Here is a 144,179-nt window from a genome sequence, read left to right on the forward strand (position 1 = left end):
TTGTAGTTTGAAGGAATCAAGTGACCGTGGACCAAGCTACAATGGGAAGTGGATCAATCTCGTTAAAATGGTTAGAGTTGACTCTATCAAGTGAGCATGATTCAAACTTGACAAGATCAATAGGCCAAAACCATAGCAAGACATGAAAAGTAAGCTGCAAAAAGGGGAGATAGTAGACAAAGGCTAAGATGCTGGTGAAATTATGACTCATACTCTACTATTTTAATTTTGTGTATGTAATGAGGATCTTTAGGGATGTAATTTGAAATATATAGTTGAGATATTGTAGATCTACAATTATAATTATGATATGGCTTGATAATGATAAGAGAATATTGTTGCAAGAAGATTCATTGTGCAATGTTTGTGTATATGTGGGTGATTTTGAGTCTATTTTAAACATTTTGAATTCCTATGTCAAGTTCTTATGTAATGTGCTTTATTCATTTCTTGCACAAATGTTATTTAATCAATATGTAATGGTTAATGGCTATTATTATATATTTAACTAGCACAATGCATTACGTCACCATCAAAAGCCCAACCATCACACCTAAGTCCTAGCAATGTTTCAGGTAAGACTTTATTTCTTGTGGAAGATAAAACCTGCTAGCACTATGCTAGGCTAGAAAGAAAGCCTTTGTTGGCCCTCAGAAGCAGAACGCTAGTATTTTTGATAAATTTTCCACCAACACTACTTACCTCAATAGTTAGCTTATCTATTACAATCATGGCTAACTCAAGTTCAACTTTAAGAACCATTGCAATATCATCTTCATTAATTAAATCTGAATGGATACCATTAGAACTATTTAATGCATAACTAAGAAGTAACTCATCATCATTCATACCTTCAGGACCATCTTGTTGCAATACATCTGGTTCTTGATTTTTTTATTTCTCCTCTTGACGATCAATAGAAATCAGATTTGGGGGATGGATCTCATTAGGCTGAGACACTTTCTCCTAAGAGGCCTTAATTTTCTTCTTCTTTTTAATATTCTTCTCAATCTCTCCAATATTGTTAGTGACACATCATATGTACAAGTTCTACAATATTTCCCATATATCCTTTATAGATGTTAGATCCATTACCTTCTCCAAATTTGCATCATGAATATTGTCATATATCACACACTTCTTGGGAATTCTACTATTGCACTTTCACTAAGAGAGGATCTTTGCCACAACCTTCACATGCTAGATTCCGAACATAAGATCCATAAGATGATAACTCAAATTTAACCTTTTCACTCCATACTTGATAGTTTGCAGTAGTGATTGGACACTCTTTGAAGATCCATCGATTTGGTTTTTTCGAAATTTTACCAAATATTCCTTTCAACAGTCAAGTTGCACCTCAAGACACCCACTCTTATAACAATTATTGGGAGCTTGAATATTCTAAGAGGCAAGGGGGTGAATCAGTATTATACACAATGGATGATTTATTTCAACCTTTTGTCTCTTCTTCAAAAATCATTGAATCATGAGCTAATTATTTGCAAAATTATAATGACGAGCAACAATAAACACAAGTACAAGTGAAAAATGAGATCAGCAGTGCACAACACATAAATCATCAAGACACATAGTGACACCAAATATTACTTGGAAGCCATTATGGGAGAAAAACTATTGTACAACTCTACTTCTTATTATTATTTAATCTTCATTTACATCAATCATTGGGCACATCTAGTGTGGAAGCCCTGAATTACGATGTACATGAGCAACCACTCACTCCAGACCACTACCTTATGGAAGTCACCACTTCCCTAATTATGTAGTCCCCAACATATTAGAGGCCCCTACCTCCAAAATCATATCAAGCCAACATCTGAAGGAATCCACCAATCCCTAAGCAAACCACCACTTGCAACCACACTAAAGGCCCCAAACCTCATAACCTTGTGGACCACCTTTCATACATTTTGAGATTGGGTCCACCTCTACTCAACTTAAACAACTATAGGCCACATTTCATCAATTTCAAAGTTGACCCACATATATCTCTTTTCTCATCAACAACAAAACCTCTATGTTGGATTATGGGGGCCTGACCTAGGTTCGGATTTATTTACCCAAACAAATCCCTACACTACTGGCCCTTTTAGCATCAACCCATAGAGTGCGGACTGAAGTCTCACTCAAAGGAGTATGGGGGGATGCTGGAACCAAGTTTCCGCACCCTTGAGATGTCTGTGATGTCAGTTTAGTCCAACTAGACCTGCCTTTGCATAGGCCGCTTCGTGCACTATTCTCCCCTTCAGTACCTTCACGATTTGTTATAATCGACTTTCATGCAGCCCTAACCAGGGGCTTAAGTCCTTTCGCACTACTACGGCAGTGAACTATGCTATTTCCCAAACTAGACTAAGTACCTTACTTATCATAGTGACAGGTCTTAATTATCTTCGCGTAAACAGATCTTTCTACTTGCGTTCACTTAATCAATACAATTATACACATCCGTGCATCATATAAGCATTAGAACTGAAATTTATACCCAACATAATAGATGCATAAAGAGGAAATAATTACATAGAAATGGTAGAAACTTCTCTTTATTAATACTTCCAACTGTTCATAGACTCGACTCGCCCTGTACACTCAACTAGAGGGGTCCGCACACTCAGCTGCAGGCTACTAGGCCTCTGTGCACTTAGCTACACAACCTCTTCCTACTCTACAACCCAAAACTAGACTTTACACTTTAGATCTATCTTGCATACATCATATCTTCTTCATCTTCAATTAGGTTCTATTTTATTGTTTAGCTTCTTAGAGCCTCGCTCTATTGATACAATCCCATGGTCCACGGACCGTGGGTAGATATTCTACATCCGACATTACAATAACAAAATAAGGGTAGAAAACCCTATGACTCTTTAACAAACTACACGCTCCACGCCCACAAAATGTGGAGTCTTTACATTTGAATTATAAAATTGACCAAAATATTGGCTTTAAGCCCCAAAAATTCCCTTGGGGGATCCCGCGTCCAACAGGCCCCCAACACAAACATCATGAATTTCCCTCGAGTCACTCTGTAGTTGTGGAGATGAAGACATGGTGGAAGTCTACTTTGAACTCCGCAAAGCTCTGCAGACTATTGTAGACTGTGGGTGATAATTGCAGCTTGCGATTAATCCCCATCCTGATGTTCATCTCCATGAGCACCCAAAAGATCTTGCTCTCCCTTATCCTCTATGCATCCCTAGTTGCCCATTGTGAAGCGTACTTCGCTACCACGGGAAGGTCCTGCATTATCAATGGGAACTAGCTATCTTTAGGCAACTCCCATGCCACCAGTACTATCGACAACAGGATCCATGTATAATGAAATATTTTACCCTGCTTTTGTGCCTAGTGACAATTCTCAAGGAACTCACCACATAGATAGTTTTCCCAGTTAAACTAGACCCCTTCTGCGCATAGCGCTGCTAGTGCAACCACTGGCATGGGCACCTCATCCGCGTGACACTTCCACATTACTTTTCTTGCCAATAACTATGTCGCAACCTTGACAGTAGGGTTATTGACGTTGTAAATAACATACTCTCACTTCTTCTTTTCCAACTTAAACTCATTTTTCATGGCCTCTGCAATGGCTAAATCGTCACTCTTTCCTTCTGAAATGTTCACTGGATCGTCCACTGGGCAAGGGAGTCATGTAATCCTGTGAATTAGATGGTCTGTGATGGGTATGGGCTCCTCTAGACATAAGGACCCATCATGCACCAAGCAGAGAAACTGCGTGATGAAAAAAATTGTCAGTAGGGCATGATGGTAATGTAGCACCAAGAGTAGGTTTAACAACCCTGGTTTCTCAACACCTTTGAGTCAATTGCGTGGCTCCAACTCTATTATTCCAGTCGGCGCGTCTTTCTTCTGGAACATTAGCTATGCGATCATGAGATGCGGGAACTTCTCATGGTCTCCGAGGTCTCAATATTCAAATTTCAATATGGGAACCCGTCCCAAATGTGCTCCTTGAAAAATAATATCATTTTGGAGTAGCAGAGTTTGCAGAGAGCTCTTGCTCTCATCTATATCCTTGGGCACCTTTGCTTTACCCTTCCACGGAGGAACATATGCAGGCAGCTTGGTGAGAGGGTCCGCACCCTAGGTTTCAACTTCCATCTCTACATCCTCCTCCTCCACTAGGATCTCTTCAAACTCTTCCTCCTCATCGGCCTCCAAATTGATGGCCTTCCCCTTTTCTTCCATTGTAAGCTTGGCCCTCAGCGGATATCTAGGTGAGACGTGCACCAATATCAAGGCCTACATGTCCTTCTTAGGTCTCGGCATGTGCGGTTATTTAGGGATCTCAGTGACTATCCTTAACGCTCTCTGGGGATTCCACTTCCATAATTACCTGTGCAGCTTCCTCGATGGTCATTTCTCTAGTATCCATAACTTCTTCAGGTGCTGCCATAGTGTGATTCCACAATTCTCTCAGTGTCTCTGGTAATTTCTCAAGTGTTGTTTGTTGGACAGTTATTTGTAATTTATAGCTCCTTTTGGATTTGAATTCGACCATTCCCCCCACATTCGGTCCATTAATGCTAGATTGGCTACAGATTTTCAAGAATCTAGCCCATAAAGTTCGCCTTAAATGCTTGCCGCCCGCTCCATTTGGCCTCAAACCAAGCATCACATTATCAATAGTGACTTTAATGATCACTTTCTGGCTGACCTACATGACAATGCAGCTACCCTTGCACTATCGTGGACCCTGTGACACTTCGCTACTATGCGTAGTCCTGTCATTGCGCAATTCCTGGGCAGAGTAGTTTATAGTCCCACGCCTCCTTTCAACTGCATTGAGCGCTAAGACTGTGCTTCTGTCGACTAGTCAGATGGTCAGGCCACCTATGTATGGCTTCAGACGACTGCCATTCACTTTTCCTGGGAAGAGTTCTCCATTTAATTTTACCAACTATACCGCGCCACCATCTATAATCTCCTTAATAACATATGGTCCCAGCCAATGCATTCTGAGCTTCCCTCGAAATTTGTTAAACTTACTATCATACAATGGCACCAAATCATTCACCTTGAATGTGTACAGCTAAATATGTTGATCATGCCATGCCTTTTCGTTCTGCTTCTGGACCTACTGGTGAAATCTAGCCAAAAATCGTTCTTCTTCGATCTTATCCAACTGTGCAAGCCTCTCCTCCAGGGCTCTCCGATCCATCATACCTGTGAGCACTGTTATGCATATACTAGGCACGGTGTATTCCATAGGAATTATGACTTCCACTCCATAGACAAGCCTAAAAGGTGTATGTCCCATCAATTTATTGCATGTCGTTCAATAAGCCCATAACATTGCTGGTACGCGTAGGTCCCAATCACTTCGCTACGCATTTTATACCTTGGTCAGCACGTTGCATACCTTGTTGAACGCTTTTGTGCATAGAGTCTTCTACACAGTTTCTCTTCCTGCATAATATCTTCTCAACATTAGGAGCCATCTGCGGGTTTGCTGCCCCAACACATGCTTATTGATCAGGTATTTCAGCGCAGAGTACATGTGCATCCACGTAGGTTGGGTCTCTTTTCCATAGGCCTGTGCCCACTTGGCCAGATACGCACGTGGATCATCCTACCCATCATACTTGTCTATCAGTTACACCTTAGGCTTCCCAAATCGTACTCACATCATTCTCCTACATTCGCGCGGGTTGTCAAAGCTTCCTTTGTGCGTAGCCCACCATCTTGCGAGTGTAGTGCGTAGTACCTAGTCCAAGGCTTGGAAGCGTTGCTTTTCCAGCACCTCCCTTTCGAATGCATCCAAGAAGGTATCTACCTCATTTAGACCATCATAAGTGTGCAGATCTCTTACTTCTGTCGACACGCAGCACAGCGACCTAGTCATCATATTGTAATTCAACGTAGTTACCTCGTGTAACCGATTCTGCCATTATTCTATTTCTTCATCAGAATCCAAAGTACAGGAGCTTTCGTGCTCCCATGTAATATACCCATCAATGGTGGTATTTACTTAGTCTTGGTCTCGCACTATTATCTTATAGATGCAGTCCAAATCATCATCGCTCTCATAGTTGCGGACTGGTTCCGTATAGCGCGATCCTTTAGCAGGGTCCAGAGGTAGAATTACGCACAATGACTCCTTCTCAAAAATAATTTTTTGCTTCTTCAGATTGATTAACCTATTCATGTAAGTAGCCCAGTCAATTCCTAAGAGCATGGGGTAGGATTTCTATCATCAACAATCTCTATCACTTTGAAATCCGTCAGCTCACTTACTCCCTCAATATCCACAGTTATTCCCTGCAGTTGCCCCACGGGTATTATTTTCTACTGGTTCGCCATCCTTAGCTAAATTAGAGACCATTGCATTGCAGGTCTCCCCATTCACTCCCATGTTTGCTTTGGCAGAACATTCGCATCTGATCCCAAATCTAGAATGACTTGATCCATTTCATATTCTTCGATCTGCGTAGTTAGTCTCATTTCTCATCCCATTCTTGTTTTATGTTTTCCAATCTTCTAGACTATGCATAGTTCTCCTGGCGTGGTCCTAGCGCATTTGTGGATGAGTTCCTGTAACCCTTTCACAGTCTTACTATCACGTAGTAACTTCATACATGTTTCAAGGAAAGTTGTCAGCATGGATGGGCAAATTTCCGGCTCTGGTTTACCTTTGCCTCCTGAAGTGGAGGCATCTGCGAAGCTCTTCTTAGCTTCCATGAAGGTTTCCCGAGCATGCTCCAAATCAAACTCAGCTTCCTTCGTCGGAGCTTTGTGAACCCATGTACTATCTTCTCACTGTTTTCCCTTGTCATCTCTCGTCATGATTCCACTTTGGAGCACAATGTTTACATTTGAGTCTTCCTCGCATGGCTCATACCTCATCATCTATAGGTTCTGAGTTGGGGGAGGTGGTAGTGCTCCTTTGTCATGTATCCTAGATATCACCATAGGACAATCTTCTATCTCATGATCAAACAACGTGCAGTATTTGCATGACGGACACGTTGGATTCGTGCAATCATAGGCATAGTGTCCTGGCCCTCCGCAATTGTAGCAAATAAACTGTCAACAACCTCTACCAGGTCCTCCTCCACCTTAGCCTCATCCATGCCCTTGAAATCTTGTTCGCGCAATTCCTAAATTTTGGTCAAGGGGCCGCATTTCAGCCTGAACTCTATAGGTGGGCATTTTATCCATCATCAACTCCTAACTTCTGCAAGTACGCTCATCATGTCCCACAAACCTACAAAAGTTGCAGAACAATTGTTGTGAAGTTTGTGCATACTTCTGTAACAAGTGACAATTGTTCGTGGTATGTTTTCCAGCTATTTGACAGATCGCACACCACAAAGCAGCCACTGCACCAGGTCCTGCTTGAGCTTTTGGCCTTAAAGGCATAGATCCTCCTCCTACGAGGTAATTCATAAAATCTGGTCAGTGGTCTTTGGCATGACCCTGAACCTTGCATTTTAGACACCATACTTCTTCATTCGCTTCTGGCCGAACCATCCTATCCTATTTCAAACTCTGCATCTCAAGGAACAGATTCATCAATTGTGCATGGATCTGTTGATCTCCTAGGTTAGGATCCTACATTAGGGTCTCATGAAGCCTCATGGAAATCTCCAAAGCCACTGGCTGAGTTGTTATCTTCTACTGTGATAGCGCACTCCTTAAATGTGGTAGTAGAAAAGCTACAAACCACTCGCGATGTTGTCCATTCGTTAGATACTTATTGGCTTCATGAATCATACACTTCAGCCTCTGATCTAGCTCCCAAGGAGTCTCACCTAGTAGCATCGTAATCTATTTAAATCCAATGATCGACTGCGCTTCAGACTTAGGCCTGCTAAATTCTCTATTTAGTGTTGTTTGAATATCTGCGACTCTCACATTCGGGTTATCGTTGGAATACTTGATATACTAGGTCAGCGCGTGATCCTGCAGAGCACTAACTAGTGTCACTTTCTTTATATGGTCATCTATAACACCTTGTGCTTCCCATACAGCACTTACCACGAACTAGAATTTGTTCGGATCCTCATTTCCCAAACCTTTGAACATAGGCAACTTCACTGTGTTTGCCATATTGAATCGCGATGGTGGTGGAGTTGGTACGAGTGAAGATGGAGGTGATGGCGGTGAAGCTAGTGGTGGTGTGGGTGGAGGTGGTATTCGCGGAATTCTTTGCTTATCAGTTGAATAGCACTTCACAGAGAGACCTACACGAGCTCTTCCTCATCCCCTCATGGAGGTGAAATCAAGGACCTATTTTATGGACCCTTATTTCCTTTGTTCCTATAAATGTTTCCAATTTGCATAGCCTTGAACATCTGCATAACCCACTTTTCGCACAACAAAATTTTAATCCAAGTATTCAAAGACTTTACGTACTTACCTCGTCATCCTTTGAGAAAGCGTTGCTCTGCCTCGTTGTAGTTTACTAAGGTGTCGACCGCAAAATTAGTAACAAATCCTCCTTTAATGTGATTGAGCCAATGATCAACGGTGCGCATGATCTTATCCTCCGACGCTTCTAACCTTCGCACTAGCTCTGGGGTCCACACAATAGGACCATCAATTTTCCACCTTCCTTGGCTATCTGCTAGCTTCGCAATCAACTCGTATAGCTCAGTAGGGAAGGACATGAAAAAGATTTCATGGATCTCTGTATACAAGTAGCTGTCTAGCCACTCTTCTTTTGACAGTCGTGGGTTTCTATTCTCCTGTGCCATGAACTTGTGAATTCTTCTCTCCAACCAGCCTTTGATTTCTTTCTTAGTTGGATTCAAATGATACGACATCACACATCTCTTATGCATATTTCGGTCCCGGCAACAGAACCATTTGTTGGCTTATGGGGGGCTGACCCAGGTTCATAGTTATTTAGCCAAACAAATCCCTACACTACTGGCCCTTTCGGCATCAACCCGCGGAGTGCAGACTGAAGCTTTCCCGAAGCAGTATGGGCGGATGTTGGAACCAAGTTTCCGCACCCTTGAGATGCCTGTGATGTCGGTTTAGTCCAACTAGACCTGCCTTCGTGCAGGCCACTTCACGCACTATTCTCCCCTTCAATACCTTCGCGATTTGTTATAATCAACTTTCGTGCAACCCTAACTAGGGGCTTAAGTCCTCTTGCACTGCAACAACAACGAATTGTGTTATTTCCTAAACTAAACTAAGTACCTTACTTATGTTAGTGACAAGTCTTAATTATCTTCACGCAAACAGATCTTCCTAATTGCGTTCACTTAATCAATACAATTATACACATTGAATTATCATATAAGCATTAGAAGTGAAATTTATACCCAATATAACATATGCATAAACAGGAAATAAATACACAGAAATGATAGAAACTTCTCTTTATTAATACTTCCAATTGTTTACAGACTCAACTCGCCCTACGCACTCAGCTATAGTGATCTGCAGACTAAGCTGCGGACTACTAGGCCTCTACGCACTCAGCTGCATAGCCTCTTCCTACTCTACGACCCAAAACTAGACTTTACACTTCAGATCTATCTCGCATACGTCATATCTTCTTCATCTTCAATTAGGTTCCATTTTATTGTTCAGCGTCTTAGAGCCTTGCTCTATTTATATAATCCCATTGTCCATTGACCATGGGTAGATCTTCTATAGTCGACATTACAATAACAAAATAAGGGCAGACAACCCTATGACTCTTTAACAAATTACGCACTTTGCGCCCACAAAATGTGGAGTCTTTACATTAGAATTACAAAATTGACCAAAATCTGGGCTCTAAGCCCCAAAACTTCCCTTGGGGGATCTTGTGCCCAACACTCTATATTGACTCAAATCCTAGCTCGCTAACTACTCTCCTTAATACATTAAGGAGACCCTAAAAACATACAATATAAATCTCCTCATTATCAAACCCTAATGGAAATAGAATCTCTTATATATAGCAATAATACTCTGACCATACAACGAATAGTAGCATACATGCCATACAATCACTTTGACCCAATACTAAATACAAGTATCTTTGCTCAGCTTAACAAGGCTCTCGCATCAATACAAATAAATGGCATCAATGGACATCAACTGTACATGCTAACAACAACATTCCCTCAAGCTCTTAACCTCAAACCCTGACTCAAAACAATATTACACATCTAAAATAATAAACTAGAACTATGCCACTGCAACAACAATAGTGTTAGTTCAACAATACACTCTTAATACCATACCTATAACAAAACTCTGCTCATGATCTCACTAAATTGAATGAAACCTTAGATCAATACATAACATACATTACAATCCACTAAAACCAATTGCATCAAACTTCCCGTTCTACCATCGCATTGAACATCTACATGTTACGCAGTAATTTGTCACTATCTTCATCCTAGTCCCTCTACTATGCCACGTGTCAAATAAACATGCTCATATCTTCCCACCAATACAAGAAGATTAAGCAAATTCTCTCTAATGCTGCCAATTGACCCTCTTTTTCCTAAGTTTTCTGCCTCGATGCTAGAGTACACTTAATATTCGCGATGAACCTCTGTCATAAATGGTCTCATCGTGACTCCATCACAGGTGTACACTTGTTTCCCACGATGGTAGAATTTCAAGCCCCGATGTCAGGCTATTAACTATTTACATCGATGATTGGTCTGCATGCATTGCTTCTTAGCGATGTCGTCGCTGAGGCTTAGTTCACAACTAGCGACGATCCAGATTGGGCGAATTTGTTCCAACAGTCGGCCTTCTGGATGTCTCTAGACCTGGTTGTTGGGTCAGTTTGGGTCACCCTTCCCCCTCTAGGATGGTAGTTCCGTCTTTTGTGCTGCCCTCCTTGAGGATAAGCTCCCTCTCCCTCATTTCATGGAGACTCCTTCTCCTATAAATTCATTCACCATTTCTATGATCTGCTAGTTCTTTTGGTTGTATAGTGTTGTTAGTGCATTTGAGTTTGATAAATAGCTTTGGTGTGGGTGTGACAAGTGTGGGATTACTAAATAGTTTGCAAGAGGTTATGGAGTGCCCTTAACCTTGTATTAAAGCTTGTGAGTGAGAGAGAGATATTGTTGTTTGGGAGAACCATCTTTGAGAGTGAATACTTGAAGAAACACGCTGGCTAGACCCTCCGAGAAGGCTTGCAACGTTAAGACTTGGTTATAAGCTTTGCTCTTGATTTATTATTAATACAATCAATGATGATTTCCTATGTCTTGTATGTAATTTACTTGATAGCTCATGATTTCTTGACTTTAGGAGTAAATAGATCATTTTTGTTCTCGGTTACGTGCTTTGTTGTTTTCTCGTGGTGTTTCAGGTTGATTGCTCATTAAGGAGAAGGAAAAGGAAGCCAGAGCAGTGCAATAGAACTTCATCAACCACCGGTTTTAGGTAGGCCTCCAACGATGACTATTTAAGGGAATTAATTGTTGTTTTCTCCTTGCTGTGACTAGACCCACTCTAGGGCTAGAGGGGTTGCCTCTGTCCACAGAGGGAACACTTTCCTACTTCACAAGTTGGCGACTCCGCTGGGGAGTCCGTCATATGTTTTTCTCTTGTTTGCTCTTGTTTGGTTTTCATTTAGTGTCCCTTGAATTTTGAGGTTAAACTATCAGTCTTTTGGGTTACCTGGGTCAATCTGGGAAGTCCCTCTACTATCAGTCAGGATAGGATAGTTTTGTTTGGGAGTTTTGTTCATCTTTCATTGTTTTTAAGATCGTCACTGAAAAAATCTTAACAGTCGTGTCAACGTCACCCTATCTCTGTTTTAAAGTTTTGTGCATCGTTGAATCCTGTCGTACAGTCGTGATGATTCCTGAAATTGGCTCGTCGCGGAAGAGACGTGTACTCTAGCGACGTCATCACTCTGTTGCTACAGCTAGTGGCTGATCGTCCCTAGTTGCTGGTATTATGCCCGTGACGATTCCTGTAGATTTTTTTTTTCAATTCTACCTCCTGAATTCACCGGTCTTGTTGATCCCCTGTTATCTTTCTCTTGCCCATTAGTTTGTTTTTAATTGCTTCTGGTTAAGATACTCTTTCTTTGGTTTCATTGAGTGGATCTTGCATTTTTGGCTTTGTGACCTAGTTTTTTCAAAATTTTGAATTAATTGGCTTGGTTGCTTGTTTTCCTAAGGTTCATCTACAACCTTCTTGTTAATTTGTTTAAGGCTTCTCCATTGCTTGTTTCTTGTCGGTTGATTCTAGTGACAATTATTGAACCAATCTTTGATATTGATTCGATTTCTTTTCACTACCAAGCATAGATCACAATTGTTTGGATCGATTGGTTCACACTTGCTTGTTTGTCTCTTTAAATTCAAAAAAATCAAAATCAAAAGACTGCATTCATTTAATATACGAAAGTGAAAGTATATTTTCATTTCAAGTTTTCATGTTTGAGAAATTGGAAAGCAAATTTGAAATCTATCATCAGTAGTATCGATGCACTGTAGGATTGGTGTGTTTATGAATTCTGTCTCTTAGATGATCTTGGTTTTTCTTGGTTTGGGAATGATCTCTCTACCCTCCTGTAGGTAGGTGTTCATTAAAGTAAAATATGCTTTACCCATTCTAGCTGCATCCTAGGTTTCTTGATATACATATGGTAAGGCCTGGAAAGTGAAACATAATTCAAGATAAACTCTAAAATGAATTGAATGAACTTAATAACGCATTGGAACATAACACACACTATTTAGAGGTCTAGGCTAGAGACGTGCTCCGGCGTCGTTAAACCTAGTCACTATTGCCTTCACTTAAGGTTGGGTGATTCCTCCTTCTGTGACTCAATAGCAGTCTAGTACGGACTTGTGCTCCCAATACCGTTAAGTATATGTTGGGAGACCCCACTAGGTTATCATCCTATATCCTTAGGAAGTCGTGTCTGCCACCTTACAAAATGTAACGCACCGAACACATCATTCTGGAAGATTGACTGCCGTACAGAAAGTCCTTGGTTTTCATATGATCGCCAAGGTGTATATGCAGTTTTACGGGTTGTTTGGTAAACCTTTTGCCTAGTTTCAGAGTAGTCACTCTCATTCCTTTTTAGACTCCTTAAAAGAAAAGGTCCATCTGAGCACTTGTCCTTTCAGGTTCATTAAATATTCGAAGGCGACTAGAGTCATCGTTTTGTCCTTTTCTCGACTCTCTAAAGGTGAAAAGGTCAAGTTCTGTTCCTATGTCCTAAAATTTATTCAGCCACGTTCACACTTACATTGTTAGATATTGTTGTGTTTTAGTTTACGTAGGGTTTTCCTCCTTACTCGATTAGTTTTCCCTAGGGTTTTTGAGTTAAATCATCCTGGCGGAATCACCGATCCCGTCTCCCGTTCCAAGCGACCAAGGATCTCCATCTTTTGTCACTCCTGAGGTATCGGTTGTTAGCGATACTCTTCGTGTCATTCCGAGTATCCAATTGCCTAACTCTCGCGATCTAGAAGATGAGTCTTATGATCTTCGTTGGAACCCCATCTGGGAGCCTTCTGAAGAAGACTTTCCCCTTACTCCTCCTGGTGTTTCGGTCCCAATGTCTTCCTCTGACATGGATGAAACGAACCCCATCATGAGTGAAGAGACCTTTATGGCAAGTGGTGAAATCCTTGTACCTACGGAAGCTTCACCCTTCCGTGTCACTCCTCTTAGTATCACATTGCCTCTCCGCTATAATGCTCTGGCTGATATCATAGGTTCTAGGTCTCCCCTTACAAGTTCCATGTGGTCTCGTACTGTCACTTCGGCTTCAGAACCTTTTACTCCCTACATTCATAATGTAACTACCACATTTGTTCCGACTATCCCAACCTTTTGTGTGCCTTCCTTAACCCCCGTTGTTAGTGTCGTCACTGAATCTTCAGTTGTGACCACTGTTGCTAGACCTTCAGCTGGTCCTCCAAATAGTGGCCCGTCGACATCCACATCGGGGGTTGTTAACCCTATCCTTAGTTCCCCACCTTCTTCTGGTTCCATTCCAGCAGGGGGGCATATGATCAATATTTCCAAGTTCTTCAGAATCCGGATCCACAAAATTCGTTTCATTATTATGATTCTCAAGGAGCCCATATTTACCACCCTGGACCCATAGCATCTTAGCCTGCGGTTGAGGTTTCGGTTCCATTATCTATCGCTTGGGGTACCGCCACTTATCATGGTGGCCAAGCACAGTCTTCAAATTTTCAAGGTCCACCCTATCAAGGTCAACCGTCTTACAGGAAGCCATCTTACGGACAACTGTACTATGAGCAACCTTATCCAGGGCAACTTGTCGACCTACAAGGAAAACCCATCCAGGGACAACCTTCGGCCTTTAGTGGTTCCTTTTTCATATACTTCGGGCAACCATCTGGCAACCCGGGATAGCCTTACATCCAACAAGGCCAACCTGGTGCCCAGTAAGGTCACCCTTTTGCACAAGTTGGTCAGCCTCAAATTCAACAAGGCCAACCAATTGTTCAGCCTACTCAACCATCTAGTCAGTCTGGACAACCTTCAGTTGTGCAAGGTCAACCCAATACCCAGCAAGTTCAAACTTCTGGGCAAATGGGTCAACCTCAACCTCAACTGGGCCAACCTTCTAGCCAGATGGCTCAGCCTCAGTTTTCCCAAGGACATCCGTCTGGGCCTGCTCAACCGGGCACTCAAACGCTTGTCACTTCTCAAGCTCCACCTGGTTTTCAGCCCCAATCTAGGCTCCATACTCAATCCGGTCTCCAAACTCAAGTTGGATCCTAAACCCAACCTGCTTATCAAATGCAACCTAGTCCCCAGGTTCAGTTTGGAACCTAGACGCCTTATGGTTTTCAGCAATCCCAATGGCAAACTCAATTTGCCCCATACCAAAATTATCAACAGCTACAGGTTAACCCTTATTAGAATTTCCAACCACCATATGTTGCTCTTGTGGGACAAGTTGGTAATCAGTGGAATGTTGGGGGTCAAATCCAGGGTCAACCGTCTAGTTACAGTTATAATCCCTATGGAAAAAATCCTTATGGACAAAACCCTTATGGGTTGAATCCGTCTGGACAAAATCAATGGGGGCAGCTGGGAACTAGATGGAACTCTAGTGCTACTTCTTACCCGCGGCCTCAGATGTCCTCTAACCCTCAATTACCCTTTTTAGTGACGTTGGAATTACCGAATGTGTCCAAACTGACAAATGATCCCATTCTTCATAATCTGTATTGGCCACCGGTTCAAACTAAAATCCCCAGTGATTGTCCCAAATTTGATGGTAAAGCTGGAGAAGATCCCCAAGCACATATTATGACTTATCACCTATGGTGTTCATCAAATTCATGGCTTGATGATTCAATCCGGCTTCGCCTTTTTCAACGGACTCTCACTGGCTTTGCCACAAAATGGTATATTGAGCTAGCTCGCAGATCTTTTCAGGACTTTAACTCACTGGCTATGGCATTTTTAACTCATTTTCAGTTGTTGATTCGATATGAAACAAGCACACATCTCCTGACATCCTTAAATCAGAACACGGCCACGCATATCTCCGTTCATATCCATGAATGGAGGAGACGTCATCATTTAATTAAGTTTTGGATCCTCGATCAGCTTCTGACTGACTGGTTCACAACCTCATTCATCGGTCTGATAGCCCGGGACATTACTATAGGGGCATGTGTAACTGAAGAGCAAGCTATCACATGTGCTCAGTATCTTAACTTGGTTTACTCTCAGCCCGGTATGTTATATGATTATTTGCCTCATGCTCTACGACCCAGAACTTCTAAAGCCCCGTCAACACCATCTGTTGACGGTGTCATCGGTTCTGTCAATGCATCCTCTAAAAAATCTTTCGTGAACCCTGGGAAGCAAAAGTCTAACGCTCTGAATGAAAATGCTTCTTAGGCCATATCCAATTTAGGTAACACTTCTGAGGTTAACACCATTCAGTCCACCACAGTGGATAAAAATTCAAAAGGAGAGAAGAAGGGAAAAGGAAAGAATAAAGTTGATCAACCGAAGCAAGATTCCCCTAAACCTCCAACCGGGGAAGGTGCCAAGTGCAATCCTCAGTATCCTTGTCTAATTTGCGATGAGGATCACTATACTAAAGACTACCCAAGGTGGTCTGAAGTTAGTCATTTGTTAAAAGGTGCCCCTGGGACTCCTGCCGTGCTCAAAGAACCTTTTCCCTCGCAGCAAACTCAAATGGTGGCCGATCCATCTCAATCCTCTTCTCCCTTCGGTTCTCAGGTATTTATGGCTGGGACAATTCCCATCCACATCAGTACTCGATCAAAAGAATATCCATCACCTGTCAGGAAGGAAACTAAGGTCCCCTCTGATGCTCCTTCATCCAGTTCTGGTCCGCTCCATATTGAGCGACCTAGTACCGAGTCAGTCATCCGACCTCCTCCTAAAGGGGTGCTCCGGAAGTCTTCTTAGAACCCTAATGCTCGTGCTGCGCAGCACTATAGCATCGTTGAGGACTTAGCCCAGGCTCCGTCAGCTATGTCCACATTAGAGGTCCTCTAGAGTTGCCCCTGTCATAGGAAGTCGTTCCTATCAGCCATCAGTGGCATTGAACCGGTGGACTCGGATTTGATCACTTTTTACCTAGACAATCATGTACCGAGACTGCATCACCAAATTGCCTTCCTTATTCAAGTCATCATAAATTCTAAAACTATTCACTGCACTATCATTGATGAAGGCGCTTCTACTTGCATTATGTCTATTGCTTGTTGGAAGGCTATCGGTTCTCCGACTCTGAGTCAGTCTCCCAATACCTTGGAAGCCTTCGATGGGAGAGATTCTCGTCCTTATGGTATACTCCCGCGTCTGCCTATTACCCTGGAAGGGAAGACGGTCAAAGTGGAGGTCGAAGTTGTCGATGCTAATTTAACTTACAACCTCCTTTTAGGATGAAGCTAGACATATGCCATGTGATCCATGGCTTCATCTCTATTTCATGTCCTTCATTTTCCCCATCAAGGGAAGATTTTCATGGTAGACCAATTGTCCTTCTTCACCTCTTCCTCTTCCGATGGAAACGTGCCTTTCATGGAGCATACCTCTATTCCATATGAGAGTGTGGGTGTTGGACTCTTCAAAGATCCTGCCCTTATGGGTGTTTTTTCACTCCCACCTCCCAACATCACTCCCGTTCATATGATTTCTATTTGTTCTGATCCTCGGGTTCTTCCTCCTGTTGATTAGATAGAATCCTGGGGTGATGTGATGCTGTTGAGTCCTACCGAGCTCAACTAAGTCGAAATTGTTTCTGTGTCAGCTTCATCTCCTGAGCCTGCTCCTTCGAGCAGGGCTCTTGACTCATACGTCCAATTCCCTTGGCTAGGAGATGCCACTTCTTTAGACCCTTTACATGAAATCTTTCCTTCTGATGAAGCAATTATTGAGACTATGTCTTTTTAGGAACCCCCTTGGTCTGATCATCACCATCGTTCCTCGTTTCTCCCGACCCACGGGGCAATGCTTACTTGTCTTGAGCAGTTTTCTCGCTGTATCCCCTCCCAACCCCTTCAAACGCCCATCCAAATTCATCAAGTTTTCTCTGAAGGAAACATGGGGAACATTACGCAAGCTTAGCCTATCGACATCTCTATCAAACCAGGGGTTGTCAAGCACATTCATATCGGGGTAAATTTTACTCCGGAGGAGATTTAGCTTTATACCAATCTTTTTCGCGAATTTCGTGATGTTTTCACTTGGTCTTACGAAGAGATGCCCAGCATCGATCCTAGCATCGTGGTGCATGAAATACCTACATATCCAAGTGCCAAGCTTGTTCGACAGTGTCTACGCCCCGTGCACCCCCAAAAGGCTGCAGCTATTAAAGCGAAAGTCCAAAAGCTTCTTAAAGCTGGCTTTATTTACCCTATCCCGCTCACTGATTGGGTTTCTAATATTGTCCCTGTGACCAAGAAACAGGGCACTATTAGGGTATGTGTTGATTATCGCGACATTAATTGTGCCTGTCCCAAAGGAAACTATCCTACACCTTTCATTGACCAGCTCATTGATGAGTGCGCTGGGAGTGAGATCTATTCATTCATGGACAACTTTTCTGGTTATAACCAGATTAATATCTCGCATGTTGATCAACACAAGACTGCCTTTATCTACCTGTGGGGTACTTTCGCTTATAAAAAGCTCCCTTTCGGTATAAAAAATTCCGGTGCTACCTTCTAGCATGCAATGTCTTACGCGTTTCATGATATTTGACACATTGTGCAGCCTTACCTGGATGACCTTCCGGCTCATTCAGTGAAATTCCATGACCATCCAAATCACCTTCGCAAAATTTTTCTTCGTTGTCGACATTATCGTATCCATCTTAATCCACATAACTGTGTCTTCTGCGTGGAATCTGGAAAACTTCTTGGGTTTGTCATCTCCCAAGAGGATATCTGTCTGGATCCCCTTAAAGTTGAAGCCATTCTGAATCACCCTCCCCCTGCTTCTTTGCAACAATTGCAGAGTCTACAGGAAAAAGCGAATTTTTTACGTTGTTTTATTCTGAATTATGCTAAAGTGGCCAAAGGCTATACGCGGTTATTAAAGTGGGATACCCCCTTTCTTTGGGATACTGCTACACAAGAGTCATTCGAGAAACTCAAGGCCCTCCTTGTTTCTGCTCCATTTTTATGTCCTCTTGATTATCACCGTGACTACACTCTTTATTTAGTCACCGCCGATAGCACCATCGGCATGGTTCTGGTCCAAGATGATGATGATGGTACTGAGTATGTTTCTTATTATCTCAGTCGCAATTTACTTGATACGGAAACTTGATATGCCTATGTCGAGAAGTTGGCATTGGCATCCGTTTACACTGTCCAACGTTTCCGCCACTATATATTATTGCGCACCACGACAGTGATTTCTGACTGCAACCCAATGACATACATCTTGTCATGTCAGTTACTGGGGGACAAGTACTCAAAATGGATTTTCATCCTTCAAGAGTTTGACTTGGAGTTTACTACAACCAAGTCTAAGAAGTCCCTCGTTTTCGCTGAGCTGCTTTGCTCCCTACCATCTGCTACCACACCCTCTCGGTTAGAGGACCATATCCTGGATGAATCTCTGTTCTTGATTAGCACCCTCGATCCTTGGTATGGGGATATTATTGTCTACCTTCAGACATCCTCCTTTCATCCAGATTTGTCCAAGGATGCTTGGTGACGTATTCGCCATCATTCTCAACCTTATCGCATTATTAGGGACACCCTATACCATCTCGGTGCTGACTCTGTTCTCTAGTGCCTATGGTGGTCATATGTCCGGATATGCTACTACTCAAAAGATCCTCCGTGCTGGTTATTTTTGGTCATCTATTTTTAAGGATTCCATTCTTGCCATCTGCTCTTGTCATGCGTGCCAAATCTACCAACAAAAGACATCTGCGCCTCTTGCTCCTTTACACCCTGTCATTACCATTGGCCCTTTTGCCAAATGGGGCATTGATTATATGACATGTAACCCTCGCTCGGTCAGGGGGAATGTGTATATCATCGTTGCCATTGATTATTTCATGAAATGGGATGAGGCGATGCCTACGCTATCCAATGACAGTAAGATAGTGGCACAATTTTTATTCAATCATGTCATTTCACGATTCGGAGTCCCTCAGGCTATCATCACTGATCACGGTTCTCATTTCTATAATCATATGATGACTGAGTTAACAACCAGTAGGGCTTGTGGCATGATAGTTCAACACCGTATTATCCTCAAGCCAATCGCCAAGTAGACGCTGTCAACAAAGTTTTGGTCACGATGCTTCAACGCACCATTGGCATGCACAAGTCCAACTGGCATTTGATGTTGTTTTCCGCCTTATTGGCCTACCGAACTTTAGTGAAGGATGCCACCAGGTTCACCCCGTTCCATTTAGTTTATGGTCTGGAGGCTACCCTTCCGATTGAGTGTGAGATCCCTTCTCTTAAATTAGCCATCGAATTGCTCCCAAACACTACTCTGGTAAAAGAACGTATTCTTTACCTAGAGTGGTTAGACGAGACCCGTCAACTAGCCTCTCTAGTCATTGAAGTGTAGAAGAAGAGAGTGAAAACTCACTTCGACCAAGTTGTCAATCCTCATTCTTTCATTGAAGGAGACTTAGTCCTGCTCTATGATCAAGCAAATGATAAGCTGGGGGCAGGAAAATTTGAGCGTATGCAGAATGGGCCTTACATTGTGAAACGTGTTTTGCAAAAAGGGGCCTATGAGCTGATCGATTATGAAGGGAATCCTCTAGATAAGCCCCGAAATGGGCTTTATCTGAAAAAATATTATGTGTGAATTTCGTGCATCTGATTTGTACATACGTGTGTTTTTAGTAGGTGTGTTGTCAGTGTGTGTTTGCATGTTTGGCTTGGTGTGTAGGTATGATTGTTGCTTATTGTGTCTTTTTACTTCTTGTGCAGATGTCTGGTACACCTTACGTTGGTTTCGCTGATGGTACATGTCGCAGTACCCAGAACCTTTCTTCTACAGCATGGGTGATCTACGATCCTCACGGTGATTTAGTATACCTTCAAGGTGTTTGTCTGGGTTACACCACAAACAATGTTGCTGAATATAGCATTGTCATTGAATTACTGACCGAGGCTGTCAACCTCGATATTCGTGCATTGGTTGTGAATCTGGATTCTCAACTTGTTGTCCACCAGCTTAATGGGCATTATTTCGTCAGAGATCATCAAATTTTAAGGTTGTATTTACGTGTTAAATTATTGGAAAGGAATTTTGATTTTATTACATATCAACACATTCCAAGAAGATTAAACACATTAACTGATGCATTAGCAAATCATGTATTAGATAGACATTTACGCAACATGTAATCAAAACAGCATATAGAAGCATTCAAAACACAATAATAAACCATATATATATATATATATATATATATATATATATATATATATATATATATATATATATATGTGTGGCGCATCGAGGCACTCAAAAAATAAGTGTATATGTCAAAAATAGAGTCTGTGCTCCCAATACATCCGAGACACATGTCTCTCAAAAAATCAGCAGGAAGTAAAACCTAGGTATCTACTATGATGGGTTCTGCTCTCTATAGCACACCACTGCCCGTGCAACTCATCTCAAAAGCCTATGTACCCTAAGTGGCACTCTGACTATATGTCTCTGGTACTCTACTGGGACCTCCTCGAACCCCCTGTAATCTGGGATCCAATCTGTCAAGCCCTCAAGGTTATGGGTTATCTCCTCCATTGCATTGCCACCAGGGTGAACTAGGGCCAGTTCCATGTTGCCCTGCAGGTCCCTCCATGCCTCGGGAGCTAGTCCTACTGGCCTCTCCGGTCCCACATCTGCAAGTAACATAAGAGACATTATTAAGACATATTCATGATAAAATCCAAAAACATCATAAAAATCAGAACATAAATAGTGTGGTGTTTGGATCAAGTGTTTACCTACCTCATCCCACTGCTTGCCCATAGGAAGTAGCGTGTCGGGGTCTCTGTGGAAATCCGTGCCTACATACGGTCAGTCTTTGACTATGACATTTTGCTAGTCTAGCCACTCTCGGAACAACATCCCCCATGATACCGGTCGACCGCCACCCCCTCGCAGTATAACATGTGCCCAGTGGGTGATGCGAGTCTCTCGTGGCCCAGGCTCGTATAGGTACATGTCTTGCAGTTGAAGAACCACTCCAACATGAGCAGGATTAGAATAGATCCATACCCGAATTGTTTCGCCTCCCCACGCCAGCACCTCGTCAGCTGTCTCTTCATGATAACGACCACTGCTTCAGCCCAGTTATACATGGTTGGGTTAAGGCAATCAAGAGCTAACCGAAGGTGAGTCTTTGTTGCCTCATGTTGGGCTTGAGAGCCCGCCATTCTCATCACCATGAATAATATCGAGCGAAGAGTCAAGTCTTCCACTGTTGGGATTTGCAATTTCCTGCTAGTGGCTGATTTGCATGCCCCTGGGCACACCCACGCTATCAACATGTCTAAAGTCTCGGCGGTGACTCGTTGGCCCTCTAAGATTAGGCTCTCTCCACGATGAGACAATCCACTTAGAAAATATATGTCCATGGCATCAAATTCGATATCTTTGCCCCATATCTTGTCCGTCGGGTTCCAAGAGCAGATTAACAGCTCTAGCAAATCAAGTTGTGCTCGAAGATGAGGAGTGAGGAAGAATTTCTGTAATCCGTACTCGAGTAGGGCTCTTCGACACCCAAGATCGTTAAAATCTTGTTTGTCATTGTCATCATGAGTTCTTTCCTGCCACATGAAATCCATTTTCCCTGCGTCAAGGAAAAAAATGATTAGAGCACTTTTCATAAGCTTAAAAGCATGAATTATAAAAAAAATTGACTTTACGGTGCTGTCACAGCTATTTTCAAGCAGCGACAATGGCTCGAGGTCAGTTGTTCATTTTTTCGGTGACCGTCGCGGGAGTACATCTATATCTCATGACGATCCCAATGGTAGTCCATGTTAACACGCTCGGTCATCGCTAACCCGAGCGGATCTTCCGCGACGACCAAGAGGTGGATGTGGATTTCAAAATCTGCCCAAAAACCACCTATCTAACATCAAATTGAATGAAAAAAGCTTTGAAATGCAATGCAAGGGAGAGATTACTTACCTGGTAAAGCCTCGAGTGAAATTGTTGACCGTTGGTGCCAGAATCAAGCTCGGGACCTCACTCAGTTTTGCACACCAAAATTCCAAAGGTAAAAACTCACAAAGGTAAATGTGAAAATAAACTTACCATACCTCATTTTATAGTGTTTTTTCAAAAATTTAAAATTTTACACTATATGGTTTGGGTTTTTTTCCTATTTATGTTAGGGTTTTGGTTAGGGTTTTGATTTTTGACCTTGTATCCACACATATACTGTTTTTATGTCGAATGGGTCTTATGTTGTGGTGTTTTTGTGCAAAAATACAGGTGGCGGGTACATGTCATGATCCGTATACACTTGGACCATATTTTATAAAAAGTCCTCTTTGAAGCTCTTTTCTGACTTAAAAGACAATAAGATTGTCGATTTTTTCCCTTTTGACTCGTTAAACAAAATAAAAAGGTGGTCCACTTTGAGCTCTTTTCTCACCTTAGAAATGTGAAAAGATCGTTGGATCTTTATCGTTTCAGGTTCGATACTGGTTACAAAATGATGTGTCTTCGATTGCTTTTCTACTTTTTCAGATCGAGGCCACTAATTACGAAAGTACTCCTTGATCATAATAGTCAAGAGGTTCTCTCGAGTATTATTTTATACTTTTTTGAGCTCGAGAGATACAAATGTACGAAAAAGGACCCCCCTGGAGTTTTCTTTTCCATGTCTTTTTCAAACTCTCTAAACATGAAAAAGACTCTGAGTTTTCCCTATGTTGGACTCGTTAAACCCTGACGACATTAGACTCATCACCATGACGAGACTCGAGCTTTTCCTCCCTAGGGCTCATTAAACTATCACTAGGTTGGGTTCGTCTGAAGGACGAACTTATATTACAAGCATATGCTATCCCCTTCAAGCTTGTTTCCAAAACTAATTTCAGTACTCACCAGCAATGGTGGGGGAAAATTTGGAAGTCATCATTGGTTACCTGCGGCAGCTAGTCACTCTTGAACATCAACACTTCAACTTCTTGTCGGGTTGGGATATCCATACATCATCATTTGGCCTTCTGGGGTTTTGGGTTTCCATTTCACCTTATTCCATCTGATCCATGTTGTCTCCATCGAGCCTCCGATCCCTTGGTACCTGAATGCTGCCACCTCTCGGAGTCATTTCACTGATATGTTCAAGAGTATAATCCTTCTGCGGTTCACACCCTTACCTCCTCCTCTGATACTTTGTTTCACCATCTACCACTTGTCCCTTATCTCGTGTCGTTGATGGGGGAAACATTATGGCCCTCCTGTGATGGATCGTCTCCTGTCGATGCCAGCTCATTATCCAGGAGATTGATCTAGAGATTCCCTTTTGGTACCTTGGAGCTTGCATGCCTCAATGGCAAGTTCTTCGTGCCTAACGATAGACTCTCATCATTGGTCTTCGATTGGGTGATTCCACGAGTGTTCGACTTCAGCTCATTTTCACACTTAGTGGATTGTACTGGACCGTACCTTGAGAGCCATTGGCATTATTGGTGGTTTCTCTCGCGCTTGATAATGGTTTTCATCATTGATCGGTAATCAAGCGATTTTCTATCATGCTCAAACTCAGCACATCTGTTTGCATGCTAGAATTTGTACTATGATCAGTTGGGTTTCAAGACCCCAAACTAAGATTACATATGTTCGAGCTGCGTGGATTGGTTTGTGATTACATACATGACTCTTTCATGGATGGCTACAACCATAGCTTTGTCATTATATATGGTCTTATTAGTTGGGTGGTTGCATCCATACCACAGATCAAGTTTTGTATGTCTTTTGGATGGCTGTGCCCATACCTAGACTACATGTATTTCACTATCAGACATATTAGTTGTACTTGCACCTGCAGGTTCTTCCAGGTGGTGTTCTAGTTTAGACAGTTTTGTAAAGCATTTCACTCCTCCCACTCTCTCAGGCTTCATGCTTTAGGGGGCATCTGTTACACAGTAATTTGTCACTGACTTCATCCCAGTCCCTCTATTGTGTCATGTGTCAAATAAACATGCTCATATCTTCCCACCAATACAAGAAGATTAAGCAAATGCTCTCTAATGCTGCCAATTGACCCTCATTTTCCTAAGTTTTCTACCTCGTCACGAGAGTACACTTAATATACATGACAAACCTCTGTCATAAATGGTCTCATCACAACTTCGTCGCAGGTATACACTTGTTTCATGCGATGGTCGAATTTCAATTCCCAGCGCAAGGCTATTAACTATCTACAGTGACGATCAGTCTGCATGCATTGCTTCCTAGCGATGCCATTGTTGAGGCTTAGTTCACAACCAATGACAATCCAGATTGGGTGAATTTGTTCCAATAGTCGGCCTTCTGGATGTCTCTAGACCTGGTTGTTGGGTCAGTTTGGGTTTCCCTTCCCCCTCTGGCATGGTAGTTTCATCTTTTGTGCTGCCCTCTTTGAGGATAAGCTCCCTCTCCCTCATTTCATGGAGACTCCTTCTCCTATAAAATCACTCACCATTGCTATGATCTGCTAGTTCTTTTGGTTGTATAGTGTTGCTAGTGCATTTGAGTTTGATAGATAGCTTTTGTGTGGGTGTGACAAGTGTGGGATTGCTAAATAGTTTGCAAGAGGTTGTGGAGTGCCCTTAACCTTGTATTAAAGCTTGTGAGTGAGAGAGAGATCTTGTTGTTTGGGAGACCCATCTTTGAGAGTGAATTCTTGAAGAAACATATTGGCTAGACCCTCCAAGAAGGCTTGTGACATCAAGACTTGGTTGTAAGCTTTGCTCTTGATTTATTATTAATACAATCAATGATGATTTCCTATGTCTTGTATGTAATTTACTTGATAGCTCATGATTTCTTGAATTTATGAGTAAATAGATCATTGTTTTTCTCAGTTACGTGCTCTGTTGTTTTCTTGTGGTGTTTCAGGTTGATTGCTCATTAAGGAGAAGGAAACAGAAGCTATAGAAGCGCAACGAAACTTCATCAACCATCGGTTTGAGGTAGGCCTCCAACGATGACTATTTAAGGGAATTAATTGTTGTTTTTTCCTTGCTATGACTAGACCCACTCTAGGGCTAGAGGGGTTGCCTCTCTCCACAGAGGGAACACTTTCCTACTTCACACTACACTGCACCCGACAAACACTAACACTTGATTACAGCACATGGTAAATTTTTGGTCTTATGTGCACTGTGCCTCATCTACAGATCCATGAAATAAAATAGTATATCTTTGGAAATTGCACCATCACATGTGGTACACATTATGTCTCAGCCAATACACACAAAAATGTCACTCTTTACACTGTATGGCATCACATGCACCAGTTCATGCACACAGGATTTGCACTATAAGGGGTATGGTCATGATTACTACATACATTGATCAAAAATTTGATCCATGCACAAATTTTCCTCTGTTACAAAATATATCAGCTCATAAAAATGTGGGTTAATCACAAAATTCTTCCATAACTCAGGCACATAGGTATAATCATATCCCAAAATAACACAATAATCATACTCCATTATGGTTGTTCGCATAAACCCATAATCAAGCCATCCTTTGACAAATCCAATGTCAAGAACATTAAAATAATTGTTTTCACACCTCTTCAATCCATCACAACTACCATATGCCATTCACATGCCATTAAAACTTAAGCACGGCCATTACAACCATTAAATTTGTTCCGCTACATATGCGTTATTGCATTCCAAACATTCATTAAATTCCATAAGAAAGTTGACCATCTCAATGATTTGTTATGCTTTTAATGTGTTTACACCTTTATGAGACCAAATCAACTTTGAGTAGATAAATTAATTGCTCATACCAATACAATTGAACATCCTTAGCCAAATCTTTGGGAAAATTTGATGGTTTATCTCAAGGTTTTTCTTTTCTCCACCTAGAGAAATGGACGTCGATTTTGTATGCATAAACGCTTCTACATATGTCAGTTTTGCATTCATAGTCTAGGATTTGAAAACTACAAACAATGTTTTGTAGGCCTTAAACTACCTCCATAAGCTAAAATTGGGAAAAATCAAAAGTTCGTTGCTTAGATCTGTTGCTAACTTTATCACCTCCATCATTCAACTACAAAGGATAAATCCAACCATCAGTATCACTAATGAAATTGAACTAAACCATATGAAAGCCATTGACCTATTGATATCAATGCATAACTAGCTGACTCTTTGTTGGCATCATTACCAATACCATGATATAAATAATCTCCCCCTTTGGCATTGATGACAACCAATAGCCACAGTAATAGCTAACGTTCTTCACTGGCTTTGTTCTCCTCTGGTTGGCTAGTTTCATTCTCTGTTGGTGGTTGGTCTCTCTCTCTCACTCTCTCCCTTTGACATCAGTGGAAAAGGATAACTAAATCTTCCTTAAACACCATGTTGACACCAACTAAATAATTTTTATACGAATTGTTTTACGATGATACGTGATTAGCTACAACACTCCTGCAAGACAGTTATTGAAAGCTAAGGAATCTATTGCTCATACTTGTATCTCTTGTAACCATCCGACATCAAATCAAATATGCCAATAATGATGAACATGCACCCCCTAAACATGTCGTAGGACTAAAATAAACTTCTCCAAGTTATTGGGCACATGAATGTGTTGTTGTTATATTTGTGCTCTTAGAGCCAATACCTCCCTACACCATCCAAAAGGTTACTCAACCTTTACCAATGAATCTAAAAAACTCATGATCAATGATATAAAATTACATGCAATGCAAGTATAGGGCTATATCATGATAATACATAGCTTAATCAATGACATACATGGCTACAACAATGACACCCAAGGTCCCGTACATGGCTGAAATATCACTCTCTTTTATCCATGCCTAACACAAGTATGACTCAACTAATACACCAAATGATGAAAACAACAATAGTATAGGGCTATATATTGCACTAAAATGTGCATAAATGGTTGAAATAAAAAGACTCTTCTCTGCATACCAAGAAAATGGGCTACTTATCCATCATGCCAAATGATAATAAAATACATACATAACATGACATCCTTCTATGCATGACTAACATTACAGCTACTCAACCAAACTGATCAATGATAATCATGAAAATATACATACAAGGATGATTTATAGATTCTGACTCATGTGTACAACCATATGGATCTTCTACAAAAGAATATGTGAAAGTAATATGAAAAATAGTATGGAGGCCTTGAAAACCTATATGCATGCATAACTCCCGTTGGGCTCATATACCTTCTTGATTTCTTGTTGATCTTGCAAACCTAATTGTGCATTTGGGCTCTTGATTCCACCTCACCACTTGTTCTCTTGCCTTGATGTCTTCTTTATACTTCTATATTAATGCCATGTGCTCCCCCCTGAGGCCATGCAAGCCTCACATTGTTCTTCTGTAGTCTTTTGTGAATAAATATAAAACCAATGTACTCAAGTGGGGACTAAATTTTCAACTTCACTCATTGCTACTCCTTCTTCTTCCACAACTTGTTAGGCTTCTTTTTTATATGCACATTCTCTTCTAATTTTTGCTAGGCCTACTTTGGGTAAATTTCTTCTTTTGTCTTATTGGTATTGACGACATGAACAAGTTATAATCTCTATCCATGTGACCAAAGTTGGGACAAGTATAACATCTCACATGATCAATATATGAGGATAGAGGATCATATATGTTGTTGTTCATAAAATATCTCTATCGTGTTTCAATCAAGCTTCCATTCCATGCATGAGTTCTAAAATCATCTGCCTTGTGGCCAAACACATTACATGAAAAGCAATTACCATAAAAAGGACTTGTATACCTAAAGGTTTTTGGTCTTCCTTGAATAGTTTCTCAAGGAGGCCTTCTCTTCTTTTTTTCCTTTTTGTCCATACTATTGCATACTTTACTTACTAGATCTATACATTCTACTTTTACATGTCCATAATTATGATAAATGTTTCATTCATCCTAATCCATCAAGGGAGGAAAGGGGTTTTCAATTATCCTTTGAAATATTCCATACTCTTCTCTAAGAGTGAATCGTTTTCTAGTCATAGGTGCCCCTCTTGATACTTTTCTTGGCTGCCATAATTGTTGCTTTCTACCTTTCTTTCTCACACTTTTGTCATTTTCTACTACATGATTCTTGGGCTTTGTATTATTTTTTGTGTGTGCCAGTGAACTAGATTCTCCCTTATAAAAGCCAAGATAAGATCTCATCAAGGGAGATATTTAGATTCTATGCATAATGTCCAATATCTTCATATGCTTCTCCATCTTCAGCTGATTGTATTATGTTCAAGATACTTTCTCATGGGGACAACTTTAGCTTCCATTTTTTGAATTTGACACTCTCTCTCTTTTAGTTGGCTTCCCTTTACATCTTCAACTCTTTTAACCTCTTCAATCTTCGTCTACAAATCGATAATTTATTCTTTGAGATCAACTTCCTTGACATTAAAAATATGAAAAAAAAATCATTATATATACATATAGTTGGTAGCCTACTTATTTCAGTAGTTAACTTATCTATTACAATCATGGCTAACTCAAGTTGAACTTTAAGAACCATTGCATCATCATCTTGATTGATTAAATCTGAATGGATGCCATTAAAACTATTTAATGAACATGTTGTCCCTTCAAATCACACCAGCAGCACAAGTGCTACAAGGGAGATAGAAAGCCTCCTAGAGACAACATCTGGGTTTATTGTAGACTAGTGCCTAGGACATCTTAAAGAGAGGAGTGCTTAAGAGATAATCTATGAGGGTTTTTCAGCATTCCAATTGTCATGTAAAAGGTAATAGGATGGTCTTGCTTCAATAAGCCTTCATTGAGGTAGTTTCAAGCCAACACATGGATCCAAATGTTGGGGGTATATTGGGAACATCTCAAAGCAAAATGGCCTCTTCTTCTAGTGGTCGACACACAATAACAAGACATCTTAAAAATGAAGTTGTAGAAATGGTGGAGATGAGGAATGGAAGGAGGGAAATAGATGCATAGGGTTGTACAAACAAAATCCTAAGCAGCAATGTTCCAGCAGAAATATGGAATTCGATGTATAGGGTTCTAAACAACACAAAATCCTAAGAAAATATTTTCCAATAGAAATATGGAAGAGGGGGGAGGTGGAGTGATAGAAACGACGGGGTGCAAAAGAAGGTTTTAGACCAAACATGACATGGGTATCGTTCTCTGCCAAAAGCTAACGTAGATTTGGGCTAACCCAATTCCTATAGGTTAATCAAATACATAAGTAAATAGGGAAATGGCTTCAAACTTCAATGCTTTTTTTCACTCTAGCAAACTGATAACCTTATAAAGCAGTAAGTGACAACATTGACCCCAACTGGGGATAGTGCCTTGCTGGAAAGACGCTAAGAACATGCAGACTAGTGTTGGCTTGTATGGCCATGACCCAGGTTCAGAGGTGATTTAGCCAAGCAAATCCCGGTATTTCTGGTCCTTTTGGTAACAGTCCACGGAGCACGGACTGAGGTCTCACCCGAAGTAGTATGGGAGGGTGCTAGAACTAGGTTTCCACACCCTGGGGATGTCTGATGAGCTTCTGGAGGTTCATGGTCCGACCTGTTGCTATGCGCACTTGCGATTCCTTCACAACCTGTGTCGTTGTTTCCGTGCAACCCTACTCGAGGCGTGACCCATATAATACCCAAGTCCCTTGCTAATTAATTGATTACTTAACTTGTGTGTGTAAGATTTATGGTTATAACAACATATTTAGCAATCATATCAGTGTGCACAATACATAAACTAATACAAAAATAAAGAAGATAATGCACAACAAATACCAAGAAATAAGAATCAACTTCTCTTTATTAATCTTCAATCCCGCTTACAGACTCAACACCACCTTGCCCACTTAGTTGCAAGGGTACGCACACTCAGCTGCGGACTCTACTGGGCCTATGTGCATGTTGGACATGGGATCCCCCACAATAGGTTTTGGGGCTCAAAGCCCAAGTTTTGGTCAAAGATGGCGTAGAACTCCACGAAGTGCGGGCGCGAAGTGCGAAGTGTACAATCGAGTCATAGGGTTATCCACCCTAAAATATTGTAATTTAATGTAAAGTTGTGTCGGCCTACCCATGGTTAGCAGACCATGGGATTGTATAAATAGAGTAAGGATCTAAGTGTAGAAAAAAGGAAATAGAGAATAGATAGAATAGCGAAGGCATGATTAGAGCATAGAGTGGAATCTGAAGCGTACTAGATTGTAGTAGTACGTAGAGGCTTTGCAGCTGAGTGCGCAGAGGCCTAGTAGAGTCCGCAGCTGAGTGTGCAGGGCAGAGTTAGGTTTGTACTTGGAATTGAAAGATAATAAAGAGAAGTTTATTTTGTGCATCTGTTTTGGAATCCTTATGTTGATGTTATTCATTACTTTTACTCTGTTAATTTACTACGCACACTTGATGAATACTCATATGAATGCTTATATGTGAATTTAATCTAAGTAATAAACTAACGGAGACTAATTAACAAAGACCTGGGTAAATAACACAGGCTGCGTTGCGACTAGAACTGCGCAGAGACAGTATCACAGGGCGCGAGGTACCAGCAAGTGCGTGTAGCACAATAAGTGCGAAGGTTGGACCGCATATCAATCACCACATATCAAAAATCCCCAAGGTCTGGAAACCTGGTTCTAGCACCCTCCCATACTACTTCAAGTGAGACCTCAGTCCACACTCCCTGGACTGTTTCCGAAAGGGCCAGTAGTACTAGGATTTGCTTGGCTAAATCACTCCTGAACCTGGGTTAGGCCCCACTAAGCCAACAAATGGTTCTATTTCTAGGACTGAGAACTGCATAAGGGATGTCGCATGTCATGCCACTAGAACCCAACAAAGAAGGAAATTGAAGAGTGGTTGGACAAGAAGATTCACGAGTTTGCGACATAGGAAAACAGAACTCCGCAAGTATCTAAGGAAAAGTGGCTGGATCGCTACGTGTATACAGAAATCCACAAGATTTTCTTTGCATCCTTTCTGTCTGAGCTGTATGAGTGGATCGCGAGGTTAGCCGACAGTAGGGAAGGTGTAGGCTTGACCAACCGATAGTGTGGACTCCAGAATTAGTGCACAGACTAGAAGCATCAGAAGATAAGATCGCATGAGCTGTGGACCATTGGCTCGATTGGATAATAGGGGGATTTATCACTGAGTTTGTGGTAGACACGACCATGAGCTACAACGAGGCAGAGTGATGCTTCCTCAAGGGACCACGAGGTAAGTATATTAAATCTTTGAATACCTGGATTAAGATGTTATTGTGTGAAAAATGGGTCATGCAAATATATTAATGTTTGGGACTATGCAAAGCAGAAAGATCTACAGAAGTGGAAGTAGTGAAGAATTAGAAAACAATCCCTTAATTTCACCCTCGTGGGAGAGTGAGGACGAGCTCACGAAGGTTTCTCCGAGAAGCGCGATCAGTTTGATAAGGTAGCGGATCTCGTGGTTACCACCTCCACCCACACTGCCACTTGCTTCACCTCCCTCACCTCCATCTCCACCCACTTGACCTCCACCACCTCCATAGTTCAGTATGGCGAGCACGATCAAACTACAAGTGTTCAGAGGAGTAGGGAATGAGGATCTGGACCAATTCTGGTTCGTGGTAAGAGCAGTATGGGAAGCATAGGGTGTCACAGACAACAATATTAAGAAGGCTACATTGGTGAGTGTGCTGCAGGATCATGCATTGACATGGCATATCAAGCACTCTAATGACCACCCAAACATAGGGATAGTAGAGATTGAGAACGCACTGAACAAGGAATTTAGCAGGCCAAAGTCAGAAACACAATCAATCATTAGGTTTAAAGAGATCGCGATGCTCCTGGGCGAGACTCCCTGGGATCTGGATTAGCGGATGAAAAGTATGATCCACGAAGCCAATATGACGTTGACAGATGGACAACATCACGCATGGTTTGTAGCATCTCTGGCACCGCACTTGAGGACAATGTTGTCACAACAGAAACTTTCCACCCGGGCCAAAGCATTGGAAATGGCAATGAGATTGCATGAGACCCTGATACAGGACCCTGGGTTGGGAGTTCAAAAAATCCATGCGCAACTACAGAATTTGTATTTGGAAACACAAAGATTGATGTAAGATAGGGCACCGCGGCCAGAGGTGCGCGAGGAAGTATGGTGCATAAAATGCAAAGGCCAGGGCCATGACAAGGATCATTGTCTAGTGTTCGTGAACTACTTGGCAGGAGGAGGGCCAATGCCATTGAGACTAGAGGCGCAGGTAGGGCCAAGTGCGGCACTTGCTTTATGGTGCTTGATTTGTCAGATTAGAGGGAAACACACGATGGAAAATTGTCATTTGTTGCAAAAATATACACAGTCACCCCAGCAATTATTTTGTAATTTTTGCAGGTCGATAGGCCACGATGAGTGCACTTTCCATAGTTATGAGCTAATGATGGATCAGACCCCAGCCTATAGGATGCAAACCAAAACACGAGCCCTCGACCCAGATGCGGGGATGGCGCGTGCTGGATTTCAGGGGCAAGGTCGAGGATGAGGTGGAATGGGACTAGGAAGGGGCCATGAACAATTAATTTGTTACAATTGTAGAGGACCAGGGCACTATGCTCGTGATTGTACCAACCCAACGAGGGTATCCTGTTCATATTGTGCTAAGTTTGATCATGAAACAATAGACTATCCTATGTTGATCACAAAGATGTGAAAACAAGGGGTATTCGAGCCTCCCCTGACTTAGAATATACAAATGATGAGGTTTGAGCTGCGCGAAGAGGACCCGAATGTAAACATGATGCTCAGAAGTGGTGTTACCATGGGAGAAGATAAGGGGAAGAAGCCAAAAGAAAGTACATGGGTTCGCAAGATTCATGCAAAGGAACCCAAGTTTGACTTAGAATGCACAAAGGAGACATTCATGGAAGCTAAGAAGAGCTTCGCAGAGGCCTCCACTTCAGGTAGTAAGGATCAACCAAAGCCAAGAATGGATCCTTCTATGCTCACTACCTTTCTGGAGACATGCATGAAACTGTTGTGTGACAACAAGGCAGTGAAGGACTACCGGAACTGATCACTAGGTGCGCGGGGTCAAGAGAACCATGCATAGTCCAGAAATTAGGGAAGCATGCATTGTGCACCAGAAGGGAAATGAGGTTGACTGCACAGATTGGGGAATATGAAATGGATCAGGTAATCCTAGATCTGGGTTCGAACGTGAATGTATTTCCAAAGAAAACATGGGAACGCATGGGCAGGTCCACGTTACAATGGTCCCTTATTCAATTATGAATGGAAAACAAACAGAAGATTTAGCCCATGGGGAGGTTGCAAGGGGTAACAGTTGATATTAAAGGCACGAGCACGCAAGTGGATTTTGAAGTAATAGAGATTGTCGATGACAGCAATCTATATCCTGCGCTGTTAGAATAGACTGGACCACCGAGATGAATGGAGTCATCAATCTGAAGAAGTGCAAAATGATCTTCGAGAAAAAATCGTTACACGTAGTAGTCCCATTGGACCCAGTTGAAAGATCATGCTACACTGAACCAATGCATGATGATGATAGTGAAGATGATCTTGATTGTATTTACAAGATAACTGTGCGATGCTAGGATTGGGTGAATCCGATGGTAGATGGGAGGATCTCGTGGGAGTGCGAAAGCTCCTGCACTTCAGATTCAGACAAAGAAGTAGAGTGATGGCAGAATCGGTTGCACAAAGTGATGATTCTAAATTGTAACATGATGGTTAGATCACTATGTTGCATGAAAACAGAGGCAAGAGAGCTATCAACATATGATGGATTGACAAAGGTGGATGAATTCCTGAGCAAATTTGAAAGCGCAGTACCAAAATAGCAGTGGTTCGATGCATTGAAATCGGCACTATTCAAACACCTGCACAATGGTGGGATACCCATCAAGTAAATTTTTAGGACTAGTGCGGATGTAGAAGGATGATGCACCTACTGTTAGTTCTAGTCTTCGCAGCCTGTCACCAGGGATCAACATGAACTCTTACTATGTCTGGTTTTGTTAAATGTTTTTCACATGAATTTCAGCACAAAACATGTCACAAGTGTGTCCATAAGAAGAAGCTAAAAAAAATATTTCCAACGGTATATCACACTCCCATAACTAGCTCCCGGATTAGAAGATATGATCAAAATGAATGAGTGATTCTTGGTTATGCATGTTTTGAGGTCAGTTGCTGCACACAATGACAAGTTTAGTACAAAATCAGTTTCTGAAATAATGGTAAGAAATTTTTCAAACATGAAAGAGGTTTTTGTTCACCACATACCAATTAACAAAAACCTCCTTCATTTTATGCACAAGTGCTACTATGTGGGATATATACACTGATATTTGGAGACTACATTAAAACAAAGCAAATTTTTTATATTTTTTACTGTTTTAGTCATTTTAGTGCGGTGCAATTTTACAACAGATGGAAAGTAATTTTGCAAAACACAAGGATGATTTTTTTAATGAAAAACCATGGTGTCATGAATTGGGATATGTGACTAGATATTTATAGCTCATTTTCACAGATTTAAATTTTTAATGATTTTCTGTTTTAGAGATGATTTTGTGGCACAAATTACGAGCAATTGGAAATAAATTTCCAACATTTGAGAGAGGGTTTTCTCCCAAATAACCATATCTACAAAAGCCTCTTTCATTTTTGTAACAGGTGCTATGGTTTAGGAGATACAAGTTCATCTTCAACACCTATTTTCAGAAATTCGGTCCAAGTTTAATGTCACTGATTCTATTTTGAAGAAAATGGTTGAGCTCAATTCCCTCACAGAAGGTTGGTCTCTTGTGAATTCTTTGAGCATTATTGTACCCTCTTCTCCAAAGTTTGGCAACGGAATAGACCAAGATTTGCAGCACTTTATGGGATTCTTGTGGCAACTTGATTTGGTATTTTCTTTCCTTCTTTAATTGCAAGTTTATATGTGTTTTATGTATGCCATCATCTCTCTCTATTCATCTTAACTAAATGAAACAAGGATAAATGTATAATTCATTGAAGTTACAGTGCTCTACCTAGGGTTTTGTTTAGTTGTTTATGTTTTCAGTTGTTTGAAGAGGATCCCTGAGACTTTCATGCCCTCTCCAACTCCTAACTAGTCTAAAATCTCTCCATATCACTCAATTTGAAGTGATAAACCATTTTCCTATCTCTCCCCACAGATATTTTTGCAAGACTATGTCCATTCCCCAGACCCAATGTCTGCCTTTCACATTTGAGCCAACAAAACAAAATTAAATTCATTCAAACTCATCAGCTCACATACCTAGCCTAAAGTCAGTCATTATATCAATCATCTCAAGCTTTATTGGCCATCTTTTCTAACATTGACAAGGAGAGAGCCCTCTCCTGACCTGTTAGGGCTAGCTACTACGTTAATCGTGATTTGATGTTACCCTAGATCCTATCTTTCTCAGCCTGAGGTAGATTTAGGCCCTAACACCTACGATTTGGAAGCCCCCAGCTTCAAACAAAATTTGGTCAGCGAGGACGGAACAACTTGCACACCCACCTATCTCGATGGGTACATACATGTGCTATGTAGTCCACACAAGCACACCCCAAATTCAGGATCGAAAATCGGAATAGGACACAACAACAGGAGAGGTGACACGGACCACAAACGCTCCACATATAAGCATTCAAGAAGGTATGCAAAGTCCTGAATAGGGTTCACTAGGTGAGACAAACTAATTGGGACCTACGCATACCAGTTGCTTGATGGGCCTATAGGGCCATGTGCAAAAACCTGAGCGCGGAGATGATTTCGAAGCTGAGGAGTAGGGTCGAGACCATAATTTTGGAGAAAAGGAATCCTCACGCAATAGCTCCCACAGTTGGGATAGTACACGAGGACCAGAACGAAGGAATTATGTAGCTACGTGAGGGCAAACATAGGCGAATTTAGGAAGCTATTCAGTGAGGGAACCTTAAACTCCACGAACTTGAAGAGGATTGGGTATGACTAAGGGAGGAAAGCATGTAAATGGACGCAAAGATCAAAATACTAGAACATGAAATCACGGAAAAATGTCACGTCGATAAACTAAGAATGACAGGACAAGGTATGTGCAGCCATACTACTGCATTAGAAGATTGTCGCCGAGCATTTGTGACTTTTCTACCATGGATGTGACTGCACCTTACCAGACAAAGTAACCAGGGGAGCGCACCACATAAGGAATAATGCGCGGCGTTGATTGTCGCGAGGGTAATTGAGAAGTACCCATGGACTAGGCTAGAAGGTGAGTTGAAGCCTTGCACAGGTGGTGCGACTACCTGACTAGATGTAGGAAGCACAGTCTTAGTGCTCCATGCAGTTTAAAGAGAGCGTGGGACTCTAAAAGAGTCTGTGAGGGAGCTGCGCAATAAGGAGGTTGTGCGCAGGATCGAAATATCACAAGGGTCACGCCCACACAGAAGGGGTTGTGCTTCCTAACAGATAGGCTAGGAAGTGACCGTTGGTGTCACTGTTCATGACAAGATATCCAATTTAAGACAAAGAGGAGTAGGCGGCGGGAAATTAAGACACAAACTCAGAACTAGATTTGGGATGATCTGCCACCAATCTAGCATTAATGGGTTGAATGTGGGGGGAACGGTCCAATTTGAATTCAAAAAAGCCTATAAATCATAGGTGGCTATCCAGTGAACAAGCCTTGGCATTTTGAGAATTCAGTTGTTGCACTATCAAGGGGGTGTGAACCTTACGAACTTGGAAGCTTTGAGAGAAAGTTTAGTGTTTGAGACATTGCCAAGGAGACGCAGGACCTCCTAAATAGAATAATGTCGACAACCTAGGAAGCAGGGCAGAGCCCTACATTGTAGGTGGGGGATGCACCAGAAATTCCAAAATCACCCCGGATGCCGAGGCCCAAAACGGATCTACAAGTAGTAGAACCAGTTCGTATGTCTCCGTGAAATTCGCAGTTCGGTAAACTTTCTATGGAAGACAAGGGCAAGACTGTTAATCTTGAGACAGATGATGAGGAGGAGGACCTCCAGGATTTCGTAGAAGAGATTGAGGTAAATGAAGAAATGGAGGAAGACATTCAGTCGGTGCACGCTATAGCAAAATTGCCAAAACATGTCCCTCCACGGAAAGGGAAAGAAAAAGTACCCAAGGATTTGGATGTCATTAAGAGCTCACTCCAAACCCCACTCCTCCCAGATGGAATTCTATTTGAATGTTCAGTTCTGGGCCACATGCCTACGATGAAATTTTAAGATTGGGACCTCACGGACAGCGAAAAGTTGCCACATTTGGAGACTAGAAAACTCATGAAACAAAGCAAGGAGGGGTTCGTTACAGCACTAGAACCACAGAAATGGCTGCGCGGTGTGGAGAAGGCTGGGCTACTCCACCTACTATGGATTTCGCATTTTCACCACGCATCGATTATGATCTTTGTCATCAGGCAGCTGCTTTGCTTGGTACACGATAGGTACCTATGGCTGGAGGAGTGCATTCCCATCACGGTGGAGCTTATTCACAGGATTTCTTGGCTTCCCTCTAAGGGATAGGACCCTACAGAAATAGCTGGAAAAAGCAGAGATTTGGCACTTGCATAGGCCATGAAGAAGAAATACAAGTTGGAAAAGAAGAAAAGAGGCTACGTAATTAGTATCATTCCAGAAAAAGGGGTGCACGTAGCCACCCAGCTACTGGCCAGGAAGGTGGTGAGAAAATGTCGTGGCAACGAGGTACCAACAACGGTCTTCATGTTGGCCGAACAATGTGTTGAGGGAGTCCAATTCAACTGGGATGCCTTCCTTTGTGAAGAACTCCTCACCAACTAAAAGGAAGTCCAGGAGTAGGGCAAGACCTCCCACTATGCATGGTTTCTCTCATCCATCGTACTGGTGTCAGGGGAACTGCCTGAGGATAGTTAGTTCCCTCCTCTTGAACAAGAATTGCCAAAGGCCGCAAAATATACGTCGCTCTAGGCTACGAAGGATGCCACACGGATCTGTGAGACCAAGATCTTCTGAGTGCTCATGGAGGTGAGCATCCAAATGTGGATTAACATAAGGCCGCGCTTATCGCCCACAGTGTACGACAGTCTACGGAGCTTTGCAAACTTCAAGGCAGATATGCACAATGTTTATATTAAGGCGTGCAAAGATCTGGTGTAGAACTGGACCAAACTGTCATTCATCGCGATTGATTATGCCATTTTCTCTGTGCTCAACTCATGGCCACTCGAGTGGCGCACCCCTGATCTGGTGGCATGCGATAAGACAGCGATACAAAAGCAGAAGGAGGCCACCAAGCTACTGGCTTAGCAGAAGCGCAACGAGTAGTTGGCCGAGGAGGTAATAGCTTTCTGTAGGAATTTACAGGGTAAGTTCCTTAGACAGAACACCAAAGGACACCGCTCAAAAACAGATCACAGATCAATACACCAGTACTTTTGACGTGGTTAAAGCCCTCAAATAGGGAAACAGTCCACGGCCTGAGCCAACGCGGCCACTTTAGGCAATTTATTAATAAAAGACTAAAAATTTACATAATCTTCTCTCATGGATGGTTAACCTACAAATGACCCTCCATGCTCTTTAAATAGAGATCATGGACCAATCGGGTGTTAAGCCACGGATCAAGTGTCGGTAATACCGAGGAGAGAATGAACCGTCGGATCACTACATATCGTGACCGTCGGATTGTAAGTTACAAAATGTACATAGTAAAGAAACACACTTTACCTAACTCTATACTAGACCAAGTTATACTTAACTATTTCGTATGTGTCGGAATATCCTAACATCCCCCCTTAAGAACAACTTGGGATAGGATTGAAGGATTTACAAATATGACACAATAGGAGAAGGAAGGAGGCACTAGAGCCTATCCCCCCTTAGTGACAACTTCCTGAACTCCAACCATAAATCGAAGTTTAGTGAACTTCGCCTTTGTGAGAGCCTTTGTAAAGATGTCTGCAACTTGATCATCTGTTGAACAATATTGCACTTCAAGAACATGGTCATGAATGAGCTTTTTGATGAAGTGCATGTGCAGTTCAATGTGTTTGTTGTGCTGATGTTGGACTGGATCTTTGCATAGTTGAATGGCACTTTGATTATCACACCAAAGTGTAGTCGGATGTTGCTGCTGAAAGCCAAACTCTGACAGGATCTGACAAAGCCACAAGGCTTCCTTACTAGCTTCTACGGCACCACGATACTCTGCTTCTACTGAAGAAAGAGAAATGGCACCTTGTTTCTTGCAAGCCCATGTAATAGGTCCTGAACCAAGAGTGAACACATAACCTGCAGTAGATTTCCGATCATCAGGGTCACCAGCCCAATCGGAATCAGTGAAACCAACCAATAGAGGAGATGCTTCGACACTGTAATGAGTCCCAAACTGAACTGTACCTCGAACATAACGAAGTATTCTTTTAGCTGCTTTCCAATGACTTTCACGTGGGTTTTGCATAAACCGAGCAACAAGGCCAACAGCAAAGGAAAGGTCAGGATGAGTATGGGTTAGATACAAATTTTTCCTACAAGTTGACGGTATAAGGTAGCATCAACTTCAGGAGAAGTACAAGTGACTGAAAGTTTGACTCCAGACTGAAAGGGAGAAGGGGCTGGCTTATAGTCTTCCATGTGAAAATGGCGTAGAATATCACAGGCATACTTGGACTGGGAAAGGGAAATACCTTCCTTGGATTGCAAGACTTGAAGACCAAGAAAATAATGTAAGTGTCCTAAGTCTATCATTTCAAACTTCCTTTTAAGGCTAGTCTTCACATGGTTTATAAGGTTGGGATCACTACCAGTTAGGATAAGATCATCAACATAAAGAACAAGAATGATAAGAGACTTGCCCACTTTCTTGGTGTAGACAGTATTGTCAGAATGACACCTAGAAAAGCCATATTCTAAAAGAAAGTTATCCATTTTGGCATACCAAGCTCGAGGAGCTTGCTTGAGACCATAAAGTGATTTCTTAAGCCGACATACAAGGGTGGAGTCTGTTTGTATAAAGCCAATAGGTTGTTCCATATAGATTTCTTCATGCAAGTCCCCATGCAAGAAGGCAGATTTAACATCCATCTGATGGACTTCCCATTTGAAAGAGGCAACAAGGAAAGAACAAGGCAGATAGAGTTCATTTTGGCAACAGGGGAGAAGGTTTCAGTGTAGTCAATGCCTTCAACTTGTGAAAAACCCTTAGCAACAAGACGAGCTTTATGTTTATCAACTTTCCCATCTGGTCCATACTTGGTTCTGTAAACCCATTTGCATCTAACAAGTTTTCGTCCCTTTGGTAGAGGAACAAGATCCCATGTATCATTTGCCAATAATGAATGATATTCTTCATTCATAGCTGCTTCCCAATCTGGATGGCCTGAGGCTTCTGCAAAGGTGTCAGGATCATAATTCACTGAAGCTTGAGCCAGTAAAGAAGAGGCTCTATCAAACTGAGAATGTGTACGTCGCTGATCTGTAGGATCACCGGCAAGATCACCTGCTGCATCCCGAGTAGCATAGACCCATTTTGGAAAATGAGGAGCTGAAGGAGGATCCTGAGAAGGTGGGGGAGGATTTTCATCCTCGCTTTCATCATCTGAAGAAGAAATATTTTCAAAAGTAGAAGAGATAGGGAGAGGTGGCACATCCACCGAACTAGGCTCGCAGGCCGATATATTTTCAGCAAACTTTACATCTCTTCTAATGATAACATTTTTGGACTTAAGTGGAATAAGTCTATATCCTTTGACATCTTCAGAATATCCAACAAAAATACATTTTTCACTCTTAGGTTCTAAAGCTTTATGTTTCTCATCTGGAATATGGGCCCATGCTTCACTTCCAAAAACACGAAAGTGACTTACATCTGGTTTGATTGAGCTCCATGCTTCTTCTAGAGTGATATTCTTTAAAACCTTAGTAGGAGTGCGATTTATTATGTAATTTGCACAGTTAATTGCTTCTGCCCAATAATTACGACTAAGTCCTTTAGATTGAAGCATACAATTAGCCATTTCCTTTAAGGTGTGATTCTTCCCTTCAGCTACACCATTTTGTTGTGGAGTATATGGAACAGTATGTTGCATTTGAATTCCATTCTCAGTGCAAAAGTTGATGAATTTGTTGTTAACATATTCTCCGCCATTATCAGATCTTAGCTTAAGAATTTGATGTCCAGATTGTTTTTCAACAAAGGCCTTAAAGGCCAAGAACATGTTAAATACTTCACTCTTGAGTTTTAAGAAGTATACCCAAGTGCGTCTGGAGAAATCATCAATGAAAGTTAAGAAATACTTGTAGCCAGAGAAGGAAACAACTGGAAGTGGACCACATAAATCACTATGCATGAGCTGTAAAGGGGCTGAGGCATGCCAAGAGGCACGTTTTTCAAAGTTGTCCCGGTGATGTTTTCCGAGTACACATCCAGAACAAACACCATCTCTGCAAGATACCATTGGAAGACCTGTCACCATATTTTCTTTACATAGATTCTGAAGAGAGCGATAGTTTAAGTGACCAAATCGCTCATGCCAAAGTTTGCTCACTTCATCATTATGAGCAACAAATACCGAGGGAAGATTTGATGATCCAAAGTTGTGAAACTTATACAACCTTGTAGAATCATCAGCAATGCTAGTAGCTAAAATCTGTATAGGATCTCTTAGGTCCTTAATTACAACATCGTGAGGTGAAAATTCAACGATTTTACCTTCACCTGAATGAGTTATCTGATATACAGATAGAAGGTTGCAGGATAAGGTTGGAACACATAATACATCATTAAATTGACCATTGTCTATATGAACAGTTCCAGTCCCTACAACACTAAGAGATCTATCATCACCAACATATATATTTTTGGTGTTACAATCATTTAAAGAAGAAAACATGGCTTTGTTTTTGGCCATGTGATAAGAAGCTCCAGAATCAATGAGCCACTCATGAGAATGAGAAGAAGAAGATACATTTAGTGCATAGCCAGACTGAGATGCTTGACAACCACATGCAGAAAGTGCCATTCCTGAAGATGAAGTTGAAGTTGAAGAGTGCTCCAAATGGATGTTATGCTTCTTCATTGCTGCTTCCAAGGCTTCCATCTTCTTAAAGCATTTGGATTCTAAGTGGCCATCTCGATTACAAAAGTTGCAATGTCTATCAGTCTTCTTCCCTTTGTTTTTATTTGTCTTATCATTTTGTTGAAATGATTTTTCATTTTGAGGCTGAAATTGCTTAGGACCCTTGTTTGGTTTAGGACCATTCTTTTTAGGATACAACTTCTTAGGATTCTTTGGATTTGGTTGCTGCTGGGCGGCTAACGCTTTCTTAGAAGAGTTTCCAAGATTAAGAAGACCAAGGTGTAAGAGTTTTTCTTGTTCTCTTATTAAAGAATCACAAAAAGAATCAAAGGAAGGGGACTTGTAGTCTTGTCCTTGAGAAATGAAGGCTTCTCTTGTAGAATGGAAGGTGGAAACAAACATAGAGTAGGCTGGTCCCAACTTAGTAAGAATGGAATAGATAAGGTTACTATCTTCTTTCTTAACCTTAACACCTTCCAAGAGAAGTCTAAGGGTCTTGAACTTGGACAAAAAATCTTCAATGCAAGAAAAATTATTGGGGTCCAATGTAAGCAACTCATTTTCAAGTTGATGGGCTCTAAGTTCATTTTTAATTCCAAAGACTTTAGTAATCTGTTTCATTGCTTCATCAGGAGCATCAAGTTCTGCAATATGGAATCTAAGATCTGGAGAAATAGACATCCCTATCAACCCACATGCTTGATCTTTCCTATTTTCCCATTTAGTTGCCTTATCTTCATCTTTCGGTTTGGTTTCTTGGCCTGTGGCTATTCTGTAGAGACCATTACTTCTAAGTAAATCCACAATGTAGGACCACCATTGGAAGTAGTTGGTGCTGTCAAGAATAACTTGGCATGGACTTTCCATTTTAACAAAAACTGAAGCTATAGATGCTGAAACTAAGTGTTTCAATGGAAAGATCTCAAAAAATTAGGCTGTTTCAAAAAAAAAACGGTTCTGAAAACGGCTTCCGGATGAAGAAGTTATGGCTTTTTGAAGAAAATTTGATGAATTCACCGATGAAGTGCGGGAATGTGCGGAAATGAAAAATCCGCCCCCATAAAAAGGAGACTTGAACTCAAGACCTCTACTCTCATAAATTAGCTTTGGACCAATTGAGCTATACAAAAAGTTTGAGAGAGAGAGAGAGAGAGAGAGAGAGAGGGGTTGAAGCTTTGGGTTGCGTGCTTGCTTTGAGAAAGCTCTTTTTCCCTACAAAACAAAAAACACAAAAGCCAACACGGACATACAAAAAAAAACGAACCTTACGGCTCGAAGTTAGCTTTAGCCGGAAACTAAATATTTTCCTCAATGTTTCTGATTTTCCGAGATCACACTAAGGCGCAATGGAAAAGAGCATACGCATGAGAAAAATCCTTCCTTTCTGTTTTTGATTTGCCTAGATCGCACAGAGTTGCGGGGCAAAGAGCATACGTAGAAATGAAAGGTATAGATCCGGTAATAAAAAAGGCTAAATAAACTGAAACCGAAATAAACAGAGAGAAAATAACTGTAAACTGCAAATAAACATTGTATACCTCCAAATCTTAAAAATGACGCAGCTAGGGCTACCGGAAACCTTTTCGCGTGAAAAAAAAGGGGTTCCTCACTACAACAGATGCTCCCAACACAACAGAGTAGTCCTCTTGGCCCGAAAGAAGTCAGAAACAGTAGATCTAGGAAACGGTAGTCGGATGCAGTTCTACCGGCTTCAGATTTGGATCACCAACGGACGTGGCCCTCAAATAGCTCTGATACCATGTAGGAATTTACAGGGTAAGTTCCTCAGATAGAACACCAAAGGACACCGCTCAAAAACAAATCACAGATCAATACACCAGTACTTTTGACGTGGTTAAAACCCTCAAATAGGGAAACAGTCCACGGCCTAAGCCAACTCGGCCACTTCAGGCAATTTATTAATAAAAGAATGAAAATTTACATAAGCTTCTCTCATGGACGGTTAACCTACAAATGACCCTCCATGATCTTTAAATAGAGATCATGGACCAATCGGGTGTTAAGCCATGGATCAAGTGTCCGTAATACCGAGGAGAGAATGAACCGTCGGATCACTACATATCGTGACCGTCGGATTGTAAGTTATAAAATGTACATAGTAAAGAAACACACTTTACCTAACTCTATACTAGACCAAGTTATACTTAACTATTTCCTATGTGTCGGAATATCCTAATACTTTCCACGAGGCAGGGAAGGCCGCTACATCGCAGAACAAGGGTGCCGAACAAGAAGCAACAACACAGGCAATAGGGGCCACCATGACGTGGGAAGAAGGAAGCCCAAACTTGACCATGGAACAGAGAACAGAGGACACAATAGAAGGTGCAGACCCAATCACGACATCTACACAACTAAAACAACTTCGTGGTATGGAACGAGCAGGCCCACCGAAGAAGACCAAGGCTTCCAAGCTGGACGGTGAACCCATTACACTGATAAAGGGTGACCTCTACGACATCATCGACACAATTCGCGAGGTCACAAGGGAAGCACTCCAGGAAGTAATGATGGAGCAGTGGAACATGTTGGGGACCCTCAGGGCGTAGTTGTAGCAACTTTAGGTGTGGCTCCCACAAGAGGGAATGGTAGCCGCCTACAGTGCCGTAGGTACATCGGCAGCAGAGCAGTTTCTACGGGCCAAAATGGCTAACACCGTCGCACTGCTGGAAAGAGCACTAACAGTGGATAGCACGGAGAACGGAGCCACGGTGGGCTGAATCAAGGGACTTGGCCTAAATTTGGCTGCCCTTCCGCGGGACACATTATACCAGCTACAGGACTCAATGCCAGTAGAACTCTGCGCTAGGAAGGGACGCGCAGTACAAATGCTAAGCGAACAACGAATCAACATCAAGCATCTTAGTCTACAATGCGATGAAGCACTGGCACAGAATCAACAGCTAGAGAAAATAGTAGAGGAAGCATGTCGTTGTGCTCCAGAGTTAGAAATTGTGACAAACCTACCAACTTGAGTGTGAATTCACAGATTGGCTAGTGGATTTCGTGAGGCAAAGGAGGAAGCAACGAGGATACAGATGGACCTCAACCTTCAGATTGCTGAACTGCGATTAAAGGCACAGTCATCCATGCCCCCAGAAGTTAGTGAACAACACATTGGCACTATCCAAAAGGGGCTGGATGAAATAGGATAGGTAGTGCAGGACTATACTATGATGTTGGAAGAATCCCTCACAGTCCTCACTTCCTTACCAGAGGACCCCACCATACAACGCCTAGAAACAAAAGCATGGGAGCTTCAAGTGCATTATGATAGTGTGCACAGAACGGCATAGAAAGTTGTCCTGACCCAACGGTTGGCGAAGTTACAACAAGCGAAGGCATTGAAGGAACATGTGGATGCCGCACGACAGAAAGAGGCAATACTTAAAGCGCACGTCTAACCTTGGATTTATGAGGCCTTCTACATCATTGCCAATATCAAAGAAAAGCTCGCACAAATGAAGGTGATGCATGCCTTAAGATAGGGATCTACCCCTGATAGCAAGCATTCAGCAGAAAGGGTAGAACAGATCCAGCAGACGGCAAAACAGTGCACTACAGACCTTCGTGCAACACAGTTACAGTTGGAGGGGCTCTGTGCCAAGATCACCGCACCAGCAGAGTGACTCAGGATGAGTCACAATGATTGTGTTGGGGGTCTGTTGGGCATGGATCCCCCGCAGCAAGTTTTGGGACTCAAAGCCCAAGTTTTGGTCAAAGATGGTGTAGAACTCCGCGAAGTGCGGGCACGGAGCGCGAAGTGTACATTCAATTCATAAGGATGTCCACCCTAAAATATTGTAATTTAATGTAAGGTTATGTTGGCCTACCCATGGTTAGCGGACCATGGGATTGTATAAATAAAGCAAGGCTCTAAGTCTAGAAAAAAGGAAATGGAGAATAGATAGAATAGCGAAGGCATGGTTAGAGCATAGAGTGGAATCTAAAGCATACTGGGTTGTAGTAGTAGGTATAGACTTTGGAGCTGAGTGCGTAGAGGCCTAGTAGAGTCCACAGCTGAGTGCATGGACCCCTATAGCTAAGTGCGCAGGGTGGAGTTGGGTTTGTACTTGGAATTGAAAGATAATAAAGAGAAGTTTATTTTGTGCATCTGTTTTGGAATCCTTATGTTCATGTTATTCATTACTTTTACTCTATTTATTTATGACACGCACTTGATGAATACTTGTATGAATGCTTATATGTGAATTTAATCTAAGTAATCAGCTAACAGAGACTAATTAAGGAAGACTTGGGTAAATAACACGGGTCATGTTGTGGCTAGAATTATGCGGAGAAAGTATCATAGGGCGCGAGGTACCCGCAGGTGTGCCTAGTGTAGTAAGTGCGAAGGTTGGACCATGTATCAATCACCACATATTAGACATCCCCAGGGTGTAGAAACCTAGTTCTAGCATGCTCCCAAACTACTTCGGATGAGACCTTAGTCCGCGTTCCACGGACTGTTGCCGAAAGGGCCAGTAGTACCAGGATTTGCTTGGCTAAATCACTTTTGAACCTGGGTCAATCCCCACTAAGCCAACAGTGCACTTAGTTGGAGAGCCTCTTCCTACTACTACAACCCAATACACTTAGAATTCTACTCTAAGCTCGAACCATTCCTTTGTTACTTACTCTATCATCCACTATCTTTACAACTTAGAGCCTCGCTCTATTTATACAATCCCATGGTCCATAGACCATGGGTAGGCCAACATGACTTTACATTACATTACATTACTTTAGGGTGAACAGTGCTATGACTTTAACCTCTACTTCGCGCTCCGTGCCCGCAATTCGTGTAGTCTTACAAAACCATTGACCAAAACTTGGGCTTTGAGCTGCAAAACCTGCTGTGGGGGGATTCCATGCCCAACAGGCCCCTAACACAATCATTGTGACTTTTCTCAAGTCACTCTGCTAGTGCGGCGATGTTGGCACAGAGCCCCTCCAACCATTCCCGTACTGCCTAGAGGTCTGTGGTGCACTGTTTTGCTGTTTATTGGACCTACTGCATGCGCTCTTATTTTGCTTCCTTGTGAGGCTCCATTGTCTGTCTTAGTTCAAATAAACCCTAAATCTACGTGATCTTTCCCTCAATCTTGGTCGTAATGGTGAAGGCCTCATCAATCCAAGGTTGGATGCGTGCTTTGAGAAGAGCCTCTTTTTGTCTTGCAGCATCCACCTGCTCCTTCAGCGCCCTCGCCTACTGCTTCTTAGCCAGCCGTTGAGTGAGGAAATTGTTTGCGCCATTCCCATAACACTATCATACTCCTGCTGCAGTTTACGTGCCTCTGTTTCTAGGCGCTGTATGTTGGGGTCCTCCTTCAGGGATGTGAGGACATCGAACACTTGGTCCAACATACCGGTGTAGTCCTACACCACCCTTCCAATTTCTACCAATCTTATCTGAATCACACTAACGTGATGTTATTTGAATTTCAAATGAGTGGAAGGTTGCACCTTCATCTGCAGCTCAGCAATCTAGAGATTCAGCTGCAGCTGCACTCATCTTGTTTCCTCGCACGCGCTTCGGACTCCACTTGCCAGATAATGGATCCGCATCTCGATTGGTAGGTCTGCACCGATGGATAATTATGGAACGCATCAACATGCTTCATCCACTATTTGCATGATCTGTCGATTCTGTGATACTACCTTGTCACGCTGCAGGTTGAGCTATTCGATGTTGATCTTTTGCTCACTCGATACCTAGATCGCGCGGCCCTCCCAGACATGTAGCTCTATTGTTATGTCGTATTGCAACTGGTACAATGTGTCCTGTGGAAGGGCAGCCAAATTTAGGCCAAGTCCCTTGATCCGGCCCACCATGGCTCTATCCTCCTCGCCCTCTGTTGTTAGCACTCCTTCTGGAAACACTATGGTGTTGGCCATTTTTGCGCGCAACAGCTGCTCCACTGCTAATGTACCTGCAGTGCCATAGGCAGCTATTGTTCCTTCTTGTGGGGACCGCACCTGAACTTCCTACAACTACACCCTTAAGGTCCCCAACACATTCTGTTGCTCCATCATAGCTTCCTGGAGCGCTTCCCAGGTGACCTCGCAAACTATGTCACTGATGTCATAAAGGTCACCCTTTGTCAAAGTAATTGGCTCGATGTCTAGTTTGGAAGCCTTGGCCTTCTTTCATGGGTCTGATCTTTCTATAACGTGTGGCCATTTTAGCTGTGTAGATGTTGTGCTCGGTTCCGTGCCTTCTGTTGTGTCCTCTGCTCCTTGTCCTGTGGATAAGTTCGAGCCCTCTTCCCCCTGTGTCGCGGTGGCCCCTGTTGTTTGTACTGCTGCTGCTTTGTCGGTGACCTTGGCCTGCTCTACGGCTACCTACGCTACCTCGCAGGCAGCTCTTACCTCCATGGCCAACTCTTCATTGCACTTCTATTGGGCCAACTAGTTGATACATAACTTGGTGGCATCCTTTTGCTTTTGTGTTGTTGTTCTATCCTGCTCTGCCAGATTCGGGGCGCACCACTTGGGAGGCCATGATTTGAGGACGAAGAAGATGGCATCATCAATTGCAATGAAAGGTAGCTTGGTCTAGTTCTGTACCAGATCCTTACGCGCCTTGATATACACATTGTGCATATCTGCCTTGAAGTCTGCAAAGCTCCATAGACTATTGTACACTGTGGGGGATAGGCACGACCTCCTGTTAATCCACATCTGGACGCTCGCCTCCATGAGAACCCAAAAGATCTTAGTTTCAAGGATCTACGTGGTGTCCTTCGTAGCCTAGAGCGACACATATTTTGCAGCCTCTCACAAGTCCTGTTCAATATGAGGGAACTAACTATCCTTAAGCAGTTCCCCTGTCACCAATAAAATAGACAAGAGCAACTACGCGTAGTGGAAGGTCTTGCCCTGCTCCTGAGATTCCTTGCAGTTAGTTAGGAATTCTTCGTAGAGGAATTCGACCCTGTTGAATTGCACCCCCTCTGCACATTTTTCTACCAACACAACGAATGGTGCTGGTACCTCGTCTCCACAGCATTTTCTCATCACCTTCCCAGCCAGCAGTTGGGTGGCTACGCACACCCCTTTATCTTTAATGCTACGGATTGTGTAGCCTCTCTTCTTCTTTTCCAATTTGTACTTCTTCTTCATGGCCTCTGCGAGCACAAAATCTCTGCTTTTTCCAGCTATCTCTGTGAGGTCCTTTCCCTTACAGGGAAGCCGGGAAATCATGTGGATAAGCTTCGTCGTGATGGGAATAGGCTCCTCCAACCATAAGGACCATCGTGCACAAGGAAAAGTAGCTGCCTGATGACAAATATCGTGATATGTGCACAGTGAAAGTGTGGAATCCATATTAGGTGGAGTAGTCCAACCTTCTCCACACCGCACAACCATTTATGTGGCTCTAGGACTGTAACTGACCCCTCCTTGCTCTGTTTCATGAGGTTCTCAGTCTCTAAATGTGGGAGCTTCTCACTGTTCATGAGGTCCCAGTCTTCAAATTTCATTGTGGGCATGCGGCCCAAGGCCGAGCCCTCAAACAGAATTCCATCTGGGAGGAGCGGGGTTTGGAGTGCGCTCTTAGCGGCATCCAAATCCTTGGGTACCTTAGCTTTTCCTTTTCACAGAGGAACGTACTCGGGTAGTTTTTCTACAGTGCACAACGACTGGATGTCTTCTTCCATTTCTTCATCCGCCTCTATCTCATCTACGAGAGCCTGGAGGTCCTCCTCCTCATCATCTGTCTCAATGTTGATAGCCTTGGCTTTTTCTTCCATGCAAAGTTTACCAAACCACGAATTTCGCAGGGACATGCGGATTGGTCCCGCTGCCTATTAATCCTTCTTGGTCCTTGGCGTCTGAAGTGATTTTAAAATTTCTAGCACATCCCCCACCTGCATCGTAGGGCTCTGTGCGGCTTCCTTAGCAATACTCTCTACAAAACCTACATCTCTCCCAGTAGTTGTCATCTTGTTCAAACTATCTGTGGATGTTCGCGAACTTGGGGGCTCAAATACCGTTGGGCACTCAACACTCTGTGCTCTTCATAATAGCTCAAATCTCAAATGAACAAGTGTTGTCTCGTGGCCAGCCTTGGCAGTTTTATAGCGTCTTTTGAATTTGATTTTGACTGCTCCCTCCCACTTCTGAGTCATTAATGCATTCTTGGCGGCAGATCATCCCAAATGTGGCTCTTAATTTGTGTCTTAATTGCCCGTCGCCCACTCCCTTTTGCCTTAAATTGGACATCTTGTCACGAAAAGTGATGCCAACGGTTACTTCCCTATTTACACATGCGGCAGTGCAGCCCCTAGTGCATGGGCATGAACCTTGTACCATGATGATTTTGCATGCACCTCCTTCATCGTGCAGTTCTCAAACAGACTCTTTTAGAGTCCTGCGCTCTCTTTCAACTATCTGGAGCACTAAGACTGTGCTCGCTATGGCTAGTTAGGTGGTCGCACCATCTGTTTGAGACTTCAATTCGCCTTCTAGTATAGTCCATGGACACTCCTCAATTTCCCTTGCGACAACCAGTGCCGCGTGTTCTACCTTATGTGGTGTGCTCCCCTTGTTACTACGTTTGGTAAGGTGCAGTCTCAACCATGGTATCAGAGTCATAAATTCTCAGCGACAATCTTCTAATGTGATGGTATGACCATCCATATCTTTCCTTGTCATCCTTGGTTTATCAATGAGACATGATTACGTGACCTCATTTTCAAGTCTTTTGATCTCAGCATCCTTCAACATGCTTTTCTTCCTCAATCGTACCTGATATTCTTCAAGTCCGTGAAGTCTAAAGTTCCCTCGTTGAATAGCTTTCTGAATCCTTATATGGTCATCCTCACCTTTGTGCTGGTCTTCGCGCACTGTCATAACTGCGGGAGCTATTACGTGTGGATTCCTTTTCGTATTCCCTTCAAAAATTTTGGTTTCTACTCTGTTTCGCACCTTTGGAATCATCTCTGTGCTCAAGTTTTTGCACATGGTCCTGTAGGCCCATTGAACCGCTGGCACGCATAGGTCCCAATCAGTTCATCTCACCTGGTGAACCTTGTTCAGTACTCCATGCACCCTATGGAATGCCTCATCATGGAGAATTGGCAACGCGTGTCACCTTTCCTCTTGCTGTGGTTTGTTCTGATTCTCTAGGCTATGGGTGGTGTGTGCTTGTGCGGACTGTACAGCATATGTTTGTACCCATCGGGAAAGGTGGGTGAACAAGTTGTTCCACCCCTGCTGATTGGCTTTCGTTTGAAGCTAGGGTTTTCCAAAACGTAAGTGCATAATCCTTCTGCATCCACGCTAGTCTTCAAAATTTCCTTGATGCGTACCCCACCATCGTTAGGGTGTTGCGCGCAGTGCCCACTTTAGCACATCAAACCACTGTTGTTCTAGTACTGCACTTTTGAATTTTCGTAGAAATTCATCTACTACTTACAATCCATCATATGTCAGCAGCAACCTTGCCTCTGTTGTTACGCAACGTAATGACCTAATCATCATGTTGCAGTTCAGTGTTGTTACTTCGTGCAGCCGATTCTTCCATCACTCTATCTCTTCATCTGAATCTGAAGTGCAAGATCTTTCACGCTCCCATGAAATCCTTATATCTACAGTTAGATTCACCCAATCCTCTCCTTGTATAGTTATCTTGTAGATATAGTCGAGATCGTCATCACTATCATCGTTACACATTGGTTCAGTGCATCACACTCCTTCGACTGGATCTAGCAATACTACTACACGTAGTGACTTTTTTCAAAGATCATTTTGCGTTTCTTCAGATTTATGACCCTGTTGATTTCAGTAGCCTAGTCTATTCCTAGTAACGCAGGATAGGGATTGTTGTCATCAAAAATCTCTATCACTTCAAAATCCACCTACGTGCTCACACCTTCAATATCAACTGTCACCCCTTGCAATCTTCCCATAGGCAAAATCTTTTGTTGGTTTTCCATTCATAACTGAATAGGGGACCATTGTAATGTGGGTCTGCCCATGCATTCCCATGTTTGGTTTGGTAGTACATTGATGTCCGAACCCAAATCTAGGATTACCTGATCCATTTCGTACTCACCTATTTGCATAGTCAACCTCATCTCCCTTCTGTGCGTAATGCATGCTTTCCAAGTTTTCAGACCACGAGCAGTTCTCCTAACCCCGCGCACCTAGTAATAAGTTCTGTAGCCCTTTGACTACCTTGTTGTCGCACAGTAGTTTCATGCATGTCTCCAGAAAGGTAGTGAGCATTGAAGGATCCATCCCTGGTTCTAGTTGATCCTTACTACCTAAAGTGGAGGCCTCCGTGAAGCTCTTCTTAGCTTCCATGAATGTCTCCTTCACGCGTTCTAAGTTAAGCTTAGGTTCCTTTGTAAGAGCCTTGCGAACCCATGCATTTTCTTTTGGCTACTTCCATTTATCATCTCCTGTGGCCATACCACTCCTGAGCATCATGTTTACATTTGGGTCTGCTTCGCGCGGTTCATACCTCATCATTTGTAAATTCTGGGTCAGAGGGGGCTAGAGTACCCCCTTTTTACACATCTTCGCTATCAGCAAATGGAAATCTTCTACCTCATGATCAAACTGATTACAGTACAAACATGATATCCTAGTCGAGTTTGTACAATCACAGGCATAATGCCCTGGCCCTCCGCAATTGTAACAAATTATCTGTCCACGACCCCTTCCTGCTCCCATTCCACCTTGACCTCGACCACACCCCTAAAACCCAGCACACACCATCCCTGCATTTGGGTCGAGGGCTCGTGTTTCAGTATGCACCTTGTAGGTAGGAGTCTGATCCATCATTAGTTCATAGCTTCGTCAAGTGCGTTCATCATGGCCTACCGACCTGCAAAAATTACAAAACAATTGCTAGGACGTCTACGTATACTTCTGCAACAGATGACAATTATCCATGGTATGTTTTCTTCCTATCTGGAAGATCGTGCACCATAATGTAGACGTCATGCTTGGCCCCGCCTATGCCTCCAGTCTGAATGGCATTGGCCCTCCCCCTGCCAAGTAGTTCGCAAACACTAGACAGTGGTCCTTTTCGTGCCCTTGGCCTTTGCATTTTATACACCATACTTCCTCACACACCTCTAGTTGAGTTGTCCTATCTTGTTTCAAACATTGCATCTCCAGACATAGATTTTGTAGTTGCACATGGACTTTTTGGACTCCCAACCCAAGGTCTTGTATAAGGGTCTCATTCAATCTCTTTTCCATCTCCAACGCTTCTGCCTGGGTGGAAAGTTTTTGCTATGACAGTGTCGTCCTTAAGTGTGGCGTAAGTGAGGCCATAAACCATGCACAATGCTATACATCTATTAAAGTCATATTGGCTTCGTGGATCATACTCTTTAGCCTTCGGTCCAGAACCCAGGGGGTCTCACCTGGGAGCATCGTGATCTCCTTAAACCTAATGATTAATTGTGTCTTTGATTTTGGCCTGCTAAATTCCTTATTCAACGCGGTCTCAATCTTAGTAATTCTTGCGTTCAGGTGGTCATTAGTGCTTGATATGCCACGTTAATGCGCGATCCTGCAGCGCGCTCACCAGCATAACCTTTTTAATATTATCATCCACGATGCCCTGTGCTTCTACTACTGCTCTTACCACAAACCATAATTGGTCCAAATATTCATTTCCTACTCCTCTGAACACCGACAGTTTGATCATACTTGCCATACAGAGCTGCGATGGTGGCAGAGGTGGAGTGGGTGGAGATGGAGGTGAGGAGGGTGAAACGGGTGACAGTGTGGGTGCAGGTGGTAAACGTGGAATTCTCTGCCTTATCAAACTGACCGCGCTTCTTGGAGAGGCTTTCACGAGCTCCTCCTCGCTTTCCATGAGGGTGAAATTAAGGGACTGTTTTCCAACTCCTCACTACTTCCACTTCTATAGATCTTTCCACTTTGCATACTCCCAAACATTAATTTATTCACATAACCCACTTTTCACACAATAGCATCTTATTCCAAGTGTTCAAATATTTAATATACTTACCTCGTGGTCCCTTGAGAAAATGTTGCTCTGCCTCACTGTAGCTGACGGTCGTGTCTACTACGAAATCAGTGATAAATCCTCCTGTTATTTGGTCGAGCTAGTGGTCCACAGCTCGCGTTATCTTATCTTCTGAGGCTTCTAGTCTGCGCACTAGTTCCAAAGTCCACACTATTGGTTTGTCGAGCCTACACCTTCCCTAGCTATCTCCTAACTTTGCGATCCACTCATACAGCTCAAATGGAAAAGATGCAAATAAAATTTCATGGATTTCAGTGTACAAGTAGCGATCCAACCACTGTTCCTTAGATACTCTCAGATTTCTATTTTCCTGTGCTGCGAACTCGAGAATCTTCTTATCCAACCACTCTTCAATTTCTTTCTTTGTAGGATTCCAGTGGCACGACATCAAACATCCTTTACGCAGACCCTGGTCCTGGCAACGAAACTAATTGTTGGCTTGTATGGACCTGACCCAGGTTCAGAGGTGATTTAGCCAAGTAAATCCGGGTACTGCTAGCCCTTTCGACAATAGTCCACAGAGCAGAGACTGAGGTCTCACCCGAAGTAGTATAGAAGGGTGCTAGAACCAGGTTTCCTCAGCCTGGGGATGTCTGGTGGGCTTCTCGAGGTTCGTAGTCTGACCCGTTGCTACGTGCACTTGCTATTCCTTCGCAACCCATGCTGTTGTTTCTGCGTAGCCCTACTCAGGGCACAACCCGTATAATACCCAAGTCCCTTGCTAATTAATTGATTACTTAACTTGTTTGTGTAAGATTTATGGTTATTACAACATAGTTAGCAATCCTATTAGTGCGCGCGATGCATAAAATAATACAAACATAAAGAAGATAATGCATAACAAATACCCAAAAATAAGAATCAACTTCTCTTTATTAATCTTCAACCCCACTTACAAACTCGACACCACCCTGCACACTCAGCGGCAGGGGTCTGCGCACTCAGCTGCGGACTCTGCTGGGCCTCTGTGCACTCAACTGCAGAGCCTCTTCCTACTATTATGACCCAACACACTTAGAATCCTATTTTAAGCTCGAACCATTCCTTCGCTACTTACTCCGTCATCCACTATCTTTACAACTTAGAGCCTCAATCTATTTATACAATCCCATGGTCCACAGACCATGGGTAGGTTGGCATGACTTTACATTACATTACATTACTTTAGGGTGGTAGCTCTATGACTTTAACCTCTACTTCGCACTCTGTGCCCACAATTCATGGAGTCTTACAAAACATTTGACCAAAACCTAGGCTTTGAGCCCCAAAACCTGTTGTGGGGGGATTCCATGCCCAACAACCAGTAGCTTTCCTTACATTGGGCATGGAATCATAAATATATGAACTTACATAACATCTCCAAGAACCTTTGTTTGCAGGGCATCACTTCCTCCTCAAACTGAAATGCAGAAATAAAAATTCTAACAACTAGAAATTAAATGTTCAGCTAGTGAGCTTATTTATATATAGTCCTACTTGTGCAAAGGGCTCAGTTCACCTAAATGATTTCAACCCTCCAATGGAGCCAGGTCAGCATTAGATTACTGGGCCTTATGCCTTCATGCTACTAAAATTTAAAAATTAAAGCCGGCATGCACCCTAAAAAATCTCCAAACAACGAACCTAATACATGGTGCTGAAATAACCTCTGCTATTGGCTTAAAAATATGCTATTGTACTCAGCCGGAGGATCATGGAATTCAAAAGGAAAATTCGTAGCTACCTCATTTTCATGAGCAATTTGCTAACGAGTATCCTTTGAAATTACCGGAGAATCCACAGTAAAAACCATTTGTCCATCAACGTTTCAAATCCCAACTGGGATCCATCATCAGAACTACATGGTAATTTCAACAGATATAAACCACAAAAGTATTAAATCCAAAAGCTAGTATCCTCTTGGCCAGGGCAGCCACAAACACTTCTTAGCTCCATAGCTTTAGACTTTTCAAGAAAAGCTTGTTGTTGATCATTTGTTACCCATTTATCGATGGGACAACCTCCTTGGAAATATGTAGTAGAATATTTAGTTTTTAAGTTACAAGAGTCAAAGACGGGAGGGCCTACTGAGACTTCCTGGTAGGGACCTTTCTACAATAAGTAATCACAGACACTACTTGGTCCTTCGACTCTAGCCTCTTCTTGAAAGTTTTGCTACTGGGAACCTTCTCCCCACTTGATGGTAAATGACTCCTTTTTGACCCCAACGACCATATATTCCTCCTCTGAATAATATGAATCATGCTTTCGAGGGGGGTATTCGTCTTGTTCTCGAGGCAAAAGATGAGAATTGCAATCTAGAGGCTCTTCGCTGACTTCTTCATGGGCTTCCTCTTCTTGTGCATCTTCCCCTAACTGGAAGTGTTGTGGCTCTCCATCACTTGACTCTTCACCAGAGTCGTATTCATCATAGGAAGGGGAAACAACACATTCAGTTGAATCAAACCCCTAAGATCTTATTGGCATCTCGATGGAATTTCATTCTTCTCTTTTTTTCTCAATGGGTGATGCTTCTTGATGTGAGAGGGTGTCTTCCTGGAGTGGATCTCCATGAACATCTTCAACAGTGCCATCAACCTTGGAAATGTCTTCATCATTAAAATATGAAACAATCTTGAAATAGAGAATTCATTGGATATAATCCTTTGTAATAGTGATTTAAAGTTATATGAAAAAATCTTAGGGAAGATATGATACCATGAGGTATTTTTCTATACCATAATCTAGCATCCTCATCTAAATACAATTTAAACAAATTCATTTGTACTTCTTCAAGAAGAATACCTTGATGTTCCATGCATTCATGAAAGTCTTTGAGCTGCTGGTCAGGTCTTATCTCTATGTTCCCATTGAATCTAGGCAAGTAGGTATTCCACTCATGAAATGTAGCGACATGATTCAAATAACCAGTAATAGAAGAGAAATAAAGTGGGGCAAAATGGTTGGCCAGAAATGCAGGAAGGGCCATCTCGAAAACCTCCCTATATGAGTGATTTTAGTTTCAAAAGTAGGGGAAGTTTTCGGCTACTGTAGCATCAGAGTGAGTATGCGGCTACTTGTAATCTAGGATGACCAAATAGAGATATGGACAATGGAGTTGCTAGGATGTTTACCATAAAAATGAAACAGTGGAGTCACCAAGGTGAGTGATCTTCAACCTGCACTTTTCTTGCTCACCTAACAGAGGAAATGTAAAATTTTGTCGTACCTAGGGAAAAATATTCTAATCCATTCCCCAACAATGACGCCAAAAAGATGTTGTCATTTCAAATTGCACCAACGGCACAAGTGCTGCAAGGGTGATAGAAATCCTCCTAGAGACAACCTCTGGGTTGATTATAGACTAGTGCCTAAGACATCTTAAAGAGAGGAGTGTTTAAGAGATAATCTGTGAGGGGTTTGCGGCACTCCAATTGTCACGTAAAATGGTAATAGGATGGGCTCGGTTCAATAAGCCTTCACTAAGGTAGTTCCAAGCCAACACATGGATCAAAATGCTGGGAGTATATTGGGGCAATCTCAAAGAGAAATGGCCTCTTCTTCTTGTGGCTGACACACAATAATGAGATAGCTTAAAACTGAAGTTGTAGAAATGGTGGAGAGGAGGAAGGGAAGGAGGGAAATAGATGCATAGGGTTGTACAAACAAAATCCTATGTAGCAATGTTGCACCAAAAATATGGAATTCGATGTATACTGCTGTAAACAACACAGAATCCTAGGAAAAGATTTTCCAATAGAAATATGGAAGAGTGGGGACATGGAGTGATAGAATCAATGGGGTGTAGAAGAAGGTTTTAGACAAAACATGAGATGGGTATCATTCTCTACCAAAAGCTAACGTAGATCCAGGCTAACCCAGGTCCTAAAGGTTAATAAAATACACAAGTAAATTGGAAAATGGCTTCAAACTTCACTACTTTTCTGCACTCTAGGAAATTGATAACCTTATAAAGCAGTGAGTGACAACAAAACAATTGAGAAGTAACTCATCATCATTCATAACATCATATCCATTCTGCTACAATATATATGGTTCCTGATTTTCTGATTTCTCATAATGATGATCAATTGAACTCGCACTAGGGGGTGGATCTGATTAGGCTAAGACTCTTTCTTCTGAGATTCCTTCCTCTTTTTATTTCCGTATTCCTCTCTATCTCTTCAATGATGCTAGTGTTATATCCTCTATACAAGATCTGAAATCTATCCCATATATCCTTTGTAGATGTCAGATCCATTACCTTCTCCAGATTTGCATTGTGAATATTTTCAAATATCACATACTTTGTTTGGGAATTCTATTGCTACAGTTGAGCTGAGAGAGTATCCTTTCCACAACTTTCACATAATAGCTTCTAAACATCATATACATGAGATGAAAACTCAGACTTAACATTTTCAATCCATAAATGATATTTTGTGTCACTGAGTAGAGACATTCTTTCATGATCCCTTCAATTTTCTTTCTTTCCAAATTTTACTAGATATTCCTTCTAACAGCCAAGTTGCACGTAAACACACCCACTCTAATACCAATTGTTGGGAAGTTGAAAATACTAAGAGGGGAAGGATGTGAATCAATATTGTACACAATGGATAATTTACTTCAACTTTTTAACTTTTCTTCACAAACCATTGAATCATGAGTTAATCATATGCATAACCATAAGCATGAGAAAAAACCAGCACAAGCACAAGTGAACCATTAGATCAACAATGAAAAAAAACATAAATCATAAAGACACATAGAGACATTACATATTAGGTGGAAACCCTTCTAGGAGAAAAACCACCGTACAACCTTTCTTCTTTGTATTATTCAATCTTCATGTACATCAATCATTGCCCACCACCAGTATGCAACCCCCAACTTTTGATGTATGTGAGAAACCACTCGCTCGAGTCCACTACCTGATGAAATACACCACTTTCCCAACTATGTAGGCCCCAACCTACTATAGTCCCCAACCTACTAGACGTACCTACCTCTAATAGTTTCTTAGGCCACCACCTACGATGGAATCCACCACTCCTTGAGAAAGCCACCACTTGCACACTAAAAGAACTAACCCTCAAACCCTTGTGGACCACCTTTAAAAAAAATTTAGACTAGGCCTAACTCTACTCAACTCAAACAATTGTAGGCCATGTTTCATCAATTTTTATATTAGACCCACATATATCTTACTGCTCATCAACAACAAAACCTCTATGATGACTCAAACCCTAGCTCAGTAGAAACTCTCCTCAATACATCAAAATGAAATTATCAACATATAATATCAAACACCTCACTATCAAACCCTAATTACAACAAACCCTCTCATCCATAACAAAAATACTCTCACCATACAATGGACAACAACATACATGTCATACAATCACTCTGACCCAAAACTAAACACAAGTATCTCTAATGTGTCTTACAAGGCTTTTTTTTCAATAAAAATACATGGAATTGATGGAAATCAACTATACATGGTAAAAACAACATGCCCTCATATTCTTAACCTCAAACCCTTACTGAAAACAATATTAGGCATCTATAGAAATAAGCAGAAATATGCCCCTGCAACAACAACAATGTTAGCTCAGTAACACATTGTTAATACCCTACCTCTAACAAAACTCTGCTTATGCTCTCACTACATTGAATTCAATCTTATTTCAATAGAAAACATATACAATGCGAAGAAAGAACTAATTTCATAAAACTACCTCTTCTACCATTACAACAATGCATAGCTAGACTATGCCTATCCCACACTAACACTTGATTACGCCATTGGGTACATTTTTGGACTTATGCACATCGTGCCTCATATATACATTAATCATCAACCAATCAATGGCATAACATAGTATATTTATATAAATATCACCATTTCAAGGGGTACACTTTATGTCCTATCCAATATGCACAACAATTTCACTCTTTACATTGTATGGAATCATACGCACCATCCCATGCACACAAGCTTTACACTATAGGGGGTAAATGCATGATTACTCCAAACATTGATCAGAAATTTGATCCATGTGCACTTTTTCCTTTGTTATATAATCAATTAGCTCAAGACAATTTACATTGATCACCAAATGTTGTCAATAGTCAAGTACACAGCTATAATTTTTTTCCAAAAGAATACACTCATCATACTTTGTTATGGGTGTTGTGGGTGTTCACATAAACCCATAATGGAACCAACCTATAATGAATTCAATTCTAGGCATATTAAAATCGAAATTTTCACAACTTTTCAACACATCACAACTACCAGATGCAATTAACATGCTATTAAAACTCAAACATGCCCATGATAACACAATGGGGTCAAATAAAAATCTTTAAATTAGTGCCACTACATATGCATTATTGCAATCCAAAAGTTCTTCAAATCCTACTATGCCATAACCAAATTGACCAGCTCAATGATTACTTACACATTTAATGTGTTTACACCTTTATGAGACCAAATAAATTTCGACCGGGTCAACTAATTGCTCAAACCAATTCAATTGAACTTTCTCAGCTAATTCATTGGGAAATTTTGATGGTTTAGCCCAAGGTTTTTCCTTTTTCCAACTATAGACACAGATGTGTGTTTTTCATGTGTAAACTGGGTTATGGATGCTAGAAATGCATTATAAATTTGGGCTTTAAAAACTACAAACGTTTTTTTGTAGGCCTTAAAATGCATCTGCAATCTGAAATGGGGGAAACTCAAAAGTTCACTGCCTAGATATGTTGCTAGCTTCAACACCTTCATTATTTCACTAAAAAAAATCAATCCAACCATATTTAACACCAACACACCTCAACCAAACCTTGTATATGTCATTGACCTATTGACATTAATGCACAACTAGTTGACTCTCTGTAGACATCGATGGCAACATAATGTTGCCAACAAATCAATCCCCACTACCTTCCAACTCCTTAGTCATACAGATAGCATATAATGCGCAAACCTTTATGTTTCATTGCTTTACTTGAAGAATAATTATTTTCCTAAGTATGATCTATTTCTTTATCCCCTAGAGAATTATCTTCTCACCAGCATCGATAAGGTATTCAAGTGCTTCACTGTAATAGTCAATCTTGGTTTTGTGGGATGCTAACTAGTCCATGTCGATTAAAACATCATAGGATCCCAATGGTAATAAATTGAGATTGGTTGTGGTGGTCATACCATTAATCTCCATAGGGCATGACCCAACTATGTCTGTAACTTTCCTCGTAGTTCCCATGACTAGTTGAACTAGCCAAGATTTTTCATGAGTTTTATTTGGCAATTCACATTTCTCTGCAACCTTTGGGTTGATATAACTTAAATTAGTACCTAGGTCAATTAAAATTAATGTAGGTTGGTTAATGACCATACCATTATATTGGATTACTAAAACTTGTTGGTCATAAATTCGTGGTATGTTCTATTACACATCATTCACCATTATTGTTTCTTGTACATTGTATAACTTCATGTTAGTTTGTTGTCGCCAAGGAAAGCTCCTCCATAGATGATTTTCCACACAAGTCCAACATTGTACATGCCCTTTCTTACACCCTTTCTACCTCTTCTTCTGTTTATTTTGAGGGCGTTTTCTACTTATGGTTGTGGAATGTTTCTAATATTCATTCCTGGCAGAAGTGGTGAACTTCCCATTCTTCCTTCCTTTCTTATAGCCTGAGGACTTTTACCCTTTTCCTTTGAATTTTACCTTATAATTCTTCATCCTATCTATTCATACTTCAATTTTATGTTTGGACTATTCATAGCAATATTTTGCCTTCCATATGGTGTCCTCCATTGTTCTCGGTACATCAAATTCAATCTGATCTCGATAATATTGTTATAACCCACTCAGGTAGATTTTAATGTTCATCTTCTCATCTATTATATATGGTACATACCTTAATAATTCTAGAACTATGTTGGTGTATTCATCAACAGTGAGCTTCCCCATCTTATGCTCTTGGAATTCTTTGACCTTCCTATCATAGAACCTCCTAGAAAGGTACTCCTCCTAAAAGTATTCCTCAAAATTTCTCCATGAATTCTCTTTCTCCCTTATGTCTTTAAAATTCTTCAAATATTCCCACAATATATCAACTTTTCCTTTCAAACTGGAAATAACCACTTTGGCCTTCATGTTCTCAAAGTAGTCTTGCACCCTAAAATACTTCTTCATACCCAACAACCAAGCCTCTACCTCTTCAACCTTATTTATCTCTCCATCAAAGGTTGGAGGCTTTTCTTTCTTTAACTATTCTAACATTGAAATATTATTTCTTATCCTCTAATCATGACATTTTTTAACTACAACATTTGATGATCATTCATGGATGCTTGAATTTATTTTAGGAGTGCTAAATATAATTGTGCCTTCATTTGCATGTCTATGTCTTTTGCTTGACTTGCTACCTCCTACCATATTGGTATCCAACCTTTTGCTTTGGACCTCTAATGATCTAGGTTGGGACTTGTGCCTATCTAGATGGTTGACACTGAGTTGTTGTTGTTTCTACCTTCGCAAGTCTCATAGGCTCTTTAATATTATTGTATTTACCTATACTTTCCTTTCTTATGGTCTAAAAATATTTTCATTATTTTCTTTGCAACTTCTTAGTTCATCTCTTAGGCTTCTAAGGGTGTTCATCCAATTAGGAGGGCCTTCTTCTTTCCTTTTTCCAACTTAATCTTGTTCTTGACCATATTAGGATCTATTTGTGCCATACTTCTCCATCCTACTCCTCTTCCTTCTTAATCTCTTTTTGCTTTGTGATGTCTACTTATGTTCTTTTATACACACATATCTATTAGCCAAAAAAAATGCAAATAAACAAAATTACCCATCACCTTGGCTTATTTGCAATAAACATGTTGACGTGAAACAATATGACACATCAGATCTCAGTTAATATGTTGATTTAAATATAAAATAACTAATCAATAATTATTTCAAATAAAACATTGTATTAGTTATAATTTAAAATCAACAAACATCTATATATAGAAAATAACTAGTAGATTAAATACTCAACATGGTTGTGTGCATGTGAGCCTCTTCAAATCCAATGTTGAACCTTCACTTTGATACCACTTTGTAACACTCCTTCCCACCCCTTTAGGTTATTCTCAGGTTTTGGAAGGTGTTACTTTAAAATTAATTCAATCTTCAAGATTTATTATGAATATGGCATCACAAAGATCCTATTTCCCAACCTCATCAAATTTACTCAAAAAAATTATACCATCATGCTAGGCTCATCGAGAGTTTTTTTGGGATATTATTTTTATCTTAACCTAACCCCAAGATCGAAAGTTATTCCCATTTGAGGTTTGGGGCCTTTTAATCCCTACCAAATTTGTATGCACCACCACATGGATTTTCCAAGTGGTATATGTATCTCTACCACATTGCTCATAGAGAAATGTGGCTCCCTCCATTCCTTCATGTCTAATTCCATCGTGACATTGCACTAAGTTGAGAGGTGAATACAATTCCAAGCTAGCGTGGTGAGACAAATATTTTAACATCATCTACTAGAGGATTTTCCTATTTATCACTCTATGTCAAACACTAGATGGAAGGTTCTACTGACAACCTTCCCCTCTCTTAACAGCAATAATTGACATTGTTCCTTTTGTTTCCTTTGAAATGGCATGACCCATGCTGCCATCAGGTATCCACGTCATCAAGTTCCATGTCACGTATCTCCTTTTCTCCTTAATGATGTTATGTTGATGTTAGATTAATGCTACCCTACCATGTAGCATCATCTAATAATTCCATGTGTCCTCCAAAAATGAACACTTTTTCCATCCAATATGGTTGATTCTACTTGCCATGTGTCATGCCACATAAGTGCCATGTCAACATTATGTCCTCATAACCATCCACATGGCATCCACATAGCCTAGCCTAGCATACATGGAACGTGACACCTCATCCTACACCAAAGGTCCCAATGGTTTGTAGATGAGACCAATTTAACTAACACTGAGGTGGGTATACCACATGGACCTATACTCTCTCCCATACTTATGAACATAGTCCTGCATGTGCCCTATTCAAATTCAACGAGTGATCATACATAGATAGCACTATGAATTCCTAGCATTAGTGGATCGACATATAAATAATGACATAACCACCCTAGACCTACATCACAATATGCTATTTGAAATATCAAACTTGCATTGCAAAGGCAAGCAAATAGGAAGATATCATATTGAATATCTATGGTTTAAACTTGCATTCCAAAGGTAAAAAAGTAGACAGATATCATATTGCATATCTACATTTTAGTGCAATAATTTCATATTATATTGATCTACATTTCGTTCATAGTTTATTAACATACATTTATGTTATTAGTTAGTAGAGTCACACATAGAGGAACCTGTCTAGCTCAATTGGTAGAGTGCAAGGCTCTTAACCTCATGATTGAGGATTTGAGGATTCCAGCCTCATGGTGGGCACGTTTGGTAAGGTTTTTTTTTGAATGAAAAAATTAAAATGGAATTATCTATTTTAAAATGAAAATAGATTGATCTATTTTAAATTTGAAATTAGACAATTTTTTTTGGATATATAGCTACGAAAATGATTGGTTGATTATGTTCTACCATTAACAAATTAGGCTATATAATCTCTCTTCAAGTTTTCAGCTACATCTAGAAAGTTTAGGTACTTACCAAGAATGGACTTACTCGAAAAGAGGGTCTCATCAATTTTACATCTACAAAGTTCAGGTACTTACTAGGAATCATAAGATTGACTTACTCAAAAGCAAGACGTGGGTGAATAGTATTCCAACTTCTATTAATCTTGTTTTTCCAGCAATAAAAGGTTTTATTATTGTTTCAATTCTCTTTTTTCCTCTTCTAATATTGGTAATATTGCTCCTAATTCGAATCCATCATCTATTTTGTTTATGTAAATGGATGCTCTATCAAAGGCCCCACTAACCGATATGTTGGCACAGACAATGAGTCTAATGCAAACCAGGGAAATGGTGACCAAGGTGGCCTAATTGGGGTCAAAAACACATAACATAACTACCATGTCTATGAATGGTTTTATGTCATGAGCTGACGCCTACACCACCACTAGCATCACTAGTGTCGTGGAAGCGTTGTGTATGACAACTTGGCTGCAAATTCAAAAAAACTTGAAACTAGAAAAATTCAAGAATTTCGTGGTGAAAATAAAATAGTTACAAAAAATTCTATTTTTGACAAAAAAAAATTCCAAAAAAACTCAGCCATTCCTTCAAAAAAAAAGGAAGGGAAATGGATCCCATTCCTTTACATTATTTGGGTCCCGAAACAAATTTAGGTCAACTATCCACTCCCCATAAATTGCATGCTTCATCCTAGGCATCTTAGCACTTTGTAATGCACTCCTAAATTATATAATACTACATGTATCAATTGTACAAATTAAGACTTCAAAAATTATACAAATCAATATTCGAATGTTTTTTTAGAAAACCCCCAAAATCCCCAACTTTAGGTTTTCATCATTGTTGACCTAGTTTTCCATCGATTTTTCCGTTGCCACTACCACCTCCAATAAACTCCTATTTCTCATATCCATGGCCACATCACAAATATCACTTCTCATGGGAAGCACTCCCTTCTTAGATCCTTATTAAATGGATACTGGCACAATGCGAGCACACGAATTGATAATATCTAGTTGTCTAATCCTATTTAAGGCCCTTGTTTTTCCTTGGATAATTCTCTTGTCTCCTTTATTTGGATGGTTCATTAGGGCCTATTTCCTCCCTTTTACTGAAATATTAATTATGGGCTAATGCCATTCTAAATTTCTGTATACCCGATACCTCCTCCTTAAACAACATCATTGGCTTGTCTATTCAGTAAACCAGACCCTTAATTTGACTACATATTGTAAAATACCTATAAAAATAACTATTCAACCCTCTACCAGTACGAACCCAATACACCTTCCCAATTTAAGTAATTCCTACTTTCACTAGATATTCTAGGTATCCATTTTTCATTAACATTTTTTATGCCCCTTTATATTTTTTAATTAAATTTGAGCTCCATTTTTTATACACAACATATAAAAACCCTTTACCCACCCACATGGTTTGGTATTGCTCCCCCACTAAAGACCCTCTAGCGAAATCATGTCCATTGAAAGGTGAAGGTATGGAATACAGGTGCACTAATAAGATTAGAAATTTTTTTATCATTTTAAAATTTATGCTACATGAAACGATAATAGTGGGACACATGGGGAGGCACATCACTAGGTGGGCCCATCTTTCAACCACTTAACCACATCAATTTAACATAGCCATGCATGTTTTCAAATCCTATTGGTATCTTGTCCTTCCCTATGTCCCTTTGAATTGTAATTGTCACTCTTTGTTTATGTCGCTTTAAAAATTAAGTAACTCAGAAAAGAATAATGTGCTCCCTTATGAACTCTACTTTGTTCAGGATTTTATGTGCTAAAGCATAGTCACATCTAAGTAGTTTGAATTCAGCTCTAATCTAAAAATGAAAGGCTATATTGGGTTTGAAATCACGATATAAGTTAGATGAGTTGATATTTTTTGAATTCTATATTAATTGGTATTGTGGAGAACGGTCTTATCTAGAAATTGGAAAGTTTCTAGTTCATTTGGATTCTAAATCAGAAGCCAATTCTTTATTTGATCCTATTATGGTTGCAAGATTCTTTATTTTTATACTTGCGAATATTTTCCATAAGATTTGGAGTTGGGGTCATCTCATGTGTTTCATACCTCTCTCATAAGGTTGGGAAAGTGCTACTAGTATTTGTTGGGTTCAACCCTACTTGGACCAAGTTTTGGTTGAACTACACATTTTGGGGAAGCGAAGTGTGTGGTACCACGGATCTATGAACCGCATGATGTTTGAGGGGCTTCGGGGTGAGTTGAAGTCCTTTATTTTGTAACGGGTTTCAGAAATAATTGATTGTTTTTAGGAGAACCATGGTATTTTGACATACCTATTCATCTAATTAGTATATATATAGGAGAAAAGATGTAAGTTGAAGTAATGTAATGAATGAGTAGTAATAAGGAAATACCTCTGTAATTTGTTTTGGGTCTTGAAGGAAAGGCTCCACATCTTAGTGTGCGGATGCCTAAAGTCTGCAACTGAGTGTGCATACACCTGCAGCTGGGTGCACAGGTCAAGGATTTGTACGATGTTCCACAAGAATAAATATTAGAAGTATAGTTTTGTTGGGCATAACTTGTGTATGATTATTATTCATGTTTTTCTTTTTGTTGGTTATATTTTACTTCCGTGCAGTATTGTTTATGGTTGTTAATGGCATGGTTAAGTAGATAATCCAAAGTTTTGAAGTAATCTATGTATGTTAAGGATGAAAAAACATAAAAATACCACATCGCATCATCCCTCAAGGCTATAGAAACATAGTTCTACATCCTCCCATAATCACTTCAGGTGAGACTGCAATTTTCTTGCAGGTCGATGTCGAAAGGGCCAGTGATTGAGGATTTTGTTGGTGCGCAATAAACTCTAAACCTTAGTTAGCCCAAACTAAGCCAACAAATGCTTTTGTTTGAGGGATATATTTATATGGCATCCGTCGAAGAAGGAAATCCAAGCGTGGGTAGAAGAGAAAGAACAACAATTTGCAAATCAGGAGAATGGAAATCGTCATCTTTCAACTGAAAGGTGTTGGAGAAGTATATTTTTGAAGATCAATACAAAATACTCTTTGGTTTATTTCATGTTGAGCTATACGAGTGAATATCAAGGTTGACTGAGAGAAAGAAAAAATGTTTTGAAGGAGACGGACCTAAGGAGGGGACTCCTGAATTGATACAACGACTCAAGAACACTGATAATAGGATCTCAAGAGCTGTTGATTTCCGGATTGATAACATCTTGTGAGGATTCATTACTGAGTTTGTGGTAGACTTGACTGTGTCCTACAGTGAAGCAGAATGGAAAATTTTCAAAGGACTACGAGGTAAGTACTTGAGGTCTTTAAAACTTTGGATTAAGATTCTTTTATGTGAAAAGAGACTTATACGAATGCAATCATATTATTATATTACTTATGTTTGGAAGAAGATCTAAAGAAGAGACTCTAACAACATGGAGTGGGAAAAGATATAGAATAGACATTAAAAGGAGATCTCATGGCCAATATCGAAGACTTTCATAGAAATTGACTATAGCCCTCTACTGAATGAATCTAAAACTGAAGAAAACCTCTATTGAAACCCTGAAGTAACTCTGCAGTATTCACCCTTTTAGCCTGAAAGTTCATCAAAGCCAAAATCTAGAAATAGTTAGGGTAATTTGGATTTTCCCCATCCCCCTATGCCCCCTACTCCCCCTACCCCCAACCCCCCTCCCCTTACGAATCCCCCTTCGCCCCCCCTCCCCCTACACTCCCTTGAGAAGGAATATGGCCGATGATATTAAGCTACCTATGTTTAAAGGAACTGGACTAGAGGATCTGGAGCAATTCCCGTTTTTATGCAAAGCAGTATGGACAACCAAATGGGTCCATGATGAAGATATAAGGAAGGTGCAGCGCGTCACGAAATTCCAAGATCGAGCATTGACATGATACATGAAGTATCTAAGAAATCGGATCAAATCATTCGCAGATATTAAAACAACGTTGGTAAAATAATTTAAGAAGCCGAAGTCTGAATCACAGTGTATCATAAACTTAAAGGAGATCAAACAAAGGCCTACTAAATCTGTTTGGGAATTTGATAAGAGATTCAAAGTATTATTGGATCAAGTGAGCTTTGACGTAGCTCCACAATAGCATAAGGAATGGTTCATATCTACACTGCTGCCACATATCATATTGCCTTTAGCACAATAGAAGATAGAAACTCAAGTTGAAGCTCTAGAGCTTGCAATGAAAATAGAAGCTTCGCCGATAGGAGATACCAATGAAGGTATGTAGCAAATTCATAGTCAGCTCGAAAATTTAACTCTGTAGTTACAAGATATGGAGAAAAGTAAGGAAGTCTATGAAGACGTGTGGTGTACAAAGTGAAAATCAGAAGGCCACTATAAAGAGAAATTCCCTCTCTTCAAAAATTACGTGTCTAGTGGATCTCTAATCCCTTTGAATGTCAGATCCATCTTATGGTGCGAGATATGCAAAAGTAGAGGTGAAGATTGTGCATAATATTGTTATTTGTTGCAAAAATATGTGTAGACTCCAAAAAAAATTATATTGCAGGTTTTATAAATCGATGGGACATGATGAGAATAACTGTAGAGATTATGAATTAATCATGGATTGTGGTGCTAACACATATAGAATTCCAGTTGAAGAACATGGATAGGAAGGAAGTGGATAGTGCAGTGTTTGAGGCAGCTATCAAGGAAGAGGTTGAGGTGGAGGAGCTAGTCGAGGCCATGGACAAATTATTTGTTACAACTGCGACCAGGCAGGTCACTTTGCAAGAGATTGTCAAAATCCTACTACTACATGTAAGTATTGTAAATCATTTTATCAAGTAATTGAGGAGTGTCTGGTACTTATGTAAAAAATATAAGAAAATAAAAATCAACAACCGACATATAACATTAATATGATGACTACGGAACCAAGGACCGATGAACCTCGCATTAATATTGTAACAAGGAGTGGAGTTGTGACTGGAAATGATAAAGTAGATGGAAAGAGGGAATATGAAACCACATGGTTAAGAAATACTACGGAGAAAGCTCCTTCCTTTGATGTTCAGAAGGAAAAATAAACGTTTATGGATGCAAGACGAAGCTTTATGGACAAAAGATGGGGATCTATGCATTTTAAAGTCTTTCCTACAAACTTGCATGAAGCTGTTAAGGAACCAGAAAGTTATAGCAGGGCTACAAGAATTGATAGATTCCTGTGCTTATAAAGAAGTACCGCAAAGTGATATGCATGCAGTTAACAATTTACATCAACATAAGAGGAGGAATGGAAAGAGATGAGGCTAACTGCACAGATTGGAGAGTACAACATGGATTAGGTTATTCTGGATTTAGGATCTGATGCCAATGTTTTACCAAAGTAAACCTAGGAATTGATGGGTAAGCCAATGTCACAATGGTCACCAATTCAGTTGAGAATGGCCAACCAGCAAAAATCTTCCCTCTGGGAAGGTTATCAAGTGTTATAGTAGACATTGAACAAGTACGCACTATTGCAGATTTTGAAGTGATAGAAATTGTGAATGACAACAACCCCTATCCAGCATTGTTTAGATTAGATTGGGCATTTGATAATCTGGCTATAATCAACTTAAAAAAGAGGCAAATGATATTTGAAAAGGACAACATGAGCGTAATTGTTCCATTGGACCCATCATAAGTGGTGATATATACAGAGCCTATCAGAGATGAGTACTGCACAACAAATATAAAAAACATTTATCAGATAACAACCAAATAAGAGGAATGGATTAACCCCACTGCAGATGCAAAATTCAGCTAGGAGAAGGACAGTTCTTGTACCTCAGATTCAAAATAAGAACTAGAAAATTGGTAGAATAGGCTACATGAAGTATCTACAAGGTGATGTGCAAGGATCACTAAATCACTTCGTTGTATAACTTCTGAGGTATGTAACTTGCCTTACTATGATGGTTTAGGTAATGTAAGCACTTTCATTAATGATTATCAAAGACAAATACCAAAAGAGCAAAGGTTGGTCGCTTTCAATGTAGCCCTGAGGTCTAGACCTACTAGATGGTGGTATGCACATAACAAAATTATAGCATATTGGTAGGAGTGTTGAGGATTAATGTGGATCAGGTTTCGGCCATTAGATATAGAAATGGAGGTGAAATATGATGGTAAAAATGACCCTATGGAGCATATTCACCGATGAACTACAATGTGCGAGGAGATTCCACAACATGAATGGGTACATGGGTTTATCCACACATTAGAGACAATTCCTATGAACTGGTACCTAGAAACAAAACTATGCCATGGTACTATAAATTGGGCATATTTGGTTGAAGGGTTTATATTAACATTCAGTTTTGAAGATGATTTCCCATGCATAGACTCCAATCTTTAGTGAGTCAGAGAAAATATCTTTGGGAATGTGATCTCGCTGACATGAAAGCAACCGGATTGGACTACACAACTAGAACATGCATTGGAATGCTATAACATTATTGCAGAAGAAGATGAAGATCCACGCAATATCAACATAGTAGAATTAGAAGGAAATTGCGAAGTCGTTGGACCTAAGCTAGAGATACCAAATATAGTGAAGCCAGTAAAGACTAAGAAGGTGAATATAGGATTAGAATAAGAACCAAAGTTCGTAATGATTAGAGATTATTGGGACGAGGATATAGTTAGTAAAGTTACATAATTTCTTCATGAATATCAGGAATTGTTTCCCACTAAGTTTTCATAAATGAAGGGTATAGTAGGATATTTAGGAGTTATGAAGATACCTCTTAAGCCTGATGTGAAGCCAGTCAAGAAAAGACCTTATAGATTGAATCCAAAATATAAGGACAAAGTAAAAGCTGAGTTGGATAAGATGATAGTAGCAGGAGTCATTGAACCTGTGGAAGAATTAGAATGGGTAAGTCCCATGGTGGTACAAGAAAGGAAAACTCAAGGACAAATCAAAATTTGTGTGGATCTAACGAAATTAAATGATGCATGTGTACATGGTCCCTTCCCTACACTGTTTACAGATGAAGTGTTGGATAATGTAGGAGGACAGGAGACCTACTCATTCATAGATGGATTTTCTGGTTATCATCATATCAAGATTGCACTAGAAGATAGGCATAAGACCACATTTGCAATAGAGTGGGGCTCATATCAGTATACAGTGATGCATTTTAGGTTGAAGAACACCCCTGCTATATTTTCAAGAGTTGTTGTCACAACATTCAAGGAATACATACAGAAATTCCTGGAGGTATACTTTGATGATTGAACAGTCTTTGGACTATTGAAAAAGCATGTTGCGGGTTTAAGGATTAGGTTGGACACATGTAGGCAATACCAGATCTCATTGAACTTAAAGAAATGCATATTTTTTGTGTGTTTTGGCATACTATTGGGGCATGTTGTGTGCAAACAAGTTTTGATGGTGGATCTCATGAAGATAGTTATCATTGTGAACTTACCTCCACCAAAATGGTGAGACAGTTACGCACTACATAAGGACACATCAGATATTCCAAAAAACTCATTAAGGGGTATGCACAGATAACTGTGCCAATGGAGAAACTATTGAAGAAAGATGTGACTTTTCAATGGAATTAAGAATGCCAAAAAAGTCTTGATATATTGAAAGAAAAGATGGTAATTGCACCTATCTTGGTTTTCCTGAACTGGAATAAGGAGTTTCATGTTCATGTAGATGCATCTTGCATAGCTTTGGGAGTAGTATTGGCACAACCTGGAGCAGGAGAAATCAATCACCCTATAGCTTTTGCAAGTAGGAAGTTGTCTAAAGTAGAGAAGAACTACACTACCACAGAAAGAGAAGGCTTGGCTATGATATATGCAATAAAAATTAGGACATTATTTACTAGGATCACATTTTAAGATGTTCAAAAATAATAATGCATTGAAATATCTGGTGAATAATCCTATCCTAGGAGGGAATATTTGTAGATGGTTTTTGTTATTTCAGGAGTACAATTTTGAAGTTGTTGTTAAACAAGGAAGCTGGAATGTTGGGCTTGATCATCTATCAAGGATGGAAATAGGGGAAGAACCAACAAACATTGAAGATAATCTTCCCGATGTGCAGTTTTTTGCAATCAGGATTACAGATGATCACTTCATGAAAATTATTCAGTTTTTGGCTATAAGAATGGCCCCTGCAGAATACACTACACAGAAGAACAAGGAGTTGGTCGTAAAAAGAACTGATGTTTCGTTGATAGCAGGACATTTATATAAGATGGGACCAGATGAAATACTGTGTAGGTATGTCCTCGAACATGAAAGACAGACTATTTTGGCAGAAGCTCATGGAGGCGTAGCTAGTGGACATTATGTAGGGAAGGCTACTGCACAAAAGGTCTTAAGAGCAGGATTATGGTGGCCCACACTACAAAAGGATGCAAAGGAGTATTATCAAGCATGTGATGTATGTCAGAGAACTGGGAAGCCATCAAGGAGGGATGAAATGCCATTGGTGCCACAGGTGAAATTACAAGCCTTTGGAAAATGGACCATTGATTTCATTGGACCTATCAAGCCACCTAGAAAAAACATTGGTGTGAGGTATATAATCAGAACAACTGATTATTTGACAAGGTGGGCTGAGGCATAAGTAATAAAGGATTACAACATGGAAACTGCTACGAAGTTCATTTTTTAGTAAAACTATTGAGGCGAAGGATCACATTTCCTAAATAAGACTATTGAGGCATTGACTGAAGAATTTCAGGTGTATCACTAGAAGATCACCCCATATCACCCTCAGTAAAATGGCACAGTCAAAGCTTTTAACAATATTTTGGAAAAACACTAACCAAAGTGTGCAATGTGAACAAAGATGACTAAGGTCTAAAAATTCCAACAGTGTTACGGGCTTATAGAACCACATGCAAGAAGCTGACAGGGCAGACACCTTTCAAGTTGGTTTATGGGAAAGAAGTTGTGATGCCCATACAATATATTGTGTCGAGCTTAATGATTGCAGCCTTTAGAAACATGGCCAACCCTGGCATAATGGAGGAAAGAATGGCGTAGTTGCTCACATTATAAGAAGACAAATTTGTAAAAGGATTTCATCAGTAGGTGCAGAAAGTAAGAGAAAATGATTGGCATGATCGGAATATGAAGAAGAAGATGTTGTAGTAAGGAGACGTTGTCCTTATCTATGACAATAAATTTGTGAAGTTCCCAGGAAAGTTTAAGATGCATTGGTTAGGACCCTATATCATCAAACATATCACGAATGGAGGCAGAGTTCAGTTGGCAAAGTTGAATGGAGAATTCATACCAGGGAAGGTGAATGGTAGCAGGTTGCAACTATATAGGGATAACCTTGCCATGGTAGCTTTGCTCTGAAAAGAAAGAAGGAAAATCATAGTGCCACTTGTAGTTGAAAGTGGGCATTGGGCTATAAACTACCCTACAGAAAATATCTTCAACATAGGAAGTTTACTTCATGACAGTCAGGAGTATGTCACAGCTCATAAGAACCATGACACAAGAAAGATTGTTCGCTACAATGAAAAGTGCATCAAAGTTCGTCAAAAATATGACCGTTAAAAAGAAATTGGTCGTTGGAGGAGCAGAAAATTTCATTTATGGAGAAAGGTTGGCAAGGATTTAGGGACAAATATGCATTTAATAAACAAAATCTGAGCAAGATCTAGGATAATGATGAGGTTAGAAGATCAGGAGTGCTATAAAAGTACGTGTCTCACCAATATTTTGGCACGTTGTTGTATGGGAGCTCAAAAATCGCTAAGTATTGAAAAATTGTTGAAGTCGTATTACTACATGAACATTGAAGAGCTAATACACATATTCAAAGAGAAATATATAAAGGGAGTTATGGAAGCTACAACACCATCTGGCACACCCATAGCATCGTCTCTCTCGCAGTAAAGATTGCCAAGGAAGAAATAGACTATGGACTAGAGAACAAAGAAGAAACAAGATAAGAAGCCTAAGAATCTTGTTGAACACAACCAAAAGCCCAACTTGTAACAAACAGTGAAGTGGAAACAAAAAAATCGCAGATGGAGGCAGAGAGTGCAGCAATTCCATCCCCACTGCCACCATATTTACCACCCAGGAAACCCAATGCCAAACTAGTCAAAGACTTCAAGGATGCCAAGTATGGCACATTTACACCATTGCTACTGAAGAAGATACCATTTGAAGGATAATTTATCAGAACAATCTCACAATTGAATTTCAAGGATAACGACTTGAACGATCGAAACAAATACCCATAGTTCATAGCAAGTAGGTACCTGAAGCAGGCCCATTACCCAGAAAGTGGACTATGAATATCGGAACCACATCAGTGGGCACAAGGGTTGTGTCAATCAAGCTTACTGAACATGTTGAACGTATTGCACTTTGGAAGAAGTTCACTTAACACAACCTGCGTAAGACAATTGCTCATGCTGGTGCATGACAGATACCTTTCGATGGGAAAGAAAATACCCATTGATGAGATGTTGATATGGTAGATTACAAGGTTTCCATATCAAGGAAGGGACCCCACTGAAGAATTCATGGGTAAATATCAGGATAGACAAATAACGCAAAACATGAAGGAGAAGTTCGGCTTGGTCAAGAAAATGTGAGGTTGCAACATAGATTCCATCAGTGACCAAGGAGTACTCTTTTCCACGCATATCTTAGTTGGGAATATTATGTGAAAAGTTTGAGCCAATGAAGTCCCTGCAACAGTTGTTTCCTTAGCTGCACAGTTCAACAACAATTGGGTCAGATATCTATGTAAATAATTCATGGAAGATTGCTAGGAAGTTCAGGACAAAGATAATACCTTTCATTACACATGGTTTCTTTTCATCATATCCTTGTTGGCATGAAGGATCAGAGGATAAGCAGTTTCCTCCAGTAGAAGTAGACGTGTGTGAACCCTTGTGGTACGCCTCGCTCTAGTATACCAAGCAGCCATCACGAGCACGTGAGAAAAGGATATTCTTTATCTTGTATTACATGGATTTACACATGGTGGTAAATCAGTACCCTAGACTATCACCAAGCTTGTACAAACAATATAAGTCTATTGCGAAGTTCAAAGAAGACTTTCATAGGATCTACATACAGGCTCGAAAGGATATAATGAAGACATGGCATCCTCCGCCATACTTAGTCACTAAAGATGACCTTCTGACATTAATACAGAAGTGGCCACATAATGGATGACCGCGATGGAGCAACATGCAAGAGATAGTGAAATAGAGGAAGAAGCTTTGCAGCATGGGGAACCAAGTGGGAAAAGATAAAGAGTCAAAGACAAGGATGAACATGAGCAAGAACAAGAGTTAGAGCATGACGAAGAGGAGACCAGGGAGAAGACAAATACATAAAAAAGAGAGATAAAGATGTAGAGCTGAACTTCACTGAGGAGTAGAAAGAAGAAGAAAGTAGATAAATCCAAGGGTGCATTGCCAATGGTCCTTACTAATGGTGACCTAAATGAAATTAGGGAGAAAGTTTAAGAAGCCACAATGGAGTCATGGATAAAAATAGAGGATCTCTACGCCATTCTCCTAACAGGTGTTGAGCAGAGTATTACATAATTGAAAATATTGGCGCAAACATCTAGACAACCAGTGCAGATAAGTCAAAGACTCCATCCAGAAAGACTAATAGAGACAACATCTGGGATGCAAATAATGCAGATACCTACCAGTTCTTTGCAGTTAGATTCCATCGAAATCAAGTAACAGGAAAAAGGTTTGGATCACGTCAATATGAATATGGCAGTGCTTCGCATGCCAATATTACTTGAACTGCACCAAGGCATCGCAAATGAGCTAAAGGAGCAAGAACAATGCACCTCGCAGTTAAATATTCATGTAGAGAAAGAGCGCATTGCACTAAAGAAATAGCGCTACCAGGCCATCAAGGATAAGGATTATGAAGAGCTACAACAACAGATATTGAAAGAGGTGGTCGAAGCCACTTGCAGGGAAATTCTAGACATAGATGTCTGTGAGGAGGAATCAGTTGAAGATAAGGTCATGAAGCTCGACCTTGCAATCAAGCAATCAAAGAAGAAGATCATGGATGTCTAGTTTGAATATGAAGTAAAGATCAGTGAGTTGCAACTAAAGCTGCAACCATCCACACCACCAGAAGTATACAAACATAGGGAGATTGGCCTAAAGACTGCAATGATAGGCATCTCCAAGATAGTGGCAAAATGTGGAAAGTTATTGGACGAGACCGTGCTGATTTTGACTTCGCTACTGGAAGATCCAAACATATAAAATATAGAAGATGACATCCAGTAGAAGAGATTCGAGCAACTGCAAAGACCTTGCCAGTCTCGCAAAAGCTCTCGAGAATCAGCGAAGCCAAGGCACTTTAGAAATAGATAGAAGAACTCAGAAGGGAAGAACAAATTTTGACAGAGAGAACTCAACCATGGCAGGATGAGGCTCTCCAGCTATCACAAGAAGTGGATGTGAAGCTCCAGGAGCTTTGACAAAAGCAAGAAGAAGTGTTGCAGAATATTACAGGACCAATGACAAAGGCACTTCTGGAAGAAGTGCACAGGTAAGAGAAGTAGCAAGTGGAGATACTATAGTAGTACAACATTGCCTACAACAACATAGCAATGAATATTCGAGGAAAAACAACTGAGTGACTGGGGATGAGTCACATGTGAGTGTTGGGGGCCTGTTGGGTGAAACCCTACTTAGCCCAAGTTTTGGTCAAAACTCCGCATTTTGGGGAAGCAAAGTGTGAGGTACCATGGAAGTATGAACCACGCGCTGTTTTAGGGGCTTCATAGTGGGTCAAAGTCCATTGTTTTGTAATGGGTTTGGGAAATAATTGATTGTTTTTAGGAGAACCATGGCATTTGGATGATGGTATTTTGATGTAACCGTTGATGTAATTATTATAGATATAGGAGAAAAGATGTAAGTTGAACTAATGTAATGAATGATTAGTAATAAGGAAATATCTCTGTAATCTATTTTCAATCTTGAAGGAAATGCTCCACAACTGAGTGCATGGAGGCCTAAAGTCTATAGCTGAGTGCGCAAACCCTTGTACTTGGGTGCGCAGGTCAAGAATTTGTATGCTGTTCCACAAAAATAAATATAAGAAGTATAGTTTTCTTGGGCATAACTTGTGTATGATTATTATGCATCCTTTACTTTGTGTTGGTTATATTTTACGTATGTGCAATATTGTTTATGGTTGTTAATGGCATGGTTAAGTCGATAATCCAACCCTGTGAAGTAATCTATGTATGTTAAGGATAAAAGAACATAAAAATACCACATCGCATCATCCCTCAAGGTTGCAGAAACTTGGTTGTGCATCCTCCCATAATCACTTCAGGTGAAACTACGATATGCTTGCAGGTCGTTGCCAAAAGGGCCAGTGATTGAGGGTTTTGTTGTTGTGTAGTAAACTCTGAACCTGGGTCAGCCTAACCAAAGCCAACAGTATTTTAAATCTTTTCTATATTTGGGTGTAGAATTTGTGAATGGAGATTACGTATATAAACAAACAAGTATGGTTCTCACATACAATATTTCATATGGTTCTTTTAGGTACCTGCATACATATCTTAGATACCACTAAAACACCTTTGAGGAGGTCTTGGGGTAATAAATATGGTGAGCCTTTTCTGCATTAGTGATTTTAGGAACATTTAGTCTTGTTACAAACTTTTGCAGTGTGAAAGGAATATGATTGTGCGTAAATTCAATTTTCAATGTAACTAATGGTGATTCACTCAAAAACCATTGGAATATTATGTTTCATGATAATATCAATATTAAACATAACTATTCATTTTTTTAATAGCTCTAGTGACAGTTGGTATTATGCTAGCATACATGTTTGGACCATTCATTAGATAGAGGCCTCTTGCAAGTATAGGTATCTTGAATTCCTTTTTAATGGGGATAGTTTATGTAGATGCTTTATCGGTTTCAAAATAATAGGCATAATGACATCTTCAGTTGGGAAGGCATAATTCTTTTTTCCCTTTCGATGCTTGGACTCTTCTTTATATCGAAATCACTAAGATGGATGGTGAGTTAGATGATGAGTTAGGAGCATATTCAAGCATGTACACTGAAGTGATATGACACTTTGCGTCGATATCCCTATCACAAATTTACTATGATCCATCATTGGTAATTTATCATTCTTTATGGCCATATACATGCAAACAAAGATTGGTAATAAAATATTTGAAGATTCATTACATGCTCTCTCAGGCTTTGATGTTGATGTTTGTCTAGAAGTAGTTGAAATCAGGGTATATTTCTATAACAAATGTGCTCATTTATTTTTTTATACTTTTCCTGATGTATGTATGCTTCACAATTTTGAATTAATTTATCGTCATTCAATTTTCTTTCCATTTCATTTTTCAAATGTATGGTTTTCTTATTTCATTTAATTTTTTGACCTTTCGTAATGGTCTGGGGTATTGCACAATACACATCATGGGAGTTAATCCTTTTTTTTATATTAGGAAAATTATCTTCTAACAAATCAAAATTTTGTTGTGTTTCAGATTCTAATCGAGATGAGTAATCAACAAAATAGCATCAATATATCAGATCGTTTTTAGCACACATATGTACTACATTTGACCATGATTGAATTTAATTTGATTTGCTGGATTTTCATATGTGCTTGCATAGGTGGAGGCATGTTTGTTACTTTGAAATGAGAATAATATGTAGTTTTTTGTACTGACATTAGTGCATCTAAATGGGATATCATATAGTATCATTGTTTTGCAGAAATTGAGTGGAATTAATGGTGTCATGTTTTACAACAGTAAAATTTTCAAACTTGTAGGTGAGTTCTCATCTAAGATAGGTTTCAAATAAGTTTATCAAGCTCCAGGTTTCCTTCTGCATGAACGTTCAGACACCAATATCACATGCCCATGCCTACACATAATAATATTATGGTGTGCGATAACTCTAAAACAAAAGTTAACCAAAAATACTCATCATCTACCGAGTGTGACACGACAATGGAAAAAGTAATGAAGTAAACATATCGTATTTCCCAATAGATGGATGAATTAGTTACAATAAATTCACACTTTTGTATATTGCAACAAAGAAAAGACCATATAGTTATGTGTTCGATCCATGCCAACAACAATAGATTCTCCACATGAGTGTTATATCATACTTTTTTTCTTTAATTTTCCTTTTAATTTATACTCCAACGATACATTATGAATCCCTACGATCTCATTTTGTTGTTGTAGGGTATTCAGAGTGCACATGTATCTTTGAGAACTATTACTATTATTCTCGACGACATGCCAATAATGGTTTGAATATGCAGCCACTTGCAACTTTTATGATTTCATTTGGTCTTCAACCTTCTATTGGATATAATATTATTTATTATTTGATTCAAGGATATTGAGGTATAACATATATTGTACAATTTGAAACATTTGAATTATTTTAAGATTCAAAAGTGTACCTATCTAATCATATACAATATTAATTACTTTATCACTAAATTAATACTATTTATATGTACAAATCATTGTGTATTATTTTAAGAAATTTATGTTTATCTCACAAAAAGGATGCAGCTATCATCCCTTAAGTAGAAAACGTTATCATGATATCAAGCAATGTTGAAAATTTTGGCTTGACTCCATGTGACTAAATTGTATGAGTTTTTATGGGACTCAGAAAATGCTTGGCAATGAAGATGTTATTTATATTTGACACTGGGAGTACTCACTATTCTTAGTTGCTTTTTATTTCAAATTCAATTGTGCATATGGTGTGAAAATAATGAGAAATAGATTTAGTTATGAAGTAGTGATGATCAGTTGATCAGAATTAGTTATAAGTAGTTGAACAGAGTTAGTTATGAGTGGTTAGGAATTCATATATAAACATGATGTAATTGAGTAAAGGTATGAATAAAGTTAGTGAGTTTTTTATTTTTATATGGTATCAGAGCTCAGGGTTTGAGCTGGGGTGAGAGCGCAGGTGAGGAGGGCCGAGTTTGTGAGGAGGAGAGACTTGCCTCACTGAGGAGACGCCCTGCCGTTGCTGGTGTGCCGTTGAGAATGACCAGAGCCTGTGTATGTCTGAAGAAGACTCTGCTGTTTGTGCCACCTGCAAACTCGTGAGAACGTTCCTGGTGCTGTCCGCCGTTGTCCAGTGTGTCGTTCTTGAGCAGTCGACGCAGAGTTCAGACAGCCCGTGAAGAGGAGAGAGGCGTAGTGACCAAGGACGACGCTGTGCGTGCTGGAAGGAGAAGCCGTGAGGTATTGTAAGCTGTGAGGTAAAGTTTGGTATAGCACAGCCAATTGCCAGAAGCCGACGGCGTTCATTAAAGGTGTTTTGCAAGTTTTGTTTGAAGTTTTTTTTGGAATAGGCCTGTAGCGAAGGCGTGAGTCCGAGTTGGTATGCGTGAGGCGACCTGCTATGTGTGAAACGTAGTGTCAAGGAGAATCACTAGGCTGCGTGTGAAGGCGAGCCACTCTGCCATTAGACTGTGCGCAGTGACACTATTTTGTGTGAATCGGCCTTGTTGGTTGATTGTTCTCCGAATCCCTCTGCAAGATTGCAGTATGGGGCGGCTACCGAAACTCGTTTAAGGAAGGCCGTGAGCCTGTTATGTTGTTGTTTTCAGTTTTCTGTTTTATAAATCATAATCTATTTGAACAAGAATGATTACCCCTGAATTTATATGATATCTCTGTAATAGATAGCGGGTTGAGTTTCCAGTGGGGTTTTCAAATATCCTTTGATGAACTGAAGTTGATTTGATTGGGGACAAATTGAATTTCTCTCCGGAGTTTGTGAGTTTTCTGTTTAAGAAAGGCTGCGTGTTACTGTCTGGCTGTTGTTGGAGACGCTAAACCATTGTGGTGTGCTGTCGAGACTGTCCAGAACCATTGACTCGGAACCGTCCTGTGAGCAGTTGCTGGTGTGCTGTCGAAGACCGTCGAGCCGTTTGCTGGTGTGTTTTGCAAGCTTCCACCGTTTCTATTACCGTGGTCATATTCTTTTTCAGTCGGCTCGGTTTTTCTTTGCAGAGAGAGGCTGTAGAAAAGGCGTTTTGTTTGAAGTGTGATAAAGCTAACTGATATGTCTATTTTTTTAGACTTTTTTGACGATGATCCTTTTAATGATTATTTTCTCATGAACCCATTTGGGAGTAGCAGTATTTTTGCGTCCATTGACAAAGAGTTTCATGTTGTTGACGATCCTGTCCTTGAAGAAATCACTCATGTTGTTGAGGATCACGTTGTTGAAGAAATCACTCATGTTGTTGAGGATCACGTTGTTGAAGAAATCACTCATGTTGTTGAGGATGTTGAAGAAATCACTCATGTTGTTGAGGATCACGCTGTTGAAGAAATCCCTCATGTTGTTGAGGATCACCCTGTTGAAGAAATCACTGAAATTAAAACTTGCCCGGTTGTTCGAAGTTTTATTGGATCTACTTTCAAAGATGATTGCATTGTGGTGAATCCTTCGTTGGTTCCTCATGGAAAGTGGGGAGAACATGAATTAAATTACCTCGTTCGAGATCTTGCATTGCCTCTCAATCCAAAAGAGGTTGTTGACGTTAAGTATGTAAGCAAGGAGCAAAAGAATTTCCTCAGGAAATCCAAAAAGGTGAAGATGAAACTGCATCAGCAATGGAAAAGGAACAAGCATGGACCTTTTCATAAGAAGGCAAAAATGAAATGTTCTATTGTAAGCCTAGCTGAGACTTAGACCAGCAGGCAAGTTAAAGTTTAAGTCGTCATTATTAAGAATATATAGTTTGTTATATAGTTGGAATTAAGGGGGAGTGGTAGAAAGGTATTAATCCCAACTACCCTCTGTTAATGCAGTAGTTAGATAGAGAATACAGCAGATGTTGAGAATACAGCAAATGTTCAAAGTACAAGTTCTAGAAGTCAGTTAGGTATGGTAGAAAATCCATTTCTCCATTAAGGGAGGATGTGAGAATAATGAAGAAATAGGATTAGTTAGTTATAGTTAGTTATGAGTTGAACAGAATAGTTGGTTGAAGTAGTTATTGAACAGAATTGAGTTTCCTATATAAGTGAAGTGTAATTGAGTAAATGATGAAAAAAGTTAGTGAGTTTTATATTTTTATATATGGCATTGCAGCTTATTGAAGAAATAACATTCAATTTGTAGGGAGTTGATTGACACTATCATTAGGATCTCATCATTTATATGATTCTCATAGTATTAGTAAATTAGAGAAAAATGCATGTAACTATATCTTTTGGGATGAAATCCTTAAATAATATTTGTTTTTGACCATCAATATGCCACAATTTTCTTAATATATGGGTTGTTATCTGCTAGGATATTTCTATAGAAAGTAAATTCATTTAGAAAAACCTATTTACATTTGAAACTTAGTCAAGTAGCCCAGAGCCTGATGACAAGAAAAGCAAGCTTGATACAATGCAGTGGTAACCTAGTTGAGTCCTATTTGGAAGTAATACCATTGCATTACAATCTTTTTAATGTTTCAAGTGCAAAATTTGCATGCATTCTTCTATTGTGATCAATTGTTTCAAGTGATGTTCCCTGTTAGAGCAACATAGTTATTTTCCAAAACTTGATGTTATAGCCGAGTCATATGTCAAGTTCCCTTGTTCATAAGCACCGACTATGCTAAATAATGTAATATTATTTTCTATCATGACATCAAGCAATGTTGAAAAATTTTGCTTGACTTGGTGAGGCTGAACTGTATAAGTTTTTCTGGGACATAAATGCTTCCCAATGAAGATGGCATTTATATTCGACAATGGGAGTACTCACTGGTCCGAGTCACTTCTTTTCATTTTAAATTGAACTTTTTATATGGCATTGCAATCACTTGAAGAAATAACATTCAATTTGCAGGGAGTTATTTAAAACTATCATAAGGTTCTCATCATTTAGATCATTCTCATAATATTAGTAAATTCATGCAAAAAGAATGAAACTATTTATTTTGGGATGCAATATTTAAACAATATTTGATTTTGAGCATCAATATACCACATTTTAGTAAATTCATGCAAAAAGAATGAAACTATTTATTTTGGGATGCAATATTTAAACAATATTTGATTTTGAGCATCAATATACCACATTTTTCTTAATACATGGGCTATTGTTTGCTAGGATATTTTTTCAAAAAATAATTTCATTGAGAAAAAGATTATTTATATCTAAAACTTATTTGAGTGGCCTAGACCATGATGACAAGAAAAAAAGGCTTGATACAATGTAGTGATATCTTGGTTGCATCCCATTTCAATAGGTATACCATTTCATTAGAATCTTGTTAATGTTTCAAGTGGAAAATTTGTTTGCATTCTTCTATTGCAATAAATCATTTCAAGTGGTGTTCCCTATTAGAGCCATATCATTATTTTCCAACAATTGATGTTATAGTTGAGTCATCTTTCAATTTCCCTTATTCTCAAGCACCTGCTATACTAAATAATATAATATTATCTACTTACATGACATCAAGCAATGTTGAAAAATTTGGCTTGAATCGATGAGGTTGAACTGTATGAGTTTATCAGGGACTCAAAAAATGCTTTGAAATGGAGATGAAATTTATATTTGACACTGGGAGTACTCACTACTCTTAGTAGCTTCTTTTCATTTGAAATTCAATTTTGTATATGGCATTGTAGTATGTTGAAGAAATAAAATTCAATTTGAAGGGAGTTTATTGACATTATCATATGGTTCCCATCATTTAGATGATTCTCACAGTATTAGTAAATTGGAGAAAAATGCATGAAACTATTTCTTTTAGGATGAAATCCTTAAACAATATTTTTTTTTAGCATTAGCCTGTCACATTTTCCTTAATATGTGTGTTGTTGTTTGTTAGGATAACTTTGTAGAAGTTAAATCCATTGAGAAAAAAAAAAAATTGCATCTAAAAGCTTAGTTAGGTGGGCCATAGCCTAATGACAGGAAAAACAAGCTTGATACAATTCAGTGGTTGTGTCCTATTTTAGAAGGTATACCATTGCAATTAAAACTTGTTAATATTTCAAGTTGAAAATTGGTATGCATTCTTTTATTGTGATCAATTATTTCAAGTGATGTTCCATGTCAGAGCCACATAGTTGTTTTTCAACATTTGATGTTATAGCCGAGTCATTTTTCAAGTTCCCTTGTTCGCAAGCACCCACTATATTGAATAATGTAATATTATATGTTATCATGACATCAAGTCCTGTCAAAAAAATTGTCTCGACTGAATGATGTTGAACTTTATGTGTTTGTTTAAGACTAAAAAAATTCTTGGCAACAAATATGGCATTTATATTTGACACTAGGAGTATTCACTGGTCTAAGTCCCTTATTATTATTTGAAATTCAATTTCATATACTACACTACATTTTGTTGAAGAAATAACATTCAATTTGCAGGGAGTTCATTGACACTATCATATGGTTGTCATCATTTAGTTGATTCTCATAGTATTAGTAAATTGGGGAAAAATGCATGAAACTCTTTATTTTGGGATGCATACCTTAAACAATATTTGTTTTTGAGCATCTGTCTTCCACATTTTGCTTAATATATGGGTCGTTATTTCCTAAGATATTTCTAGAGAATGTAATTTCATTAAGAAAAATCTATTTACATCTAAAACTTAGTCGAGTAGCCCAGATCCTAGTGACAGACAAAACAAGGTTGATACAATGCAATGGTGGTCTAGTTGTGTCCTATTTTGTAAGGTATACCACTACATTGCAATCTTGTTAATATTTCAATTGTAAAACTTGTATTCATTCATCTATTGGAATCAATAGTTTCAAGTGATGTTCCTTGTTAGAGCCACAATTTTATTTTTTAACACATGATGTTATAACTAATACATATTTCAAGTTCCCTTGTTCAAAAGCACCCACTATGCTGAATAATGTAATATTACGTGCTATTATGACATCAAGAAATGTTGAAAATTCTGGCTTGACTTGATGAGGATGAACTGTATGAGATTGTTTGGGACTCCAAAAATTCTTTGCAACAGAGATGGAATTTATATTTGACACTAGGAGTAGTCACTCTTCTAAGTCACTTCTTTTCATTTGAAATTCAATTGTGTATATGTCATTGCAATATGTTGAAGAAATAACATTAAATTTGTAGGGAGTTCATTTAGACTATATTAAGGCTTGCATCATTTAGATGATTCTCATAATATTAGAAATTGGAGCGAAATGCATGAAAATATTTCTTTTGGGATGCAATCCTTAAACAATATTTTCTTGTAGGCATCTGTCTACCACATGTTTCTTAATATATGGGTTGTTAATTCTAGGATGATTCCATAGAGAGTAAATTCATTGAGAAAAAACTATTTACATTTGAAACTTAGTCATGTGGCCCAGAGTGTGATGACAAGAAAACAAAACTTGATACAATGCAGTGGTACCCTAGTTGTGTCCTATTTCTACAGGTGTAATAGTGGTTTTGCTACAATAGGATACCAAAAGGCACTTCCTTAGCAGTTGGTTGTTCCCTACAAAAGGAATACAAACAACTTGTTTGTTTTCAGTGGGCAATCATGAAGAAACAAAGGATTTCAAATGGTGAGAACAATGCATGTACAAACATGAACTAAAACAAAGAGGTAAACACACAAATAATGCTTAATGAAGAAAAAAAGTCAATAAAATTATGGAAAATGGTCCCATTTACTGACTGTTGATGATAAAATATGAATATAGTAGATGAATACTAAACACTTGAAGAATATTCTTTGAGCTATGGTGCTAAAAAATCCTCAGCAAGGAGATCCCTTTCCTCAATATCTTTGAAAGCTTCTCCTCTCTATCAAATTAGTATCAAGGCTCTCTCAATGGTGAAATCTTGTCCACACTAGAATGATGGATTACTAAGAAGCAACTCTGCCAACAAAAAATGCAGAGTATGGAATATCTAAGCTCACAATCTCAGTGCCCTACTTCTGCTTCAATAATGAAATTAAGGATTTCTATGATAGAAATTTTTATAGCGTAACAATGTCTTCTCTTTGGTACAATTTTTATAGCATAACAATGTCTTCTCTTTGGTTCTCCCATGGCCTATTTATATAGAATTTTTGGAATCTCTCTTCCCTCTCTTGGTTCATGAATGAAAGTTACTTATGAGTAGGACAAGAGGATTCCTTTGAGGCCTGCATATCTTCAGAGCGACTCCAATTTGGATTTCCTTGACTAGAACATGTCAGGGAATCATCTTGCAACTTTGAGACGTGGTCTCAAATTTGCTAAGTCATCATTTTATTATACCCCATGGATTTCAAAGGAAATGTCACGTAGTTGTAATTTATTCATAAGGATAAGTCACACATTCCAATTTTATACAGAAGACCGTAGGAGAAATTAATTTTTTTGAACTTCATAATGTCTTCAGCTAGAAAATCTTCACTTGTACATTTTTCTGGATGACCTCGGATGTCTTTTGGATTGTAAAAATATGTGTATGATTTTCTAGTGTTAACAATTTCCCCCTGATGTATTAGGTTAGGAGAGAAAGTGTATAGCCAAAATACATCATGTTTTCTTTTCTAACTGATAATTTGATCAACTTCTTTATAGAGAGAATAACTTGTTGTAGAGATGAGTAGGGGAAAACCTTAACCGAGGATAAAATATAACCATCCTCTAAAAAAAAAGTGCTTATATGAGGCAGGCATGTCCCATGCTCGTTATGATGACTAGTGAATATTTATTACAATCAGATAGGAAGTATTCTTATCAAGTCAAGATTGGAGTGACTGACATGCTGATGGCCAATGAAGGTAATTTCTTATGCACTCGAGGGTTATTCTAACACATACACGGAGTTAGGTACCCCGATGCATCACGAAATGTGAAGCACTGTTATGTACTTGTGGATGCATGGTTCTTAGACTGCGGGTACCTCCCATGCATAAAAATGTAAGAATTGTTAGGTAAGGTGCTAAGTGATGTGTGAGTCTTTGACTAAATGAGGGAACTGCACCAGTCATGAAGTACGATACCACCCTGACATGAGAGCTTATGTTGGTGTTGAATGTCAAGGGAACGATGAAATCAATGGGAAATAATGATTCCCACTATGCCACACAAGAATTTCCCTTATAGGGGGGAGCACCCAAGGTACTGCCTCAACCCTAGAAGATGGGTGTTGAATCCAATAGGAAAGAAGCATCAACCGCCTAAGGTGTTGACTCAGGGAATCAAGATGTGGAGTGAAACAGATTGTAATAAGGTGGGTTGAAATGTGTTACACAGTATTTTGTCACACCTCCTGCACTTCCCTGTGACATACCCAAAAATGCTTGAAACATGACCAGTATATAGTATACTCATCCATGTATACAACTCAGATCCCTCCTAGGACTTTGATTGGAAAATGCCTTGAGCTTTCCCTGAAGAAATAGCTCTTAAAACCCTAAAATGAGGATCATCGTTCTTATAAGGCTTAAAATGGTGATGGTCGTGTGTTTCATTGTCTTTGACTAGTGATGGCATCACTTTGTTCCCTTGCACACCCGCAATGATCCCAAAAAGGTAATTTTCCCAAAGAGGATGAGAAGCTTCGTGATCTAGAAGCTTCCAGAGCAGCGAGTTGGAGGTTGTTTTGCATAGATGAGGTCGAATTCTCCCAGCTTGCCCTCTTTTTCTTATCCCTATAAGCTACCTCCTTAAGATGAGGGCCTAATCCTATGTTTGGAGAAGTCCTATCTCCCTTTCCCAACCTATAAATTCATCCTTTCCCATTCCCAAATGGCTGGCCTATGTCTATTTTCACCCTTATGCTAAGCTTGTGCCTAGAGGCTATTCATTTGACTTGGAGAAGGAGTGGTTAGAGAGTTCTTAGCTTGGACTTGGATTACCACTCAAGGAGAGCCTATCAACATCAAGGCTTTGGTTGTAAGTTTCCCTTTATTTTCTAATAATACAAAACTGTTTGTTCATCTTCCCAAAATGTATATGTTCATGTATCATTTAGCTTGACATTCCTTGATCAGTTAAGTAGGTTTCTATTGGATTTGCTATTTGTTTTGGAATGTCTTTGTGTTCCTTGATCACTTGTGCAGGTGCATAAACACTTATAGAAGTAGGAAAAAGCTCATGACACATGCATTTTAGGGTCCTCAACAAAGGAAATCGGAATAGCATCAAAACGAGGTAGGCCATCTCCTTCGTTCTTCTTTTCAATTGTAACCTAGGAAGATGTCTAGTTGATTGTCACTTTAGTTGCTAGACCCACTCATTGAGCTAGAGGGATCGTCTATGTCCACATAGAGGATTAACCTTGTCAAAAAAATGGTGACTCCACTGGGGAGCCTATGATCCTTTCCTTCCAATCCTTCACCCTGATCTTTTGTCTAGTTTGACCAACCATCGATTTTTTGGCTTATCTGCATCAATTCGGGTTTATGCCATCACTGGTTACTACCTTAGAGTGCTAAGTTTGGATTGTTTCTTGGAATATTTTTAGTTTTTTCCAATATTCCTCGCCTATCATGGGTCTAGCCTTAACAGTCGCGATGGCATCACAGTTTTTACCTTTACAGTCACGATGAAAATGTTTTTCTTCACTATTTGGTCGCACTGAAATCATCACTACTTTTTCCATACAAAGTAGCGATGGCATCATGGGTTTTCCTATGAAAAGTTGCAATAATCATGGATTTGGGTATATAAAGTACCGATGATCCTTGAATGTGAGAATTTTTTAGGTTTCTTCCTTAGAATCTAGTTTGTTTTGGCCCCTAAGGTCCTTTCCCATCCTGTATGCTTGGATTTGTTAGTTTTTTTATTGATTGCATTGATTAATTTGCAAAATTTGTCTCAAGGGATTCGAAGAGAAATTTGACTAAGTTCTAGGGTTTTTGGGCAATTGGTAATCATTTTCTTCTTGTTGGTTTCATTGAGATGTTTGTTTTGCTAATTGATTGAGTGTTATTTTATGTAGAAATCATTGAAAACGTCGTTTTGCATCTATTTTAGCTTGTATTTCGAAATTTAATTTTTGTGAAAATGCATTAGATTAGTTGCATTGACAAGTTAGTTTTTGAGATTCATCATTGAAATAGATCACATTTTTTGATGATTGAAAGCTAAAAGTTGTATTAGATGCATCAAATCATTCAAAACGAAAAGAAAAGCATAATTCATATAAGTGCATCTTTGTAAAGTCAAAATCATTTTGCTTTCAAAAGTTGCATTTAGGATAGTGAAAAGTCAAAATATTTTTTACCTTTGACGTTGCGTTTGGAAGGTGAAAGTGAAAGTTAGTGGAACACATTTTGCATGATGCATTTTGTTTCATGCATTATTGATTGAAATTTCTTCCCTTGATCAGTCTAGCTTTCATTGAAATGGAAAGTTTCCTTTTTCTCATATAGTTACACCATAGGTGTTCAAGTCACATCTTTTGGAGCCTCAAAAGTGAGACATAATTCCAAGATCAACTTTAAAATCTATCAATTAATCTAAGGATCATTTGAAACATTAAATTGCATACTTAGTGGATAGACTAAAGATGTGTTCCGACATTTATAAAACTTAACAGTTGTCATTCGCTTTGGCATTAGACAACGCTAGCACAGACTTGTGATCCCCATACCATAACGTATATAAAGGGAGACCCTCATAGGTTCCAAACCTTTATCCATAGGAAGCCGAGTCCACTGCCTTGTAAACATGATACATCGAACACAACATTCAAGGAGATCACTTGCATGTACGTCAAGTCTTTGGTAAATTTATTTGCTGAGGTGTATATTGTAGTTCACGGTTACTTGGTACTTTTTTTCCTAGAGTTACCTGAGTGTTCATTTCGATCTTTTTTGAGTGTTTAGATTTTAAAATATCTTCAAGCACTTGTCCTTTCAAGCTCACTAAACCAACGAAAGTGACTAGAGTCACCTTTTCATCCTTTTTTAGACTCTTAAAACATGAAAAAGCATTGTTTTTATTTCAAAATTCAGAAATTAATTGACCACGGAACAAGATCCTTCTTATGGAAATACTCCGTAGTAGATCTTACGTTGATACCAATGGCAACATTTCCTGAGTCTACCAGTCAAGGAAACCCCTATGATGGGAATCCTAGTCGTTTTCCTTCTTTTTGAAATACTGGTGCTTCCTATATGGTGACATTGTCCCTTCCTCGGTTGAGCATTGGTTTCCCAGTTTGGTTATTTTCAACCTCAGTGGTTCCGAGTATCCAAATTGTTTTTCAACCAAGTTCTCCTCCACCTGAACAACATCAACCTCATGTTGATCCTAAATTTGATCCCTTTCCTTCTTAGCCTATTTCTTCACCTCGTTCTTCCTCTTCGCCTAGTGAAAGTCTAGATTCTAGTAACCAAGAAGCTAAGAAGAAGAATAACAGGATGAAGAAGAAGAAGCAAAATAAGGAAGGGGACAACCAAGCAACCATTGCTATGGATGCAACTAATGAAGGAAAATCTTCCAATGAGTCCCCGAAAATAAAATTCCCTTACATGTTATGTAAGGGTGACCACCTTCTTTGGAATTGCCCTGGTATTCCCAAGGTCTTAGAAGTGTGGTCCATAGGTTCATATCAACCTTTATCATCAGCCTCTAGTGATCATGTTGGTGATAAAATTTTAACTAGTAAAGCTCATGGGAAAAAGTGAAAAGTCAAATTTCCTTGTAAGTTGTGTGAAGGTAATCATGCCATTAACCTTTGTCCTCTTATGGATGAAGCTTCCAAAGAGTTGGAAAACCTTACATCTTCTCAACCTCATATTTCGGCTGGGTATCTAAAGCTTTCCCGTGATCCTTTTCTTGTTGATCAAGTGATTGATCAAAAGCCATCTTTGGTCAACCCCGTTATCTCTGAAAGTAATTCTCGTGAGTCTATTATCACCCAACCATTGGTTGAGAAAATGGTAGACCTGACTCCACCTTCAGTTAACTGTACCTTTCTAGTAGAGAGTGAACCTCATACTACTCAAGTTCTTCTAGTTTCTTCAATTTCAAATGAATTGGAGGTAAATCCTCCTGTTCCTAAGGTGCATGAGATAATTTATCATGTTCCCATCTAGCAAGAGGGTATCTCTCACATTCCTATGACACCACCTCCGAGTATTTTAGTCACTTATTTTGATTGGATTTGACAGGAAGGATATGATCTTATGTCTTATATTCCTTTCCAGATTATAGTACTAGCTTACCATATGTCTGTACCTAGCACAGTCATAGATGAGGGTGCATATGTTAGCATTCTATCTTCAACTGCTTGGCAAGATTTAGGTTCTCCTCACCTTGTCCCTATCACCTAGAATCTGTTAGCTTTTAACAGAGGAACCAGTTAACTGTTAGGGATCTTTCTTAAGTTACCTATTACTTTGGGAGGAAATATTGTCTATATAGATGCAATGGTTGTCCAAGTCCCTTTAGATTTTAATCTACTCCTTGGTCGTCACTATTTTTACGTCATGGGAGCTCTTATTTCCATCCTCTTTCGAGTGATGTGTGTCCCGCATGAGGGAAGCATTGTGATCATTGATCAACTTACATTCATTGGTACTTAATCAACTCCCACTCAACCATCATCCCTAAATGGTTATTATGTGCACACGGTATCACCCCTACCACAGGTTAATTATGTGGCCACCTGTTCCATGCCCGCATCTACTAATGATCTAGTAGGTGATGCAATACATCATGTACTAGGGACATTGGAGACTGAGTTTTCATTCGGATCCCTGGACATGTATCCCTTCCAGAGTGTTGTTCTCCCATCTGATGAGAACCTCTTGGAAGCCATGGCCTCTTTTGGTCCTTGATCAAGACCTTTGGAGAAGAGTTCCTTGTCTCGTGTCAAGCTCCTTAAGAAATGAAACAAGGGATATAGCAGAGTTCCTTGTCTTGTGTCAAGCTCCTTAAAACATGAAATAAGGGATGGAGCACAGTTCCTTGTCTTGTGTCAATCTCCTTAAAAAATGAAACAAGGGATGGAGAAAATTTCCTTGTATTGTGTCAAGCTCCTTAAAAAGTGAGACAAGGGCAGGAGCAGAGTCCCTTGTCTTGTTCAAGCTCCTTAAAAAATGAAACAAGGGAATGGAGAATATTTCCTTGTGTTGTGCCAATCTTGTTAAAAAATGAAACAAGGTCTGTGAGGATAGTTCTTTTAGTATGTCAACCTCGTTAAAAAATTAAATAGGTCTCCATAGGCATGGTTCCTTTCCTGTGTCAAGCTCATTAAAAAATGAAACAAATCCCCTTCCAATTCAAGTCTTCGATTAGATCTCGTAAAATCCTAGTTGAGTCTTTCACTTGATCTCGTAAGTGAATCTTCATTCCATCCGCTTAGGTGAAAGAAATGAGGCTTGGGGGTCATGTACCTAAAATTGATCCATTATGCTGGGGGCATGAAAAATTATCTCAAGCATAGTTTATCTTTCTTTCAAGCTTGTGTAAAAATGAACCCAAATTCAAGCATAGTTTGTTTCCATTTCAAGCTTGTGTAAACATGAAACCAAATCCAAACATAGTTTGTTTCTGTTTTAATCTTGTGTAGAAATGAAACCATTCCCACTTTATATCTCGTGATTGATGTTCTTATCAACCAATTTGTGTTAGATGAGACTTGGTTCTTTCATTCCATCATCACCATCTCTTTAGCTGATCATACACTTTCGTTGTTTTACCCTTGCTTGAGGAACATCTATGATGAGTGGTCTTATTAGCCAACCTCTTGACCATTACATGTTTTGAGAAATTCCATCATTACCGAAACCAGTTGCTATCCTTTCATACCACTCATTCCTCCAGGTGGAGTCCTCTTTTAGCTCTTTTCAGATTCCAAAAATATGAAAAGATTTTTGAGTATTTGTCATTTCGAACTCGTTAAAGTAAATGAATTGACATCTACTCAATATAAGTTTAACCCTTTTCCGGACTAAAATAGACTATTGTATGAAAAATGAATACCTTAGTCAAACATGGCTAGTAGGTTCTCTCGAATATTGTTTTCTACCTTTTTGGATTCGAGAGACAATTTATGAAAATGGACATGATGGAGTTTTCTTTTTCGTTTCTTTCTTAAAATCTCTAAACATGAAAAAGAAACTGAGTTTGTCTTATGTCATACTCATTAAAATTTTACGACGAAGGACTCATCACCATGATGAGACCTAGTTTCTCCTTCCTAGGGCTCGTAAAACTTTCTAGGATGGATTCATTCGAAGAATTAATTTATACGACAAGAATATGGTATCCTCTTCATGCTTGTGTAAAAATAAAGAGGTACTCAGTGGGCAAAAGTGAATATGAAGCATCCTTTGTATAGGAAAAATGTCACTCTTGAGCATGACAGTCTTATGTTCTCCTGTCGGCTTTGGGATATCCTCACTCAGTCACTTGTCCACCTGGGTTTGGGTGATCCATTTTTCCTCTCATTTGACTATTCCATATTTTCATCATAACATTTAGTCCTATGTCCAGTCAGAAGTTGCCACACTCTGGATTCATGTCGCTAAGGTTCAAGAGAAGTCCAATCTACAGTTATTTACCTATACATTGTTTGAATCATTGTTAAATTCTTGAAAATTATTCCACTTTATTCCTTGTTTCGTGTAGATGATCGGGAATTCGTCACTTTCCTCCTTCGACATGTCACTTCCTATCAACTTCAACTCATTTTCCTAGAAGATGAATTAGAAACTCCCTTTCAGTAACGTAGAGCTTGCATTACTTAATGGAAAGTTCTTTGCATCCAATGACAGTTTTTCCTCATTGGCCTTCGATTGGATGATTCCATGAGTGTTGGACTTCAGCTTCGTTATCACATTCACAGATTGTACCATCGTACCTTGAGAGCCATTGTCATTATGGGTGGTTCCTCTTGTGCTTGTTAACAATCTACACCAATGGGCAATAATCAGGTGGTTTTCTAGCATGTTCAACTATGACACGTTCATTCACGTGTTAGAATTTGTACTTTGATTGGGTTTGGATGGAGCAGAAGACCCCGAGACTTATGTGATATGACTCAGGCTGCATGGAGTTATATGTTATTCATGATTATACACATGTTTCCTTTATACGGACGGCTATGACCATACCGTGGAAATTTATATTTATGATGATGATCCTTCTATATCGGATGGCTACGTCCATACCTTGGATCTTAGATTTACAAATGATCTTTCTTATTTGGATGGTTGCACCCATGCCATGGATCTTTTTGTAAAGTCTTCATCATTCGGATGGCTGCATCCATGCCATATATTCATGTCTTTATCTTAAATATGTATATGTATATGCATCCTTGATTTACAGGTCTCTTGACAGTGTGTGCCCTCGTCCTTGCAAGAGCTCGTAAAGCATCTCAAGCATCCCTCCTCGTTCTGCCTTCTTGATTTAGGGGGCATTTATTACATAATATTTTGTCACACCTCCTGCACTTCCCTGTGACATACCCCAAAGTGTCTGAAACATGACCATTATATGGTATGCTCATCCATGTATGCAGCTCATATCCCTCCTAAGACTTTTATTGGAAAATTCCTTGAGCTTTCCCTAAATAAATAGCTCTTAAAACCCTAAAATGAGGATCATCGCTCTTATAAGGCTTAAAATGGCGATGGTCGCCTGTTGCAATGTCTTTGACCAATGATGGCATCACTCTGTTCCCTTGGATACCTGTGATGATCCCAAAAAGGTAATTTTCCAAAGAGGATGAGCAGCTTCATGATCTAGAAGCTTCTAGAGAAACAAGTTGGAGGTTGTTTTGCATAGATGAGGTCGAATTCTCCCAACTTGGCCTCTTTGTCTTATCCCTATGAGCTACCTCCTTGAGATGAGGGCCTAATACTGTGTTTGTAGAAGACCTAAATCCCTTTCCCAGCCTATAAATGCACCCTCTCCCATTCCTAAATGGTTGGTCTATGTCTATTTGCACCCTTATGCTAAGCTTGTGCCTAGAGGTTATTCATTTGACTTGGAGAAGGAGTGCTTGGAGAGTTCTTAGCTTGGACTTCAATTACCACTCAAGTAGAGCCTATCAACATCAAGGCTTTGGTTGTAAGCTTCCCTTTATTTTCTAATAATACACAACTGTTGGTTCATCTTCCCAAAATGCATATGTTCATGTATCATTTAGCTTGACATTCCTTGATCAGTTAAGTAAGTTTCTATTTGATTTTCTATTTGTTTTCGCATGTCTTGTTGTGTCTTGATCACTTGTTCATGTGCATAAACACTAAGAGAAGAATGAACAAGCTCGTGGAACAAGTGGTTCAGGGTCCTCAACAAATGAAATTGGAATAACATCAGAAAGAGGTAGGCCATCTCCTTCATTCTTCTTTTCAATTGTAACCTAGGAAGATATCTAGTTGATTGTCACTTCAGTTGCTAGATCCACTCATTGGGCTAGATGGATCACCTCTGTCCACAGATAGGAATAACCTTTTCAACAAAAACAGATAATAATGAAAGGTAAAAATATGAATGGATATGGACAACTTTCCTGAGGTCATAGTTATAATGTGAGTGGTGATAGTCAAAATAATTCTTTTAAGAGGAATGGACTTGGAGTTGGTAGGAAATCTAGAGTATGTGTGAATATTTTCTCACTGGCATGAAGAGGGTAAATAAACATGGATTATGTGTGAGCTCTGACTAAGGGTGATTAGGGATTGTTGTTCGAGTACAATGCATGAAAATATGGGTGGGAACCAGTTTCCTAAAAAAGTATTATACACTTTCCAAAAGAATGGAAAGGTGGTTTGGAATGTACATACACGGAGATGAGGGCCCCATGAAAATGATGGTCTATAGGATGAAAAAGGCAAAGTGTGTTTTTCAGAGGGAAAGGGCCCCATTGGTTGGTCTCGATGCTAGGTTGATGATGTGGATGAAATGATGCAATTGATCTTATGATGTATGGAGGGATGATAGGTCCAATGTAGAATGCATGGGAGCATTCATCTTGATTTTTTGGAAATAAATAACAGGCCTAAGATTAGGGTTGGTTACTAGTAAGTGAAGAAGAGAAGAATGAGCTAATCTTCAAGACATGCAAGTGAAATGGCTCCCAAGCCGGAGTAGATGGTTATGGATTCCAAATAGAATGTTTGGGTCTATAACATGAGGTGATCCATGAGTAGGGAGGTTCTATCAAATGATGTTCAAGTTTACCATGTGAAAGGGGAGGTGGTGGTAAACGTGGTTGAGATGATAGACCCTATGGTGCATTTCAGAGAAATAATGTCAGCATATGAAAAGATTTATAGGAAGCCTTTCATGCTAAGTGACAAATGATACTTGCCCTGTCGACAGCCACCATGGTGATAATTTTGGAGGGAAGTTGTTGATGTACCTGCCACCTCAATGATCAATATCCTAAATGAAAACATCTTGATGAAAATGTATACAAGGTGAAATCAATTGAACAAGATGAATCAAAAAACAAGATAACACACACCTGAAGTGGTACTTTGAGCATGCGCAAGCCCAAAAAAAAATTTAGGGTTGAAATGGAATGGAAGTTTGATGAACCTCATCATTGGGTAACTATATGGACCTTAATACACCTCCAAGCTTATTTAAATCAACTCTTCTCATAATTCCTTACATATTTTGACTATATTTTGCTTAATGAGATGAGTAAAAGTGAGATGTTATGCCTAGTGGACAAATGTGAATTGATTACAGTTTTTTGAGAGCAAATCATGACACTTTTGGATAATTAAGGACATAAACTTGAATGAGACAAGAAGGAGAGATCATAGGAGATAGATCCTCCTCATTTACTCCTCACTCATTCGAATATTCCTCCATCAAATCACACTAGCTTGGAGTTGCAAGCAGTCGAGTCATAAAGATCAAAAGGCAGTCGAGCTAGTGACAGTTAAAGAGCCAGATCATCTTGAGTTTGGGAGCCGAGCCTCCGTATATTTAAGGAAGTCATTGGAGACTTCATTTTTATAAATAAGGAGGCCTAGAGCCTCATTAGGATTCGAATTTTTAATGTAAAAGTACTAGGCATTTCTGAGTTGAAGACTTGTGGAAGACATTGTTATGTAATTTTCTAATATGATAATGAGAATGAGAATTTCCTTGATCCAGCACTAAGTTGACTCAAAAGGCTGAAGCTCTTGGCTTAGGGCCCAACCCTAGTAGCAAAGGCTCCTCTTCTTGTATTTTTATGCTTAGTTGATTTCATAGATTAATGGTTGAATTGTCTTTAGCATTATTTCATTGCATGTAGTTGTGGATTTGATTAGTTTTCTTCCATTTGTGCATTGCTTCAGTAGTAGCTTAGGAAGGTAAAGGAATATCAAAAACTTTATTAGTAGGTGGATTTTGCCTCACTCCTACCTTCAAGGACCATGGTTTGAGGAAAGAACTCCTATGCAGCCCCAAAAAGACAAAATTTTGTTTTCTCGTGGAATTTAGGGTTTTATGTTACTTAGGCCAACATTTTACTAGGTTTCAAGAATAGTATTTAATTTTCATTCCTAATGTCTTCAGCCTTGCATTAGATCTCATAAAGGTTTCACATTATTCTGTAATTTTTCCCCACACATGAAATAAACAGCTAGTTCATGAAAGTCTGTTTTCTTTAGTTAATTGAAAATCTTTCTTGTTTAACATGATTCATGGATAAATATCAGTGATTGATGCAGTGCATGATTTTTAGCATTGCAGAGTGATTTCATGACCAACAATCCCATCCTAACCTCATCCATCCATGGTTATCACTTTTTCCACTAAATCCCTCACCAAATTCATCATTCCATAAGAACATTTCTACAAGCTTGTGGAGTAATTCCAACCATCTCACAAACTCTGTTTTGATTTCTGAAGGAGTCCTAGCCACTCCTTTGCCTCATTTCTCCCAACATTCACCTTCCCTAAGCCTTAAACCACCTTCCAAATAACTCCTCTTTCTCTCGGCCAGATCTTGTAGGAATACAGGGGATCCTGTAGGAGCAGTAGAACATCGTGTAGGAGGCATTAGGACATCCTGTAGGTCGACCTGTAGTGCCCTGTTTTGAGGCAGAATTGTGGAAAAAGCACCTAAGAAGATAGGAGAAGACCTCTACCTTCCTCCCAAGCCATCTGACCATTCACCATCATCCATAATCCATCTACCACATCACCAAGAGAAGTTAGCATTCACATTTTCACAAAAAAAATGAAAAAAGGAAAAAGAGTCATTGTGTTCATTTACATGCACAATAGAAGAATGTTTGGATGTTTCAAATTGCATGCCTAGGACAATAGGACTACACACATGTCAACTTAGCATTCTTTTGAAGCAAAGACTCTTAGCAGTTAGTTAGATGAATGGTGTGTTTAAGCATTTGATTCCATTATTTTCCTTACTACAATAGACAAGATTTCATTTAGTGCAAATTTCCCTTTTTCTCATTGGTAATCAAGCTTCTTATGAATCAATAGAAGGATGGCTTGAGAAACCATAATGGTCTATTGCCAGCTTAGCAATGACAAAGAGTGGACCCATCACATCTACTTGTGTATGCAACACTGTCACCTCCACGTTTGTACGAACCTTAGGTTGATAAAGTAAAGTTGATAGCTCCAGGAATTGCAGCATTCTTGCTGCAATACTGGTGCTCATCACTTTTTGGCACTGTTGTCGAGGAGGTGTCTGAGTAAGGCGTGATTTATAATTTCTTTCTTCCATTTCTTATCTCTGACATTCTACTATTAGTTTCATTTCTGCAAAAGTAATCATAAGTTAGTTTGCTTTCTTTTCCATTCTGCAAGTGATATTTCATTCAAGGAGTTAGTTTTCATTCAGTTTGTGATTTCAATTATGGAGTTAGTCTCAAAGCTTGAAAAGAAACACAAAAAAAAACTCTTCTTTCATGCCTCGTAGGAATAGGGATGACTTAGAAAAATTTCTACCAAATCCCCCCACCACTTCAAATAGCCAAACTTCCCTCCTCTTTGGTGGCTGTGAATTGGAGGACCCCTTAGGTGAACAACCAGAGATATTTGAAGAGACTACAGGGGGGAAGAAGAAGGAGAACCCATTCCAACTGACCTAATGGCTGAGAATATAAATGACAGAGGAGATAAAGAATGAATTGAGGGTGTCTTTCCCATCAGAGAAACTAATGGGGATACCAAGATGAAAAACATAAGCCCCTTTGCCCTTCCTCATTTCCATGGCCTGACCTTAGAAGATCTAGTCACTTTCTTGTTTGAGTTTATTGTCATATGCAGAACTTATGATTACACCACTCATGATCATAAGTGGAAAATATTCCCATCCACTCTCAAGGATGTAGCTCTGCGTTGTTTCATGGGTTTGCCTGGGGATAGCATCACAACCTGGGCTCAGATGCAACAATCCTTTAACAACAAGTATCAAGACTACTGCAGGTCTAAATACATTAAAGAGGAAATTTTTAGGATGACCTTAGGGCATGATGAATCGCTAGAGGGTTATGAAGAAAGGTTCCAGCTTAGCTACAAAAGGGCCATGTGCACACTTGATCTTGAGTCACTGAAGCTAGTCCTACTCCGAGGGGTAAGGGAAGATCTTTTGGATACCCTAAACTTTCTAGAAGGAGGGGACATCTACCAGCTACCCTATGAAGATATCAAGACAGTCTTTAGGAATCATTCTAGGGAAGCTGGGAAAAAGCGTAGGGGTAATCAACCAATGACCTTCCCATCCTCTTCTAGCACATCCATGAAAGGTGAAATTGGAAATATGTTGGAATATTTCAAGAGTGAAATGCTGCGAACCCTGGCCTTACAAATGGACACTATGCACATCAACAGAAATGAAGAGGAAGTAGAAAGAGAATTAGCCATATTCTACCCTAGATGCACAAGGAGGCACACTAGGAATGCATGTCCATTAAACCTTATCGAAATCTTCTCGGTTTGTGAAGAAAACCACTCCATAGACAAGTGCCCTTCTCTACGTGGACTAAAAGTTGTGTATCTGGGAACTAAAGGGGTGAATGAATAGCTCTGCTACATAAATCAAACGAGACCTCATGGGCCTCGGCCATACCAAGAGGGCATGCAAGGGTTAGCCCATGCATATTACAACCCTAACCAGAACACATCCATTCCCTCTTGGCCCCCCCTGCTCATCCCTCTTGATATACACCTCCTCCTTGGTCTTCTGCACCTTAGTACCATTCTTAGCTGACCAACCAGCGATTTCAGCCATATACTTCACCACAGCCTTAGTGGAATGCACCACCCCGGGGTTGGAGACCCCCATACAACAATGCTCCAGTTTTATTTCCTTCACCTCCTACTCAACCACATATTTTACACCCTGCTCCATTTAAACAACCTCGGATGCCTGACGAGCCAAATTTGAACCCGAACAACAGACAAGCACAACAAGTGTACAATGGAGAGACATCCTTACCTATTTATGTTGTGGAGAATCAGGAAATCAACCTAATATTTGGGAGAGTACTCCCAGACAACCAACCTCCACCTCCACCTAGGGAGAGTGAGGAGGAAACAGAGGAAAGCATGCCTAGAGTGAATCCACCACCCTTTCCTGAGAGATTAACTCATCCAGTCTAGCCTACCCCAAAAGAGAATGAACTTCTGGGTGAATTGAAAAATATATGTGTCAAAATTCCACTTCTCCAAGCCATCAATGATGTACCTATTTACAACAAGTTGATTAAAGAGAAGTGTTTCAAACATCTAGGGAGGCAAAAAAGAGACACCCCTACCATTAATGTCATTGGACAACTGTCCAACTTAATTCTGGGGCAGGTAATTTGCCCAAAGTATTTGGACCTTGGAAGCCTGTAGGAGATGTGCACATCAATGGCACCATTGTCCCAAACACTTTGATTGATCTTGGGGCTTCCATTAATGTAATGACTAAGGACACCATGCTCAATCTCAATCTCCAGGGTTCATTAAGAAGGACCACAACAGCCTTGCAACTTGAAGACCATTCAACAGTGACCCCTGAGGTGATTGTTGAGGATGTGATGGTCTCCATTGACTCTTGGGAGTACATTGTAGACTTCCTAGTGCTCCAGCCTAAGGCTAAGCTTATTGGTTACCCTCTCATACTTGGGAGGCCTTGGTTAACCACTGCCAATGCCTACATCAGCTGCAGTGCTGGAAATATGACTATAAAAAATGGGCATCTATCCAAGTAGTCCTACTCAGCCATATCTAGAACATGACTTACCTTTATGGCTATAAGAGGAGGAAGAAGATGAAGTCTACTCAGCCAAACTCTATACCTTATAAATAGCCATGGGAGGAGGAAAACCGAATGAGGATGATTTTATTGAACACATACTCCAAAGTCTAACTCCAAGCACTGTGTCCTTACAGGAAGTAGTAAAGGAAACCAAGAGAAACAATCAGATTGATCTATGCTTATCTGATTCAAACCCTACCCATGTCAAAACCATAGAATTTGGCCCTGAAAGAACTTTGAAAATCAACCCCTCTCTTTCTGTACACCAACAACAAAAATTGTTCAACATGCTAAGGGAACATTTGGATGCCTTTGCTTGGAGTTAAAAGGAAATGAAGGGAGTGCACCCCTAGGTGTATACTTACCATATTTATATCAAAGAAGGTTGCAAACTAGTCTGACAACCCCAAAGGAGAATGAATCCAACTCTTAAGTATATAGTCAAAGAATAATCGCAAAAGTTGCTGGATACAGGATTCATTTACCCTTTATCGGACAGTGAGTGGGTTTCCCCTTTGGTGTTGGTTCCAAAGAAAAATGGGAACTGGAGGATTTGTGTCAATTATAGAGAGTTAAACAAAGAAATTTTTAGCACAATTCTAAGCTAAGTCATGATTAGGTTTAAATTTTTTTCTTTTTTAGGAATAATTTTGTAAATTTCAAAAAAAATTAAAACGCTACCGGAATTTTCAGTAGCACCCGATTTTCTTGTTCAGATAGTCTCCCTTATTTTTTCGATAGTATTTTCATTCCTATTTTATTTCCTTTTTTTTTTTTAACCGATACTACCAGAATTTCCGGTAGCATCTCCCATTTAAAAAAAAATAAAGCCGAAAACGCAACCATTTTTTATTTTCCACGTGTCATAATGGCGAAATATTTAATCCAAATCATGAGACTTCATGATTGGATAGGTCACAAACTTTAAGTCAAGTCAAGTGGTAGTGGTTAATCAATTCAGTTGATCGAATTAGCTAGGTGCCAGTCACAGCCATAGCCAGTCGTTGCTTACTCCACTGATCTTAAATAAACTCGTGTTTCCAAAGCTAAAACGTGTCTGCAGCATCAGTCTTAGCTATATGTTTAAATTGCAACGATCATTATTTCTATTCCGTGTAATGCAATACCAAAATTTCTGTCTAGCCCAAATTAAAGCAGAAAAATTTCCAGATTTGTAAAAAATCTCGTACAACCACCTGTAGTAGATTAGCTAGACTCTCCAAAGCAACTCGACTTCATCATTACTATTACATGCTATCTATTATGACATGAAATCTCATTTAATCATGAAGGATCATATGCATAGGAGATTGAACCAAAACTTTATCTCAAATATTCAAAAATGGAGGAAATTTCACCATTTTGAATTTCTGAAGTACAACAAAGGAGGCAATGATTGAGGTGGTTAAAAACACATCCCAGCTTTTTAGGAAGCCTAATTCAAGCTAATTGCAACATCGGTTGGGTAAGCTTCCATACTTTGAAACCTATTATTCATAACAAGCAAGCAGATATTCATGGCATCAAAGTCTAGGAAAGGTGGAAAGCTTAAGATAATCGAACCTCAAGGAGATGAACTAGTTGATGCTAATCCAAGTGTTAGAAGTTTGTTTATTCAGGCAGGCTGGTATCCACCCTCCACCAGGTTAGGAGGCTCACATCAAGATGTAGCCCAAGAGTTTTCTCAAACTTTCCATGCACAGGAAGCTACCATCTTTGGTTTCAAATTGCAGGTTTCATAACAGTCAATTGTAGAAGCTTTTAACCTTCCCCAGGAAGGAGAAAAGTGGTTTGAGGGACAACTCATTACAGGAGAAGATATCAATAATTTTATTAGAGATGAATAAAGAGATCCTAACTAGGCCAAAGGAATTCCCACCAATTAGCTTAAGAAGGAATGGGAAGAAACAGTCAAACTGATTAAGATTTTTCTCACTTGTGAGAGAAGGTATACAGTAGTATTTCTTTACCATATGAGGTTTATTTTTCATTTTGCAGGTATGAGGACTCTTAATTTGCCCTATTTCATATTGAAGAGCCTGACCAAAATGGTAGCCAGAATTCAAGCACACTAGGAAGCATCAGAATAAATCCTGTATCATCAGGCAATTATCAAGGTTGTGGTTGAAGAAGAACTGAAAAAGAGATACCAAACTTGGGAACATTTCTTGTTTTATAGGGCAAGCCAACCTGCACCAAAACCCCAAGAAACTGCTAAATCTTCTTCAACATAGGCTCAAACAGAAAGGACATCAACTACATCAGCTAAAGGAAGTTCCAAAAGAAAGGCAAAGAAGGAAAGTGTAAGCAGAGGTACCAAAACCAGCAAAGAGAAGCCTTTAGCTGTTGAATCTAAAAAGAAAAAGGAGCAAGGTGAAAGCTCTTCTACCCAGAAAACAAAAAACATGAAAATGGTTCCTCCTGTTAGACCTTCTCCTAAGGTTTACACAAGAACTCGAAGAGGAAAACTTGCAAATGAAGAAAAATCTAAAGCGCAGGTGGTTCCTGAAATTCCAGAAGCACATAAATAGCAACAAGAAAACCAGCCTATTGATTCTGATGAGGAATTTCTTAAAGAAGCAGGGTATAAAGTGACCAGTAAAAACAAGAAAGAAGAAATAAAACCAGTTACTGGAGCTAGGAAGAGACATACTAGGGAAAGAAACAAATACAGACTGAAATCAAAAGCCCTATATAATCCTAGTTTGATGACTGAGGTAATGGACATAGAAGAAGATCATGCAGAGTTGCAGATTCAGGATCCTTCAATTGCAGAAATCAGAAGATCTTTGAGGAGGCAAAGAGGTAAAGCTCCCATGGACCAACCATGAGAGCCTTCCAAAAGAAGAAATGTCCAAAAATAAGCAGAAAAGAAAGAGACCATCATCAAAGAAGAAACAACGAGAATCACAAGGTCAAAATCTGCTACCAAAAATAAAACAAACTTGGATAAGCTTGCAGAGGCTGCAACTCACATGAAATGAAGGGGTACTTTTCCTTAAAAAATACCTTTTTGCATATTAAGCCAATTTTTTTTAATGTGAAGATTAAAGCTCAGAATATACAAGCATATACAGGTGTTTCGAAGTATTTTCTATTAAAATTTTGAAGTAAAACGTTTTCCTACCGGAAATTTCGGAAGCATTTCTAGATTTTTCGCTATTACAGGTATTACCGGAATTTCCAGTAGCACCTGTTTTAATAGAAATATACAGTTGTCAGCAGAAACTCCCCAGCCAGTCTCGGAAAGACAACAACCCATAACAATATGGATAAGGAAGATGATGCATATGATATAGTTATGAGTTTGTTGAAGGTTGTATTTAATGAAGCCATATGATCATTTAATAGTCAAGTCCATAAAAAGAAAAATCAGCAACAAAGTGTCATTTTTCCTCTTCTTCTCATATACACTTGTACTTTCTATTGCAATTCCATGAGAGATGTTTTTAATATCTAAAATACAGCTATGTAACAAGGAAATAGTGGAACCACCAATTTAGGAGAGTTGGAGTTGGTGCCTCTCTCTCTCTATATATATCTTTTGTAAATATCATTTCTGGGGGATGTTGTTTCACCTGAAGACTCAACTTAATAAAATAGCTTTTTCTACACTTCATGCTGGAGGATCTTGTGGTTCAAGTTATATCTAATGCGTGGTTTGTCTATTTCCTTGTTTCAATTTTCCGAATTATAAATTTGCAGTAGCTAGCATAGTATGAGTGAGAATCATTAAGAGGATATGATGATGATTTATATACTATTCAGCTTTCAGTAAATCATAATATTAGTTCAAGTAGAAATTTTTAGTGAAGGTTTCACAAAGGATTTGTGAAATACTTTATACTTTTTCTTACTTTCTAACTATTATTTTCCTTACCAAGAAACAAATTTTTTTACAAGGTTGTTTATGTAGTTGAAGTGACTGTCTTAAGATACTCAGTTTCTTAGGATATTTATCAGCTACCTGTTCTCTTTCCTCTGCTCCCCTATATTACTCACTTAACCACTCAATTTATGCTTGCCACAACTTGCCAAATGTAGGAAAGTTAAAAAGGAACACAATCATTTCAAAACTCCTTTAGAAGCCATCCCACCACTCAAAAAACCCTTTTAAATTTTGAAATGAAATCATGATGTGTAAGGCTTACTCCTTTTGTAGTCTAGGAGTAACTCCTTGTGCTAGCAGAAACAAAGAAGAACCATTTCCCTCTACCTTTCATTGACCAAGTGCTAGATAGCCTCGCAGGGAAGAAGTTTTTCTCTTTCCTAGATGGGTTCAGTGGGTAGAATCAAATCCAGATTAGCCCAGAAGACCAAGATAAAACCACATTCACCTGTCCTTGGGGTACTTTCACTTATAGGGCCCTTCCTTTTGGCCTATGCAATTCCCCTTCCACTTTCTAGAGTGCAATCATGAGTATCTTTGTCGAGCTTGTCCATGATGCAGTAGAAATTTATATGGATTATTTTACACCCTATGGGTGTGATTTCCAGGAGGCTCTATCCAACTTGGGTAAGTTGTTGAACAAATGCATTGAAATGAACCTTTCCCTTAGTTTCAAAAAATCTGAGTTCTTGATGACTGCACGGACTATTCTAGGTCATTCAATATCCCAGAAAGGACTGCAGGTGGACCCAAATAAGATAGTCATCAGCCAAAGGGTCCCACCTCTACAAAAACAGAGGGATGTCATAAGTTCTCTAGGTTTAGTTGGATACTATCCAAGATTTATAAAAGACTTCAACAAGTGAGCTTCTCCTTTATTTTGGTTATTGGCCAAAGAGTATAAATATTTATGGTCAAAAAGTTTTCAAGAGGCCTGGGACACCTTTAAGGACAAGTTGACCACTGCACCCATTCTTTGAGGCCCAAATTAGGCCCTTCCTATCCATATACATGTTGATGCCTCTCACAAAGCCATAGGAGCAGATCTAGGCTAGATAGATGACAACTTACCTTATTCCATTTACTTCTTCAGTAAGAATCTGTCAAAGGCCAAATTGAACTACATAGTGACCGAAAAGGAGCTCCTAGTTGTTGTGCATTCATTGAAAAAATTTACGCATTACATTACATGTTGCCAAACATTTGTACATAATGACCACGCTGCAATTAAATACTTGATGAATATACCTGATGTGAATGCTCAGATTATTAGATGGTTACTTTTATTACAACATTTTGATCTAACTATTATTGATAAGCTTGGAAAGAAGAATGTTGTTGCATATTTTTTATCTAGATTAACTTTGCCTGCAGGAGAGGAAGGGATGGTTGATGATCAATTACTAGATGAACACTTATTCACCATTTCAATTCCTTCTCCATGGTTTGTTGACATACCAAACTACTTGGTGTCTGCATAGTTTCCACCAAACTTGTTGTCCAAAGAGAAAAGCAAGATTGTGAGGAAGAGATCCCCATTCACTTGGATTGGGGGCAACCTCTTCAAACTAGGCCCAGATCAAATTCTGAGAAGATGTGTAAGGGAGGAGGAATTCTTTGACATCCTTCTGACATGTCATGATGGGCCTTGTGGAGGTCACTTTGCAGCCAAGAGGACAACATTCAAGGTGCTACAAGCTGGTTATTCCTACCCCACTCTTCACCAAGATGTGAGGAGGTATACTAGTCAATGTGATAGGTGCTAAAGGATGGGGAAACCTACCCCAAGGGATGAAATGCCTCTACAACCTCAAGTGACTTTCGAGCCATTGGACAAAGTGGGGCATGGATTTCATTGGACCAATTAACCCTCCATCTAGGCAAAAGCAATACATCATTGTCTGCATTGAATATTTAACCAAGTGGGCTGAAGCGAAGGCCATGAAAGCAACAACAAAGGAGAAAGTGGTTGAGTTCTTAAGGGAAAATGTATTTTATAAGTTTGGGTACCCTATAGAAATGGTCACTGATCAAGGCAGCCAGTTTACATCTCACATGATTGAAAATTTGTTAAGCCAACACAAGATCAAACATAGAACATCCACTCCTTACCACCCACAAGCTAATGGGCAAGTGGAGGTAACCAACAGAGTGCTGGAGGGCATTCTAACCAAAGTGATTAGGAGCATCAGAAAATACTGGGCAGGTAGATTAGTTGAGGCCAGTTGGGCCTACAATACAACCTGGAAGACCACCACTAGATTCACTCCTGATGTTGAAAAATGTGCAACAAGAAATGTTAAATTTAGAATGTGCTAAAAATAGACCTGCGAAAAATAACATGTCTAAAAATAGTAGTTTGGCCAGTGAGGTCATTGGCGACATTGGGTGAGAGGTGAAACTGCTAAAAATATAAAGGTCTAAAAATAGCATTTCTGGGTCCCTTCCTATTTATAGCAGTCCCTAGTCTATCTATAGGAAGTAAAATTAATTTTGGTCTTAACAGCAGTTGGAAATATTAATTAATTAATTTGGTTGAGTTAATTAGTTAATGAAATTCAAATTTGAAGTCTTTGTGAGCATGCACGCTAATTTCCTCCACTGATTGAGGGAATAAGTATGAGTTATATAATGAGAGAATCAGTTGACATAGTTCTAACTAGTCAAGTCCAGTTAGATTATTTTAACAAGTTGTTAAAATAATAAAATATAGTTTGTTAATGCTTGCATGCATGTGACAACTATTATTTTAGATAACTGAGGATTGACTCATGGATAACTGTTGCATGTCAGTTCTGTTAGAGACCCAGTTGAGATCATATGTGGGATAGTGTACTATCAGATGCTTGACTATTTCTAGTAAGTAGTTTTTGCATGGTTGAGGAACTAGTGTCCTCAAGGATTGCATAGTTGGACCATTGGTTAATTTGGTAAGTTTGGAATTAATAGAATATGCTTTTGCTATTATTTCCTAAGAAAACTATGCAAGGACCATAGGTAAAGCCTATATAAATGGGGCTTGATTGGTTCATGAAACATATCTTCATATCTTCATAGTTCATTGAGAACTGAATAGCTTGAGAGCTAATTCTTTTTGTATTATGAAGAGGATTTCCACTTGATTGATAATATATGGTTGGGGTTTTATGCTGGTGTTTTCCCCTGGATATATCTTGTGTTACGTGTGATTAATTGTCTTGATCAGTTATGCATGTTTCTACTTGATGTTGCTCATCAATTCGATTATGCTTCCGCTTAATGTTTTGCAGAAGTAGAACAAGTTTTATGCTTTAGGACATTGCATATATTGGTTTGTTCTATAGGTGAAATTTCTACATGGTATCGGAGCACAGGTGATCAAGCAAGAACAATATACTAGCAGCAGAAATTCGAAGTTTATTATTTGGGATATAGATCTCAAGTTCTTATCACATCTATTTCATCGATGGCATTCTATGATTTGAGGCTTGAGTATGCCCTTGATGACAGCTCAAACTATATAGCTTGGAAGGATCACATAGAGGCAGTTTTGGAAGATAATGGTCTTAAGGATTTCATTGATCAAGAAATCCATAAGCCTACTAACAAGACTGAGCAGGTGGAATGGAGGAAGTGTGTGGATAGAGATAGGAGAATTCTCTCGGAGGGAGTATGATATCACATTGTCTCAAGCCTCCATCGGAAGGAGAATCCGCATGCAATGTGGAAAACATTGAAAGATTTATATCGGAATAAAAGTGATCAGAGGAAGCTAGCACTAAAGGACAAACTTCGAAAGATCAAGTGTGAAAGGGATGTGTTATAGACATTTTTGTGCCTTACAGCATTGAGCATGAAATGTCCATAATCTAAGGGATCCAAAGTCCCTAAACATGTTGTTCCTACCCCAAGAGGAACAAGGCTAACAAACCACAGCAATTCACAGAAGTTCTCCACCAGAAACTGCTCAAAAACAAGTCAATTCAAGATCATTTCAGTGGCTACACTAGCTGTTTGCGCTGAATGTCAAAGCCAACACTGGCTACCTGCGTTGAATGTCAAAGGGAACATTGGCTACCTGTGCTGAACGAGAATGGACATGTGGCAAGCTCATTTCTCAAGGTGTCAAAACCCAGGAAGCTTCCAAAATGACACTTGCCTCAGGGAATTCGACTGGTGATGAGTAAGAGGTTCCAAATCTCCAAGTGGAAGCAAGAACCTCCAAGTGGAATCAAGAACTGATAGAGGGAGAGGAAACTAGTCAGATCTCAAGCTGACTCATCCTCTCTCCAAACATCTATATATGGATCTCTCCTCCATGAGATCTAGGGGTTGGAATTTTGTTATTGCAAAGAATTGTTGTTGGTTTGAGACTGGAATCATTGGGTGCTTAATGCTTTGAAAGGGGTGAAGATAGGAATTCCATTTGCTGGGAAGGAGATGCTAGATTGGAGCCCTCTGGGTTGTATCTCTTCCTGAACCTTGTTATTCATCAATAAAGCTATCTTGGTTTCTCCTATATGCTGATTTATTTTTGATGTATGAATGCTTTAGTGTATTTGGTTTATTTCTAATCCTAAACTAGTTATGAATGTGAATATCTGTCTTTGTGTAGTGTTCTTTTCTTGTCGCAAGTAGTTGTTCTCTTGTCGCAAGTAGTTGTTCTCTTGTGATCTTGCAGGAACCCTTTGAAGCTGGACAAGCAAGAAGGCAAGTAGCTGTGAACACCCAAAGAGAAGAGAGACCGGATCGAGGGACAAACGGAAGACACTGGTAAGTCTATTGATCTCTCTTCTTTCACATTTCATAAAGGAAGAAATCGAAATAGTTGTACTCGTTTGTTGCTAAGGCACTGTCACACCTTAGGTGGATAGGATCATCCTGCATAGGCATTTTTCCCCACAAAAAATTGGCGACTCCACCTCGATTTGCGTTATTACGTTGGGGGCATGCAAACTTATATCGAGCAGTTTTAGCACATAGTTCATGCTCGTTAAAAAATAAACATAAGTTTGAGCAATTTTAGCACACAGTTCATGCTCGTTAAAAAATAAGCGTAAGATCGAGCAGTTTTAGCACACAGTTCATGCTCGTTAAAAAATAAACGCAAGATCCGAGGACGATTCTTATCTCGTGTCAACCTCGTTAAAAAATGAAACAAGGAGTCATGAGGATAGTTCTTTTACTGTGTCAACCTCATTAAAAAATGAAACAATCCCCTTTCCAAATCTCAAAGGTAAACCTTCATTCCAACCACCAAGTTGAATGCAATGAAGCTTGGGGGGCATGCACCTCGATTTGCGTTATTACGCTGGGGGAATGCAAACTTATATCGAGCAGTTTTAGCACATAGTTCATGCTCGTTAAAAAATAAACATAATTTCGAGCAGTTTTAGCACACAGTTCATGCTCGTTAAAAAATAACGCAAGATCGAGCAGTTTTAGCACACAGTTCATGCTCGTTAAAAAATAAACGCAAGATCCGAGCAGTTTTAGCACATAGTTCATGCTCGTTAAAAAATAAACATAAGATCGAGCAAATGTTTCCACCCGCGTTTAAGCTCGTTAAAAAATGAACTATCCCGGTAAATAACCACTGTGAATGTAACCTTATCAGCCATTAAAGCCTTGGTCGTGTTTGCACCGTCACCTCCACTTTTCATTTGGCCGATCGTTCACCTCCATATGATTGTTTACCCATTTTGAGGAACAACTGCGAAGAGTGGTTTCACCTAGCCATCCTTGTGACACTGCCGTGATTGGAAAATTCCAACCTGTACCTGGAATCAGCTGCTAACCGTGTTTATCACTAGTTCCTCAAAAGGCGAGTCTTCTTTAAGCTCTTTTCAACTGACTCGTAAAATATGAAAAGATTGCCGAGTCCTTGGCCTTCCAGCTCGTTAAAGGGACAGGAAGAGCTATCCCTCCTCTAGATTTTAATCTTTTTGGACCTGAGGGATTATTGCACAAAAGGATCGAGCGCTTGTTTTATTCGGCTCGTTAAAACTATTGAAAACTCATCCCTTCTGTATTGTTTTATACTTTTTCGGACTTAAGGGATTAGATGACGAAAAAGGACTTTTGGAGTTAACTTTATGTACCTTTTCAGACTCTCTAAAAATGAAAAGGACTGAGTTATCTTTGTTGTTAGACTCGTTAAAATCATTAAATAGCGACAAACTTGTCTTTAGACGAGAACGAGTTTCACTATCGCTAGGCTCGTTAAAACATAGCGATGGGCTTGCCCGAAGGGCAGGTTATAGAACAAGCATATGTTATCCTCCTCAAGCTTGACAAAAATAAAGAGGTACTGGTCAGCAATGACTAGGGAAAAATTGGGAGAAACTCAAGAAAACTTTGATGGTAGCAAGTCGCTCTTGAACATGACACTTTTCCTCCATACCACAATCGGGTTGGGTTGTTTCATTCACCGGTCACATCCATGGTCTCGCCATACCATCCATATTTGGGGTAATGCTACCAATCCATCGCATCAGTGTCGCCATATGTTCAAGAGAAGTCGTTCAGAAAAAAGTCAACCGTGTCCCATCCACTGCCATACATTATCCTTCATCCTTTCATGACCACCACCCTGAATCATATGTCACAGATCGTTTTCACCTCCATTAAAATCATTAGCTCCGTTCTGTGTCACTGATGTGGGATTCATTAAAGCCCTCCTTTGACAGATCGCTTCTTGTCAACATCAGCTCATTATCCAAGAAGTTGATCTAGGAACAACCCCTTCAGTACTTTGAAGCTTGCATGCCTCAATGGCAAGTTTCTCACTTCCGGCGATAGGTATACATCAATGACCTTCGACCGAAAGATTTTGTGTGGTGTTCGACGCCAAGTCCTTTATTCACACCACGTGAATTGTACTGCAGTACCTTGAGGGTCATTATCATTATCGGTGATTCCTCTCGCGCTTGTTAACGGTTTACATCATTGACCGGTAATCAAGCGATGTCTTTCCATGTTCGACTTCAGAACATTTCTCACATGGATCGACTTGTACTTAGAGTGAAGATAGAACGAGTTTGAAGACCCCGGATCTAGTTTCATCCATCCGGGCTGCGATATATATTCAGGAAAGATAAAGACATTGACATGTACATCATTGCAGCAGATAATCATCCTACTCAAAGGATGATAATTTCATCAAAATTATCAGTCTACCATCAGACGATTGTCTGTTCTATGTACAAAAAAATGAATTTATAAAGTCGAGCATGGGAATGCCCGCCTCAGCTAGATCATGAAAGCAGTATGAAAAATAATGTATTGTATTGTATCTTATTACAAGTCTCCTCCCAGCATTGGATGAACTTCGGATCCCCCTGATAAAGCATTTCACCCGATAAACAACCTCATACTTTAGGGGGCAACTGTTATAGACATTTTTGTGCTTTACAGCATTGAGCATGAAATGTCCATAATCTAAGGGATCCAAAGTCCCTAAACATGTTGTTCCTACCCCTAGAGGAACAAGGCTAACAAACCACAACAATTCATAGAAGTTCTCCACCAGAAACTGCTCAAAAACAAGTCAATTCAGGATCATTTCAGTGGCTACACTAGCTGTTTGCGCTGAATGTCAAAGCCAACACTGGCTACCTGCGTTGAATGTCAAAGGGAACACTGGCTACCTGTGTTGAACGAGAATGGACATGTGGCAAGCTCATTTATCAAGGTGTCAAAACCCAGGAAGCTTCCAAAATGACACTTGCCTCAGGGAATTCGACTGGTGATGAGTAAGAGGTTCCAAATCTCCAAGTGGAAGCAAGAACCTCCAAGTGGAATCAAGAACTGATAGAGGGAGAGGACACTAGTCAGATCTCAAGCTGACTCATCCTCTCTCCAAACATCTATATATGGATCTCTCCTCCATGAGATCTAGGGGCTGGAATTTTGTTATTGCAAAGAATTGCTGTTGGTTTGAGACTGGAATCATTGGGTGCTTAATGCTTTGAAAGGGGTGAAGATAGGAATTCCATTTGCTAGGAAGGAGATGCTGGATTGGAGCCCTCTGGGTTGTATCTCTTCCTGAACCTTGGTATTCATCAATAAAGCTATCTTAGTTTCTCCTATATGATGATGTATTTTTTATGTATGAATGCTTTAGTGTATTTCGTTTATTTCTAATCCTAAACTAGTTATGAATGTGAATATCTGCCTTTGTGTAGTGTTCTTCTCTTGTCGCAAGTAGCTGTTCTCTTGTGATCTTGCAGGAACCCTTTGAAGCTGGACAAGCAAGAAGGCAAGTAGCTGTGAACACCCAAAGAGAAGAGAGACCGGATCGAGGGACAAACGGAAGACACCGGTAAGTCTATTGATCTCTCTTCTTTCACATTTCATAAAGGAAGAAATTGGAATAGCTGTACTCGTTTGTTGCTAAGGCACTGTCACACCTTAGGTGGATAGGATCGTCCTGCATAGGCATTTTTTCCCACAACAGGATGAAATGATCTCTATGTATTTGTCCAAGCTCATCACATGCAGGGACGAGCTTGCAAGTGTAGGGTTCGTGACATCAGATGAGGATATGGTGAGTGTAGCACTCCTTGGCCTTCCTAAGAGCTGGCATAGCTACCAAGACTCAGTGAATGGAAGGGAGAAACTTCCAGATTGGGAACAACTATGGTCGGATTTGATGCAGGAGGAGATCAGACGGAGCACCAGAGACAGTTCTTCATCCCTGCATGATGAGGAGAACTGTGCCTTAGTGAGTAAGGCGAAGAAGGGGAAGGAGAAGGTTCCTCTTTCCTAATCCAATTCTTCCAATGATGGGAAGAAGGTTGAAAAATAAAAAGTGGGATGCTTTCATTATCATGAGGTGGGCCATTATGCTACAAATTGTCCACGGTGGAAATCCAAGAAGGGATTCAGGGAAGGATCTGAAGGTAGGGCACTTGATTCATAGTTTGAGTTGAATTTCACACTCTTCACATGAATGGTTTCATCCATGGTGGGAAGTGGTTGGTTTCTTGACAGTGGAGCTTCTTTCGACATGACCGGCGACAAGAGTTTGTTTAGTACTTTGGAGGAGGAAGATCTCCATATACTCATAGCGGTGGGTAATGATGAGAAGTATAGTGTCTCAGGTGTAGGCATGGTTATTTTTCAAAGGGAGCATGGAGCTCGCCTTACCTTGACCAATGTCAAGTATGTACCAGGACAGAAGAGAAACTTGGTGTCGATCGCGATGCTAGAAGATAGAGGCTATGATGTAGTCTTCAGTAAGGGAAAGGTTTTCCTTAGACACATCATCACTAGACAGGTGAAGCAAATTGGTTCATGGGTCAAGAACTTGTATGCTATTGAGGTTGAAGATGCATGCAAAGCCTTGAGAAGCAAGGAAATTGATGGAGACTTGGTGGTTGAGAGGGAGGGTATATTACCTCTCAACATGCAGAGCTAGAAGAAGCCTCAGACGATTGTGGAGGAGCCACAATTGGTGTAGCAAGTTCAGGAGGTTGTGGAGTAGCCACAACAGGGGAAACTAAGTGGAAATCGAGTAGAGACATCTACTAATGCAGAGACCTCCAGTAGGGGAAACTTTGAGCCAGGTGGGTAGAGGGATCACATGCAGCCATACCTCTAGGTAGGAGGTGAGGTCATATAGAGTGATCGTCCCAAGGAGGAGGGGTAGGACCCTTGAGGTACCCAATCTCTTGGATGAGACTTTGCTACAGGAGCCCTGATGTGGAGTAGAAGGAACTGACTGATTGGGTAGAGACGGATGTGGATGGAGTGGCAGAGAGAGCGATAGTGCAGGGAATCCTAGCACAGCGCATAGCTAGCAGGCCACAGCAATGTGAGAGGCACAAGTGTTTTGCACAGTGCTAGGTGGCACAGAGAGGTGTGCAATGGTGCGAGATGCATGGAGATGTTGCAGTAGCGTAGATGTCAAAGAGGGAGCACTTGTTAGCAATAGGTAGAGCTTCAACATCAGAGTATGTTCCTAGCCCAATAGAGTGGTCAGTTGGGAGTGTTTTTGTTCCAAGTGTTGTTGGAGCAAGTGGACCGGTAGATGTGTTACATGTAGAACATTCTACAGTTACAGGATCGAGTTCGAGAGGAACCCTTTCTTGTTGAGAGGGAGTATTGAAAAATGTGCAACAAGAAATGTTAAATTTAGAATGTGCTAAAAATAGATCTGCTAAAAATAGCATGTCTAAAAATAGCAGTTTCGCCAGTGAGGTCATTGGCCACATTGGGTGAGAGGTGAAACTACTAAAAATAGAAAGTTCTAAAAATAGCATTTCTGGGTCCCTTCCTATTTATAACAGTCCATAGTCTATCTATAGGAAGTAAAATTAATTTTGGTCTTAACAGCAGTTGGAAATATTAATTAATTAATTCAGTTGAGTTAATTAGTTAAGGAAATTCGAATTTGAACTCTTTGTGAGCATGAACATTAATTTCCTCCACTGATTGAGGGAATAAATATGAGTTCTATAATGAGAGAATCAGTTGAGTTAGTTCTAACTAGTCAAGTCCAGTTAGATTATTTTAACAAGTTGTTAAAATAATAAAATATAGTTTGTTAATACTTGCATGCATGTGACAACTATTATTTTAGATAACTGAGGATTGACTCATGGATAACTATTGCATGTTAGTTTTGTCAGAGACCTAGTTGAGATCAGATGTGGGACAGTGTACTATCAGATGCTTGACTATTTCTAGTAAGTAGCTTTTGCATAGTTAAGGAACTAGTGTACTCAAGGATTGCGTAGTTGGACCATTGCTTAATTTGGTAAGTTTGGAATTAATAGCATATGCTTTTGCTATTATTTCCTAAGCAAACTATGCAAGGACCATAGGTAAAGCCTATATAAACAGGGCTTGGTTGGTTCATGAAACATATCTTCATATCTTCATAGTTCATTGAGAACTGAAGAGCTTGAAAGCTAATTCTTTTTGTATTGTTAAGAGGATTTCCACTTGATTGATAATACATGGTTGGGGTTTTATGTTGGTGCTTTCCCCTGGATATATCTTGTGTGATTAATTCTCTTGATCAGTTATGCATGTTTCTACTTGATGTTTCTCATGAATTCAATTATGCTTCTGCATAATGTTTTGTAGAAGTAGAAAAAGTATTATGCTTTAGGACATTGCATATATCAGTTTGTTCTATAGGTGAAATTTCTACACCTTACGATTTGGTATATGGGAAGAAGGCCCTATTGTCCATTGAATTTGAGTACAACACATTAAGAATGGCAACACAACTAGATCTAGATGTCACAAGGGCACAACAAGAGAGATTTCTCCATCTAAATGGGTTAGTTGATTTTAGAATGCAGACCCTCCTGCACACAGAGGTGACTCAAGTTCAAAGGAATATCTGGCATGACAGGGACATTAAGGACAAACAGTGTCGAGAAGGTGATTGGGCTTTGTTGTATGATTCCAAATACAAGGATTTTAAAGGCAAGTTAAGGACTAGATGGTTAGGGCCTTATGTCATATAAAAATGTCATGATAATGGTTCAGTGCAGATAAGAACCATTGATAAAGAGGCTATTCGCTTACTTGTCAATGGGAATAGACTGAAGGTCTGCAAAAAGCCCTTATCAAAGAAATAAATTGTCAATGGCATCAAAAAGATAGTGATGGTAGTGGAGCAAGTCTCAGCTTCTACCCCATCAAGTCACTAAACCTCCATGAGGCCCCTAAGTCCGACTGTTGGATTGAAAACCTCTTGAGGTGGCCCAATGGTGTAAAAAAGAAAAGAAAAAAGAAATAAAAAGATCTTTGGGTGAAAACCTCTTTTGGGGCACCCAAGGCAAGAAGCTAGGATGAAAACCTCTTGGAGGCAGACTAGTTGTTAAAAAAAAAAGGAGAAAAAAAAAAGCAAAAACAAAAAAATATATAAGAACAGAGAGAAAAGAAAAGCTTTGAAAAGGTTGTTTGCAGGTCAACAGGAGTAGGATCAAAGCAATAAGAGAGGAGAAGAAGGACCTATACATTTCATGTTTTCCCTCCTCCATTCCATATTCTTCACCATCCCATCATTCCCTCCATTTATGAACTCATCTAGCTCAGTTTGCACGGGTTCTTTGTTTTCTACAAGATTCCTTTAAACCTATAGGATTCCCTAAAAACCTACAGGATGATCATGTAGGAATTAGAGTGGCTTGGGAATCCCAATGAATGTGACCCAAGAGCAAGGGGATGACTTGATTGTGTCAAAAAAAAAATGTTTTACTTCACCACCTCATCACCATGCCTCTCACCACCATGATTACCCATGCATTCATCCACTAAGTCAGTTTCAAAAAAAAAAAGAATACAATTTTCAAAAAACAAAAAAAAAAAACAAAAAAACAAAACAAAACAATTTAAACAAAACAAAACAACAAATCAACAACAAAAACAAAACAAAACAAAACAAACAACAAAACAAAAAACAAAACAAAACAAAACAAAAGAGGGTAAGAACAAAGGATAGGGGGACAATACCTGAAGGATATACCTCTCACCTACCAATCACTAGACCCCTTCTCTACCCATGACAATAATCCTCATGCTCCAAAAGTGAAGGAAAGAATAAAAATTTAGGGGAGAGGCAAATATAGGACATCTTGTAGGTTTCCTATAGGAAATCATGTAGTAGTCTTTCCCACAAAAATAAATTTCACATGTTGTATTCATCTTTAGCATAGAGATCCTATTATCAAGGAAGTTCCTCCAAGGATTAGCAGCAACAACAGGATCATCAGCATCACCCTCCAGTACCTGCACATCAAGGGAAACAAGCATCAAAGGAGGCTAATAAAAAATGCAGCAAATACACAACAAGGACATCATTCTCCAACACGCAGCATCAAGGCATCTTACCACAGGTATTTCATCTCGCTTAAGCTCTCTCATTAGCATAATATGATAAAAAATGTAGATTTGTGAAAGAGTTAGTTTTATAAGAAAAGGTGGCCAGTTAGCTTGGCCACCTTCATCCAGTCAACGAGGAGAATACAGTTAGTTCACTACACACGTGGTAGCAGTCAAATCAGGAGAAAGAGGAGATGAAGCCAAAAATGGTCAAGTTATGGATGACAGAAGTGGGAGATGATTACGAGGTAAGGAGGAACGATGAAGTGGTATTGGGAAAAACGGTCCAAAAGTGGGTGCTCATACTTCAGTCACCAACACACCATCCCACAAAAATCACCCATATAAGGAAATAAAACATTGATTCCCATGCATAGGATGCATTCACAATCTTGAGGATACATCGAAGCAAGGTTTCTCTCGGCTCTTGAAGTAGTGTCTGTACGAAAGGCAGCGAGCATTTTTTTGGTGCAGGAGCACCTACAGGATCCTATAGGATACATAGTAGTCATCTATAGGATTGGTAGTGGGGAATTTAGAGAGGAAAAATCAAAGGTTGGCTTCATCATGCAGTAACCAGGAGGTAGGAGCTATACCTTTCCACATTTTCCAAGTTAAAAAATATAGAAAAGCCTTCTATTTGGTTAAGGAGATTGCAGTCTGAGGGAATTATATATAGCATTTTCATTTAAAATATCTCACCCATTAGAATTTGGAATTACACCCATACAAGCCTCCACAATCATTAGAGAAAAATGACAAGGGGATTTAACAAGAGGGAACCCAAAAACACAGTGAGAATTCATCAACAACCTCCTGTAGTAGAGATCTTCACAAGGCACAATTGGATTGGTTTCTTTGTAAAAATGAGCGGATACGACAATGAGGTGGCCAAAGACTTTGCTCTCTCACTCATACCATTAACTAGGACCCATGCCATTGCTATGGTGAAAGGCCTCTCAGTACAAATCACCCCTGAAGTAATCGGTAGAATCACCACATTTCCTTTAGGGTTACCTTGGAGAAAGGAAGATAAGGGTAACAACCAAATTTCAAAGAAGAAATTATTTTTGGAAGGAGAGGAGGTAATGGAAGACAAAAATGGGGTCACAAGAGAAAATCTGCCATACCACTGGAATGGAATTAGCTACCAACTCATTAAGTATATATCATATGAAGGAAGATACAATGTGGTATATGGATACCATTTCAGGCTTCTCCAAGAACTGAGGTTTGAAACAGAAACACCTCCTCAAGACAGACTAAGCATACCCTACTTTCCTCTTCAATCAATGATAGATATGAGCATCGAGGTGCAGGAAGGAAAACATCAAGAGCTATCTGATCATAGGTTAATCAAAATTATCCTAGAAGATTCCCTTCAAAACCTAAGACTCCCTATTACATGGACAACTTTCAGAGACATGCAGACAGAGGGAGAAACAAAAGCTCTTGAATATGACAAAAGCCACACTACTAGTGATAGGAATGAGGAGGAAATAGAGGAAAAAGAGGAAGAAAAGGAGGAGGAAGGTGATGAAGAGACAGAAGAAGATGCAAAAGAAGAAACTGATGAACTGAGTGAGGAACTGGAGGAAGAAGAGGAAGAGAAAGATAAGGATGAGAAGGAGAATGGAAAAGAGGAAACAAAAGGCAAGGAAGAACAAAGGTCTACAATTCAAAGAAAAGAATGGGATGAATCACCAAGGGTATCTCCAGAACCTACTGAGAAAGAGGCAGCAGCTTCCCTCACTGCCCTAAGTACACCTATCAAGCATGTCGGTTGGACAAATCGTTCTTGCAGACAAGACCGATCTCCCTAGTATCAACTGATATCTAGCGACAAGCAGAACAAACAAATCTACCTTTCTCTAAATATTGCGATTTATAAATAAAAGCCAAGAGGTGTTTTAGACCCTACCTTAAGTCCGGCGCTAGTTTGTGGCAACCACGCTTCAATCGTCTGAATGAGCTTCCTTTTAAGAACCTGAAAACACAAACAAGCACACATGAAATAACACCTGCATAGCCAATATAATAAATCATATTCATCATGGTGATCAAGGAATCCATGAAATAAACCATAGAAGATAGCTTATTGAGAAAAATAAACTTACTTGTATTAAATTTAAACAAAGAAGAACTTTACAACCTTGGTGCCTTGATGTTGTACAAGCTCCTCCCAGGGTCCACGCAAGAATCTCCTCTACTTTGACAAGCTTCACACTCTTCCCAATAAGATCAAAAGGTATGTAATCTCTCCTCTCAAGATCAATTAGGAAGTATAAATTCCAACAACATTTACCCTCAAAAATATTCAGCTTTCAACCTCCTTAGTAACTCGCCCAATGCCTCATTTTATAATGCAGAGGAAGGAAGTTACAAGGTCCACCTATGAAGGGATAGAGTCCTCCTTCAAAGGGATAAGCTCCTCACATCAAGGGGTTAGCTCCTCTAGTTATGGGATGCATGAACATGAAAGGGGCGAACTTGCCACCTCAAGATTCCCTCTAGCAGCTTCCAGAAATAACCCAAAGTGAGTTTTTAAGAATGTACTTGCACCTTTTTGACTTTTATAGGGGTCCGTACCCATTACACAGAAACAAAGCGGGCAAATCTACAGGGGACATGACCACAGGGTGCGGGACCGCATGTAATGCTAAGAGAAAGTGCAGAACCAGAGTTTTAGAGATTTTCAAGGACTTCCTCTCATTTTTCAAGGCTTGACATGAAGAGTTGAGGTTTAAGACTTGCATAGGAGGAAAGTATGAGTGGTGATAGACTCACACTGACTGCAGAATGTCATGGTGACAATATTTTGTGCAACAGATTGCCCCCTAAAGTGCGAAGTCTATAATAGATAGTATTTGTCATCTAAGAAGAGTGAAGTACTTTATCATTTCGAGGATCATCCTGTGGAGAGCCTGGTTGGAACCTGTAAAAACATTCAATACAAAATATATATATGTGATCATATCATCGCTGAGGTAGGCATTCCCATACTCAGATCAAAACTGACTAGAAAACTAACTAAACTGCTCTGATATAGGAATGATCTTGTAATACATCACAAGTATAGACATATGTAGACACAGTATGGGTGCAGCCATCCTTTTATGAATAGTCCACTGTATAATGAATAACAAAATTTCTCGCAGCCTGGATGGTGGAAACTAGATCCAGGGTCTTGATTTCCACTTCCCGAAATAGTACGATTCTATCCATGTGAATGAATGTGTCAAAGTCAAACATGGTAGAGACCACTTGATTACCAGTCAATGATGTAAACTGTTAACAAGTGTGAGAGAAACCACCAGTAATGTCAATGGCTCTCAAAGTACTCAGTACAATCCATGAAATGTTAATAGATGAGTTGATGTTGAACATGTCATGGAATTCTTTGATCGAAGGTCAATGATGCAACCTGTCATCGAAGGTGAGAAACCTGCCATTAAGGCATGCAGATTCCAAGGTACTGATGATTTCTAGATCATCTTTCTAGATAATGAGCTGAATTCGATAGAAAGTGACCCGTCGTAGGCAAGCCCACAACACGAAATCATAGATCAAGTTTGAAGAAATATGTTTGCAAGGACTGACTCAGGGATGGTCAATATGGATGACAGATATTTTGCAGATGAATGGTTTATTTGCACTGACCTCTTGAATACATAACGAAATTGCAGATGGTTTGGTGACAATTGACCCAAAGCTAATACCCAGAAACCAGCTGAAGACTTTCAATATGGTTTGATTAACTGTTATGCAAAGGATTTCCCATCCCAGGTGAACAAAAAGTGTCGTGTTAAAGAGTGGTTGAATGGTTTTCTGAGACACAAAGTATAACAAACAGGTTCATTTCTCTCTCTTTTCCCCCACCATTTCTAGCAAGTACCTCTTTATTTTTGACAAGCTTGAGGAGGATAACATTTGCTTGGTTATAAGCTCATCCTTCGGATGAGTCCAACTTAGTTTAAAATTCAAACCCTAAGAAGGAGTGGTTTGTTCCTGTTTGTAATTGAACAGGTCCTTTACTGTTAAAGTTTAACGAGTCCAGTATAGGAGAAACTCAAAGTTTTTCAATTTTAGGGAGTCAGAAGAAAAACTTAAGAAAACTCCATGGTTGTCCTTTTTCATAAATTTGTGTCTCCCAAGCCTGAAAAAGTATAAAATAATACTTGAGAAAACTGCTTGACCATTACGATCAAGGAGTACTTTTCATAATTAGTGTCTCTGATCTGAAAAAGTAAAAAAGCGATCAATGACACATCATTTTATAACCAATATCAAATTTGAAACGACAAAAATCCGGCAATCTTTTCATGTTTATGCGGTCAGAAAAGAGATGTAAGTGGACCATCCTTTTAATTCCGTTTTAATGAGCTTAAAAAGAAAAACTCAGCAATCTTTTCATATTTTAGGAGTCAGAAAAGAGCTTATAGATGACTCTAATGTTTTTTGTTGAAAATGATCAATTTTGCCTGAAAAATCCGATATTCTGCACAAAAACTCAAACATTACTCATACGTGTTTAAAATAAATAAAAATGCATCAAAAAGTTACCTTTTTAAAGTAAAAAATAAACAAATTAAAAATTCATTTATTCAAAAAAGCTTATAAAAAGGGCTTTTGTAAATTCATTTTTACCGTTTGACTTCAGAGTGAGAAAAAAGAGCTTTTGAGTAAGAAACTTCCCGTGAAGATTGTGGAAAATCCGTCCATTGGAATCGAAAGCCGTCACCTCCAGGTAATCCACATCACTTTAATCTTGCATTTTAATCGTTTGAATTTTGTTTTTAGGTTTCTATTTTGTTTTTTAGGAAAAATTTAGTTTAAAAGACCGCTCGTGGGGGTCCACAGGCGTAGCATGCGAAACCTGTGGACCCCGTCTTTTTCCCACAAAGGAAAAAGCCAGGGGCCCACACGTGTTGTTTAGGAAAAGTGCGGACCTATGCACTGTCCCTAACTAGAGAGTGTGGACCCCGCGACATAGGTTTTACAACTTCAAATTCTTCAATTTCCGCCCAAAAACTTTGAATTAAAATGTTCTAATCCGCCTTTTCTTTCAATGTAGGATATATACCATGCTTAGTTGGCGGGAACGGGAGCATGAAGATGTGGACCTTGCCGCAATTAATCATCAACCTTCAATAGATGCATTGAAGGCATGCGAGTTATTTAAATTCTGGGCCATACCTGGCATGAGGGCCCAAGTAGACTTTTTGCAGTGGCTGGTGGACAGATGGAATATACACGACCAATATTTCATTATTGGTGGCCACCAACTTGAAATGGATCCAAAGGACATTTACTTCTAGACTAGTTTTCCCAAGAGAGGTGAACATTTGACTCTATTCGGGACTAGCCCAGGTGGCCAGTCTATCGATAGTCTCCGGCTAGAGTTTTGTAATGACCAAACCAAGGACAAAGGGATTGATATCAAAACCATCTCCCGCCCTAAACTCAAAGTGATTTCATTTACTTTCACCAGACTCTATGGAAGCGCAGCACTACATGTAGCCACTGGATCCCAAATTTGAATGGCAGTAGACTGCTATAGAGGCACCATCTTCAACTGGTGCGAAGTTGTGTTGGCTAATGTAAAAGGCCAACTGACTAGAGCAAAGAACGGACAACTAAAACACTTTGGATATGGTTTCTTAGTTGTGAGATTTGGTCTAGAGAGGGTCCCGATGTTGGTCCCATAGCATCTTTCTGTTGGAGTTGGACTTCCTCGAGAGCCCAAGATGATGCGTTGGGTTGCAGTTGTGGCCCTTCAACCTGAGGAGGGTTCAAAGGTTGTTCAATTTCCTCCTGAGTATTTTCATTGGTTGGAGAACCAAGTTTTCACGATTCAGGATTTTCCTTATGATGGGATGGATTATCGTGGTGACCCAGACATGGCTCTTCCACCAGGAGAGCAGTGGGATGACTTAGGTAAAATCATTCTCAACATTTTCTAAGTTTTAATTTTATTTTTTTTTAATTGTCCCAAAACTGATAGTAAAAAGTTTCAAATGCAGACGTGGGTCCACGGTGACCAGCCACTCTCCAGCCTTATGAGAGGAAACACCCAGCTGCAGCAGTACCAGCCCCACGGGATGAATCTACAGAGACCCTGGCCGAATTGGAAAACCATTTAGAGCTCTTGACAACAGATATTTTGGAGACTAGCATAGATGACATCCCTCTTAGGTTACAGCGCTATGTGATTGGGGTCCCAGGACCTTTTAGGAGGTTACTTTGTAGGGTGGCCCTAGTAGTGGTTTCTTATCGTGATCATCACCAGTGATAGGATGATCGCCTGTTGTAGACTCGTATGACATTTTTTCTTTTTGTACTATCATTTTTGTCGATCATAAGGTGTTTTTCAACCTATGATCAAAGACGATGTACATTTGACACACTTCTATGCTATGCTATATCACTATTACTGGCTATCTTGTAAAACATGTTATGGAATGTTTTTAAATTTACTGTTTGATTATTGCAAATGTCTACTTAACATTCGAGAAGCAATTGTATCTGCTAATGTATTTAAATATCTTGGAACATGCTGATATTCAATATAGTCAAATTCACGTTCCAAGAGACAAACTCTCAAAAATAATCTTAATAACATTGGATTTGTAATGGCATAAACCCTATTAAGCTGCAATACAATGAGTTTAGAATCTAACCTCACAATCAAACTCCGAATCCCAAATGAGATGGATTCAGATAATAACTCAATCACTGCACTATACTATGCAATGTTGTTCGTTGTTTGACCATGTTATAGACATTTTTGGGCACTGCAACCCCAATCATAAATGTCCATAAACCAAGGGCTCCTAAGTCCCTAAAAGTGTTGTTCCAACCCCTAAAAGAACAAGGTCAACTGATTAGAGCATCTCCCAGAAGTTCTCCATGAAAAACTACTCAAAACTGGTCAAAACTGGACCATCTCACCTGCTCCATGGTCAAAGTGCGCTGCATCCCACCTAAATGCACATAGGAGGTGCGATGCATACTGAAAATCCCTTCTATGGGGTGCGATGGGCGAGAGTGGAAAAATGGCAGGGCCAATTTGCGAGGTGGAAGATCATGGAATCTTCGAGAAACTTCTCCTGTGACACTTGCCTCTCTGCATTTGCCCAGGGATGAGTAAGAGATCATCAATCTCCAAGTGGAATCAAGAACTATCAGAGAGAGGACACTAATCAAATCTCAAAAGCTGACTCACCCCCCTTGCAAACATCTATATATGGATCCCTCATCCCAGAGATCCAGAGGCTGGAATTTTGTATCTTGTAAGGAAGTGTTGCTGGTTTCTTGGTGTAACATCATAGTGTTGGGTGATCTAAGCTTTTCATGAGGTGAAGAAGGGCTTCCTTGTTGAGAGGATGACGCTGGGTCAGAACAATTAGTTGTAGTCCTCTTTGCTATTCTTGATTATTAATAAAGCTATTCAAGTTTTCCTCCACATTCTTGTATGATTGATGATATATGCATTTGTGTGTTCAATATATATCTGGTCCTATATTGTTTATGATAGTAGATCTCTGTTCTTGGATAGTGTTATGCTACTTTGATTCTACAGGTGCTCTTTGAAGCTGGGTAGATGTGGAAGCAAGTGGCAAAGATCTATCAGAAGGGAGAGGAATCAAGCAAGGAACCAAGCGCAAGACAGAGGTTGGTCTCCTTTGTTCCCCTCTTATATACTTCTTATAAAGGAAAACGAAAGTGGTTTTAGTTTGTTTGTTTCTAAGGTAGCTACCAGCCTTAGTGGGACTAGCAGTTCTGCATAGACACTATATTTCCCGATAACAAAATGGCGACTCCGCTGGGGAGAGAATAGATTGTTTGTTTGTCTATATTTGTTTTCTTTATAAACTTACAGACGGAGCTTGAATTCAAGCCAGCTAGCCTTCAAACTGAATTTTCTATGCAAGTGCAAAGTAGATCAATGCTGCTTCATTCTATCTTCGGGTTTTGTTTATGAACTAAACAATCGATTTACAAACTCTCTAATTGCCCTTGTGGTGGCTCCAGTAACCTCCTTAGATCTACCCCTGTCATTTAATTACTTATTATCACTTGCTCGGCCTAAATCCCTGAACTGTGCTACAAACTGTGATCAAGAACTGGATCAAAAGTCTCGCACTGTACCATCGCACCCTCTCTTCAAGGATATCAATATGCATCGCACTTCCCGTGTGCTGTAGGTGGGATGCATACTGGAATCCCTGTGTAACAGGTGCACTGATCAGAAAGGGCTAATTTTTCCTTCATACTTTGGTTTTTTCACTCTTTTCAGCTCTATTCAGGAGTTTTGCTGTCTGTATTCAGTATATCTCTGTTGGAAACCCCCTTCCTTGCCATTATTCCACCTCCATTGTGCAAAGAACTGTAAATGTTTTTATGTATTGTAAGCCATTTTCAGTTCTCTTTTACAAAGAAGTAGCGTAATTGAACTGTCGTTTCTTGATTTGGAAGTGTCGCAAGTGTCGTTTTCAGTCATAGAAGAGAATCCTATTGTTCTTGATAGTCGATTACACTGTTACTCTTGTATTTGATTTGAATTAGTAGTTTTTTCAAGTGTCGAAAGAAAGTTTTCAATTCCAAATAACAAAGTGTCGTCATTATCTTCATTTTGTTTTGAAAAGAAGCTTGTTAGTAATGTCGCTTTGAAAAATAATTCAGATTTGCGCTTAGCTTTCTTTTTATCATTCACACATTAAGAAGGCTGGAAAACAAATACATGCATGTGCATTTCCATTTAGACTGTTTGTTGGTTTGATTTAGGAGAGTGCATATAGTGTGTGCTCTCTGCTCTATGTTGAAAGAATATCATCTCTCTTTCCTTAGTAGCTAGGATTTTCATTGCAAAAAGAAGATTAAACGATTGTTTATCATCTTAGATTGCATTTTGGGAATTGTATATCTACATCACGCAGTGAACCTGAAAGGCAAATTTCTTAAGCAAGATCAACTGTAAAATAAATTTAATGAATCTAAAAACACTTTGGAACCTAGCGTACAACATTTAGAAGTCTAGGCTAGAGACGTATTCCAGCGTCGTAAAGCCTGGTAACTGTTGTTTTCATTGCTGGTTGGGTGATTCCTCCACTTTGAGATGATAAGTGCCAGTACGGACTTGTGCTCCCACGTACCGTCGAGTATATATTGGGAGACCACAATAGGCTTTATCCTTTATCCATAGGAAGCCGTGTCTGCTGCCTTATCGATCGAAATGCACTGAACACAACATTTGGGAAGATTGACTGTCGTACCGTAAAAAGTATTCTGCAGTTTTGTAATTGGTTTGGTAACCCCTCTGTCTAGATTTCCAGAGTAGTCTCTTTTGTTCCTTTTCAAACTCCTTATAATAAAGGGTCCATCTGAGCACTTGTCACTTCAAGCTCATTAAAAATTGAAGCCGACTAGAGTCATCTTTTGTTTTTTCTCGACTCTTAAAAATTGAAAAAACAAGTTGTGTAAAAACGTCTAAAATTTATTTTAATCGGAATAAACATCACCTTTCCAACGTTGGTCTTAGGTTGAGAAAAATGGAGTCCACCAACCAAGGATTTCCCCTTGGAGGAAATCCTAGTCCTTTCTCCTCTTGGGGAGATGTTGGTGCACCCCATATGGCCACATTGTCGCTTCCAGGATTGACAATCGGCTTGCCCGTATGGCTCTTCTCGACCTCTTTCGTTGAGAGCATCGTGATTCCTGAACAATCAAGTTAGCAACTAAATGATACCAAGGTTAGCCCCCAACCTTATACCTCATCGAATTCTCCCTCTCCTCCTTCCTCTTCGCTTGATGAAGCTGGTAAAGCCAAAAATCAAGTAATTGAGAAGAAGAAGGAGAAGAAGAAGAAGGAGCCAAAGGCGAAAAGAGGCAACCAGGCATCTAGCGAAAATCCACACACTGCAACATCCAGGCCTAAATCACCATGTGTCATTTGCAAAAGGAGACCACTATCATCGAGATTGTCCTTGCATCCCTCGGATCTTAAGGGACTGGTCTCCTCGTTTGCACAATCCGGTGTCATCAACCTCTGAGGATGATGTTGAGAATACACCGTCAACTAGTGAAAGTGAAGCCCCTGGACAAAATGGAAACTGTAAATTTCCTTGTAAACTGTGCGAAGGCGATCACGCCGTCCACCATTGTCCCTTCTTAGACGAGGCTAAAAGAGTTTTGGACGACCGTCTGGTTTCACCGTTACGGCTTCCTCCTGGATATAAGAAACTCTTGCCGAGTCCGTCACTAGTTGAAAATTTAGCTGACACGCCATTGTGGTCGGCTGAAGCGTCTATCATTGAAGATGAACCCTCTGAATCCACACCAGATGAAAGTCAAAAGGTCGAGGCAGCAGTTGACCCGGTCTTGCCTTCAGAAGGTCCATCTTCGGATGATAAAGTGACCGGAGAGAATAAGAATGACACCGTTCAAATTCTCTTCGTAAGCACAGACTCCGACAAACATGGGGGCAGTCTACCCGTTCCTCTACCACAGGAAGGAAGTTCATCAGAGTCATATCCAGCCGTCTATTCGGTCCCACCTCCAAGCAACCTAGTTGTTTCCTTCAATTGGAATCTACTAGGTAGACCCCGTTTATCAGCTAGTGTACCATTTCGAATCATTGCTCAAATATATAGAATGGTCATGGCTGGTACCATCATAGATGAAGGGGCTTCTGTGAGTATCCTTTCCTCAACTGCTTGGAAAGCGCTTGGTTCACCATCGCATTTTCCTGAAATGAGAAATCTAACAGGCTGTGACAAAGGAACCAGTCGACCGTTAGGGATCCTTCCCAATGTGCCGATAACATTGAGAAGGAAAATTGTTCACATGAACATAATTGTAGTCCAAGGACCCCTAGATTATAATATACTCCTTGGACACGATTATATTTATTGCATGGGAGCCATTGTCTCCTCACTCTTTAGAGTAATGTGTTTTCCGCATGAAGGAAGAGTGGTCAAGCTCGTAGACCAACTTTCATTCCCCAGCTCACACATAGCAAATAGTAAAATACCATCCCTGAATCATCTTTTCACGCAAGGAATGTCTCATCAATCCCTAGTCCGTCCACCTGATGAGCGCGAGTGATTCGGAGGATATGACTGAAACCCAGGGGGCATGCATCCTGGTCTGTTTCGACAGGAAAACCTTGGGTATAGGGTAGGTTTCCATGAAGGATATATGATTGGTTTATGAGATTATATTGGAATAAGATTCCTTCCTCAAAGTTATGTGAGTGGAGCCAGTTGCGCAACTCACCTTTGTTTATTTCGGTAGACATCGCCGAGGAAGTGTTTTGTCCGCAGTGCAGATAGAACAATCTTTGGTAACTTGGAAATTTTTCACTATACCTGGGGGCATGCAAACCTTTTAGCATGCAAGTGAAGAGCAACCATTTATTTTTTTAAATTTGTAGGTCCTCTAACCCTTTAAACTCGTAGGATTAGTCGTTTCCTAACTTGCATAAAGAAAGGATGCGGGGCAAAGCTTTGAAAAAATGCCGTCTTAGATGAGACATCCTTATTATACGACTAGATCAAGCAGTTTTAATGCGGAATTCAAGCTCGTTAAAAAATAAACATAAGAAATGAGAAAACGTTCCTCCAGAGTTTAAGCTCATTAAAAAATGAGCCAATTTATGGTAAATAACCATCGTGAATGCATTATCATTAGCCTTTGAAGCCTTGGTCGTGTTCTCATCATCACCTCCACTCTGTATTGGCCCTTGGTTTGTGGCAACCCCAATCATAAATGTACATAAACCAAGGGCTCCTAATTCCCTAAAAGTGTTGTTCCAACCCCTAAAAGAACAAGGTCAACTGATTACAGCATCTCCCAGAAGTTCTCCATGAAAAACTACTCAGAACTAGTCAAAACTGGACCATCTCACCTGCTCCATGGTCAAAGTGTGCTGCATCCCACCTAAATGCACACGGGAGGTGCGATGCATACTGAAAATCCCTTCTATGGGGTGCGATGGGCGAGAGTGGACAAATGGCAGGGTCAATTTGCGAGGTGGAAGATCATGGAATCTTCGAGAAACTTCTCTTGTGACACTTGCCTCTCTGCATTCACCCAAGGATGAGTAAAAGATCATCAATCTCCAAGTGGAATCAAGAACTATTAGAGAGAGGACACCAATCAAATCTCAAAAGCTGACTCAGCCCCCTTGCAAACATCTATATATGGATCCCTCATCCCAGAGATCCAGAGGCTGGAATTTTGTATCTTGTAAGGAAGTTCTGCTGGTTTCTTGGTGTAACATCATAGTGTTGGGTGATCTAAGATTTCCATGAGGTGAAGAAGGGCTTTCTTGCTGAGAGGATGACGCTGGTTCAGAACAATTGGTTGTAATCCTCTTTGCTATTCTTGATTATTAATAAAGTTATTCAAGTTTTCCTCCACATTCTTGTATGATTGATGATATATGCATTTGTGTGGTCAATATATATCTGGTCCTATATTGTTTATGATAGTAGATCTTTGTTCTTGGATAGTGTTATGCTACTTTGATTCTACAGGCGCTCTTTGAAGCTGGGTAGGCGAGGAAGCAAGTGGCAAAGATCTATCAGAAGGGAGAGGAATCAAGCAAGGAACCAAGCGCAAGACAGAGGTTGGTCTCCTTTGTTCCCCTCTTATCTACTTCTTATAAAGGAAAATGAAAGTGGTTTTAGTTTTTTTGTTTCTAAGGTAGCTACCAGCCTTAGTGGGACTAGCAGCTCTGCAGAGACATTAGATTTCCCGATAACAGACCGAGGCTTACCCCATGCATAGATACCAACTCATCAGAGGGTGAATAGATAACCCAAGCTACGGAAGAAATGTTCCGTGTATTACGACAAGCACCATTAGCAAAACCAATGTATGTTAGATGAGACGTCGACATCTGCAATATCAAGAGTAAAATCAAGATAAGTAGGAATAATGACAAAAACACTCTATAAAATAAGCACATTTTTCTAATCTAAAACACACCAGCTAGAAAGGAAAACTAGTCTAACTAAAATTTCCACACCCAGATTTAAGCATAATATCTCTTCAGATAAAGACCATTTCTGGGCTTACCTAAATAGACACCATCAAAATCTACCAATTCATAGGCCCCTTTTTCTAGCTTTCACTTAACAATAAAAGGACCATGCCACATAGGTACAAATTTTCCAATCCCTAGCTTATCATTTGCTTGATTGTATAGTAAGACTAGGTCTCCTTCCGAAAAATTGCGAGGTGTAACATTTCGATCGTACTGAGCTTTAATTTGTTTGGCATGAGTTTCGATTGCTAGTGCAACATCACGTCGATTCTCATCTAGCTGAGCTAAGTACAACAAACGTTTCTCCTCTTCGGAAGTGGCTGGGAGTAATTCTATGGCTATTTGCAATGACGGGACTTCGCATTCAATGGGTAACACTGCTTCTAAACCGTAAACTAGTTGGAAAGGAGTGAAACCAGTTGATGTTTTTATTGAGGTTCGATACGCCCAAAGTGCTGAAAATAACATGTTATGTCAATTTGACCTATGAATCCCAATGATTCGTCGGATCATAATGACTAGAACTTTCTTGATGGCTTCAACCAGACCATTAGCCTGTGGGTAATATGGAGTAGAACTATCGTGATGTAGGCCAAGTTGATCTGTTAGTTCAGTCATCATGATGTTTCGAAAATGATGCCCATGATCAGTGATAATCACTTGTGGAACACCAAATCTAGTAATTATATGATTGAAAACGAAAATTGTAGCAGTTTTTCCATCTGCCGAAAATGTAGGCATCGCCTCGGCCCACTTGGTAAAATAATCTACCGCAAGGATGATATACGCATGCCCCCCGGCCGAGTGAGAGTTACCTGTAATAAAGTCGATAACCCACTTTGCAAAAGGGCCGACAGCAATTATAGGGTGGAGAGGAGTAGGTGAAGCATGCATCTTTCGATCAAAAATTTGACAATTGTGGCATTTTCGAACCGCATAAATACAATCTTTAAACAAAGACGACAAGAAATAGCCAGCGCACAATATATTTTGGGCTATGGCATACCTAGACATATGACCGTAACACGCTCTAGTGTGATATTCATTTAAAACCTTTTTAGCTTCTTCATGCGTTAAACAACGTCGGAAAACAGAGTCCGCCCCACGACGATAGAGTGTATCTCTAATGATCTTGTATTGTTGGGATTGGAAATGTATTTTCTGTCGCTGAGATCATGAAATCTCAGGCCGAAAAGATTGGGTTTGGAGATAAAAAATGATATCTCCATACCATGGGTCAAGAGTGCTGATAAGAAACAAGGATTCGTCCACAATGGGCTCCTCCACCACAGTTTTAGCATCAACACGTGGGAAGTCACACATCAGTGTCGCAAAAACTAAAGATTTCTTTGACTTAGATTTTTCAAATTCCAAGTCAAATTCCTGCAGGATAACAATCCATTTGGAATACTTGCCCCCTAGCAATTGTTTGGTCAAAATATAGATCATAGGGTTACAGTCAGAAATTACAGTAGTTTTGCATAGTAAGATGTAATGACGAAATCTTTAGACAGTTTGAATAGTTGCCAAGGCCAACTTCTCCACATGTGAATATTTTAACTCAATTGGATTCAAAATTCGACTAAGGTAGTAAATCACATGTTCACTACCGAATTCATCTTCCTGAACTAACACCATTCCGATGGTGGAATGAGAGGCGGCGAGATACAAGAAGTAATCCTGGTTGTAGTTGGGAGGATGCAATAACGGTGCATGGGTCAACACGTGTTTAAGTGCATCAAAAGATTTGTCAGCTATCTCATCTCAAAAGAATGGAGTATTCTGTTTCAACAACCTGGTAAAACCCTTTGTTATCTCGGCGTAGTTAGGAATGAATCGACGTAAAATGTTTGCTTTCCCTTGCAAACTTTGGAGTTGGTGAAGAGTCGAAGGAGGAGGCATTTTGATAATAGCTTCGACCTTTGAGGGATCGACACGAATGCTGGCTTTCGAAACAACAAATCCCAGTAAATGACCCGTTTCTATACAGAAAACACATTTGTGTGGATTCAACCTAATTCGATAATTCCTACATCTCATAAATATTGCTTGTAAATGAGTGAGATGATCAGCTCTACGTAATGAATGGGCAGGTAAATCATCGAGATAAGGTTGCACAATGTGCTTGATGTCATGAAACGCGTAAGACATAGCTCTTTGAAAATTTGCTCCGACGTTCTTCAACCCAAAAGGTAATTTGCAATAAGCAAATGTCCCCCATGGTCAAATGAAAGCTGTTTTTGGTTGATCGGCAGGTAGAATGTTAATTTGATTGTAACCCAAAAAACCATCCATAAAGGAGAAAATTTCACTGCCGGCACAATCATCAATTATTTTATCGATATAGGGAGTTGGGTAATTGTCTTTGGGACAAGCTCGATTAATATCCCTATAATCAATACATACTCTTATCGTTCCTTTCTTTTTGTTAACAGGAACAATATTCGATACCCAATCCGTTAAGTGAATTGGATAAATGAAACCCGCTTTAAGTAATTTCTCAACTTCTGCTTTAATAGCAGCAGCTTATCGTGGGTGGATCTGACGCAAACATTACCGGACGGGTTTAGCATCCAGGTAAGTTTTGATTTCATGAACAACAATTCCTGGCATTTCTTCATATGACTAGGCAAACACGTCACAGAATTCTTGAAATATGGCCTTATAAGTTTGGAGTTAATTTTCCGTACAGGAGGCACCTATATGAATGTTTTCAACAATTCCAGGTTTAATTGAAATGTCAATAGGAACCGTTCGAGAAATATTTCCCAAATTTAACTCAGAATCAGGATTTTGCAATCGATTCTATGGTTCTTTAACATAATCAATAGTAAAAATAGATGAAAAATCATTTAGGTAAGAACGAAGATCTATGATGAAGATCTTCCCATGGTAAGTCATCAACAGACAAAATTTCACGAATCTGCTCATCAGTATGAACAAGTTCGGAAAAATTTGTTGAATCTGAGTTTGATGTTGAAAGTGATTCTTCATGGACCACATTCATTAGATCAATCTCGGTTGAAGAAGGGTCAGAAAATGACTGTATAGCCTGATACGCAATTTCATAGGGACTTAAAGGCATAGCATCACCAAATGAATCCATCTCAGGTTCGGAAGGTACGATCCAAGGATCATCATAAACAATAGTGTCTGATGAAATCATATGAATGGTTGCAGTAGAAGGTGATATGTTAGGAGGAGGAAAGGAAAAAGTTCCTAGTAAACCAGAATCTTTGATTAATCCTACTCCAACATCCTTATAAGGGACAGTTGTTTTGCAGACATGTTGGATGCTTTCAGAAGAGGCTGGGTTGGATGAAAAGTAAGTTAGCTGGTCTATAGTTACGATCTTTCCATTATGAGGAAACTTTGTAAGCTGAAAGACCGATGAAACAACAACAGTCATAGCATAAGACCAACTACAACCCAAGAGAAGGTTGTAATCTAGAGGGGCATCAACCACTTCCACATCTAGATTAACAGTTTTGCCTTCAACCTCTATAGGTAAATTCTGTAAAATCCCAAAAGAATGGAACCCAAAGCCATCAAAATCCTTTAGAATCTTTCAGGATTGATTGAGTGTAGGAGAACCAAGCGATCTCCAACACTGGATCGACATAATACACGTTGAAGCTCCCTCATCAATTACAGTCCTGAAGCAAGGTCTGTTTTTGACTAACACTAGAATCTAGAAAGCCATTTGATGAGGTAAGTGAGGCGTACTATTTTCTAAATCGAAGATTATAAGGTTCGAGTCCTGAATATCAACAGCTCCTATAGCTGACAATAGCAATTTACGCTATACTGGACATGATTGTAGCACCTCCAAATCCGACATTGCTGAAGGGGAAATAGCTAAATCTTCAACAATGTTATAGTTCTGAGCAGCTCTCGCATGCGGATTGAAAGCTGACTTTCGATGTATACACTTAGCAGGCGGTTTGATTACTAAGTCTGGGTTAGGTTTCTCGATCTGTAGCAGATCAAAACCAGGAGTTGAAGTTGATGGGTTTGAATTAGAAGACTTTGCTTCCTTACCACCAACAGGACTTTTACTTCCATAATCTTGAAATCGTGTCACAATCCTAACATGGGACATCATTATTATGGGTTCTTCTGAGGAATTTGAGGAAGAACCTATCATCTTACTATCTTGACTAGGAAAAGGATCCTTCAAGACAACAGCCGTTTGATAACCTTTGACGATTTTCACAACCTCAGCACGATGAGGGCAGTCTCTTGTAAAATGCTCTTCATCACAAATGAGACAAGGATAACGAGGTTGACGTTTCTCATCAGTAGATTCCATTTTATCTGATTTCTCTTTCGAATTTTTCTTATTTTTATTCTTCGCTTTATTTTTACCGCCGGATTTTGATTTGGACGTAGATGATTCTATGACATGAATATCGGCAGGAATTTCAGCGGAAGAGTCTCCTGTCGGGGAATCTGGTAAAGTTATGATAGGAGAAGAATTCTTTGAAGATTTCTTCTTACTTTTGGTGTTAACTGAACCAATCATACTGTCAGCGGCATGAGACCCTGAAGGAGCTGCAGTTATTTGATTTTGTTTCGCAAGGTCATGAATTTTCTCATGTAAAGTACTAGACTGCGTATAAACGAGGTCGAGGTACTGAGCTTGAGAAATCACTTTCTCTTCAATAACAACTCCTGCCTTAGCTACATCCTCAGTGATTTTAGGTAATAATGATTTAACAAACCATTCTGCTAATATTTGATCCGGAATAAAAAGTTTCACTAAACAACATCGACATCTCCATTCATGAATGTGATCTAAAATATAAGTGGACATTGACTGTTTTAATGAAGTTAATAATTCCGTGCCATTGTCATATCTGATAGGCAACTGAAAATGAGTTAAGAACGAAGTGGCTAACTGACTAAAGTTATAAAAATAGGCTCGTGGTAACTCAATGTACCACTTGGCCGCAAGACCAATCAGAGTGCATTGAAAAAGATGTAAATGAATTGAATCATCTATAATGGAGTTAGATGCACACCAGAGGTGATAAGTCATCACATGGTTTGCGGATCCTCTCCTGATTTACCTTCAAACTTTGGGATATCACTGGGAAACTTATTCGGCATTGGCGGCTAGAACAAAAGATAATTAATCGGATCGTTCGTAAGGCGCAACAAATCAGGAAAGTCCAAAGTTGCAATGAACAGTAACTGACGGTTAGGGTCTCGAAATCCTTGGGTCATAAGACCAGCCCCAGGAGGAGGATATCCAGGATAACATGGAATTGGAATTGCATTTGGGATATTATATCCTCCCAGAAAACCAGGATTAACCGGACTGTACTGGGGTTGTTGAGGTTGCTGATAAGTATACCCAGGGTATGGTTGATACTGATAGACTGGGTTCTGCATAGCAGGACCGAATTGGTACAGTTCCTGGTACGATTAATAAGTAAATTGAGGTTGACTTGTGACAACCTTAATTGGACCAGGTTTTCCTACAGGCATCTGAACCGAAGTCTGAATTGTGGGTCCAGACTAAGGTAAAGATGCTTGAGGAGTTGATGCAGGAATAGTAGAAACCGGAGCTGCCGATACTCCAAAAGTAGGTGGGGTAGATTGAACAAAAGTTGAAGTAGTTACAACAGTCGTTTGAGGCAGAGTTCGAGGCGAACTAGGCCCAGACTAATGAGCTACACCAGGTGCATAAGTTTGAATAATAGGTTGGATGGGTTGTTGGGTTGAACCAGAAACTAAAGGTTTTTCAGATTGAGATGACAACTACACATTAGGTTGCAAGATCTGTTGAGATTGAGATGGATCCCACACCATGTTCATTCTAGGGTATGGACCCATAGAAGGTTGAGCATATTGAGGACCATAACCGGGTTGAGGGTAGGGTTGATAATTAAGGTACATTTCCATCTCCTTGGACAAATGATTGACCTGAAGGTGGTTGGAAACCTTGGGTTGGGTACTGACCTTGAGGTTGATAACCTTGAGGCATGTACTGAAACTGGGTTTGACCTTGAGGTACATATTGATACTGGGGTTGACCTTGAGGTACGTACTAATTCTGGGGTTGACCTTGAGGAATGTACTATCCTGAAGGTATGTACTATCCTTGAGGTTGCTCCCCGGGCGGTAACTGGGTACTTTTAGGTTGCCCCTAGGTGATAATTGAGTACCTTGAGGTTGCCCCCCAAGCGGTAACTGACTACCTTGAGGTTGCGGATTTGGAATGGTACCTGACATCATAAGAATATATTCTACACTCAATGGTTTAGTTCCATTATTACCAGTTGATAATCCATGTTCGATGGGTTGAGGAGATGCTCCTGAAAAAGTACCAGTAAGTGACTGATACCCAGAAGGAATAGAAGGACAACCATACAAAAATGTTTCCAGAGATTGGGAAAACATGGATGACTGTCTCGACATATTCAAAGGAGGATAATAACCTCTAGGTGTTGGATGAAAAGGAACTCGAGGTGGTGAAAAACTGAGACCCGGATTTTCTAAAAAATTGGTCAATGAAAGATACCAAGCGTCCCTCCTAGGTGGACTGTAAAAGATCGATTCACGCTCCCTAAGCTCTATAGTTGGTTGATTTTCAGGGATGGGTATACCTTCTTCCAGATTAACAAGTTCTTCAATAGCAATAAGTATAGAAGGAAGATTTTGGGTAATGATCCTTCCTACCATAGGTGAACGAGGACCATTGGAAGTTGGAGAAGCAAATCTTGACGATGGAGTAGCAACAGGTTCAGTTTCAGGCTCACCAATTTCAGGTTCTTCAGCTAATTCACTAGTAGAAGAAAAACTACCAGTAACTTCGAAAAATGAAATTGGTTCGGAAATATACTCTGTTGCTTGAACTTGATAATCAGGATGAACAACTAAAGAAGATTCTCTTTCTTCCGGTGACCCAACTCTACTATCATTACGAGTTACAAGAGCTCATAGCCCTTCAATCTGGCTTGGTGAATACTCGGGAGGTTGCCCCTGAAGTCTAGAGGATTGTCTCGGTAATTCAGCCACGATTAAATATTTTAATTACTTCACACGCAAACAAAGAAAAATCTCAATGAAACCACCTAAGGTCTCTAAAGAACCAAACAATTTGAATCACATGCCTAAAAAATCTAGTAGTTCATACCACACACAAACAGTAACTTTCTGTACAGAAAACACTAGTTGGTGATGAAATCCAACGTTGCAGAATTCAATACAGAAATGGTGGTTGGAACAGTTACCCCGACAACCTGCTTAATGAAACACACTGGCACAAGTTTCTTCACTAAACCGTCTCGAGTGAAGAGAATCCCCCAGAGAGTCCAAGTGAGTCTAGTCGACGTCTGCTCCAGGTACAGTGGGATCTTCCCTCCACCGTCACCTTAGGAAAGAATCCTATAGATTATGGTCACTATGGTTACCAACAGAAACAAATATACCTGGGGGAATAGTCTGTGATCTGATACACACGCAAGGGCAGAGTAGCAAAGCTCAATCCCCTTGAAGGCTCCTTGACATAATCCAAGGTTTACCAACTAGTGACCCCAGGCTCCTTGACAATGGTCAATCCGAGGTTTACCGCTTTTAATACGTGTATATCTTCTATCGTTCCCAATGAGGAAGGATTGATTACCCCACTAGTTCGGATATGATCTCATGCTTGACTCCTTTAAGAGGAGCTTCCCAGAGCATAGATGTAACAATTGGAATTTATCTCCTGCCGCAAGATATAGCTACTTGTTTGTTTTAACTATCTTGGAGAGTTAATTACTCTGTTAAACACACATGGGTAGTAAGAGAAATGTGAAAGATAAAACATGACAATACATTTTTATTAACAACTGATATACATTTATAGTACATTGTTATGACCGTTGGGTTTCACATCCTAAGGTCTCTTGGACTCCTTTTGTCCATTCGGCTTCCACACTAACCCATTGAGGATTAGGTGTCCAACATTCCCCCCCTTAATCCAAAGGGTTATGTATGAGTCCAAGAAGGGAGATGTAATACAAAATGTGCAAAAATGCATGGCACCACTAGGCTGAATGTGCTCTTTGAAATGTTGGTATAAAGGGCGGTGATTTAAGGATGACCACCAACACTGGAACGCTTAGTGCAATTCCCGGAACTCTTCCAAAACTAGCAAGAAGCTGAAGTCTTCTGCTAGAGGAAGTGCTCCTATTGTTTTGAAAAGGGAAACCTTCAACCAATAAAGGGAGGTCTCACCCCGCATAAAAGGGAGAACTTCAACCTGAAAAGGGAAGTCTCAACCTGTGATGGTTTAAGGATGACCAACAACTCTGGAATGCTTAATGCAATTCCTGGAACTCTTTTAAAACTAGCAAGAAGCTGGAGTCTTCTGCTAGAGGAAGTGTTATCAATTTTGTTCTTGGAATTCTTCCAAAATTGCAAAGAAGCTGAAGTCTTCTGCTAGAGGAAGTGTCCCATATTACCAACTGAAGGCATGCTCAGGGGCATCTTTATTTCTGGCTACAACTCAGAATCTGGTATGGCAGGTTGTGGCTCAGGCTCGCTTGATGTGACTTTAAGCTTGTAGATGACCATCATTTTCCCCCCTGTCAGATACAAGGTGAGATGACAGAGAAAACTCAACTACAAGACTATTCAATACTCTGGAAGAAATTCTGACATGTGTCTGGAATATCTTCTTGGCTGTTGATGCCCATTTCCAAGAAGCGATCCATCCAAGATGAATCTTTGTTCTTGCAGGGTGTTTGTTACTGAAGCATCTGTTTGAAGAATGACTTGTTTTATGACAGTGCTTACATGGATGAAGATCAAGACAGTGATATTTCAAATGGCCAACTCGGTCACAGTGTTGGAAATTCACGATCTGTTGTTGTTGTTGTTGTTGTTGTTGTTGCTGTGGAAGAGGAGCAGAATCTGGAACAGCTGGAGCTGAACTGTCATGAGGAGCAGGTGAACTGTCATGAATGAATCCAGCACTCCGAAACTGAATGGGCTTTGAGTAGTCTAGAATATGAAAGGACAAGTCCTTGTCATATCCAAGACCAGTTCTGTGCTTGTTGTGGACAAGCTGTTCCCAAGGTCTGATGATGGGCTTGGGAATCGCAGACTGAGTTTCTGCATCTGCATGTTCAACTGCTGCTTTATCTGAATGAACTGTAACATTATTGACTTGTTGTTTATGGGAGTCTGTTTCAATCTTCTGAACAGAAACAGGTTCAGAATGATGACTCCATTGTTGTAATTCTTCCCGCTGTAGTTGAGATTCTAGCTGCAAGAATTCAATCTGTTCTTGTGCATATTGTAGACATGTCTGAATTTCTGAGAGAGAGCCTTTGCTGATTTGTAATGTGTCATCAACAGTAGATTGTATAAGAGTTTTTATGAACTCTAATACTCCACCAATTAGAGCCATAACAAGTGCACCACTATTACAATCAACGTGTAATAGTTATTAAGTTCTTAAGGTAGGAAATGATTGAACTCTCCTCCATAAAATACTGCTTTTAATTTTCAATTTTCTACCTTCAATCTAAGCATATAAGCCACTACTCATCATTACTCATCATATATTGTATATCATGGCAATGTCATCATATACCATACATACGCACTTTATAAAGAGAATTCAACATGTACATTCCCATCATAATGTATAGACCATACAATAATAACATATAATAAGAGGAATTCAACACGTATGGGGCTCCCTTTAGTGTATAACTTCAATCAACTTTTGGTTTACATGCACCATACCAGCAGAATACACCAACACATTCTTAAGCATATCAGATCAGCGTACTCACCAAACGGATTAACACACTCACAGTTTAGGATAGATGTAAAGACAGTTCATGGCACAAAAATAAAACGTCCAACATATAATAAGATAGCTCGCCAACTTTTCCAAGGACTTACCCCACAAGCGCCCATGTCAGCGTGGGATCTATTGTGGTACCCACACCAATAAGGCCGCCAGGAACAGCAAACTGTAACTCGTTTTGCTCAGCATAAAGTGAAATTATTCTTGAAAGGATGGGCGTACACTTGATGTTGTCGCTTATGCTTTTAGATGCCACTGATTGGAAGACTTTTCACATAACCTCGGTGTGTATTTTATTGGAAGTCTTTCAACATTCTTTACAGACTAGACTCGGGATCAGATACAGGGCTCGCACAATACGTAATCTACAACAGGAGTTTTCGCTTACCTTCTGAGTCTGAACACACTTTGTGGTAGTTTAGATAGGGTACCGGGGCCAGAACTCGCAATTCCTTCAGCTGATTTTTTTTTTTTTTGTAAGAGATCTAGAACTCGTATGCCATCCAGGTGATATACCTCCACTGCCAAGAAATTATCCCAATGACAGACAGGAATCTGCAACCTAGATGATATGCCTTTCGGATGGTTATAAAGAATTCGATACCTGATTCACCTTCAAAATTCCTTGAAGCACCATGCCGAGAAGTAACCACTAGGCCGAGGTCTATATGTGTTGTTGTTGCTTTTCTTTATAGTTCCAGATCACAAATCCGTGGTATATAGTTAGACCAACGTGGAGAAGTGAGGCTTGAGAGCCAACTCTATATGATGCTTCGGGTTGGCTGCGTAATTCTTCAATTTGTTTCCAAACGTGTCATTCAACAAACTGCAACTAATCTACCATCTGGCATCAGTTTGGTGGGGCTGAGTAGTGGTTCATGAATTCACCTTTGAGTAGTCCCTCCGAATCTCGCCGTAGTGTGAGGTGCGTGAAGCGAAGAGATTCCTAAGATTTATCATGGAATTGGCGAAGCTGGAAAAGAACGCCTTTGTAGGCCTGTTCTATGCTTTGACATGAACAACGCTCTGATACTTGTCAACCCTTGTATGGAGTGAGCACAAATGTCGAACCACTGCAAGGAACACATTTACATCAAGGAATCAAAAACCTTGGTCTTCGCTCGGCATGGTTGAACAGAGGAATCGCTTTGATACCAACAGCGCTCAAGCAGATACGAAAGCACCAGTGGGTATGGCGACATTCAAATAGTGCGGTAGTATTGGACTGTGTATTCAAACGTCTGAGTCTTTGAATAATTTTGAACGAAGTCGGTTCTCCTTCCCATAATCAATCTCCCCTCACCATTTATTCTCATTCATCTCTCACAACCAGACTACAGGCACGTTATCCTTCCTCGAAATATTGTTCTAAGCCATCCGATTACCAGACTTTTGGAAGAGCCGTTAGAACATCTTGGACAACGCTGGCAGTGTCAGGCAGAGGAACGTTTCATCGTTCAAGTGAATATGGCAGATAGGGCGCAGGTCTGTATAAAAGGAATATGGCAGACAGGGGTCAGAGATGTCAGCCAGCAGCGGATTTCAGGCAGAAAATTCTCAGGAGGTAGCGCATGCAGTGTCAGGAGCAGCTAATTATATGGAGGAGCAGCGCAGGCAGTGTCAGGAGTATGGAGGCACTTCTATATGGAGAGCAGACACCAGCAACGATATTAACAGGTTGCATCCAAAATTTAGCTGAAGAAATATTCATGAGAAAATATTCATGAAGTTCATGGCAGAAATAAACTGCACAGAAAGGCCATAAAACAAATGGCTCAAATTAATTATGCAGGGTAGGAATACGCCTACTCTGATACCATGTTAAAT

This window comes from Pinus tabuliformis, chromosome 9 (assembly GCF_031772625.1).
Source record: "Pinus tabuliformis cultivar Carrire ecotype Pingquan chromosome 9, CPIR1, whole genome shotgun sequence".
In the NCBI taxonomy this organism is placed as follows: Eukaryota; Viridiplantae; Streptophyta; class Pinopsida; order Pinales; family Pinaceae; genus Pinus; species Pinus tabuliformis.